Genomic DNA, 128,217 nt, shown 5'->3' with positions numbered 1-128,217 from the left:
TTCAGTAGACTCAGAGCAATGTTAAAACATTGTTAACTTTTCTCTGCTTTTCATCCTGGACTTATGATTGCTGAAGGGATAATTAGCTCCCTCAAGGAATCAAATTAGAAGTCCTTTAGTCAGAACAGCCCAATATGTCTTAAGTCATAAAACTAATCCCCCTTGTTGTCACAGGATACTATTACATCTTTTTAAAAGCTATTCTCTTTTTTCTTATTTTGCTTATAATAGCTGCTCTATTGAGGATCCCAGGATCCCGTTTGCCAGATACAGTGCTAAATGCGTTAAAACAATTGAGATGTGCTGTAGGTTCGTTTATATCCCCCGCAAATTTGCATGTTGAAGTCCTAATTGCCAGTACCTGAGAATGTACCTGTATTTGGAAATAGGGCTGTTAAAAGAGGCAAATAAGGTAAAATGAGATTATGTAGTTGACTGCTAATCAGCATGACTGGTGTTCTCTAAGAAGAGGGGATTAGGATACAGATGCACAGAGGAGTGACTATGTGAAGACACCCGAGAAAGACGCCTCAGAAGAAACCAAACCTGCCAACACCTTGATCTTGGACTTCTAGCTTCCAGAACTGTAAGAAAATTTCTGTTGTTTAAGCCACCCAGTCATTGGTACTTTGTTATGGCAGCCTTAGCAAAGTAATACAAACTGCCATTAATAGATACTTTAAAGCACGTTGGCTCTGATCCTTTCAGCAATTTTGCAAAGTAAGATTTGAACACAGATCTGCCTGACTCCTTAGCTTGTGCTTTTTTAACAAACTATCCCAATAAGCTATACTTACATTTTTAAAAGTTAACATGGGCTGCCATCTAATGTAACTGTAGCAACTTATGATTTGCCATCTATTTATAAAAGAGTTATCTTATTTGGCTTTATTCAGCTAGTCAGTTTAAAGACGTCTGTGTTTTTCACATTCAGTAAAAATAATGCAAAAAATATAACTAAACATAGTGTAATTTATACTTTATCTGCTTGCAAAATTCTCACATGGACCTGGATTTGAGATTAGGGTTTTAGTCTCTTATCTTTTTTGCCCTCTTAATGATAATAATCAGTGTCCTAGCAGGTGCTCATTATGTTGAACAGAAAGATGAATGTCAGATGCTTTGTTAGGTTTTTTTATTGCCTTCCATTATCCTTAAAACCAAAACCGTAGGAAACATGTTATCTCCTTTTTATAATACAAATGTGGAAATTGAGGCCCAGTGAAACCATGTAATTTGCTAGAGTTAACAAGTGGTAGAGTGTGAATTGTATACAGTCCAGGTGGAAGTGGCTCCAGAACATTTACATTTTTTTTTAAATCTCTTGCTAAACCGTACTTCAGTTTTTGTTTGTTTTTGAGATGGAGTCTCGTTCTTGTTGCCCAGGCTGGAGTGCAATGATACGATCTCACCTCACTGCAACTTCCGCCTCCTGGGTTCAAGTGATTCTCCTGCCTCAGCCTCCTGAGTAGCTGAGATTATAGGCGCCCGCCACCACGCCTGGATTAGTAGAGACGGGGTTTCACCATGCTGGCCAGACTGATCTCAAACCCCTGACCTCAGGTGATACACACGCCTCTGCCTCCCAAAGTGCTGGGATTACAGGTGTGAGCCACCGCACCCAGCCCATACTTTAGTTTTCTACTTTCTTGTGTTTGGATCTCTTTCTTCCCTGTCTTAACCTAAATGGGAGGACTTGTATGATTATTAGTTAGGCTTCTCCTTTGTTTCCCACATCGTTTCTTAAAAGAGCTCAAGTACCAGAGCTGAATAGAGTTTGCTCTTCTCAACGCTAGCAACCTAAGAGACTCATTGCTTGTTGACTGCCATTCCATAAGTCAAAGGACAACAGATGGTCAGCTTTAAAGACACACCTAAATTTTTTCTAGAGGTGTAATGTTTCAATGAGTATCCCCTAATATATGTAAAAGTAAAAGAAACCTATCAGTACATAGTAGCAGTTCTTTCAACCCTTTTGGGTGCTCTGAAAAAAGTAGAACTAAGATGCTGGCAGGGCACAGTGGCTCACGCCTATAATCCCAACACTTCAGGAGGTCGAGGCAGGCCGATCACTTGAGGTCAGGAGTTCAAGACCAGCTTGGCCAACGTGGTGAAACCCCATCTCTACTAAAAATACAAAAATTAGCCGGGCCTGGTGGCGGGCGCCTGTAATCCCAGCTACTCCGGAGGCTGAAGCAGGAGAATTGTTTGAACGTGGGAGGCAGAGGTTGCAGCGAGCCAAGATTTCACCACTGCACTCCATCCTGGGCAACACAGTGAGATTCTGTCTCAAAAAACAACAACAACAATACAACAGAAGTAAGATGCTATTTGCTATTTTCACTGTGCTGACATTTGCAATGATTGGTGCAGACACAATGGTGGTCAGTGGACCAGCATTTAAGAACCACTGGTGTATGGTAAAACCATTAGCCTGATTAAAAAAACAAAAAAATGAATCTAAGAAGCATTGTATTAAGGGAGAATACTTAGTCTTATCTGTTAGGTTTTCTTTGACATAGAAGGAACTCTTTTTGCCCTTGCGCTTATCATCTTGGTGCTTTTGGGAGAGAAGCATGGGTATGCCCAGTAGCTCACTCCCATCTTCTTTCTCTTTGGGAGGCAGCTTGTCTGAAGAGAGTATACTCTATACTTCTGTGATGTTGGCGTCACAGGGGCCTGTCTTAGTTGTTGAGTATTGCCAGTGACTGGTAAAGTTTGTTTCCTTCTAGCATTCATATTAGGAAATCTACACAAAGGCATCATCCTTCAGATCTTTTATCAATGATAAACATGACGTTTTCATTGTTACGTGATGACTCCTTTTATTGGTTCTAAACTTGCCTAAAAGGGATGTTATTTATTGAGCCCCACAAGTCCATAATAGATTCTTTTGCCTACTTGGTCTGTTGGGATATGCGTGGTTATTCAGGGGAAGAAGGTTTAGATAGCTTAGTAGAAATGGAAAGACTATGGTAATAATTGATTATTGTGTTAAGTCCTGTTATCTTTCTGGTATGGTGTCCAGATAGGCTTTAACCATCGAGTCCTTGGAGCTTTTAAGCCTTAGCAGCTCTGATGATGAAGGGTAATAGGTAAAGAGCCCTGAATTTCAAATCCAAAGACTTTGCCTCTGAGTCTAATTCTGCCATTTAATGAGGTCTTCGGCAAGCCCTTTACAACTGTTTCTGGTCCTCAGCTTTTCTGTGAGGGTGTATTTCTGCCCTGCTTGTTCCTCACGGGGTTGTAGTGGGGTCTAGTGTAGAGCTGCACATGACTTCTGTGTTCTTCATTAGTGGGCTCTGCTAAAGACAGTGTCATAGGTCTGATTCCCAAGTAGCAAGCATCCTGTTTCATATCAGACCTGGATAGACTGAGTCATAGCATTGTGTTCCAATCAGTTTTTGTTTTGTTTTGTTTTATTTTAAAGCAAGGTAAATACTTTAGAATAGGTATTTGTTGTAAAAGTTTCAAACAGAATCAGTGTGTAAGGTAAAATGTTTGAATCCCCTTTAATTTCTCCCCACTACCACTTTCAGTGCCCTCCCTGGTAGTAATTACTGTTAAATTTGATATGTATTCAGTGTGTGGGGTATGTATATACACACATGCCTGCATACATATGGTTATAGAAATGTTCTTAAGGTTACTTTTTCACTCAGTAGTAGGCCTCGAAGATCTTTATCTTTCCATGACAGTAAACAAATACCCAATTATTTTTCTATAAATATAGAAGTCATAATTTCAGCTTCAAAGCTACATGGACACTAAGATATTTTCTCTGTCCTATTTGATAATACAAAATCTCTTTATAGTATTTCTGACAAGTACATGTACAACCTCTGTTTCAGACAGAATTCATTACTTCTTAAAGAAACATATCCATTTCGAGGCTATTTTGGTTGCTAGAGTAGTTCGTAGTATAGCACCATTCAGGATATTGGAGAATATTTTACACACAGGTGAAAAAACAGGATCAGGTCTAGAGATTAGTGATAGGTTTGGCAAAGTAAAGGCACAGAGGTGCAAAAGAGCAAGCATTGTCAGAGAACAGGGAGTTGTCCTATGAATTAAAACCCACTACTCTTGTTTTACTGAGGCTCGGAGATATTTTAATCCAAAGTAGGAAATAAGTGCCATAAGAGAGGTTCAGATAAAGTGCTATGGAGACTTTTTTTAAAAGAATTTCACATGAAATAGCATCTCAGTTGGGTATTGATTAAATAGGGTTAAAATATGCAAAGTTGGAGAATAGAGTTACTGGGAAGTATTTTCCAGGAAGAGAGAAAAACGAAGAAAGACAAAAATGCCTGAATCATTTTTGTGAAAAGTAGTTGTAGAGTCAATGAAGGTGAATAATGGGAAACAAGGTTGGGAAGATAGGATGGAAACCACGCTTAAGAGGACTACAAATTATGGGTTTTGCTCTCTAGACTTCTTTCTTTAGGTAATAAAGAAGAGCTGTTGGTTTTTAAGCGAGGAGTTATATGATTTTAGGTATTCACAAAGAACAATGTAGTGGCAGAATTGGATTTCCATATAAAAGGGGTTTGGCAAGTTGTTTAGGCTTGAAGCCACATTCATAAAGCACCGTTAGTATTTTGTTGAAGATTTTTGCATCTGTATTTATAACGGATATTGGTTTGTAGTTTTTTGTGGTATGTTTGTCTAGTTTTGGTATCAGGGTAATACTGGTCTCATAGAATGAGTTAGGAAGTGTTCCTTATCACCTGATTTTTTTCCTTTTATATACCCTTGGGTGCAGAGAACTGGAGGTTCCTGGAAATTCCATTCCTGATCCCACAGCAAAGAAACAGGATAGAACAACATGTCCTGAGAGACCTTTTGATACATGCCTTCCTCTTAACTTTCTGAAGCAGCAGCAGTAGCAGCAGAGAACAAGGAATAGAAGAAAAATAGAAAACGAACAGGTTTGAAGTGTGGTAAAAGTTCTATGTAAAAGAGGTGGCACTTTAACTGGTTCTTAAAAAAAATTTTTTTAAGTGATTATGATTAATGTTTTAATAGAAAGGGGAAAAGTCTTTGAGTAGCTGGGAGGTGATAAATCTAGATATTTTTGCACAGAAAGGCCATCTTTTCCTGAGATGAGAAGGAAGAGGGTTAGGATGTGAAACAGGAAAAGTTCCCTTGTCCCCCTTGCAGAGCATGCGATGAGGGTGACTCGCTTTTTCAGTGCCCCGCTGCTCAAACCTCTAGGGGAGCATACCAATGGGCAGGCTGTGGGGCTCTGACCCTGCGGCAGTGTCTAGGGGTGAATTTTTACAGCTGAAGCCCCAGTGGGCATGTGTTACAGGGGGCTCTTTTAGTTTAGCTGTCTGTAGGCGGCTCATGTTAGCTCAGACCCCTACCTTATCTCAAGGACAGAGGGCTTTCTGTATCCCAGGGTTCTTGCCTTGGTGTACCAGAAGAACTGAATCACACATGGGCTTGGAGAATGAGTGCAAGCTTTTATTGAGTGGAAGTAACTCTCAGCAGATGAGGGGGCCAGAAGGGAGATGGTTTTCCCCGGAGTCTGGCCGCTCGGCGGTCCGGGCTCTCCTTCAACTGCCCCAGCCAATCTCTCCGCCTCATTCTGATGGCCTGCTGGTGTGCTGTTGTGCTCCCCTCAGTGTCCTCTCAACATCCAGCTGCTTGTGTGTTCCTCTGCTCATGTGCCCCCTCTCAACGTCCAGCTGCCTGTCTGCCTGTGGCGGGATTGGTAAGGAATCAGAAAGACCGATGGAGTTGAGGAGGATATTCATTATTTAGGTGCACCGGCCCAGTTGGATTAACATCCAAAGGACTGAGCCCTGAACAAAGAGTTAAGTTACCTTTTAAGCATTTCTTGGGGTGGGGGGAGATCTGTGCAGGGGGAAGCATATTACAGAAGCGAGAAACAAAGACAGTTATTTAATTAATTGAGACATGCATTACATCATTTATTACTTTTCAAGGAAAAACATGTTTTATGACTTGAGTTTATCTGTCTATTGACCTTGCAGCTGCACAGCCAGAGAAACAGGGTCTTCACAATGCCTGGGAAAGGAGGAGAGATAAGGCTTACTAGCCACAGAAAAACAGGCAGTTAATTTTTAAAGGACTCCAGCTCTTTCTGTTTCTCTTTCTCAGGGGGAACTGGGTTTTCTTACATACAACTGAGTTTCTGCTTACACATTCTTTAATTTCTTTTAATTCCTGTTCCATGCCTGCTAGGGTCTCAGGGTTTTTACAGGCACAGGATGGGGCCGTGGCAGGCCAGGGTGGTCTTGGGAAATGCAACATTTGGGGAGGAAAACAAAAATGCCTGTCCTCTCCTAGGTTCGTGGAGTTGGAACCCTAGCCAAGGACTGCGCCCTCCTCTACCCAGCACTTCCTTTCCCCACTTCCATATCATTTGAAGGGACCAAGCCCTTCCCTTTCCAGCACTTCCCTGGCCCCCTTCCGTATCAGATGGATGAGTATAGCTGCAGGAAAAGAGAAGGAAGCTGAGTTCTTTTTGTTCACAATAGAAATCCTCCAGGTCTTAATCTTAGATTTCCAACTCATTTTCCTCTTTTTTGAGAGGTCTTGTCAGCTGCTTATATCTGGAAACGTCTGTTAAATTGGGTTCTAACCTCTACTACAAACCCACTAATCTGTATGATCACACAATAGCAGAGTAGGCATAAAATGTTTGTATTTATCAAATGTTTCATTTTAGTATGCATTATTTCTTTGGAAGTTGTTGGTTTCTCTGCACTCTCATACACAACATTTGCAAGGATCAAAAATAAACATTTATTTGAAGCATTTTCAGAGGATATAATGAAAACTGGTTTTGGCTGTAAACATTTAATGAAAATATACATTGTATTATACCATATATTGATTCCTTGCATAGAACAGAAATTTAGTTTTCCTATGAAATTAAATGCAATGAACCCATATGCAAAAGAAGCTTGATTCTGCTTTATACAGTTCTAAATCAGGCAATACTAATCTATGGTGTTAAAAGCCAGTTGTTAATCTAACAACCAGGGAAGAATGGTTGGGGATATCAGGGGCACTTCTGGAGTGCTGGTAATGTTCTAGTCTAACCTAAGCGGGAGTTAGATAGGTTTGTTCACTTTGTGATAATTCATTGTGCTATGTACTTAAAAAAAAAAAAACAACTTTTAAAGTTGACAAAACTTTATTACATATTGTATAATATGTTTTGATATATGTATACCCTGTGGAATGGCTAAATGAAGAAAATTAACATATGCATTACCTCATTTTCTTTAGTGGTCAGAATACTTAAAATCTACTCTCAACAGTTTTCAAGTCTACAACATATTGTTGTTAACTATAGTCAGCATGATATTCAATAGATCTCTTGAATGTAATCTTCCTGTCTAACTGAAACTTTATATCCTTTGACCAACATCTCCCAGTCCCCTGAGCCTCTGGTAACCACCATTATACTCTCTGCTTCTATGAGTTCAACTTTTTTAGATTCCCATATTATAAGTGAGATGCAGTATTTGTCTTTCTGTGCCTGGCTTATTTCACTTAACATAATGCCCTCCAGGTCCATCCATGTTATCACAAATGACAGGGTTTCATTCTTTTCTAAGGCTAAATAGTATTACATAGTGTATATATACCACATTTTCTTTATATATTCATGAACATGGGAGTAGAGATATCTCTTCAACATGCTGATTTCAGATCTTTTAGGTAAATACCCATAAGTGGGACTGCTGGATAATATGGTAGTTCTATTTTTAATTTTTTGAGGAATCTCCATACTATAGTTTTGTTCCATAGTGAGTAGGTATATGTAAACTGACCCCCAAAAGCTGAGGAGCTGTGAGGCCAAAGAGGCTGACAAATCCAGTTTCTCAGAAAGAAAATAGGAACTTACAAATAGAGGCCATGTCTCCAGTGACTGTAAGATGGTGGATCCCTGTACTGTTAACCCCAGACCCAGGGCTTTTCTATCATAAGGAATTTGCCTAAGGGCAAGATTTATGGTAAGTATGTGTTTATGAGAGCATCAAGATTGTTTTGACCTAAGGACAGGATTTACAGAAAGTATGTGAAAGTAGAAACCTTAGAGGCATTCCCGGAACTGGGGTTAATCAGAAGTCAACATGGTGCATTAGCATCCAATATGGAGTTGTTTTAACCACCACAAGTTTCCCATAATGCCTGCACTAATTTACATTCTCACCAACAGCATACAAGGGTTCCCTTTTGCCTGTGTGTGCACCCACACTTGATATCTTTCGTCTGTTTGATGATAGCCTTTTTTTTTTTCTGAGACAGTCTTACTCTGTCACCCAGGCTGGCGTGCAGTGGCATGATGTCGGTTAACTGCAACCTCCACCTCCCAGGTTCAAGCGATTCTCGTGCCTCAGCCTCCCAAGTAGCTGGGATTACAGGTGTGCACCACCACACCCAGCTAATTTTTTTGTATATTTTTAGTAGAGACAGGGTTTTGCCATGTTGCCCAGGCTGGTCTCGAACTCCTGAGCTCAAGACAGTCCGCTCACCTCGGCCTCCCAAAGTGCTAGGATTACAGGCGTGAGCCACCACACCCAGCTGATGATAACCACTTTTAACATTTGTGAGATATCATGATTTTAATTTGCATTTCCCTGATGATTCATGATTTGCATATTTTCATGTATCTGTTGACCGTTTGTATGTCCTCTTTTGAAAAATGTCTATTCAGATCCTTTGCCCGTATTTTTAATAGGGTTGTTTTCTTACTGTTGCTTCAGATCCTTATATATTTTTTAATATTAACCCCTCATCACGTGTATGGTTTACATATATTATTTCCCATTCTGTAAGTTGTCTCATTACTCTGTTGATTGAGGTGATAGGCTAGATGGTTTATATCAGATTTTTCTTCTTTTTTCGACGTAGGCATTTATTGCTATAAACTTTCCTTTTGGATCTGCTTTTGCTGCATATTGTAAGTTTTGGTATGTTGGGTTTCCACTTTTGTTTGTCTCAAGAAATTTTTAAATATCCCCTTTAATTCTTTGACCCATTGGCTATTCAGGTGCATCTGTTTAATTTCCATATCTTTCTGAATTTTCTAGAATTCCTTTTAGGTTTGTATTTATATAACATTGTGGTTTGAAAGGTACTTGGTGTTATTTCAGTCTCTTAAATTTATAAAGACTTGTTTTGTGGTCAAATATATGATCTCTCCTGCAGTATGTTGTGTATGTGCTTGAGAAGAATTTGTATCCTGCTGCTGTTAGTTGGAATGTTCTGTATATGTCTTTTAGCTCCATTTGGTTTGATGTATGCAGTTCAAGTTTAATATATCCTTACTGATTTTCTGTCTGGATGGTAAGTCCATTGTTGAAAGTGGGGTATTAAAGTCCTCTTCAGCTGTATTGCTCTTTATTTCTTCCTTCAGATCGGAAAGGAACGCTTTTTTTCTTTCTTTACATACAGTTTGACCCTTGAACAATATGGGTTCGAACTGCGTGGGTCTGCTTATATACAGATTTTTGCAGTAAATACAATTGGCCCCCTGTATCAGCAGGTTTCACATCTGCAACCAAACCTATATAAAGAATATGGTATTCGTGGGATGCAAAATCTGTATCTGCGGAGTTCTGCAGGGCCAATTATGGGACTTGAATATGTGTGTCTTCTGGTATCTGCCAGGGGCCTGGAACCAGTCCTTCAAGATAATGAGGTACGACTGTATTTAGGAGGTCTGACATTGGGAGCATATATATATTTAGAATTGTTACATCCTCTTGCAGAATTCACCCCTTTGTCATATACTTACCTTGTCTCTTTTTGCAGTTTTTGAATTAAAGTCTATTCTATTTGATAAAACTATAGTGTCTTCTGCACTCTTGGTTTCTGTTTTCATGGAATGTCTTTTTTCCATCCCTTCTCTTTCAAACCTTGTGTGTCCTTGTAGGCAGCATGTGGTTGGGTCTTGTTTTCCTTTACCCATTCAACTGCTCTGCATCTTTTCATATGAGAATGTGTTCATCTATTTTGTGTTGCTATGAAGGAATACCTAAGACTGAGTAATTTATACAGGAAAGAGATTTAATTGGCTCACAGTTCTGCAGGCTGTACAGGAAGCACAGTGCTGGCATCTACTCAGCTTCTGGTGAGGGCCTCAGGGAGCTTTTACTCATGGCAGAAGGTGAAGTCAAATGTCATATGGTGAGAGGAAGCAAGAGAGGGGGGAAGTCCCACACTCTTTTAAATAACCAGATCTCTCGTGAACTCAGAACACAAACTCACTTGTCGCCAAGGGGATAATGCTAAGCCATCCATGAGGAATGCACCTCTGTGACTCAGACACCTCCCATCAGGCCCTACCTTCAATAATGGAGGTCACATTTCAACATGACATTTGGAGGGAACAAATACACAAACCATATCAGAGAATTTAACCCATTTACATTCAAGATAATTTGATAAATAAGGATTCACTACTGCAGTTTTGTTAATTGTTTTCTAGTTGTTTGGCAGACCCTCTGTTTCTTCCTCTCTTGCTGTCTTCCTTTGTGATTAGATGATTTTCTGTAGTGGCATGCTTTCATTCCTTACTGTTTACTTTTTGTGCATCTACTCTTGGCTTTTAGTTTGTGGTTACCATGAGGCTTATATAAAACATAGCAGGATATTTCAGACTAATAATTTTCATTGCATTAAAAAACTGTATACTTTTACTCCGTGCTCCCCATTTTGTTTTTGATGTCACAGTTTATATTTTGATATCATATATCCATTAACAAATTATTATAGCTATTATTATTTTTTAATGTTGTGTCTTTTTTTTTTTTTTTTTTTTTTGAAACAGAGTCTCGCTCTGTCGCCCAGGCTGGAGTTCAGTGGCGCAATCTCAGCTCACTGCAGCCTCCGCCTCCCGGGTTCAAGCGATTCTCCCTGACTCAGTCTCCTGAGTAGCTGGGATTACTTACAGGTGCCCGCCACCACAGCCGGCTGATTTTTGTATTTTTAGTAGAGATAGTGTTTCGCCATGTTGACCAGGCTGGTCTCAAACTCCTGACCTCAGGTGATCTGCCTGCCTCGGCCTCCCAGAGTGCTGGGATTATAGGCGTGAGCCACCGTGCCTGGCCTAAAGTTGTGTCTTTTAGCATTCATACTAATGATGTAAGTTGATTTGCAAACCACCATTATGGCATTAGATATTCTAGAGTTGACTATGTACTTACTTTTTAACCAGTGAATTTCATATTCATGTTTTCCTGCTAATAATTAGCATCCTTTTCTTTCAGCTTGAAGAATTTCCTTAACATTTCTTATAACGCAGTTTTAGCGGGGATGAACCCCCACAGCTTTTGTCTGCGAGTCTTTACCTCTCCTTCATTTCTGAAGTAGGGCATTGCAAGGTAAGTGCATATTCTGCTTCTCTTTGTTTTTAGGGGGCCAAAGCTCTGTATTAATAGCCTTAATGTAGTGGTTTTCTCAAATGCTGGTTGTTTTTAGGTTGTAGTAATGGTGTACTGTGTGTGTGAGCAGGCTCACTTTCTCCTACAGAGACGGGAAGGTGGAGGTGTTGGGAGGCTTATCTCGTTCTCCAGAGCTGTGTACTTCTGTCAGCAGGAATTACATTGGGTCGTGCAGTTCACTCTACGGGCCAGTAGGTGGAGCTTGCAGGAAAGAGACGGCCAAGCACTGTCCAATGGTGTCAGTAGAAGTGATGGGCCCTGGAGGTTGACCTCCCAACCAGTACCTGGCATTTGCAGGCGCCAGGTAGTTGAGATGGTGTAAAATTTTTACTTGGCCTTTGTTAATCAGGAGAGGTATCAGAGTTCCTGGGCAATGAGTGGGCCCATGGGGTTCCCAGTGTTCCCCATCCCGGCTCTGCTGCCAAGGTGGCTGGCAAGGGTCTAGGGTCAGCTTCCAGGCCACTGGGGCAATCTTCCAGAAAGGCCAGGAGGTGCCTCTCCTGTGCTACAGAGCCCATTCAGGGGAATTGGGACAGCCCAGGGTTTTCACTGTACCACATTGCAGCGGGACCCACCCAGCTCCCACACCCCTGAGCTGGTAGGTCTCCAGTATCTAGCTGTCAGCAGCAGAACAGAATGGTTATGCTAGTCCCAAGCCAGCTGCATTCAAATTGCCTAGCCACAGGCCATGTGACTCCTTGGGGGCAGAAACCATGGTTATTAGGCCATACCCTTTCTGGTTTAGTCTTACGGAGGGCGGGCCACCGTTCAACGAAGCATGAAGCACCGTTCATGCTTCCCTGCCACTGCATGAACCCACACCATGCTGTTCTCTGTGGTTCTGACAGTGGGGGCTCCTACCCTGCTTGAGATCAGATCATAAATCTCCATGCTCCTGGATGGTGTGCTTGAGTCCTGGGGAACAAGTACCAAGTCAGCAGACTTGTCCACTGGCCCCTTGGGCTCAAGTACCAGCTGTGATAGGGAGGAGCAAATTGCCCCCAGGCTGCCCACAAAACACTCAGATGGGGCAATGGTGGCTACACTGGGGTCAGGTTCCCCCTGTCCCCTCCCTCCCCAACAAGCCATGGGAATGGCCAGACAGGCAGTCTTGGGAGGGATGAGCAGGCATGGGGCATGCTCAGATGTAGCCTGTCTTTGTGGCATATAAGAGTGAGAGTGCCTGGGCCCTGCTCATTCCCTGGCCTGGCAGACAGCAGCAGCTGCAGCAGCTTACGTCAGGACAGTCTTGGGGGTTGGTGCCCAGAGTCACGCTTTGCTTAAGTTGTCCAGCACATAGAAGCCTTTGGGGTTCTATACGAGTTCAAGTGACCTGTGTGTGTGTGGTCACCAGGTAGTTCCCTAGCTCCCTCTGCCAGTCTAAAGGTCTGTGGGGTCATGGAACTCTTCTATAGCTAAGATCTCAGAGGCCTATGGCAGGAATGTGGTACCCCAGAGTTCCTTCACTCACCCTTTCCTTGGGTCCTGGTCTGGGGCCAGTCCTGGCACTTGGTGATGCCAAGCATGCAGTCCCATTACTTCCCTCTTCAACCAGTGTCTCCCATCTTCTATTGAATTTCAGTGTTCTCTTTTTTTTTTCTTTGAGATGGAGTTTCACTCTCGTTGCCCAGGCTGGAGTGCAATGGCGTGATCTCGGCTCACCGCAACCTCCGCCTTGCAGGTTCAAGTGATTCTCCTGCCTCAGCCTCCCAAGTAGCTGGGGTTACAGGCATGCGCCACCACGCCTGGCTAAGTTTTGTATTTTTAGTAGAGACAGGGTTTCTCCATGTTGGTCAGGCTGGTCTTGAACTCCCGACCTCAGGTGATCCGCCCACCTTGGCCTCCCAAAGTGTTGGGATTACAGGGGTGAGCCACCACACCCAGCCTGTTCTCTCTCAAAAGATCTGTTCATGTGATTTACTCAATATTTTGGTTCCTCTTTGTGGAAGAGGCACATCCTAGCTGCATCTAGTCAGCCATGTTGAACCTGGTATCTTTATTGCATTTTTCATTTGTTGTACTCTGCAGCTATGGAACTTTTATTTCAATCTATTAAATTTCTCATTTTGTTTTCCTGATTTCATTGAATTGTTCCTCTGTTATTTCCTTGGTTTGCTGAGCTTCCTTAAAATGATTACTTTGAATTCTTTGTTATGTAGTTTGTTGCTCTCCATTTCTCTTGCATTAGCTACTGGGAAATTATTGTGTTGATATTGATGTTTCCTTGGCTTTTCATGTTTCTTTTTACCTTATGTTGATGTTTGAGCATTTGGTGCAGCAGTCACCTCTTCCAGACTTTTCAGGCTGGTGTTGTTAAGGAAAGACTTTCCCTGTGAGCGGGGGATGTGAGGGCACTGGCTGGGTGAGGTGCAGTGATTCTGGCAGCTGTGAGGATGCAACAGCGTAGTCTCCTTGTAGCTCTTTCAGCTGCGATCACTGTTGAAAACTGCAGGGATCCTCAGCAACCAACCCTGTCAGTGTTTGCAGCAGTGGTAAGGGCTGTTGGGGTGCTCGGTGATGATGACTGTAGGGTCCTCTTGATCTCTCTTTCCCCGACCAGGGAAGTTGTGGCTAAAGGGATCCTTCTTGACACTGGGTCTGGCATGCAAGCCCACTTGAGGTGGCAATGGAACTGGTGTCTGATGAGTGATGCCCACGGAGCAGCATGTGGGCACTATAGCTCTGGGGTGGTAATGGCACTGGTGCCCAGGGCACAGACACCCTGCTGACAGTTGATAATGGTATGTGAAGTATGGGAGCTTGTGAAACAGGCAGGGACAAGAGCACAAGTGTGCACACAGCTACAGCGGCTTTAGTGTTGAGGCAAGGCCTGGCCCTCTGTGATGACTGAGCTGGTCTCCAGGGCATAAACACATAGAGAAACCTTGGCTCTGGGGCCCAGGGTGCAAACTCCCTTACTATGGCAGTGGCTTTACTGTTTGCAGTATAGGTGTGCACAGCCCAGCCTTGGAGTCAGGGCTTGGAGCATGGGCTCTCAGTGGGAGGCCAAGGCAGGAGGATTGCTTGACGCTGTAAGTTTGAGACTAGCCTGGGCAACACAGCAAGACCCCGTCTCTACAAAAAATATTTATTTTAAAAATAGCTGGGTGTGGTGGTGCATGCTTGTAGTCTTAGCTACTCAGGAGGCTGAGGCTGGAGGATCGCTTGAACTGAGCCAAGGGGTTCAAAGTTATAGTGTGCTATGATTGTGCCACTGCACTCCAGCCTCGGTGACAGAACAAGACCCTGTCTCTAAAAACACAATCAGATCGGTGAGCTCTACCCCAGAATTTCCAACTCAACATATTTGGGTTGGGGCCAAATTTTCTAACACATTCCCAGGTAGTGCTGCTGCTCCTTACCCAGACATCCACACTTGCAATCTGCCCTTTTATTTTGAGCATTTTCTATTTATCTTGAGTTTAATGAAATGAAGCGAAATCACACACTTAAAACTTTTAGAAGGAGAACAATTTTATTCTAAAAATAGATCTTGGTAACAATGAAATACCAAAAGCTGATCATTATAATAAAAAGAAAAGAGTTTAACTTTTTTTGTGTGAAAATACAAAATTATCACTATAATATACTGCCAACTCTATTTATCTGTATTTGAATTATTCCTTTCATGGATTATTCAAGGAAATTTTAAAATTGGCTTCTGCCTAGTACTTATACATCCGGATTGTTTTGATCTTCAGATAAATACATTCTCAAGGAATGCAAGCAAAACTGAGCATTTTCTTAAGTAAACATAATTAGGAAGGTAAATTTATGCTTAAAAAATATGGTCCAAAGCAAAATATTTTTTTGCATAACCATTTCCCTCAATTTTTATAGATAACAACAAAAAAATCTGCATTGAAAGTACTGGTATTCAAAAGTAACAAATTATACTACTTATATACAGAGAAAAAGACATAACTAAACTACTTCAAACCCAATGCAGAGGAAACTTTCAAGGCAAATGATGACTTAGTACTTAAAAAGTGGTTTTTCTATCTTCAAAGTGCTAAAGAAACAAGTATTCAAAAAGAAACTTCAGGTCGGTCTACAAAGTTCTGACTGACTTGAAGTAGTGAAATACCAAGAATGCAGTGGACAAATTTAAAAGGCCTTCATTAGGCCGGGCACGGTGGCTCACGCTTGTAATCCCAGCACTTTGGGAGGCCGAGGCGGGTGGATCACGAGGTCAGGAGATCGAGACCACGGTGAAACCCCATCTCTACTAAAAATACAAAAAAAAAAAATGTGGCGGGCGACTGTAGTCCCAGCTACTCCGAGAGGCTGAGGCAGGAGAATGGCGTGAACCCGGGAGGCGGAACTTGCAGTGAGCCGAGATTGTGCCACTGCACTCCAGCCTGGGCGACAGAGCGAGACTCCATCTATCTCAAAAAAAAAAAGGCCTTCATTAGAATAAAGTATATCTTAACTACATTTTGCAAAGAAATGAAGCAATGGTTGCATAACCAATCAGGGCCAAGTTAGTAACGTACAACTCGGCCATCAGCCCACATCTCTTTCAAACTAATCTAAACGTATTTTTCAGAAAATTTCCTCCATACTCTATGTGTTACATACATCCAACCATACCCATATTTTGGATTTTTTCTATATTCATCAGATTATTGGTTAAAATGCACAGCAAGTAGAAATGATCCATTTCAAAATTCTTAATATCTAACATTCTCTGCAAAACAAAAGCTGACCACAACAGTTTCACTGTATTCCTATTAAATGTAGGCGCATGTTCATTAGGACATCTGAGCTATTTTTAGGACCTTCAGAAACTGGTGTGATTTACTTTGGCCCTCTGAGATAGAAATGCGATCTTAGTATTTACTGTGACTACATACCTCTTTTGTTAAAACTTGACCCTGAGTTTTGAGTGCTGGAATATAAACTGTAAAATGGAAAACACTCCAAAATACATTAGCTAATATTGGTGTCTCTACAATACTGTGCTTTTTCTCTCCATTAACATAATGCATCTGAAAGTACTTCTCCTTCAGCATGGAGTGAGAGGAGGGATTTGAGGGAGTATCTAAATCAGGAAGGAGGAAATGTCCTGTCTAAAAATTCCTCTCAAAACTTTCTAAGAATTTATTCTAAAATATGTTGGTGTTTTAGTATAAAAATGTCATTTCCCCAAATCTCTGAGTAGTATCGACAGTGCATGAAAGAAAATACAGCATTTTCATCCTGCAGGTTTAGTAGCCTGGGGAAGTCCCACAATCCCTGGCTTAATAAACACAGCATTACGCTATAGTTTTGACTCTATAGAATTCTAAATGTTCTTTTGAGAATCATACAAGGGGTTCTTTTTCTTAAAGTTAGGTGTGTTTACACTCAATTAAAAATTTCTAGATATTGAAAGCAGCTCTACAGTTCTTAAAATATTCATGAAATATAAAATTAAATGAACTAAAGTAACTTCCAGTGGTGACAATATTCTCACAGTAGCAAATAATCTAACTTCTAGGAGGTTTTTTTCCTATAATGCCAGGATTATTTAATACTGACAACTAAGTCTTTTAAAACATTATTATGTTAAACACTGCAGTTTACCTAAATTACACAGAGAACAAAAATTACATCAACATTGAAAGCTCAAAAGAAGTTAATAAAAATATGTGCTCCTTAATGCTCCAATGGATCCCTAACAGGGCTAAGCACAGCTATTATTTTGGATTTTATTTGAAAATTTTCTCTTTTTCTTGGAGTATTTTGTTTCTAGACCAACTACTACAGTTTAAAGCACAAAAAATGCTGATGTTTTTCTTAAATTATGCTTCGTATCTGGTTTACTTGACTGTATAATTTCTGTGTGGCATTAGTAATTAGGATATATCCAGCTCTGAAAAGCACTGAAGTTCTTTGTGGGAGCTACAAAAGATATCCAAAATCCTGAGTGCTGTGACAAACTTCTTATTTGTATGCCCAGATGGCATTCTGTCTTTCAGTGATGACGTCTTTCAATTACTGGTCGTATGTGACCAATGCCCCCCACCCCCAGCCAAAAAAAAAAAACAGATAGGACTTGTCTTATTATGAACTTGCTAAAACCATTGTATTAACGGTCTATAAAGATCCAAATGTTTATTTCAAAACCCAAACCCTTGTTACCTTGAAGAATCTTTACATATTTATGTAATACACTGTACATTATATGCATGGCCTGTTTATACTATTTTCAAAAAGAGAATATTGTTTTAAACTATTAATAAACCAAAATTAATTGATAGGGCAGCATCAATCTGTCTTCCCTCCTTGGTCCATGGATTTCCTTAAATGATGGCATCATGTTCATCTCTGTAATATATTAAAAGTTACAATTACTTTGTTTTGTTATTTCTGTCAAAACTAGTTATGTTCCTATTTGTTAGTAAAGTAACAGAACAATTTCAAGCTGCACAATCAAAATTGTCACTGTTCTGTGTAAAGTTCCTTAAGTATCCAATATACTGTAGTGGTTAAAGATCTGGGGGTTAATGGCATGGGGATCCACCACCTTGTCTTGCTGCAATCACAGACACAGACATAGCTTCTGTTTGTAAGTCCCTATTAAATATTTCTTTCTAGCTGGGCACTGTGGCTCATGCTTAGAATCCCAGCACTCTAAGAGGTCAGAACAGAGGATCACTTGAGCCCAGGAGTTTGAGACCAGCCTGGGCAAAACAGTGAGACTACCATCTCTATAAAAAATTTAAAAATTAGCCTGGTGTGGCATTGCATGCCTGTAGTTCCAGCTACTCAGCAGGCTGAGGTAAGAGGATCACTTAAGCCCAGGAGGCTGAGGTTGCAGTGACCTGTGATCGCACCACTGCACTCCAACCTGGGTGACAGAGCCAGATCATGTCTCCAAAAAAAAAAAAAAAAAGTTTGAGAAACTGGCTAAGTCAGCCTCTTTTCCTTTGTCCTCTTAGCTTCCTCAGACCTTTAAGGGTAGGTTTGCCCAAACCTGCCCACTGCAAAGCACTCTGTTTAGTCATGGTTTCTTTTACGTATTCTTTCATATATTGACCTTAAAAAAGAATGTTTCTGAATATGCCTTTAATCTGACAAAGCACCACCTTGATATTCTTTTAAAATGAGTTTGAGCCTACAGCCACGCCACTGTGAATGTGTCTGATCTCATGTGATCATGGAAGCTAAAGTGAGTCTGATATGATAAATATATGCAACGTAACTTTATTTAAATATAACTTTTAAAAATATGTTCTTAAGGCCAGACGTGGTGGCTCACACCTGTAATCCCAGCACTTTGGGAGGCCAAGGTGGGAGGATCACCTAAGGTCGGGTTCGAGACCAGCCTGGCCAACATGGTGAAACCCCATCTCTACGAAAAATACAAAAATTAGCTGGGCGTGGTGGCAGGCACCTATAATCCCAGCTACTGGGGAGGTTGAGGCAGGAGAATAGCTTGAACCCAGGAGGTGGAGGCTGCAGTGAGCTGAGATCGTGCCATTGCACTCCAGCCTGGGCAACAAGAGGGAAACTCCATTTCAAAAAAAAAAAAAAAAAAAAAAAAAAAAAATCTGTTCTTAAATTATCATTTTTGTTTAAGTATTAGTAATGTAACTGTTAGATCCAATTTTTCATTTATGATGCAATGTTTATTTAGAGCTTATGTCAATAACCTGAAAATCTGGGAAACTTCCATGTTCTTATTTAGTACTTCTTACAAATCAAGAAGTTGTGTGTACTGAATCATATGTAGTGTCAAAACTGGAAGATTCCCTCCAATGGCCTATTCCAACATTTCCCAAAATGTGTTCCACACAATACTAGTTCCAAGAGATAGACAGTGTTAGCTCCCATTGAAGAGGGGCGGGAGGAGGGATTTATTCATTCAACAAGTATTTTGGTTAAAAATTTGGGTAACAGTTCATACTGTATTCCATCCTGGAAAATCATAATGTATATCAACATTTTAAAGGCTTAGAGAAGTCTTAGAGTAAACTGTCTTAGTTTACTTTAGTCAACTGAACATTTCCCAAACTTTTTGATATAGGAACTCTGTGTGTGGGACACATGTATGTCAGATGTTAACCCACAGGGCAAATTTTGGAAAACAGTCATCTGTTCTATGGTATTTATATACATTAAAAAAAGTGAATTAGCTCTTACATATATGCAATGGAATGAATATTTGTGTCACTCAATACGAATATGTTGAAACCCTAATCCCAGTGTGATGATATTCTGAAGTGGGGCCTTGGGGAGGTAGTTAGGTCGTGAGGGTGGACCCCTCATGAAAAGAATTAATACCCTTACAATTAGAGGTCAGAGAACTAGCTAGCCTTCTTTCTGCCATGTGAAGAAGGCCCTTACTAGAACTCAACCATGGTGGCACCCTGATCTTGCACTTCCAAGCCTCCAGAAGTGTGAGAAATAAATGTCTGTTGTTTAAGGCACCCAGCGGTATGATACTTTGTGTCAGCGTGAACTAAAACAACATGTAAGACTCAAAAAACAAAAAGGACTATTGGAGCAACAAGAGTTTGGATATATCCTCAAACCATCAGACCTACAGAGCTACATGTAGAGTAAACATGGTTTGTTGATTAGGTCTTGTTGATAATGCACATCTAAAAAGAGAGTTTTGCTACAGGTGAAATGATAAATTATATTATTTATACTAACCACTCATTTAAATTATCAGGGATAATGAGGCTGTCAGAGGAATTTTTTTTGTCTTTGTCATGGAAAGCAAAAGCCATGTTTTACCAAGGATGCTCTTTAGTACCACAACAGACACAGACATATTAAGTCAACAGCCTGCTGAGAACTGGTATTTCTTACGATTATTGGTACAAGTAAGTGAAAATTTCAGGGTGGGTTAACTTTGGTCTCCTGTAAAGTGTGTTTGACACTAGTAAAATACATTTTTTTAAGTACATACATCCATTTTCATTTGCAAATAATTATAATCACAAGCTTGTACATAAACAATTTACTTTGGGCCAAGAGGGTTAATGGGAATATAACTCATAAATCTATCAATTATTCATCCCTGAGATGAGCACTGGCTTGATATTCTATCATAATTAAAGATGTGCACCAACAATTTTTTTAAAAAAAGTCCTGGCCATTCAAAACTTACTTACATGGTTCTATACCGAATGCCTCTTCTTGAATAATACATTTTGCATCCAATGTAAAGAATAGATAAAACTCCCAGCGTTAATACAATACCACCAACAAAGCTCCCAGTATCAAATTTTGATCCTTTCTTTCCTTCAGAATGCATCGTTGTTGTGACTAGAACAAAACAAAAAAGGGCTTTAATGTTTGTTTGTTTTTTTTAACATTGTAATTAAAGCTGATTTTCTGTGTTAAGAACATTTAATTAGGAATTAAGGGAAGTCTAGGCATATAAAGTTTCTATATTATTTTTGCCAGACAGAAATAATGACTTAAATGTGGCATTTAACTACTTGCAGCATAGGAAAAAAAGGTCAGCTTTAATACATACTTGTTACTGATGAAGAAGCAGATGTCACTGAACTATTGTGGGTTATGGTCATGGTGGATGTTGATATCTGAGATGTGTACTGTGAAACACTTGTTGTTTTGGGTGTAGACTTTAAGGTGGTAGAAGTCATATTTGTTGAGACCATCCCTGGTGTTGTTGTATTAGATGCTGCTGTGGGTTTCATGGTGGTGACTGTTGTATTGCTGGAGTTTGAGGCAACTGAAGTTGGTGGTTTCACAGTACTGTTGGAAGTTTCATTTGTATGGTCAGAAGGCACATGTTGGAGAGTCTCTGCAATAATATCAAGAAACATTAAAACCAGAGCTATGATTTAGGGAATAAGATCCCATTTTACTGAGACTTTCATGGTCACAGACAAAGCAAGAGATCTTACAAATACAGCAGCATGTAACATACTTAGCCCATCAATACTTTGCACTATACTGCAATAAAATGTCTCAAACTAGTAAAAGACTCAATAGAAACCAAGCCTAAATTTATATAAAGTTAGAAATTTGGGGGAAGATATGAAGAAAAAAAAAACCCCAGAAGATTGAGTTCCCTCAGTGCAAGGACATGTCTTTATCATCTCTGTCTGAACATCTCAACATACTTCATATCACATAATAGGCTTTCAACAAATACCTGTTGAATGGATGGATAAACTAATGAATATAAAAATGGTTTTTAAATGTCCAGTTCTCTGCTATACCTTCTAAGGGGCTTTGAGGACAATAAATCAGTAGCTGCATGTTTCTAACCCTCCTGGTAGAATGGGAAGTGCAAGTGAGTTATTCTTTGTAAAAGTAAAGCCAACTTCCCACTATGCATTAGGAAGTGAAATACCATCGCAGAATGTGGCTAGCTGTCATACTGGTAATAATAATTTCCCATAGTTAGAAGGACAGTTCTATAACTATCTGTGAAAGTTTTAAAAATCCACAAGCCAATTTTGTATGAAAAGAAAAATTAGTGATTTAAAATACACAACTCAAACAATACCTTTGCTCATACCTGCAACTGAGTTTTTCTTTTTTGGGGGGTATGATGTAAACAAAAACAAATAGGTACAGATCTTGTTAATGCTCAACTTTTTTTTGTTGTTGCTGAGATGGAGTTTCACTCTGTCACCCAGGCTGAAGTGCAGTGTCAAAATCTCGGCTCAGTGCAACTCCGCCTCCCGGGGCCAAGTGATTCTCCTGCCTTGGCCTCCTGAGTAGCTGGGATTACGGGCACCTGCCACCATGCGGGCTAATTTTTGTATTTTTAGTAGAGACAAGGTTTTACCATGTCGGCCAGGCTGGTCTTGAACTCCTGACCTCAAGTGATCTGCTCGCCTCAGCTTCCCTAAGTGCTGGGATCACAGGCATGAGCCACCGTGCCCGGCCAATACTCCTTAAAATAAACTTTGATTACTTTTGTTTTCATCCAGTAAAGGTGTCCTTTTTGCATAAAATATGGTCTATAACCAGAAGCAAACCTTTCTGTGTTAATTTTATTTCATACTGCATCTTCTTTTTAACACCACAATTTAACATTTACAACTATAGGTACCTATTAGGATACAATGTCTAGGGAATGAAAGCTTTTAATATGTCTTTGTCCATTTAATATGATGTAATGTATTTCTGTATTCATTTCCTGTCTCATAGTTTATTTTCAGGTTTTTTGGTTTCCTATGTTGCCTACTGCTGATTTGGATTTGGTTTGCTTCTCCCTATCAAAACTCATACTGAAATTTGATCTCCAATGTGGCGGTCTTGGGAGGTGGGACCTAGTGGGAGTTGTCTGGATCATGGGGGAAGATCCCTCATAAATGGCTTGATGCCCTTCACGTGGTAGTGAGTTCTCATTCTGGCGAAACTGGATCAGTTCCTGTGGAAATGAGTTCCCATGAAAGGGGGTTGTTATAAAGCCAGGATGCTCCTCGGGTTTTCTATCTTTGCAGTTATCCACTTCCCCTTTGACCTTCTCTGCTGTGTTGTGGCACAGCTTTATAAAAGCCCTCCCTGGAAACCAGGGCTTGCAGAACTTTCCCAGCCTGCAGAACCTTGAGCTAAATAAACATTTTCTTTATCAATTACCTAGTCTCAGGTATTCCTTTATAGCAACACAAAAGTACTAAGACACCTATATACTCCCATTTCGTTATTTATATCCACATACTTAAGGTACACAGAATTAACCACTGGGCCTGCTTTCTTTCCCCCAGTGAGAGCAGTACCAATGCCTTAGGTTCCTTGCTCCGCCACTGCTGTCAAGTACCAAAAGTGATACTTCATATATTATCCTATCTTCCACAACTATTTTGGCCTTATTCTTGAAAGACAGACAGATTGATATTTATTTATTTATTTATTTACTTAGAGACAAAGTCTTACTCTGTCACCCAGGCTGGACTGCAGTGGCACGATCTCGGCTCAGGGCAACCTCTACCTCCTGGGTTCATGCGATTCTCGTGCCTCAGCCTACTGAGTAGCTGGGATTACAGGCACATGCCACCACGCCTGGCTAATTTTTGTATTTTTAGTAGAGACTGCGCTTCACCATGTTGGCCAGGCTGGTTTCAAACTCCTGACGTCAGGTGATCTGCCCACCTCAGCCTCTCAAAGTGCTAGTACTACAGGCGTGAGCCACAGTGCCTGGCCCCTGTATGTATTTATTATTGTTATTACTATTTTTGAAACAGTCTTGTTCTGTCGCCCAGGCTGGAGGGCAGTGCCTGCGATCTCTGCTCACTGTAACCTCTGCCTCCCAGGTTCAAGCAATTCTCCTGCCTCAGCCTCCTTAAGTAGCTGGGATTACAGGCATGCACCACCAAGCCCACCTAATTTTTTATTTTTAGTAGAGACGGGGTTTTGCCATGTTGGCCTGGCTGGTCTTGAACTCCTGACCTCAGGTGATCTGCCTGCCTTGGCCTCCCAAAGTGCTGGGATTACCAGCTAAGCCACCGCGCCTGGCCCCAACTATATTTTTGACTTAACTGTCAAAACAAGTTGGTTTTAATAGTGCTGCTTACTTGCATATCAGGTTTTACTACTGAAATTTCTACTACTTTCTTCAACTTTGGGTCTCTGTTATCTCTTCTACTGAGTATGACCTATTTTCTTTTTTCTTTTTTTTTTTTCTTTTTTGAGACAGAGTCTCACTCTGTTGCCCAGGCTGGAGTGCAGTGGCACGATCTCGGCTTACTGCAAGCTCCGCCTCCCAGGTTCATGCCATTCTCCTACCTCAGCCTCCCGAGTAGCTGGGACTACAGGCGCCCAACACCACGCCCGGCTAATTTTTGTATTTTTAGTAGAGATGGGGTTTCACCGTGTTAGCCAGGATGGTCTCGATCTCCTGACCTCTTGATCCGCCTGCCTCAACCTCCCAAAGTGCTGGGATTACAGGGGTGAGCCACCGCACCTGGCCTGATCTATTTTCTTAATAAGGCCAAAGGAATTAATGCTTTTATACTACATAGGCAAATAAATAATAATTATCCAAGTAGGTAATACAAATGCACTCAGTTCAAATGAACTTGAACTAATGTTTTCTTATTCAAGTCTGAATGTTCTATAGAGATATAAGTAACAGAATTTAACATTAAAATAATCACCTTTTATTTTAAAATGCTGAATGGATTCTATTGCAATGAAATTAAATACAGCAAAGAACCAACGTTTATATCCTATCTTTAGAACAGAATGATCCTGCAGAATAAAACAATGAACACAATGCTGCTTTTGGATTCAACACACACACACCCCTCCCCCTGCCCTCTGGTATAATAAAACATTCTTCAGAGATACTGTACAAAGTCACATGGTCAAAAATGGGAAGCTATAATAGGTTAGTTCTCCGCTAAGTCAATCCAAATGTGCTAAAGAAACAAAAATTTTTGTCAATTTCTATGTCAATTTCTTTGTCAATTTCTATGAATTGACAAAACAGGCAAAAGGAAATTTTGCATTAAACTGTGTTTCCTGATGCTTTTAAGTGTAAATGAAATGCAAGGATGCTCTCCGAATTCACAATGGATGACCCAATCTTCTTCTGTAATAAGTAAATAGTTACTTGTTTTCCTCTGCAAATGATACCATCCCAACTCTGGTCTTCTTCCCTCTCCCTTAACTGTTGAAATGCTGACTGGCACCTCTAGGAGTGGCACAGTAAACACCTGCAAAGAGATGCAGAAAGGACCATCCATGTGGGACTTGCAAGGGGTGAAGCTTTATCTAACTCTTCCCATCTTAGCCACTCAGTCTCCTCTAGCCTCCGATAAGCTAAGGTTGAAGAATCTGAGGCGCATATGTTGCTGGAGGCTGTCAGTGTGCAGGGTGTCCACTCCCTCCTCTGTCTATAGGGGAAAGAGGAGAATGCCATCCTCCACCTCACACCAGCCTGGGAAGGCTTCTAGGGCACTACCCAAAGAGCTGGACAAGCATCTACTGGACTTGGATGGACACAGACAGTAGGATTTGATTCAAGCCTTAACAAAGGTGAGACACTGTGACTGACCTCTATCTACCCATCAGCTAAGTTTAAAAGGCTGCACTGGGAGTAGACCACACCTCCACTAACAGCAAAGGTTCTTGTTTCCCATGAACCAAATCAAACTCCATGGAAGATAACTGACATGAGATTGCCTTAAAAAAGATCGCTTCCTGGGGCCGAGTGCAGTGGCTCACACCTGTAATCCCAGCACTTTGGGAGGCCAAGGTGGGTGGATTACGAGGTCACGAGATGGAGACCATCCTGGCTAACAAAGTGAAACCCCATCTCTACTAAAAATACAGAAAATTAGCCGGGCATGGTGGCAGGCGCCTGTAGTCCCAGCTACTCGGGAGGCTGAGGCAGGAGAATGGCGTGAACTCGGGAGGCAGAGCTTGCAGTGAGCTGAGATCGTGCCACTGCACTCCAGCCTGGGCAACAGAGCGAGACTCCGTCTCAAAAAAAAAAAAAAAAACACAGCCTCCCAAGAGAGTACAGCTTAGAGAAGGGGAGGTGACCAGTAGGGGGTGGAGCACCAAAAGCAAGGGCTAGCTGGAGGAGAGGCCCACTGCATCAAGAGAGCTGAAGGGGGAGGCTTAGCAGGAGGATCTCCCAGGAACCTACCAATGAGAACCACACATCTGCCATCCAGAGGGCACCTGTGCCAAATGAAAACATCCAGCCATCAACCAAACAGCTTTTGTCCCTTAAGCCTCTCTAGGCCTGATTCCATAAGGGTGACAAACAGCAGAAGTGAGGAGAAGAGGTGGAAAAAGGAAGGAAGCCAACGACATTAACTTTCCCACTGCAAGGCTTCTAGGCCTGAAGCAGGCCTGGGCTGGCAGAAGGGACAAGTTTCAGTTTTGAATCACTGTAGAGTTTTATTATTTTGGTATTATTCTGGACAGGAGCTGCACCCTACTAAATAGAACTTATCCAGTGAATTGGACATTCTATCTTTAACACCTCAGCTAGTGCAGTTGGGAGGGTAGAGCCACCAGGGAAAGGGTGTGTGTGACATACAGTTGTCCATGCTCAGTGTTAAGGGTTGAATTGTTCCCCTCTCCACCCTGCCCAAATTCATACATTGAAGTCCTAACTCACAGTACTTCAGAATGTGACCTTATTTGGAGAGAGAATCTTTACAAAGGTCATTAAGTCATTAGGTTAGGCTTAGTTATCCATTATGGTTGGTGTCCTTATTAAAAGGGAAAAGTTGGAGACAGACACACAAACACACAGAAAGAACACCCTGTGAAGATGAAGACAGAGATCATGGTGATGTTTCTACAAGCCAGGGAATGCCATGGATGGCCACAAACTGCCGGAAGCCAGAGGAGAGGCATGTAACAGATTCTCTCAAAGCCCCCAGAAGGAAGCAACCCTGTAAACACCTTCACCTCTGACTCCAGCCTCCCGAACTGTGAGACAATCAATTTCTGTTGTTTAAGCCACCCAGTTTCTGGTACTTTGTTTCTGCAGCCCAAGCAAATTAATACACTCAGCTTCAAAGTTTTTTCATTTATAAAAAATATGTCTCTGTGCAACGGTACAACTGGCACTAGTGATTGTATTGAGCTGGTTCCTTTTGCAGATCTTTGAAACCAGTCACCATGATATGAAGTCCGTAAATACTCATCAAACCACTCACAAAACTTGTTTTAACGAAAGTTGAGATTATCTATAGATGTCAATCAGAGATATAAGAATTTCTCTATTTAACTCCTGGTTTCAACTAACATAATTACAGGAAAAATGAAGCGAAGGGCTGTAATAATAGCATCCATGCACCTTCCTTCCCAGCAGCTGCAGTGTTCAGCCCACAGTGAAAGACGACAAAGAATGCACATGTGGCTATGAGTGATGTCTGGTACTGCTGTAAAAAATATATTCCAACAGCCCAATCAGTTCTCCATTCCCGTGTGGTGGTAAAACTATTACTCCTAATTTTTCTGTGATTAGAATTAGAGCTTCCATTTGCTGAGTTCTTCTTTTTACCAAGCCTGGTAACGTTACCTAGGCATGGTGAGTATAAGCTCAAGCTCTGGATCAGCTCAGCAATTTACTTGCTTGGGTACCTTAGGCAAGTTACTTAATCTCTCTGAGATTCACTACCCTTTCTCGTCTATAAATCAGGGCTATCACAAGAGTCTGGGAGAATTCACCGATATAATCTGTGTTGAGCACTTCCCACAGTGCCTGAGAAGTGCTCAATTAATTCTTTATAACCATTAGTTTCATTAAATGTAACTCCCCTACAGAGTGGCACTCTACAATTCCCTATGGGAGGCTGAGGAGTAGGCACTGTGAGATCTCCAAGCTCCCATGGTTACCGTAACTACCATCCGAATAACATCTTACGGAAGAAGACACTATTGGGATATTTTTGATTTATCAATGCAAACACCCAAAAAGAAGAAAGTGAGGCCCAGACCTTTTTCTGTTAATACCAGACAGCTACCATATTGCAACCAGGCCAAGGACACTATGAAACAGTCCATTTTTCTAGTTTCAAGTAAAGCACTCAAAGTCTGGATTCATTCCAACTATCTCTGCTGTGTTGAAATAACTTAACCTTATTCCTATAACCTTGAGTCCAAAAATATTTAAGTGCCATTGTTCTCCTTTAACCTAAATATCTCAAAGTTAAGGATGACAATTTGTTTTCATCATGGCATCAAATATACACTTAAACCAGAGTTGAAAATACACATCCAATTTTTTAAAATCTCATAGTTATTTTTAAATGGGACAGTAGCAGCTTTTCATTTCCTATTATAGTTGTCAAAAATACTAAGCTATTCAAGACATAAACCATAAATTTCTGGTGCCATAGTTATTTTGAGGGGTCTGTGATTCTAAGAATGGTCTGCAGCTTGAGTAAATTTAAGAATAACTACTCTTATGTGGGGTTCTGGGAATTTTTTAAAACATGAAAACTTTGAGAATCTCTTTCCTATAGAATTTACAAACCTTACCCCATCAACTAAATATCAGTGTAATTCCAGAAACATTCATTGCTTAGAAAGCAAAGAGGCCTTTCCTCATTGCACAGAGTCAACAGATTCATTCTAAACATTCTTCTGAATTCAAATTACCTGGGTATCAAAAATCCACACCATTGAAAATCTAGATTTAAAAAAAAAAAAAAAGATCTTTAAAAAAACCTAGACAGGCCGGGTGTGGTGGGTCATACCTGTAATCCCAGCACTTCGGGAGACCCAGGCAGGCAGATCACCCGAGTCAGGAATTCGAGACCAGCCTGGCCAACATGGTGAAACCTTGTCTCTACTCAAAATACAAAACTTAGCTGGGTATGGTGGTGGGCGCCTGTAATCCGGGAGGCTGAGGCAGGAGAATTGCTTGAACCTGGGAGGCAGAGGTTGCAGTGAGGCGAAATCACGCTACTGCACTCCAGCCTGGGTGACAGAGCAAGACTCCATCACAAAAAAACAAACAAACAAAAAAACTAGATAAATCTAGATTCAAAAAAAAAAATAAAAGAAAACTGAGCTTAAAGTCTCATCATGATAAAGAACTGTACATTTTCTGAAAATGTTTTACAAATTCCTAAATTTTTAAACTCAAAAACTAAAATTTCAAAAGGGAAAAACAATAGTATGTATATGATCACAGAAAATTAACAATTAGGGATTCCAATAAGTTACAGTATATCTGCAGTAAATTTACTACCACATTTTAGTTAAACTATCATTCATTCCACTAAAATCTATGAACATAAATAGGATGTTTGTTTCCTCTGGCAATAAATGAAAGAGGCACTTCCAGTTAAAGCGATAATGACCTGTCTTAAGGACAGTAAGAACTAACAACTGAGATATAGCTCAGGTCTGTGTAATGAAATATAGCCTGAAAGGTGATCCTCTTCATTCCCAGAACTGGAATTGAACTGCAAAGAAACTGGGCAGAGAGGGTGAGAAAAGCAGCCTGGCTTCCTAGGGGATGAGACTACCAGATGGGCAAAGTTGACAGGGCACTGTAGACAGTGTCCAGGCTTCCTTATGCTTGCACATTCCATTATTGCATTCCATTTCCACAGACTCAATCTACAATTAATAACCCCCGTTACCAGAAAAAAAAAAAAAAAAGGCATGAATCACAGCCACAAGGGCATCAGGCTAGACTGATATTTCCCCCCTGTTCCTGCTCAAAACTCCCCAAGCCTCTCATCCTGGCATCCTCACTCTCCAGGGAGCAGAATTCACTCTGCTATTCCTCCCTATCACGCTCCTGTTAGGCTGGCAGCTCACTCGCAGCTCGCTCCTCCCTCACGGCTTTCCATAGGCTTGTTTAGTACCTTCTCTGTACCAAGAACTATGCTAGGAGGCTCTGCACACACAAAAGAGACGTGATCCTTATCAGCATGGAGGGTGGTCTAGTAAGGACGAGAAAGAAACAACACAGTTACAATATGTATGCCAGGGGCCAGTTTGATTTTCACCTCCTCCTCAGGCAACTTCCTTTTTATTGAACACCTATTGTTCATTTTTCTGAACTTTTATTATTATTATTTTAAAAATTAATGTATCTTGTGTGTTACAATACAAAATATATTTGGTCTTTGTCCCTGGTTCCTGGCACAGAGTTCCTAAAATCCCTTGGGATTTCCTGAATGATGGGAGCGTCTCTTGGTTATTCATGAGGACCCCCCCTTTTGCTCAAACCTGAGTTTTTGGCTAATCAAGTGCCATAGGGTAGGGCCCATAGATAGCCTCAGGATGGGCTCCTCACCAGAAATACCAGGTGATTAGCGGGTTGGAAGTTTCAGCCCCATCCATCAACCTTTGGGAAAGCTAGAAATTAAGCTCTATAAAAACTCCTGTACCGAGATCTGAGGGGCTTTTGAGCTGGTGAACACATGGAGGTGCTGAGACGGCGATGTTGCTAGAGAGTGTATCGAAGCTCTGCGCACCATTCCTCCACGCCCAGCCCTTACTCTAACCATCTCTTCCATTTGGCTACTCCTGAGTTATATCCTCTATAATAAACCAATAAAGTAAATAAAGTGTTTCCTTGAGTTCTGGGAGCCATTCCAGCAAATTATCTAACCCAAGGAGGGGGTTATGGGAAAGCCTGATTTATAGTTAATTAGGAGTACAAGAGCTGAACTTGCAATTAGCATCTGAACTCAGGGCAGTCTTGTGGGCTGAGACCTTAACTGGTGGGATCTGACACTAAATCCAGATAGGTAGTAGATAGAGTCAGAACTGAATTGGATTGTAGGACACTCAGCTGATGTCTGAGAACTGGCTGAGGTGGGAAAAAAAAGCACACATCTGGTGTCGGAAGTGCCGTATGATTATAGAGAAACGGTATTTTCCCAGGTCTTGTTTATCTTTTCAATTGAATTAATTGTAAGAACTAGTCTTATATTTTCATTTCATTCTATCAAAGTGTCAGACACAGTTCTGGGAAAACGTGATAATTTCTAGTATATGCTCCAACCTGTGCAAGTGCCTAGCACAGTCTGGAGCATATACAGTTGGGGGCACCCAAGGTTATGTCTGAACTCTTCACCATTACAGACAAGGCCCCAGTCGTCCTCTGCTGCCCACCCTTCGGCCCCAGGAGGAAGATCTATCTACCCACCTATCCCCTAGCATGCAGTTCATTTTTATTTCTCTTGCTCTGTTATATTACTTCAGGTGCCTGGGCTGCTTCCCACCCATTCTCAGCTCTGTGAAATTCTACTCATGTTCAAGAACCAGTCTATACATCATATTAAAGGTATAGTAAAAGAAAATAGAGGCCGGGCACGGTGGCTCATGCCTGTAATCCCAGCACTTTGGGAGGCCAAGGCGGGCGAATCATTTGAGGTCAGGAGTTCCAGACCAGCCTGACCAACATGGTGAAACCCTGTCTCTACTAAAAATACAAAATTAGCTGGGCATGGTGGCACATGCCTGTAATCCCAGCTACTCAGGAAGCTGAGGCAGGAGAATCACTTGAACCCAGGAGGCGGAGGTTGCAGTGAGCCGAGACTGCGCCATTGCACTCCAGCCTGGGCAACAGTGCAAAACTCCGTTTCAAAAAAAAAAAAAAAAAGTGTAATTCCAGCTACTTGGAGGCTGAGGCGGGAGAACAGCTTGAACCCAGTGGCGGAGGCTGCAGTGAGCCGAGATTGCGCCACTGCACTCCAGCCTGGGCAACAGAGCGAGATTCCATCTCAAAAAAATCCTTTTAAGTAATTGGATTTTTTTTTTTTGTAATGTTTTGTAATGTTTTTTGTAATCATCACTCAAGGCCAATTCCAACACAATTCAGTTTAAACCAGAATACATTCAAGTGGTAATTCCTTACTTTTTTAAATAGTTCATAGAAAACTTTTCGTAGACATTATCTGGTTTAATTCTGATTGTAATCCACATGAATTCTCTTATCCACAGTAAGGAACAGTAATTTAGAAGACTAATAAACTGTTCCAAGATCACACAGCTAGTAAAAGTAGAACTCAACCTTAAACTCCAGAGTCAAGCTTTTCTATCTATCATGTAGACTCAGTTTAATAGTAAATAGTTAATTTAAAATTCTAGAGAAAAATGTGGAAAACAATTTCCTCACAACGAGTGACCAGCTGCAAATGTTATTTTTATTCCATTAACCAACATTTATTGAGTGACTGTTATATAAAAGATAAAACTGGGTTCTGCCTTCAAAGAGTTCACTTGAAATTTAAAATTTATTTGAAAATTTAGTACTTCCTACAGTGTTTTAATAGCTATTTCAACAGCGTTGGTCTTGTATGACAAGGTGATAAATTTCTTGACAGTGACAATAGCACAATTCTGTATATGGATTGGGCATTCTGTGATCTTTGGGTGATTTATCTTGCTACCTTTCTTACCTTGGGGGTTTAGTTAATATTTATGTTCCTCCCCTGAGCAGTGAAGTAAAATCTAAGTTTATGTTTCAGTTCTATTTTAAGTTGAGTATTTTGAGTTACTAAGACAGGACCTTAAGGAAGTCAGTTTGACCTCATTTCCAACTGAGAGATTCCATGGATCTCATTCAAGACTAATTTTCTGATTCTAAGGAAAAAGGGAAGTCTTTTTTTTTCTTCCTCTCTTTATTTTTGAATGAATAATGCTTGACATGGACAACACAGACTTTTAGTGAAGACAGAGAGTCCTAGTGATGAAACCACCTTTGCAAAAATTACATCTGAGAAAATTATGACAGTGAAACAGATCTGACCTAACCAACTCCATCTTGCTTCTAAACTCCAAGCTGTCCTTGTTCATTCCTGGGCATAGGCAGAACTAACTCTGGGAGGAACTTAGTTTATAGTATAGCTTGGAAACAAAGATGATAACAGCTCATTCTGAAAACAAACCCCTTTCTGGCCGGGGGACTAGACTGCCTTTTTAGGGCTAACAAATTAGCCACAAGATTAGAAATTACGGTTTAGGAGTCATGCAGCTAGAGGCCACAAGATTCTAAACCTCCCCAATTGTTCCTAAGGATAACATCACTATTGTAAAACCCAAGATTGGTGCTTAAGATGTTTTTCAGACCCCGCACTCATGGATCAGCTGGCACCACTCAGATGGATCAACTGGCTCATCTAGTCCTGTAGCCCCCACCCAAGAACTGACTCAGTGCAAGAGGGCAGTTTCAACTCCCTATGATTTCATGTCACACCAGAGCCATCAATTCTCCCCACTCTCTGGTCTCCTACTCCCCAAATTATCCTTTAAAAATCCCAGTCTCTGAATTTTCAGGAGACTGCTTTAAGTAATAATAAAACTCTGGTCTCCTGTTTAGCCAGCTCTGTGTGAATTAAACTCTTTATTGCAAAAAAAAAAAAAAACAAAAAAAACAAAAAAACAAAACAAAAAAAAAAGCAAATAGAATCAATGGGCCATTTAAAAGAGATTATGAGACTGGATTTAACTGTTTATAAGTAATACAACTTAAATATAAGATATAGAAATGCTAAAAAGTATTGAAAGAGTAAAGGAAAGAAATTTTACAATACAACTACTGGCCAGAAAAAAAAGAACAAGTCTATTAATATCATATGCAAATCTTTAAGGTGAAAAGTATCACTAGAAATTTTTTAAAAAGGAAAGACATCTCATAAATGGATTAATCTAACAGGAAAATATATTTCATATACAAAATGGGAAATATATAAAACAAAATACGATAGACCCGATGGAGAAAAGTAGATACTTTTTATAGAGTTGGACTTTTGTCAACATCTCTAAGCAAAAGAACAGACCCCAAGAAATTCATAAGGAAATTACAGGTTCTCAACAATGTTAACAAATCTGACTTCTTCACATACCTTCAATGTACCTAAAAACTACAGAATTCTTCACACGCTAATTCCCAAAGGATGAGAAAATAAGTAACATATTTCCCAATTATTGATAAAGTAAAAAAAATTAATTTAAAAATATTTTGATAAGGAACCTATGACCTAAAAACTTGCGGGATGCAACTCAAGTTATGCTTAGAGAGAGAAATTTATAGCAAAAATGCATATATTGGAAAGAAAGGTAAAATGAACTTTCGATGTGAGAGTAAGCTTAAAAAATACACACCATCTTCCAGCAACTCATACAAATGTTTCCATTTCGGAAAAATTTAAGAACTTTTGAAGGCTGTATTCCTCTTAAATGTGAGACTTACACTTCAGAAGTTTTTTTTTTTTAAATTTTTTTTTTATTATACTTTAGGTTTTAGGGTACATGTGCACAATGTGCAGGTTTGTTACATATGTATCCATGTGCCATGTTGGTTTGCTGCACCCATTAACTCGTCATTTAGCATTAGGTATATCTCCTAATGCTGTCCCTCCCCCCTCCCCCCACCCCACAACAGTCCCCAGAGTGTGATGTTCCCCTTCCTGTGTCCATGAGTTCTCATTGTTCAATTCCCACCTATGAGTGAGAACATGCGGTGTTTGGTTTTTTGTCTTTGCGATAGTTTACTGAGAATGATGTTTTCCAGTTTCATCCATGTCCCTACAAAGGACATGAACTCATCATTTTTTATGGCTGCATAGTATTCCATGGTGTATATGTGCCACATTTTCTTAATCCAGTCTATCATTGTTGGTACGTGTTAGTCCACACCAAGAGAAAGAACTTGGAAAAACTTGCTCTGTCAAAACTTTGTTGGAAACCATCTCAAGATGGTTCCTCTAGCTAGATAAGTTTAATTAAAAGTGCATGCACCACTGGTGTACATGTGCACAGACCCCACCACCCCATCACCACTGGCACATGCACGTGGACCCTGCTGTCACCGTCCTGACAAAGCGCTTTTGCTGGCACCCCCACATTGGAATGTTATTGCCAGTGGACCAGGAACACCTAAGTCCCTCCAGCATGGCAGGTACTTAACTTCGAAGGGCCAGAAAACAAAGCTGTAGGCCTGGTCCCAGACCTCCAGGGTTAGAGCACACAGCCCCAGAGTGCTGAGCTAAACCTTGGCCCCCTGAAAGCATTCTGAAATAAAGCCAGTCAAATGAACCCAACTTATGCCACAGTCAAATCAAGGGCATCAAAGAATATAAAAGCAAAAGCCTCAAAGGACAGCAACTTCAAAGCCCACACAGCTGAGAAAGAACCAGCACAAGAACTCTGGCAACTCAAAAAGCTGCAGTGTCTTCTTACCTCCAAACAACCATACTGCCTCTCCAGCAATGGTTCTTAATGAGACTGAAATGGCTAAAACATCAGACACGGAATTAAGAATCTGGAGGGCAACAAAGATCAAGATTCAGGACAAAGTTGAAGCCCAATCCATGGAACCTAAGGAATCCAGTAAAATGACACAAGGGCTGAAACACAAAATAGCAATTTTAAGAAAGAATCAAACTGATCTGATAGAGTTGAAAAATTCACGACAAGGATTTCATAACATAAATTAACAACAGAAGAGACCAATCTGAGGAAAGACACTCAGAGCTCAAAGACGAGTTCTTTCAAATCGACTCAGTCAGACAAAGAAACAAAAAAGAATGAAAAGAACTGAAGATGACTTCCTAGAAATATGGGATTATGTAAAGAGACAAAAACCTACAACTCACTGGCATCCCTCAAAGAGAGGGAGAGAAAACAAGCAACCTGGAAAACATATTTGAGGATACTGTCCATGAAAATTTCCCCAAACTCACTAAAGAGGTCAACTTTCAAATTCAGGAAACTCAGAAAACTCCTGCAAGATACCATACAAGACAACCATCCCCAAGACATATAGTCATCAGATTCTCCAAGGTCAACACAAAAGGAAAAATACTAAAGACAGAGAGAAGGGGCAGGTAACTTACAGAGGGAACCCCATCAGGCTAACAGCAGACCTTTCTGCAGAAACCCTATAAGCCAGAAGAGATTGGGGGCCTATATTCGGCATCCTTAAAGAAGAGAAATTTCAGCCAAGAATGTAATATCTAGCTAAGCTAAGCTTCATAAGCAAAGGAAAAATAAAATTCGTTTCAGACAAGCAAGCACTAAGGGAATCCATTACCACCAGACTTGCCTTATAAGAGGTCCTTAAGAGAGGGATAAACATGGAAATAAAGGGCTATTACCAGCCACCACAAAAACACACTTAAGTACACAGACCAATGACACTACAAAGCAACTACATAACCAAGTTTACATAGAAACCAGCTAACAACACAGTAATAGGATCAAATCCACACATATCAATGTTAACCTTGAATGTAAACAAACTAAGCGCTCCACTTAAAAGGTACAGAATGGCAAATCAGATAAAGAAGCAAAACCCAATCGTATGCTGGCTTCAAGAGACCAGTCTCACCTGCAATGACACCCATGGGCTCAAAATAAAGGGATAAAGAAAAATCAAGCAAATGGAAATCAAAAACAGAGGTTGCTATTCTTATTTCAGACAAACTTTAAACCAACAACAATCAAAAAGGACCAAGAAGGGCACTACATAATGATACACGGTTACCTCAACGAGACAACTTAACTATCCTATATAAATACACACTCAACACTGGAGAACCCAGATTCATAAAACAAGTTCTTAGAGACCTATAGACTCTTAAGATAACCACACAATAGTGGCAGACTTCCAAACCCCACTGACAGTATTAGACAGATCACTGAAGCAGAAAACTAACAAAGATATTTGGGACCTGAACTCAACACTTGACCAAACGGATGTAACAGATATCTACAGAGCACTCCACCCAACAACAGAATATACATTCTCCTCATCTGCACAAAGCACATACTCTAAAATTGCACATGGCACATACCAAATGCTCAGCCATAAAGCAATTCTCAACAAATTATGATTCTCAAAATCATACCAACCACACTCTCAGACCACAGCATAAAAATGTAGATCAATACCAGGAAGATCTCTTAAAACCCATACAATTAAAGGGAAATTAAACAATCTGCTCATTACTAACTTTGGGGTAAATAATGAAATTAAGGCAGAAATAAAAAATTTCTTTGAAACTAATGAAAACAAAGCTACAACATATCAGAATCTGTGAGACATGGCTACAGCAGTGTTAAGAGGAAAGTTTACAGCTCTAAATGCCCACATGAAAATGTCAGAAAGACCTCAAATTAACAACCTAACTTTACACCTAGGGAAACTAGAAAAACAAAAGCAAACCAACCCCAGTGCTAGCAGAAGAAAAGAAATAACCAAAATCAGAGCTGAAGTCAATGAAATTGAGATGTGAAAAAACATACAAAAGATCAATGAAACCAAAAGTTGGTTGTATTATTATTATTATTATTATTATTATTATTATTATTATTTTTGAGATGGAGTCTTGCTCTGTTGCCCAGGCTGGAGTGCAATGGTGCAATCTCAGCTCACTGCAATTTCCACCTTCTGGGTTCCAGTGATTCTCCTGCCTCGGCCTCCCAAGTACCTGGGACTACAGGTATGTGCCACCACACCCAGCTAATTTTTGTATTTTTAGTAGAGACAGAATTTTACCATGTTGGCCAGGCTGGTGTCAAACTTCTGACCTCAGGTGATCCACTCACCTTGGCTTCTCAAAGTGTTGGGATTACAAGGTGTGAGGCACCATGCCCAGCCCAAAAGTTGTTTATTTGAAAGAATAAATAAGATTGACAGACTCTAGCTAGACTAATAAAAAAGAGAGAAGAGCCAAATAAACACAATCAGAAATGATAAAGGAAACATTACCACCAACCCTACAGAAATACAAAAAACCCTCAGAGACTATTATGAACACCACTATGTATACAAACTGGAAAGCCTGGAAGAAGAAATGGATAAATTCCCAGAAACATACAACCTCCCAAGACTGAACCAAGAAGAAACTGAAACCCTGAACAGATCAATAATGAGTTCTGACATCAAATCAGTAATAAAAAAATCTACCAATCAGGAAAAGCCTTGGACCAGACCGATTCACAGTCAAGTTCTACCAGACATACATTAATAAAATATAAAATTATTCCAAAAAATTAAGAAGAGATTCTACCATAGCTCATTCTATAAGGCTAGCATCATTCTGATTCCAAAACCTAGCAGAGACACAACAAAAAAAGAAAACTTCAGGCCAATATCCCTGATAAACATAGATACAAAAATCCTCAAGAAAATACTAGCAAACTTATCCAGCAGCACATCAAAAAGCTAATCCACCATGATCAAGTAGGCTTTATTCTTGGGATGCAAGGTTGGTTCAACATAGGCAAATTGATAAACGTGATTTATCACATAATCTGAACTAAAAAAACCACGATCATCTCAGTAAACAAAGAAAAGGCTTTTAATAAAATTCTAAATCCCTTTATGTTAAAAACCCTCAACAATCTAGGTATTAAAGAAACATACCTCAAAATAAGATCCATCTATGACAAACCTACAGCTAACATCATACTGAGTGGCCAAAAACTGGAAGCACTCCCTTTGAGAATCAGAACAAGACAAAAATGCCCACTCTCACCACTCCTATTCAAGACAGTACTGGAAGTCCTAGGCAGTCAGACAAGAGAAAGAAGTAACAGGAAACCAAGAGAAAGTCATAACACGTAACCAAGAGAAAGTCAAACTCTCTCTCTGCAGATGATACGATTCTCTAACTAGAAAACCTCAGTCTCTGCCCAAGGGCTCCTAGATCTGATTAACAACTTCAGCAAAGTTTCAGGATGCAAAATCAATGTACCAAAATCAATGTACCAAATCAGTAACATTTCTATACATCAATAATGCCCAAGCTGAGAGCCAAATCAAGAATGCAATCCCATTCACAGCAGCACTCCCTTCCCCCACCACAAACATACAAATACCTAGGAATACAGCTAACCAGGGAGGTGAAAGATCTCTACAATGAGAATTATGAAACACTGCTCAAAGAAATCAGATATAACACAAATAGAAAACCATTCCTTGCTCATGGAGAGAATGAATCAATATTATTAAGATGGCCATACTGCCCAAAGCAATTTACAGATTCAGTGCTATTGATATCAAACCACCGTAAGTGGAAAAAAGCTCTTCTAAAATTCATATGGAACCAAAAGAGCCCAACTAGCCAAAGCAATCCTAAGCAAAAAGAACAAAGCTAGAGTCATCATGCTACCTGACTTTAAACTATACTACAAGACTACAGTAACCAAAACAGCATGGTATTGGTACAGAAACTGATAAACTGAACAATGGAACAGGTTAGATAACCCAGAAATAAAGCCTCACAACTACAGCCATCTGATCTTTGATAAAGTTAACAAAAATGTGCAATGGTGAAGGGACTCCCTATTCAATAAATGGTACTGGGATAACTGGCTAGCCATAAGCAGAAGATTGAAACTGGACCCCTTCCTTTCACCATATATGAAAATCAACTCAAGATGGATTAAAGACTTAAAATGTAAAACCTAAAACTATAAAAACCCTAGAAGAGAGGAAGGGAGGGAGGCAGAAAAAAAAAATAAAACCCTAGAAAAAAACCTAGGACACACCATTCTGGCCATTAGCCCTGTCAAAGCTTTCATGACAGAGACACCAAAGGCAACTGCAACAAAAACAAAAGTTGAGAAGTGCGACCTAATTAAAGAGCTTCTGTACTGCAAAAGACACTATCAACAAAGTAAACAGAAAACCTATAGAATGGGAGAAAATATTTGCAAATTATGCATCTGACAAAGGTCTAATATCTAGAATCTATAAGAAACTTAAATGAACAGGCAAAAACAACCCTTATTGAAAGGATATGAATATGAACAGACACTTCCCAAAAGAAGACATACACATGCAGCCAACAAGTACATAAAAAAAATGCTCAACATAACTAATTATTAGAGAAATGCAAATCAAACCACAGTGAGACAACATCTCACACCAGTCAGAATGGTAAAAAATAAAAAAATAACAGATACTGGCAAGGCCATGGAGAAAAAGGAATGCTTATACACCGCTGGTGGGAATGTCAATTAGTTCAGCCACTGTGGAAAGCAGTTTGAAGATTTCACAAAGAACTTACAATAGAACTACCATTTGACCTAGCAGTCCCATTACTGGGTATATACCCAAAATATAAATCATTATATTATAAAAACACATGCACACATACGTTAACTACAGCACTGTTCACAATAGCAAAGACATGGAATCAACCTAGATACCCAACAGTGGCGGACTGAATAAAGAAAATGTGGTATTAATAATATACACCATGGAATACTACACAGCCATAAAAAGGAATGAAATCACATCCTTTGCAGCAACACGGATGCAGTTGGAAGGCATTATCCTAAGCAAATTAACACAGAAACAGAAAATCAAATACTGCATGTTCTCAATTATAAGTGCGAGCAAAACAAGGAGTACACAATGGACACTAAGAAGGGAAGAATAACACACCAAGACCTGCCTGAGGGTAGGAGTAGGGAGGAGGGTGAGGATTGAAAAACTACCTATTGAGTACTACACTCATTACCTGCGTGATGAAATAATCTGGACACCAAACCTGTCACACATGATTTACCCATGTAACAAATCTGCACATGTACCCTCGAGCTTAAAAGTTGGAAAGAAAAACAAAAAGTGCATGCATTCAAGTTTATGGCTTTTCACGTTTACTATTCTAAAAATTAAGGTACATGTTGTACTAAAAAAGTTCATTCATTCATTCATCCATATTTAATTTCAATCCTTGTTCATGTTTCCTCATATCCTGAATAAGTACTTTTAGCTACCAACATCAATTGTCAAACCAGAGTTAATCATGTACCTCGTATACCTACCTGGACATGAAATTAATCCAATGGTGTGAGGCAAGAAAGGCTCTTTCACAAACCTCCAGAAGGAGTTTTAAATGGTACTCTAGCAAGAAATCACCAAGAGAACCAGAAAGTCTCCTCCTTCATCAGCTCTCAGCTACCTAAACTCCCCAGGGCAACTGTGTGTCCAGTCTGTTAGACAATGGCTTTTTAAAAGCATTTTTTAAACTACTTTTATAATTCAGTATATTCCACACTAGCATTATACCCTTGAAGACATAAATAGTAAAGTGAGCTCAATAGGTCTATATTAGAAGAATAATGAGATGGCTGAATAAGGAACAGATTTATTTAACCTAAAAGGAGAATTCAATTTTTCTATTTATGAACACAAGTTATTAGTGTGGATTAGAAGTATTAAGATGGGGTGGGTAGTTCTGCCTGCATTTCTAGCTGCAAGGCAGCATTATCAATTCTATCCATCAGCTCTTCAACATTTCTCCCATGCTTGGAATGGCTTTTATGGATTAGGCAGAAAATGAACTGTTTCTCCCTTGTTTTAAGCCTTGAAATATTAATACAGGATATACACTGTAAGCAACTCAGAATTTTTATATTCCCTTCCAGTTACATGCTGAGGCCAAATTTCTTTCTGTAGAAACTTAGAAAGTATATTGGAAGGCAATGGGGAAGAATGGTTTTTATATAAAAATATGCACAAACATATGAATTATATAGGAATTAAGACACTCTGTCTTAGAAACTATTTGCATCTCCAGATCCCCTCCCCACCCTCATCCAGCCTGCTCTCTGCCCTGAGAGGTGACACTTATAGACTGCACTGACAGGCTCCCTTGCCCCCCAAGGCTTCTGGTTAGGTTTGGCCAAAGGGAAAGCATCATTGTTAATGTTTTATATTCCTCACTATTCTTATCAGTTTGTATTACTAATGTGACTAAGAGAACAGCAAATGTCTTTTACTGTCTAGGCATAGATCTGACCTGGAATGAGCTCACAAAAGCTGAGCCCTGTGTGCTCTATAGGTATCTGTCTGTCCCAGCAGTATTCAATGAATACTTCAACAGTGCTCATTCTGCACCAAATGCTGTTCTAAATATTTTATAAACATTTGTAATTTTCATAACCCTAGGAGGCAGATGTTATTGTCATCTCCATTTACAGATGAAACTAAGGCACAAAGAGGTTGAGTTACTTGCCTAGGGTCAAACTAGTAAGGGGAGGAGCCAAGATTTAGACTTCCTCAGGTTGGCTAAGGAGTCCCTGCACTTCATCACTATTAGGCTGCCAGTCACAAGGAGCAGTATCACAAAGTCAAGAAGCTTTGGTTAGGACAGATGAGTGAATGTGTCAATGTTCCACTGTTAACCTTTAACACACTGGGGGCTAAGAATGATAAAACTAGGGGGCCGGGCCTGGTGGCTCACTTTGGGAGGCCAAGGCGGGTGGGTCACTTGACGTCAGGAGTTCAAAACCACCCTGGCCAACATGGTGAAACCCTGTCTCTGCAAAAATACAAAAATTACCCAGGTGGGGTGCTGCGTGCCTGTAATCCCAGCTACTCTGGAGGTTGAGGCACAAGAATCGCTTGAACCCAGGAGGCAGAGGTTGCAGTGAGTCAAGATGGCACCACTGTACTCCGGCCTGGGTGACACAGCGAGACTCCATCTCAAAAGAAAACAACAACAAAAAAACTAGGGAACAAATAGATTTTAGGCAGAAAAATAACAACATAAACAAGCTCAGAATTACTCCAAGTATTTTATAAACCTCCACTGGGTATGTACCAAATACTCTTGATATCCCATGTTCTATAAACCTGCGTACAAGACATACTATCAGTCTGTCTCCACTATAAAATCCACATGAAATAATAACAACAACTTCTCATACTTTAAAATATCATTTTATTGGCACAGCAGGACTAAAATGTGTGAAAAAACACATCTGAAATATTTTGAAATAACATTATTAGAGCTATATTTGCAACCCTGAAAGGCTGTGCAGGTGGTGCTGTCACTCAGTTACAGAAGATTTATGGTCTAAACACGGGGAATAAGCATGTGTAATGTGCAGCTGCCACATAAGAATTTGGTCATTAACAAGCTCAAAGCACCACAACAAAGAGATATTCAGTCAGCAAAAAAAAAACTGTCTGCTCAAATGTCAGCACAAAAGAAATCCCTACAGATGACAACTGTACAGTTTAGTATACTAGTAAATAATTTTAATTCATTGTGTAAAGGCACTAGAAAACTTAATATTGAATACTGAACATGTTTTCTTGCAAGACAAAGGAAAAATGCAAACTTTGCCAGTTACTAAAAACACATATTGTTTAATGTTAGTAATGGTACCAAACTGAAGATGGCAGTAATCTGGGGAAGCAGGAAGCAAATATTGAATATTTGCTGTGTGCAGTCACCATGCTAGGTGCTTTTCATATTTTTAATATTTAAAAAATTTCACATGATCTGTAGAACAGCAATGGGTGATGGGTTTGCTCCTCCCAATTTGCAGATGAGAAAACTGACCCAGAAGGTTAAATAAATGCCCTGAAGTGCTGTTGGAGGTGGCAGTGAAGACACTTTAACTTAGGTCTTTGAGCTGCTCTGAGCCTGGTGCTCTTGTCATTAGTTTAGTGTTTCTTAACAAAAATCTACCTGAATTCTAGAGTCTGGCATATTTGATATTAACTGTACATATTGATTAGGCATTAATTTTACCACTATCTTCACTGCACTAGAATCATCATCAATCAATACAATGTACACACTTCATCACTAATGTTGATGGTAAAGGTGGAAAGAATGGCCGAGTGTGGTGGCTCACGCCTGTAATCCCAACACTGTGGGAGGCCAAGGCAAGTGGATCACTTGAGGTCAGGAGTTTGAGATCAGCCTGGCCAACATGACGAAACCTTGTCTCTACTAAAAAATACAAAATTAGCCAGGTGTGGTGGCGCACGCCTGTAATCCCAGTTACTCGGGAGGCTGAGGCAGGAGAATCACTCGAACCCGGCAGGGGGAAGTTGCAGTGAGCCGAGATCGTGATCACTGCACTCCAGCCTGGGTGACAGAGCAACACTCCATCTCCAAATAGAAGAAAAAAAAAAGTGAAGAGAATAACACAAACGTCTGTGTTCTCATCATTCGGCCAATTAGGAAATCCCCAAAAAGTGTGCCCCTCCTCAACTGCATCCCCCTTTCAGAATAACCACTATCCTGAATTCTGGGTTTATCATTCTCACACATTTCTCTTTATTTTTACTTCACACCAATCTATTTCTAAGCAACATAATACCGTGCTTTTCATACATTTAAATTTTACATAAATAGCATCATGCAAAATGTGTTTGCTTTTTGCACTCAATATTATGTTTATGAATTTCACTCATGTTGACATCTTTAGCTCTATTTCATTCATTTCTCACAGTATTTAAAATTTTTATCCTAAGAGCTATGTTTTAAGATGTTTTATGTTTCCATGAGTCTGGCATCATGCAATGATTAACTCCAATACGTTTCTGAACAATCTACCCAAAACAGACCTGAAAGATAAAACATGTTAGTACACATTCAGGTTTTTTAGTTATAGGAGAGCTACCTCTCAGGCCCTCAGAACCCAACACCTACTGACTCAACAATCCCACTTCTAAGAATCTAGCTAAATCCTAGCTCAAGCTGCTAAAGGTGTGTACGTATATTCACTGCAGCACTGTTTAGAAGAGTAAAAATAACCACAAATGGGGGCATGGCTAAGGAAAAATTACGGTATATCTGTACTATGTAACACAGTGCAAATATGCAAATGAATGAGATACAGCTATACATACTGTGGTGGTTTTAAAATATGTCCATAAGTTCTTTGATAAGCCCCCCTTCAAAAAGTGAAGCCTCATTCCACTTCTCTTGTGGGTGGACCTAACCAGACTCTCTTCTGAGAACAGGGCAGAATGAAATGATGCTATACGACTTCTGAGGCTAGGTCATAATAAGGATAGCTCCCTCTCAGCTCCCTTCAAAGTCCACTCCCTTTTGGGGAAGCCTGGCATGATGCTGTGAAGACACTCAGGCAGCCCTATGGGGAACCTCATATAGAGAACTGAGGCTGTCTGCCAAGAGCCAGCCATGTGAGCAAGCCACACTGGAAGAAAATTCTCTATCCCCAGTTAAGCCTTCATGACTGCAACCTCGGATCTGACCCCAGCTAAGCTACTTCTAAACTCCTGACACATAGGAACCATAAGATAATAAGCGCAGTTTTAAACCACTTAGTTCTGGAGTTCTGCTATGTATCAATAGATAACCAATAATTAACACAAAAAAATCAATAATTCATAGTTCAGTCAAAAAAGCAAGTTGTACAATATTATGTGTATGCCTTTTTTGTACAGTCACACCAGCTAACAGTGATTATTTCTACGGAGGTATTGGGGAGACAAAGGGAGGGAGGAACAGCATACTTATTTTTTTATACACTTTTGCATTACTTAAAATATTAAGTGCATGCATTATTAACTCCTACAATTTTTAAAAGACTATCAAGATTTAAAAAAATTTATAAGTTTTAAACAAATTCAGATTTTTTAAAATCATCTCCTGTAAAAGAAAAGAACAAAATGACTTTAATTTTAGACACATTGCTAACAAGTTCTATTATGTGGTTTCCTAGTTGACTGCTGATTAAAAGCAGCAAATTGAGGGAGGAGTGGGCTATTAGAGGGAGGCATAATGCCAATACAAAGACAAAACCATTGAGTCTGTCACCAAAAAGGAGACAAAAGCTAATATAAGCCATCTGAAGCCACTCAAGTGTAGGAACAAAGACCCCTACGTATTTATAAAGAAACCTCTGAGGATGTAACTGTCTCACAAGACTATGATTATAAAAACAGTCTTTATAAAGCAGTGAATACTTTATCATGTATTTATAAAGCAGTGAGTACTTTATCAAGTATTCCATATACTTTATGGAAATACACTTACTGCCATTTTACAGATTTGAAAACAAACTCAGGGCCAGGCACAGTGGCTCACGCCTATAATCCCAACACTTTGGGAGGCTGAGGCAGGTGGATCACTTGAGGCCAGGAGGTTCAAGACCAGCCTGGCCAACATGGCAAAACCCCATCTCTACTAAAAAATACAAAAAATTAGCCAGGCGTGGTAGCGCACAACTGTAGTCCCAGCTAATTGGGATGCTGAGGTGGGAGAATCGCGTGAACCCAGGAGGCAGAGGCTGCAATGAGCAAAGACTGCACTACTGCACTCCAGCCTGGGTGACAGAGCAAGACCCTGTCTCAAAAAAAAGAAACTCAGGAAGTGCGGGGGTCAGGGCATAGAAGACCCTGAGTTCCATTCTAAGAGTTCAAATTTGATTTATATAGATAAGACTATTTATCTGGCACTGAAAAGGGAGCGGGTCAAAGCCTGTAGATATGGGTCCTCAAGCCACTACAGCCAGAATGAATGTTCCCTCCAGACCACCCAATGCTGTACTGATTGCATGCTCACTGAGCAAGTTTTTCAGAAGCACACTCTTGGTCAAAGACAAAAATATGTTTTTATATGGTGTTTCCAGGAAACACTAGAGGCAGAAAATCTGTTTGTTGAAAATACAGAAGTGAGAATGAAGAATATCCTAATTTGTATCCATTTCTATTCTCAAGATGATAGCATATGTGTTTAATATCTGTCAATCAAATACTTGTGATCTCCAAGCAGCACTCAGGAATATCAGAAAGAAACAGAGGCTTTTGCACCAACCAGTTCTATGCTTAAATTGTGGCACAGTCATCTTGTGTGTAGCTCTTTCTTCATCTCTAAAATAGCTAAAATAACACTTAACTCATATAGTTATTGTATGGAATGTAATAACAAGGATGAAACACCTTGAACGACAATGCTTGGCAACAGCATTATGCTCAACAGATGGTTACCACTGTTATGAACACCAGCAGTATCATTTTACAACAGGTTATATGCAAATAATAAAGATGGTTGGCTTGGACCTTCTTTTGAGCATAGATAGACCCATTTCCTTCCCCCTCACCACTGTTCATGTTGTGTCCTCCAATGATACTGATAAAAAGCATTGTCTGTTTTTCGTTTGTCCATCTATCAATGCCACATCCACTCAGACCTAGGTCAAGCACTATTTCCTCCAGGATTGTGTTTTGTTTTTTTTTTTTGAGGCAAGGCCTCACTCTGTTGCCCAGGCTAGAAGTGCAGTGGCATGGTTGCAGCTCACTGTAGCCTCAACCTCCCAGGCTCAGTTGATCCTCCCACTTCACCCACCCGAGAAGCTGAGGCTACAGGCACGCACCACCACACCTAGCTAATTTTTGTATTTTTTGTGGAGACAGGGTTTCCCCATGTTGTGCAGGCTGGTCTTAACTCCTGGGGTCAAGCAATCTGCCTCCCAAAGAGCTGGAATTACAGGCATGAGCCATTGTGCCCGGCCCTCGAGATTTTCCTAACTGAAAGTAAGCTCTCCCTCTTCTGAGTGCTCACTTCTGTTATCTGCACCTTTATCATTGTACTTAGCATACTGGCCTTTTACTACAGTTATTTTTGTTCTTATATAACTTTCCAATTAAATTTTAACCACCTAATGGTGATATTTATGTCACGTCTCTGTAGCTCCCTCAGTACCTGGCACAATGCCCAACACATAGAAGGTACCAAATGAACATCTGTTGAGTGGCTATAACGAAATATCAGAGGCTTAGGTAACAGAATTTTCTCTAAATATCAAAAGGAAGGTCAGCTGGATTTTTGCAGCTCTGCTTTTGAGTCTAAATAACCATAGTATCCTATCAGAACTCTTGACTTTGCCATTCCTGACCATTGTGTTTAGATCATTCTTAACAATAATAACAGTTAACACATCCATAGCACTTATGTGCCAGGCACTGTTCTGAATGCTTTACCTACATTAACTCATTTAATCCTCACAACAACTTTAGGAAGCAGTAACAGAAGGGAGCCAGGCACACAGCACTTTTATGCCCGTATCACAATTCATTTCCCTCTATATTTATTATCCTTTTTTTTTTTTTTTTAAGTGATGGGGTCTCGCTCTGTCTCCCAGCCTGGAGTAGATTTGGGTCCTCAAGGAAAACTGCTTTGAGCTAACTAGTAGACTTACAAAGTGTTCATCGTAAAAGATTTTAAAAACAAAACAAAAAGCTTAAAACCCTTGAGTGGAAAGTTATCTAAGAGCAATTTCTTTACAACAATTTTCCCTGCTTAAAGAGGCTGTTATGTAAGTTTTAGCTACTGCAAAGAAGTTAGAAAAATTACTTTTGACTTCAAAAAGTTTACAACCAAATAAGGTATGCAAAGATCTTTGGTGTCCCTTTGTTGCTTCTGTTTAACAACGAAAGCAAATTTACTTACTAGAATACAAAGATACAGATTGAATAAACTCATGGCTTAATGTTTTTAAAGTTGTTCCCCCCTCCCATTTATTGATCAAAATCCACAACTGGCTATTCAGTTGATAAAAAGTTTTGTGTCTGGGTATATATATCAGTTATTTGATGTTCTATAGTTAGGATATCGCCAAATCAAATTGAAGTTTTCTAACTATAAATGTATTACTGTCTATTACAGGAGCGAACTCTGAGATTAAGTTGCAGGGTTTTTTGTTTTGCGGGTTTTGTGCTGGTTCTCTTTTTCACAATCTAGTCTGTGGCTGGAACACACTATACCTATCTTTATCCTCCATATCTAGCTAGCTCACTGACAAACACTGTTGTTCAAACACAGTTGGCTTTTGTTTAGTTTCTTAAACAATACATGCCTTTTAATATCAAATGGCACCATGCAATCCTACCACACTTAAATTAACTCCACCAGTCTTCAGTCTTGACTTGTTCCTTGAGCTTTTTGTTGACTGAATTTCACAAAAGAGGACCCAGGTCTCTGCTGAAGTAGTACATGTCCAAGAACTATGAGGAACAAGGAGAGAAGGCAGAAGTGGAAGAGAAGGCAGAAGCGGAAGAGAAGGCAGAAGTGGAAGAGAAGAAACAGGGAGGGTATAAATTCTTTTTTTTTTTTGGAGACAGAGTCTCACTCTGTCACCCAGGCTGGAGTGCAGTGGCACAATCTTGGCTCACTGCAACAGGGAGGCTATAAATTCTACGGAAATAGCTGGGTGTGGTGGCTCACATCTCTAATCCCAGCACTTTGGGAGGCTGAGGCAGGTGGATCACGAGGTCAGCATTTCGAGACCAGCCTGGCCAATATGGTGAAACCCCGTCTCTACTAAAAAATACAAAAATTAGCCAGGCGTGGTGGCGCACACCTGTAGTCCCAGCTACTTGGGAGGCTGAGGCAGGAGTATCGCTGGAACCCGGAAGGCAAAGGTTGCAGTGAGCCGAGACTGTACCACTGCACTCCAGCCTGGGCAACAGAGCAAGAATCTGTTTCAATAAAAAAAAAAAAAATATTCTACAGAAATAGAGTTCATTTAGGAAGACAAAGAATATTTACTCTGAGATTCAGAAAAGAATATACATATAAAAATTATCACAATAATTTTCTGGCAAGACACACTTCCTCAACAAGGATATAAACTTGCTGGGAGAAAAAATGAGATGCCAATAAAAAAAGTGATTTAACCAGGCCATCCATGGAGTCTGAATTATCCCTTCCTCACCCTTCCTGGGAGTGTGAGTCTATCGTTATTTACTATTAGCTAAGAAGAAAAAAACAAGAGTACGTTAACTTAAAAGGTTTTTCTTAGTTTAGGATGTTGATATTCAGAAAGGTCTGAATTATCCCTTCCTCACCCTTCCTGGGAGTGTGAGTCTATCGTTATTTACTATTAGCTAAGAAGAAAAAAACAAGAGTACGTTAACTTAAAAGGTTTTTCTTAGTTTAGGATGTTGGTATTTCAGATCTAACTTCAATTTTTTATCCTGAATACATTATTACATTACTACTGTAATATAATCTTAACCTATTTTCTTCACAATTTAAAAAGAGTCATTTTATTTTTTTGAGATGGAGTCTCACTCTGTCACCCAGGCTGGAGTACAGTGGCGCAATCTCAGCTCACTACAACCTCCACCTCCGGGGTTTAAGCAATTCTCCTGCCTCAGCCTCCCAAGTAGCTAGGATTACAGGTGCCTGCCACCATACCCAGCTATCTTTTTTTGTATTTTTTAGTAGAGACGGGGTTTTGCCATGTTGGCCAGGCTGGTCTCGAACTCCTGACCCCAGGTGATCCACCCAGCTTGGCCTCCCAAAGTGCTGGGATTACAGGTGTAAGCCACTGTGCCCGGCCAAAAAAAAAAAAAAAAAAAGTCATTTTAAAGAAGTGTTTTTTCCCCTAGATTACTTTATCCCATATCATAAATTAAATGGCCATCTGGACAATTACTTTATAAAGCTAACTGAAAAAGATATTCTGAGATCCTTAGGAAATGATCCATCTCCAATTTAAGTAGTACAACATTTTTGCTGCAGCTCATCAAGAATAGGCTATAACTCTGACAAGAGCAGATGTTTCTGAAGAGAAAGGAGACTAGTAACTACTGGCCACCAACTCTGGCCAGGCAAAATCATTACCACTGACTGTGGCTATGCAGCCAGTAGAATGAACATCTGCTCTTTTTTCCCTGCCCAGCTCCTGTTCCACTCTTCCTTCAGGCAATCACCCTTCTTTCACCCCCTGGGGTCTGGAGGGACTACGAGTGGGTAGGCATGAGATTCAAACCAGGTCAATCAGCCTCTCGCAGGAGTCTGAAATGTGAGTAGAATACACCAGGATGGACAACAGTTAACACAGTCATTTTGATGGCAACCTCCTCAGGAGATTCGTTAATTCCTGTCCCTGAAGTCCCTAGCCACACTAGATCTAGTTCAGTTTTCTTCTTTAGGTTTTGTGAATGTTGGACAGCAGGTGTCCAACAAGTCCTTGTTTATCTAAGTTAGTTATAGATAATTTCTACTGCTTGCAACCAAATGATTTTAACAATATGAAATTTAAATCTGGGATGATGTCTACTTTCTTCCTGTTCTTTTCTCTTCTTCATAAACATGCTTACGGTTTCTCTTCAGTTTTTTTTCTCCTTTACAACAGAATGCACTTTTCAACTCATGTCAACAGAAACATTGCATGAAACTACTGAAAGGCCAGTTTTGGCGTACAAAATGAAGTTTCTAAAATGAGACTTTCCTCTTTGAGAAGGTCTTTGGCCCTCTGCTAACCTTTGACTTTTGCCTTGAGAAAACATTTCCTTACAATTAACAAACATAAAAGCATGAATGCCTGTGTGTGTGCTGCAATGTGACTCTACTTACACCAAACCAACAAGACTATTTTCAGTGCAAAAGTAAACTCCTGACAATCACAGCATTCTACCAAGCAAATGTTTGACATCTTATACATTGCATCTTTTACTGTAAACTATTACAGGCTTCAGATGTAGCCAGACTCACTGCAATCAAATCCAAACTCCCTGAGGGACTTCAGCAACACTGCTCCACCATCACTAAAGCCTCACAACACCCCTTTCCTGTGTCACTTTTATTACCCTCTTTTATGTCAGCAGGAGCACAGATGCTCCCGCCTTGCCAAAAGCCACAAGGCCTGAACAACCTGAGCATCTCCAGAAGCAGCCTGTGAGATGGGAACACCACACAGCAGGAAGACTGGTGGCAAGCATGGCCCTGGGTAGGGGCAGAGGCCTCTCTGATCTTCTGAATTGCTCTGTCCATCCCCTTCCCCATGCCACCTCCCCCAGCCAGCATGAGTGCCTTTTCTGGATGGGTTTTATCTTTACGGAAACAAAGAGGCAAATAACAGAGTTGCCCAGGACCACAGAAGACAACTGTGGCAACTCTCCCCTGTTCTGTTAAGTGAGAAGACCAGAGTGCAGGTGGTGATTTGTTTTGACCAAGGGGCTCCATCTCACAACTAAGGCTGGTATAGCAAGCAAAAAACTCAAAAACTGGTTTACTCTTCCCATAGCATTCGCATATCCTTTACTGTTTCAACAGAAACAGCACTGGGTGCTGGGGAGGTGGAGGTGAGTGAAATCAGCCTTCCCTCTGAAGGAGCTGACTTTCTAGTTGGGGAGGCAGAGTGAGATGAAGCATCACATTACATTACTATAAACCAGCAAACCACAAAGTCCTCTGAAGGCTGGTACCCCAGTTATAAGCCTAGAAGTCTAGGACTGGACCTGAGGAAACAAGCTTGAGCAATCTAAAGGCTGAAAGGGTAACTGGTAGCCAGAAAAAGGCAAAGATGAAAGGAAGAGCTCTTCAGGTAGTGAGAACAGAACATGCAAAGGTCTCATGGCAGAGAGGGTGGAGAAAGGAGGAACCAAAAAGGTAAGTGTGGCCACAGAGCTAGGAAAAACACATTTATTCAGGTCCTGGTTTTGTGCCAGGTGCTTTACATGTTACCTCATTTAACCCATGAGATGGCTATACTCTCTTAGCCGCATGAGACAGCCATCTTTCTATAATCAGCTCTATTTCATAGCAGGAAGTGAGAAGGCAGAGATTAAGCAGCTTGCTCAAATTCAATTAACAGCAAAGCAATTTTTCTCTTTTGTTATCTTCCCCAAAATACAACATAATACACATACTGGGTGGGGATGACATGGGGGAGGGACCACTAAACTAGTGAGCCAAATTCAATGTGGGGTGAAAAAAGTAGTCAAACCAATTCTTACTGAACAGTCAGGTAAGAGACTAAAAAAAATCACTTTTCAACTAGTTGTTTTCATGTCATAAAGATGTAACCATAATGAAATGTTTTGTAGGAGAGGGTCAGTTCCCATTTTAGGAAACTGTGCTTATGTCGCTGGGTTAAAAAAAAAACTAAAAATAGTTGGTGGGATACTTAAAAAAAAAACTATGTATTTATGGTGTACAACATGATATTTTGATATATGTACACAATGTGGAATCACTAAATAAATATATGCATTACCTCACATACTTATCTTTGTAAACTGAGAAATTACAGCTGTATAAATTTATAGGTATAAAGTGATGTTACGATTTATGAATACATGTAGAATAATTTAATCATGCTAATTAACATATCCATCACCTCAAATACTTATTTTTGTGGTGAGAACATTGAAATTTTACTCAGCAATTTTGGAAGGTACCATACCACTATTAACTATATTCACTATGCTGTGCAATAGAAAAAAATAAGTATTCCTCTTCTCTGAGGCTCTGTATCCTTTAACCATCATCTCCCCTTTTTCCCCACCCTGCAGCTTCTGGGAACCACCATTCTACTCTCTGCAGTTCCATCCATGTTGTCTCAAATGACAGAATTTGCACATTTGATTTTTTAAAGCTGAATGGTATTCCATTGTGTGTATACGTATCACATGTGCTTTATCCATTCATCTGCTGATGAACAGTTAGGTTGATTCTATAACTTGGTGATATGGGCTGGCTGTGTCCCCACCCAAATCTCATCTTGAATTGTAATCCCCATGTGTCGTGGCAGTGACCCAGTAGCAGGTAACTGAATCATGGGGGCAGTTTCCCCCATGGTGTTCCCATGATAGTGAGTTCTCAGGAGATCTGATGGTTTTATAAGCATCTGGCATCTCCCTGCTGGCACTCATTCTCTCTCCTGCCACCCTGTGAAGACGTGCCTTCTGCCATGATTGTGAGTTTCCTGAAGCCTTCCTAGCCATGTGGAACTGAGTCAATTAAACCTCTTTTCTTTATAAATTACTCAGTCTTGGGTATTTCTTCATAGCAGTGTAAGAACAGATTAATACCGGGAGTGGGGTGCTACTATAAGGATAGCTGAAAATGTGGAAGCAACTTTGGAACTGGTTAACAGGCAGAGGTTTAAACAGTTTGGAGGACTTAGAAGAAGACAGGGAAATGTGGGGAAGTTTGGAACTTCCTAGAGACTTGGAGGGCTCAGAAGACAAAAAGATGTGGGAAAGTTTGGAACTTCCTAGAGACTTGTTGAATGGCTTTGACCAAAACGCTGATAGTGATATGGACAATGAAGTCCAGGCTGAGGTGGTCTCAGATGGAGATTTGAGGAACTTGTTGAGAAATGGAGTAAAGGTCACTCTTGCTATGCTTTAGCAAAGAGACGGGTGGCATTTTGCCCCTGCCCTAGAGATCTGTGGAACTGGAACTTGAGAGACATGATTTAGGATACCTGGCAGAAGAAATTTCTAAGCAGCAAAGCATTCAAGAGGTAGCAGAGCGTAAGAGTTTGGAAAATATGTAGCCTGATGATATGACAGAAAAGAAAAACCCATTCTATGAGGAGAAATTCAAGCCAGTTGCAGAAATTTGCATAAGTAACAAGGGGCCAAATGTTAACCACCAAAAGACAATGGGGAAAATGTCTCCAGGGCATGTCAGATACCTTCACAGCAGCCCCTCCCATCACAGGCCTGGAGGCCTAGGAGGGAAAAATGGTTTCCTGGGCCAGGCCCAGGAGCCCCCTGCCCTATACAGCCTGGGGACATAGTGCCCTGCGTCTCAGCTGCTTCAGCTCCAGCCATGGCTAAAAGGGGTCAAAGTACAGCGCAGGCCATTGCTTCAGAGGGTGCAAGCCCCAAGCCTTGGTGGTTTCCATGTAGTGTTGAGCCTGTGGGTGCACAGAAGTCAAGAACTGAGGTTTGGGAACCTCTGACTGGATTTCAGAGAATGTATAGAAATGCCTGGAAGTCCAGGCAGAAGTTTGCTGCAGGGGTGCAGCCCTCATGGAGAAACTCTACTAGGGTAGTGCAGAAGGGAAATGTGGGGCTGGAGCCCTCACACAGGGTCCCCACTGGGGTATTGCCTAGTGGAGCTGTGAGAAGAGGGCCACTGTCCTCCAGCCCTCAGAATGGTAGATCTATCAACAGCTTGCACTGTGTCTGGAAAAGCCACACTCAACGCCAGCTAGTGACAGCATCTAGGAAGGGGGCTGTACTCTGCAAAGCCACAGGGGTGGAGCTGCTCAAGGACATGGGAGCCCACCTCTTGCATCAGCATGATCTGGATATGAGACACAGAGTCATAGGAAATCATTTTGGAACTTTAAGGTTTAATGACTGCCCTACTGGATTTCAGACTTGCATGGGGCCTGCAGCTCCTTTGTTCTGGCCAATTTATCCCATTTGGAACAGGTGTATTTACCCAATGCCTATACTCCCATTGTATCTAGGAAGTAACTAACTTGCTTTTGATTTTACAGGCTCATAGGTGGAAGGGACTTGCCTTATCTCGGTTGAGATTTTGGACTTTTGGGTTAATGCTGGAATGAGTTAAGACTTTGGAAGACTGTTGGGAAAGCAAGAAGTCTGAGGGCATGAGATTTGGGAGGGGCCAGTGGTAAAATTATATGGTTTGGCTATGTCTCCACTCAAATTTCATCTTGAATTGTAATCCCCACAATCCCCAAGTGTCATGGCAGCAAGCTGGTGGGAGGTAACTGAATCATGGGGGTGGTTTCCCCTATGCTGTTCTCGTGACAGTTTTTCATGAGATCTGATGGTTTTATAAGTGTCTGGCCATTTCCCCTGCTGGCACTCATTCTCTCTCCTGCCACCCTGTGAAGAGGTGCCTTCTACCATGATTATAAGTCTCCTGAGGCCTCCCTAGCCATGTGGAATTGTGACTCAATTAAACCTCTTTTCTTTATAAATTATCCAGTCTCCAGTATTTATTTATAGCAGTGAGAACAGATAAATACACCTGGCTATTGTGAATAGTGCTGTAATGAACATGGGAGTGCAGGCATCTTTTTGACATATTGATTTCCAGTCTTTTGTGTAAATACCCAGAAGTGGGATTGCTGGATCATATGGTAATTCTATTTTTAATTTTTTGAGGAACTTCCATATGGTTTTCCATAATGGCTGTACTAATTTACATACTCACCAACAGTGTACAAGAGTCCCCCTTTGTCCACATCATCACCAACATTTGTTATCTTTCGTCTTTTTGAGAATAGCCATTCTCATAGGTGTGAGAAGACATTTCATTGTGGTTTTAATTTGCATTTCCCTAATGATTCTTAACATTCAGCAATTTGTTGGCTATCTGCATGTCTTCTTTTGAGAAATAACTGTCTATTCAGGTTTCTTGCCCATTTTTAAATTGGATTATTTTCTTTCTATAGAGTTGAGTTCTTTATATATTTTTAATACTAACCCTTTAACAAATATATGGCTTTCAAATATTCCCTCCCAATCTGTATGACGTCTCTTCATTCTGTTGTTTCCTTTTTATGCAGAAGCTTTCCAGTTTGATGTAATCTTGTCTATTTTTGTTTTTGTTGCCTGTGCTTTTGGGGCCAAATCTAAAATATCATTGCCCAGACCAATGTTGTGTAGTTTTTCCTATTTTTTTCTAGTAGTTTTACAACTTCAGGATTCATGTTAAATCTTTAACTCATTTTGAGTTGATTTTTCCATATGGAAATCATGTGGTCTGAGATAAGGGTGTATTTCATTCTTCTGCATGTAGATAACCAGTTTTCCCAACATAATTCATTAAAGAGACTGTCCTTTTCCCATTGTGTATCCTTGCACCTTTGTCTGAAATCAACTGGCCATCCATATGTGATGGGAACTCTTAAAATCTACTCTCTTAACAATTTTCAAGTATACAACATATTCTGAGCTATAGTCACCACAATATATAATAGCTTTGTGGTGGGAGTACTTTGAATAATTATTTTAAATATATATACTTTGCTTCCAGAATTTCTACAACAGGCTGGGCACAGTGGCTCACACCTGTAATCCCAGCACACTGGGAGGCCAAGGCAGAAGGATTGCTTGAGGGCAGAAGGATTGCTTGAGCCCAGAAGTTTGAGACCAGCTTGGGCAACAAAGTGAGATTCCGTCTCTATAAAAATAAATACATAATAATTTTCCACTAGAAACCTGTATTATCTTTATAATCAGAAAAAATAACAGACACAGACAAGCTAACAAAAAGACAACCCAACTTAAAAAATGGCAAAGGACTTGGATAAACATTTCTTCACAGAAAATATACAAATGACCAATAATCACATGAAAAAATGTTCAACTCATTAGTTATCAAGGAAATGCAAGTCAAAAACACATCACATGCCCATTAGGATAGATACAACCAAAAAAACCATACAACAACAAGGACTGGTGAGGATATGAAGAAAATAAAACCCTTATACACTGCTGGTGTGTATCTAAAATGGTGTAGCTACTTTGGAAAACAGTTTGGCAGTTCATTAAACAAAGTTACCATATGACCTGGCAATTCTACTCCTAGGTATATTCCCAATAAAAATGAAAATATATGTCCACACAAAAGTGTTTACACAAATATTCATAGAAGCATTATTCATAATACCAAAAGGTAGAACCAACTCCAATGTCCATCAACAGATGAATGGATAAACCGCATGTGACATACCTATAGCGTGAATTGTGTGGCCATAAAAGAGAATGAAGTATGGAAAGAAGACAGTCACAAAAGACTACATACTACATGATTCCATTCATATGAAAGTCCAGAACAGGAAAATGAAAGTAGATTTGTGGTTGCTTAGGGCTGGTGGGGGCAACAGCAGGTAGGATAAGGGGGTGATAAATAAAGGGCACAGGGCTTCTTTTTGAGGTGATGAAAATGTTCTAAAATTGACTGTGGTGATGGTTAAACATACCTGTGAATATACTAAAAATCACTGGACTGTACACTCGAAATGGGGTGTGTGATTATATAAATTTATTTACATAATGTGATTATATAAATTTATAAATTATATAAATTTAATTATATGGTATGTGAATTACATCTCAGTGAAGATATTTAAAAAAAAATGCATGAAGTTTTCTTAACAAAAAGGCAAAACAAAGAAACCAAAAGCCATTATGAAAATATTCTTGGTTTAACTCCTTATTTTTTATTTTATGTTATTTTATTTTGAGATGGAGTTTCCCACTATTGCCCAGGCTGCAGTGCAATGGAATGATCTCGACTCACTGCAGCTTCCACCTCCCAGGTGATTCTCCTGCCTCAGCCTTCCGAGCAGCTGGGACTACAGGCGCGCATCACCATGCCTGGCTAATTTTTGCATTTTTAGTAGAGACAAGGTTTTGCCATGTTGGTCAGGCTGGTATCAAACTCCTGACCTCAAGTGATCCGCCCGCCTCGGCCTCCCAAAGTGCTGGGATTACAGGCGTGAGCCACGTGCCCAGCCTCAATTTAACTCCTTATAAAGAAATGTAATTCAAAGCCAGGAAGACTGGTGCATGCATTACTTTACTAATAGACTGTAAACAAAATTATGTATTTAAAAAATACAGACACGCAAAGAGATGAAGAGCCATGCAGTTAATGTTCAGAACCAATTATTGTTTAACTCTACTTACTGCTTAACTCAAAGTTTCTTCCTAAGAACTTCATACATCTGGGAAAAATTATTCATGAGAAATCTTTGTGTTACTCAACATGCTGGGGTAAGTCATCAATTTTAGTCTGAAAGAAGGAAGTCATGGGAATCTAGAGCAAGCCTGCCTGTTCTCTGTGAAAAAGGAGTATTTAATGCAAAAGAAAGACAATAAAAAAGAATGTCAAGTATTAAATGCCAATTGAGTTCATTCTCCTATTCACACTAGAATTTAGACTGAACCCACTGTGAGCCAGATGGCTGCATTATGGAAAAACAACAGGAACCCAGAATTTGGTAGTTGATTTTTCTGGCCCACATCTACTTTTTTTGGCCTATGTTTTATCTTCTACACCATCTTTTGTTTTTCCTGCTTTTGAAAAGGAAAAAAACCAAATATTTAAAAAATGCCCCCAAATTTTGTTTTCCTGTTAGTTTTGTTGCCGTTGTGCACTTTGTTTTTAGGATTTTTGCGTGCTTTTTCAGTTTGTGTACTTTCCCCCACTGTTTATCTCTTCTAATACCCATTCATCATGACTTCTTCTCCCTACTCCCACCATCCCACAGGTAAATTCAGTATTTCCTGGGTTTTCCCAGAATTTACATGACAGGCTGGTTACTCAGCCCAGCCCCATCTCTGTAACCCTTAAAATACAAAAATTAGCTGGGTGTGGTGGCACACACCAGTAATCTCAGCTACTCAGGAGGCTGAGGCAGGAGATTGCTTGAACCCAGGAGGCGGAGGTTTCAGTGAGTTGAGATTGAGCCACTGTACTCCAGCCTGGGTGAAAGAATGAGACGCCATCTCAAAAAAAAAAAAAAAAAAAAAAAAAAAAATTTTTTTTTTTTACGTTTAAAATGTTACATGTTCCCTTTCATAGTTCACATCGCAATAAAGTACAGCAGTAGTCCTTAATCTGAATTGGAAGCATTTAATTTGGGTCCTAATTACAACTTTAAGAATGGAGGCATACTTCAGGAAAGAAAGCACCAGTGCAGTTCCAATTTATTATTGTATCTGCTGTCTTGAGAGTACAGAGTGTATGAAAGTGCATAGTGGTTTAGAATCACTATAAAATTTAAAAAGACCTAGAGACATTAACAAGAATCCACATTCTAAGTTCTCAGAATCCACATTTCTGACCTTGTCTGCTGGGGCTTGCTCTGTTTTTGATGTCTCAAAATATAATTCTTTTATTGAAATATATGTTCCTCATCCTGTTTCAGGGCTTCTGCCTGGAATGTTCCTCCCCCTAGCATTTGTAGGGCTGGCTCCTTCCTGTCCTGCAGGTCTCAGCTCAGATGATCCCACCTCAGAGAGGGTTTCTCTGACCAGCCAATCTGCAGCCCTTCCTAGTCACTTTTTTCCACATTGCCCTCTTTATGCATGGGGGTAGAGAGGTGTTTTACCCTGTTTATTTATTTATTATTATTATTTTTTGAGACAAAGTCTTGCTCTGTCACCCAGGCTGGAGTACAGGGGCACAATCTCGGGTCACTGCAACTCCCGACACCCGGGATCAAGCAATTCTCCTGCCTCAGCCTACTGAGTAGCTGGGATTACAGGCACACATCACCACACCCAGCTAATTTTTTATTTTCAGTAGAGAGGGGGTTTCACCATGTTGGCCAGGTGGTCTCGCATTCCTGACCTCAAGTGATCTGCTCCCCTCAGCCTCCCAGAGTGCTGGGAGTACAGCCATGAGCCACCATGCCCAGCCTATTTATTTTTAATCACAACCCAAAATCATCTTTTTAGTTGTTTACTTCCTTATAGTCTATGTCTCTCCACCTGGATATTATCTTCATGAGAGCAGGAACTTATCCATCTTATTTACCACTTTATGCCTTGTGCCTAAAACAGTGACTAACAGAGTGGGCAGTCCAAACTAATAGCTGTTCACTGAGTAAGTGAGCATAATATTGCATTATTTTCCTACATTTCATTCCTTTAAACAAAATTGGATGATGTTAAAAATTACCAGCAACGGGTTCCAAGATGGCCAAATAGGAACAGCTCCAGTCTACAGCTCCCAGTGTGAGCGACGCAGAAGATAGGCGGATTTCTGCATTTCCAGCTGAGGTACCAGGTTCATCTCACTGGGGCTTGTTGGAGAGTGGGTGCAGCCCACAGAGTGTAAGCTGAAGCAGGGCAGGGCATTGCCTCACCCAGGAAGCACAACGGGTTGGGGAATTCCCTTTCCTAGCAAAAGGAAGCCGTGACAGACGGTACCTGGAAAATCGGGACACTCCCACCCTAATACTGCGCTTTTCCAATGGCCTTAGCAAATGGCACACCAGGAGATTGTATCCCGCGTGTGGCTCAGAGGGACCCACACCCACAAAGCCTCGCTCACTGCTAGCACAACAGTCTGAGATCAAACTGCAAGGTGGCAGCGAGGCTGGGGGAGGGGCGTCCGCCAGTGCTGAGACTTGAGTAGATAAACAAAGTGGCCAGGAAGCTCGAACTAGGTGGAGCCCACCACAGCTCAAGGAGGCCTGCCTGCCTCTGTAGATTCCACCTCTGGGAGCAGGGCATACATAGCTGAACAAAAGGCAGTAGAAACTTCTGCAGACTTAAACTTGCCTGTCTGACAGCTTTAAAGAGAGTAGTGGTTCTCCCAGCACAGAGTTTGAGATCTGAGAACGGACAGACTGCCTCCTCAAGTGGGTCCCTGACCCCCGGGAAGCCTAACTGGGAGACACCTCCCAGCTTCCAGAGGAAGGATCAGGCAGCAACCTTTGCTGTTCTGCAATATTTGCTGTTCTGCAGCCTCCGCTGGTGATACCCAGGCAAACAGGGTCTGGAGTGGACCTCCAGCAAACTCCAACAGACCTGCAGCTGAGGGTCCTGACTGTTAGAAGGAAAACTAACAGAAAGGACATCCACACCAAAACCCCATCTGTATGTCACCATCATCAAAGACCAAAGGTAGATAAAACCACAAAGATGGGGAGAAACCAGAGCAGAAAAGCGGAAAATTCTAAAAATCAGAGCACCTCTTCTCCTCCAAAGGAATGCAGCTCCTCGCCAGCAACAGAACAAAGCTGGATGGAGAATGACTTTGATGAGTTGAGAGAAGGCTTCAGACAATCGGTAATAACAAACTTCTCAAAGCTAAAGGAGGATGTTTGAACCCCTGGCAAACAAGCTAAAAACCTTGAAAAAAGATTAGACGAATAGCTAACTAGAATAAATAGAATAGAGAAGACCTTAAATGACCTGATGGAGCTGAAAACCATGGTGCGAGAACTATGTGACGCATGCACAGGCTTCAGTAGCTGATTCGATCAACTGGAAGAAAGTGTATCAGTGATTGAAGATTAAATGAATGAAATGTAGCAAGATTGTAAGTTTAGAGAAAAAAGAGTAAAAAGAAACGAATAAAGCCTTCAAGAAATATGGGACTATGGGAAAAGACCAAATCTATGTCTGATTGGTGTACCTGAAAGTGATGGGGAGCATGGAACCGAGTTGGAAAACACTCTTCAGGATATTATCCAGGAGAACTTCCCCAACCTAGCAAGGCAGGCCAACATTCCAATTCATTAAATACAGAGAATGCCACAAAGATACTCCTCGAGAAGAACAACTCCAAGACACATAATTGTCAGATTCACCAAAGTTGAAATAAAGGAAAAAATACTAAGGGCAGCCAGAGAGAAAGGTTGGGTTACCCACGAAGCGAAGCCCATCAGACTAACAGCGGATCTCTCGGCAGAAACTCCACAAGCCAGAAGAAAGTAGGGGGCCAATATTCAACATTCTTAAAGAAAAGAATTTTCAACCCAGAATTTCATATCCAGCCAAACACTAAGCTTCTTAAGTGAAGGAGAAATAAAATCCTTTACAGACAAGCAAATGCTGAGAGATTTTGTCACCACCAGGCCTGCCTTACAAGAGCTCCTGAAGGAAGCACTAAACATGGAAAGGAACAACCAGTACCAGCCACTGCAAAAACATGCCAAATTGTAAAGACCATCGATGATAGAAAGAAACTGCATTAACTAACGAGCAAAATAACCAGCTAACATCATAATGACAGGATCAAACTCACACATAACAATATTAACCTTAAATGTAAATGGGATAAACGATCCAACTAAAACACAGACTGGCAAATTGGATAAAGAGTCAAGACCAATCAGTGTGCTGTATTCAGGAGACCCATCTCACGTGCAGACACACATAGGCTCAAAATAAAGGGATGCAGGAAGATCTACCAAGCAAATGGAAAACAAAAAAAGGCAGGGGTTGCAATCCTAGTCTCTGATAAAACAGACTTTAAACCAACAAAGGTCAAAAGAGACAAAGGTGGCCATCACATAATGATAAAGGGATCAATTCAACAAGGGCTAACTATCCTAAATACATATGCACCCAATACAGGAGCACCTAGATCCATAAAGCAAGTCCTTAGAGACCTACAAAGAGACTCAGACTCCCACACAATAATAATGGGAGACTTTAACACCCCACTGTCAACATTAGACAGATCAACCAGACAGAAAGGTAACAAGGATATCCAGGACTTGAACTCAGCTCTGCACCAAGCAGACCTAATTGACATCTACAGAACTCTCCACCCCAAATCAACAGAATATACATTCTTCTCAGCACCACATTGCACTTATTGAAAACTGACCACATAGGTGGAAGTAAAGCACTCCTCAGCAAATGTAAAAGCACAGAAATTACAACAAACTGTCTCTCGGACCACAGTGCAATCAAACTAGAACTCAGGATTAAGAAACTCACTCAAAACCACTCAACTACATGGAAACTGAACAACCTGCTCCTGAATGACTATGTACCCAGTAGTTATGTACTACTGGGTACATAATGAAACAAAGGCAGAAATATAGATGTTCTTTGAACCCAATGAGAACAAAGACACAACATACCAGAATCTCTGGGACACATTTAAAGCAGTGTGTAGAGGGAAATTTATAGCACTAAATGCCCACAAGAGAAAGCAGGAAAGATCTAAAATTGACACCCTAACATCACAGTTAAAAGAACTAGAGAAAGAGCAAACACAGTCAAAAGCTAGCAGAAGGCAAGAAATACCTAGGATCAGAGCAGAACTGAAGGAGATAAACACACAAAAAACCCTTCAAAAAAAAAAAAAATCAATGAATCCAGAAGCTGGTTTTTTGAAAAGATCAACAAAATTGATAGACCACTAGCAAGACTAATAAAGAAGAAAAGAGAGAAGAATCAAATAGACGCAATAAAAAATGATAAAGGGGATATCACCACCAATCCCACAGAAATACAAACTACCAGCAGAGAATACTATAAACACCTCTACGCAAATAAACTAGAATATCTAGAAGAAATGGATAAATTCCTGGACACATAAACCCTCCCAAGACTAAACCAGGAAGAAGTTGAATCCCTGAATAGACCAGTATCAGTCTCTGAAATTAAGGCAATAATTAATAGCCTACCAACCAAAAACAGTCCAGGACCAGACGGATTCACAGCCGAATTCTACCAGAGGTACAAAGAGGAGCTGGTAGCACTCCTTCTGAAACTATTCCAATCAATAGAAAAAGAGGGAATCCTCCCTAACTCATTTTATGAGGCCAGCATCATCCTGATACCAAAGCCTGGCAGAGATACAACAAAAGAAGATAATTTTAGACCAATATCCCAGATGAACATCGATGTAAAAATTCTCAATAAAATACTGGCAAACCAAACCCAGCAGCACATCAAAAAGCTTATCCACCACAATCAAGTTGGCTTCATCCCTGGGATGCAAGGCTGGTTCAACATATGCAAATCAATAAACGTAATCCATCATATAAACAGAACCAACAACAAAAACCACATGATTATCTGAATAGATGCAGAAAAGGCCTTCAACAAAATTCAACAACCCTTCATGCTAAAAACTCTCAATAAATAGGTATTGATGGGACGTATCTCAAAATAATGAGAGCTATTTAAGACAAACCCACAGCCAATATCATTCCAAATAGGCAAAAACTGGAAGCATTCCCTTTGAAAACTGGCACAAGACAGGGATGCCCTCTCTCACCACTCCTATTCAACACAGTGTTGGAAGTTCTGGCCAGGGCAATCAGGCAAGAGAAAGAAATAAAGGGTATTCAATTAGGAAAAGAGGAAGTCAAATTGTCCCTGTTTGCAGATGACATGACTGTATATTTAGAAAACCCCATCGTCTCAGCCCAAAATCTCCTTAAGCCGATAAGCAACTTCAGCAAAGTCTCAGGATACAAAATCAATGTGCAAAAATCACAAGCATTCCTATATACCAATAACAGACAAACAGCCAAATCATGAGTGAACTCCCATTCACAACTGCTTCAAAGAGAATAAAATACCTAGGAATCCAACTTACAAGGGATGAGAAGGACCTCTTCAAGGAGAACTACAAACCACTGCTCAATGAAACAAAAGAGGACACAAGCAAATGGAAAACATTCCATGCTCATGGATAGGTAGAATCAGTACCATGAAAATGGCCATACTGCCCAAGGTAATTCACAGATTCAATGCCATCCCCATCAAGCTACCAATGACTTTCTTCACAGAATTGGAAAAAACTACTTTCAAGTTCATATGGAACTAAAAAAGAGCCCGCATTGCCAAGACAATCCTAAGCCAAAAGAACAAAGCTGGAGGCATCATGCTACCTGACTTCAAACTATACTACAAGGCTATAGTAACCAAAACAGCATCGTACCGGTACCAAAACAGATATATAGACCAATGCAACAGAACAGAGCCCTCAGAAATAACACCACACTTCTACAACCATCTGATCTTTGACAAACCTGACAAAAACAAGAAATGGGGAAAGGATTCCCTATTTAATAAATGGTGCTGGGAGAACTGGCTAGCCATATGTAGAAAGCTGAAACTGGATCCCTTCCTTACACCTTATACAAAATTTAATTCAAGATGGATTAAAGATTTAAATGTTAGACCTAAAGCCATAAAAACCCTACAAGAAAACCTAAGCAATACCATTCAGGACATAGGCATAGACAAGGACTGCATGACTAAAACACCAAAAGCAATGGCAACAAAAGCCTAAATAGACAAATGGGATCTAATTAAACTAAAGAGCTTTTGCATGGCAAAAGAAACTACCATCAGAGTGAACAGGCAACCTACAGAATGGGAGAAAATTTTTACAATCTACCCATCTGACAAAGGACTAATATCTAGAACATACAAAGAACTTAAACAAATTTACAAGAAAAAAATTCAAACAACCCCATGAAAAAGTGGGCAAAGGATATGAACAGACACTTCTCAAAAGACATTTAGGTAGCCAACACGACACATGAAAAAAATGCTCATCATCACTGGCCATCAGAGAAATGCAAATCAAAACCACAATGAGATACCATCTCACACCAGTTGGAATGGCCATCATTAACAAGTCAGGAAACAACAGGTGCTGGAGAGGATGTGGAGAAATAGGAACACTTTTACACTGTTGGTGGGAGGGTAAACTAGTTCAACCATTGTGGAAGACAGTGTGGCGATTCCTCAAGGATCTAGAACTAGAAATACCATTTGACCCAGCCATCCCATTACTGGGCGTATACCCAAAGGATTATAAATCATGCTGCTATAAAGACACATGCACACGTATGTTTATTGGGGCACTATTCACAATAGCAAAGACTTGGAAGCAACCCAAATGTCCATCAATGATAGAGTGGATTAAGAAAATGTGGCACATATACATCATGGAATACTACGCAGCCATAAAAAAGGATGAGTTCATGTCCTTTGCAGGGACATGGATGAAGCTGGAAACCATCATTCTCAGCAAACTACCGCAAAGAAGAAACCAAATACTGCATGTTCTCACTCACAGGTGGGAATTGTACAATGAGAACACTTGAACACAGGGTGGGGAACATCACACACTAGGGCCTGTTGTGGGTGGGGATGGGGTGGGACAGCATTAGGAGATATACCTAATGTAAATGATGAGTTGACAGGTGCAGCACACCAACATGGCACATGTATACATATGTAACAAACCTGCACATTGTGCACATGTACCATAGAACTGAAAGTATAATAATAATAAATAAATAAAAGACACATGCACACGCATGTTTATTGTGGCACTATTCACAATAGCAAAGACTTGGAACCAACCCAAATGTCCATCAATGATAGACTGGATTAAGAAAATGTGGCACATATACACCATGGAATACTATGCAGCCATAAAAAAGGATGAGTTCATGTCCTTTGTAGGGACATGGATGAAGCTGGAAACCATCATTCTGAGCAAACTATCTGAAGGACAGAAAACCAAACACCACATGTTCTCACTCATAGGTGGGAACTGAACAAAGAGAACTCTTGGACACAGGACAGGGAACATCACACACCAGGGCCTGTCGTGGGGTGGGGGGAGGGATAGCATTAGGAGATATACCTAATGTAAATGACGCGTTAATGGGTGCAGCACACCAACATGGCACATGTATACATATGTAACAAATCTGCATGTTGTGTACATGTACCCTAGAACTTGAAGTATAAAAAAAACTACCATCAATTTTCAGATGCAATTTCAAAAACATGAGTTGAACACAATTAACTTTCTGAGGAGTTGAAGCAGTTAAGTGTACTATGAATTCTTTAGTTAGAAAAATTCTTTCCTACATCAAATCTCTAGTTAAAAACTAGTATTGGTATCTGTCTGTATATCTATCTATCACTGTTTGTATCTATCACCATTTGCATCTGTCAATCAATCAATCATTCATCTGTATCACCATTTGCAACTAAAGCAACCTGTCAGGCCAACTGGTTCCTGTCTTCGATTGACTTACAAACTCACAGAAAGTTTCCATCTAATATTCTTTTCACACATAGAACATTTTATCTAAAATAAATAGAAGAAGGTAGTGTGACATATGGGATTATGTACCTGATAAATTCTTTCCACTTCAGTAAGACTTTCATTGTTGCAATTGGGGGTAAAAATTGGAATACAGAATAAGCTGTTCCCAAATTTCCACTGCCTTCTTCTGTAGAAATCTAAATGCAAGCCAGGTCCAAGTGCTCAAAATTGTGGTTAAAAGTTCAGTAGTGCAGAATTAGACTCAATAAAGAAGAAAAGGAAAAGGTACCTAATAGTGTAATAAAGTATTTTTAAAATAAGACCCTCTCACAACTACCCATCCCTGCCATGTCTATGGAAAAAACTAACCCCACTAGAGTGGCCCAAATGACTAGGCCAAGGATGAGTAACCAAACTAATGGCAATCGTGATAAATGGTACATACATGATTAAGAGATAAACGGCTTTGGAAAGGAGTTGGTGCAAGTTATGTCCAAGAAAAGAGCTTCAGATTGGATGATGGTAACCCAATCCTCTCAGATCCCTCTATTGGGAAGCATCAGTGCTATGTGATCAAGGAGACAGCTGTATCCTGAATGATAATGAGCTGCTGTTCTAGTTACTGATGAGATGTGCGCTCCAATCTAGACCATGCCACATTTCCTTACATCCTTGCCCAAACCCATTATGAAAAATAATATGGGCATGTGTCTTCCTTGCACTATAAAGTGTAAATTCATCCATCCACAGAATCTAAAATATAAATACTCTGACTGCAAATGAAATAAGGGGAAATTATTTTCTCTATAAGCTGAAAGTGTGTCAAACAAGTCCCTGCAGACAAGAATGTCAAAAGTATAGCTGTCTTCAAATAATGATTAGAGGACATAAAAAAAATAGAACTGTTACATGGAACTCAGTGGCACACTGGAAAGCAACCTTCATTCCCATTGTTTGACTTCAAGTACCTATATTACTGTATAAACAGAAAAACAGCTGTAATAATGGATAGGATTGGAGCACAAACCAGTACATATCTGCAAAATGTATATAAAAGCGTTTTGATAAGGCAAGTCAGCAATGACAAAATATCTATTTCGTTCCACAATTGAGTTCAACCAACCAAAAATATACATATTCTGCATACCTACTATGCACCAGGCATAGAGTGAGATGTTAGGATGAATAAATCATAGATTTCACTCTCAAGGAACTTAGATGGAGACCAAAACAAGAGAAAAAAGATTCTCTGAAATTCCAACGTGGTGAGTCCTATAAAAGTGATAGACACCCAACATTCTAAGTAGTATTGCAGGCGGTCTCCGCTTTTTCCAACAGTACATTCCTGGAATACACATCATAATGGAATTTGCCAAAGATACTATTTTCCTAGTGAGAGGAAATAATGGCGCCACAGAAACTGCACTAAATAAATAGCACCAAATAAATTGGTAAACAGTATGTTCAAAGAAACAAAGCTTCAACAATGGTCTATGTAACTAAAAAGAAAAACAGTTAAGCATCCATCCTACAAAAATACACAAACTTAACATGTTTCAAAAGTGTTTTCAAGATACAAAGAGGAATGCAACAGTTATGAGAAGTAAAATGCATTGTGCAAAAACATTTTTAATAGTTGTATTATCTGTTCTCCTTCTAGAAAAATTTGAGGCAATGCTTTTCTTCTTTCTCAAAAAATTTCCCTGTGCTAGAAGGGGCATTTGAAATCATCCCACTGACTCTGGAGCTGCCCTCAAAGTATTCAGTTGATTTTTAATAATCATTCACAGTGAAAAGCATTTTTTAAAAGTAAGGCCACACCATATTTCAGACAGTGTGATAAAGAGCCATAGGTTTTAGAATACAACTGGGTTTCAAATCCTGAATGTGACACTTAGTGTCATGTGATCTTGGGCATTTTCTAACCACTCTTGAGTTTCAATTTCCCCATGTGTAAACCAGAAATGACACCTACCTCACCACTGTTAGATTAGTAAATGTATGAGGAGTATCTTATAAGTTGCAGGCATTCAAAAATGGTGTCTATTGCTAATATTACTGTCTTTATGTTTCTTCTACCTCCTTTGTTTACCCAAGGTTAAAAGTTCAGTAGTGCAGAATTAGATTCAATAAAGGACAAAAGGAAAAGGTATCTAATAGTGTAATAAAATATTTTTTAACTAAGACCCTCTCACAACTACCCAATGATAACCACTTTACATTTTGGAGTAATCCCTCTAGACGTTTTTCCTCTCAATGAAAACATTTTCTGTAGAATTACTAAAACTAGAATTAAAGTATGTCCTGACTACGTACCACCAGACACCAGTCGAAAAGGCAGAGATAATGAAACAAAGAACAGCAGTAAACCAAAAACATAAACTAAGTGAAACACTGGGATGCCCCACAGGGATAAAAACTCCAGCAAGTTGCAAAGCAGCATGAATGTACTTAGTGCCACTGAGCTTTACACTTAAAAAAATGGTTAGTTATACATTGTATGTCATGTATATTTTGCCACAAAATAAAAAACAAAAACCAAAAACTCCTAAAAGTTAAGGCTTGGTCCATTTTGTATTCTTAGAACCTAGAATGTGCTAGCTCATTAGAGTCAATAAATATTCCCTGAATAAAAGTAAACAAAACAAGTTAGTGATAGGATCAGTGTACCTTTTTCTAGTTTCCAACTCAGCCAACTGTGAAGATTAAGGGCAGTGAGAAGATAACTTAAAACTTGTTTACAAGAAACATACCGTGATGATTTACTACTGATATTGATGACATCAGCCTGGTTCTTGCATCTTTACATGCTAGTGAACTCAGAGGCCCAAGGCTTTGTCCCAAACTAAAATCACAGGGTAAGGGCCTCACCAAGTGTTTGGGTTGAGTCTGCCTAATGGGTGAAATGTAAGCAGGGTCTCCTTAGAGTCAGCAGAGGTATATTAAGGCTGCCATGGCTGACTAGTTTAGAGTGACTTGTTTCATCAGCAAGACCTGCAGACTTCTGTGCTGACATTTCATATCTACAGGCAAACTACAAAACCCTCACATCTAAAAATGTGCTTCAAAAATTCATAACATGAAATTCCGATACGCTTTTTGTTTTAGAATTTATTCACATCTTTACAAGACTGAGAAAGATTAATCCAGTGAACTATCACTTGCTGATGTCTACTACAGGGCACTAGGGCAGGTTATTGGGATTCATGGGTGAAGAACTCAGGGTTAAAACAGGTCAGTGAACCAGCTTATGCCTACTTCCTTGGCTGTTATTACTTCATGTACCCTAGACAAATGAAAATTTGTTTTTTTTAATCTTTTAAAACTCACCTGTTGAGTTAGCACTGGAGTTGTGTGGAAGCCCAGAATTCTCTATGTTTGTAGATGCTGTAAAAATAAAGAAATATCCTGTTATGAAAGAACATTTAACTAAGAATACTGGCAGTATGTGGTTTTCTGCCTGGGGGAGTGGGGGTAGTGGTGTGTGTGGGGGGGTAGATTATTCCACAGGAAGTTCTACTTTTGCCCCTGTTGTTATGAAACATCTTGAAGCTGTCAGTAAAAGGGACTGTATTATCAGGTTTTTCAAGATAAACATCTAGCTTATGTAACAAACACTTACACAGTACTTACTATATATCAGCCACTGAATGCAATAGCTTTGCCAGAATTCATTTACCCACACAATTGGGGACAGATGGACCAATTTCTGCCACTGACAGCTCTGCTCTTCTAAGTGGAGTGGACCATTTCAGGAGAAGCCCTTTCTACTCATAGGCATCTCTAGGTCTTGCACCACCCTACCAACACCCCTGATTTCATACAATGGAGGGATAAAATAGGATTTTCTTATTTAACTGCACCTTCTCAGTACAGTTTTAATTTTTAAATTAGTACCTTTAGATTTGGAAAAAATGTTAAGAGATTTCTATGTCCCAATTAAGCAACTTTTCAGAGTGCTTTATTCATTTTGAGTCTTTGTCTAATGAAGATTAAGTATGTATAACACATAGGGAGAGAGCAAGTGTATTATTGTGTCCTTTTCACAAAGATGAACTCTCCCCCGCTTAAAAAAAATCCTCCAAGTACAAACAAAAGCAGTAACTTTGAAGGATTTATCTTTACTTCTTGGGCAAATTTCTTCTTTGTGAGAATTTCTTCTTGATGAGACTATCATCTATTTTTCACAAAAGGATACAGTGTAAGATTAACTTGAAAAAGATCAAGGTCAATAGACTACATAGATGTATTTAGCAGCAGATAGCAAATAACTGCCAGCATTATTAGGTGCTTACCACAAGCCAGGGTTATGTGCATTAGTTCATCTAACCCTCTCAACAATTCTTAGGAGTACTGTTTTGCAGACAAGAAGTGAGGCCCAGAGAAGGCCACCCAGATAGAAAGTGGCAGAGACTGGAATTGGACCGGATTGTTTGATTCCTAAGCCTGCAGATATGAGTGCCAAAATGGAACTACTGATTTTCTACTATAAACCTGCTCCTCCCCCAACCTTCCCAATTGTTGCATTACCAGCTGCTCAACCCCAAAACCAAGAGGTCATCCTTTGATTCTTCTCTGTTCCTCATCCCACCCTCCAATCCATCAGCAAGTGATTAGTCCCAACCCCCAACAGATCTAGAATCCACTCTTTTATCTCCATTGCCACTCACCATCATCTTTTGGCTGGGCTAACACAAAAGCCTGTTTTTGTTTCCCTGCTATTGTCACTCTTACGCGATTTCTTAATTTCTTGGCAACTTATTTGAACCCTTGAATACAGCCATTTTCAAGCCACCTCAATCCTTGCACTTTTCAGTTACAAGTCAAAAAAGTCCCTTCTTTCCACAAAGGTTGTTCAAGGTGGGTTTCTGTCACTTGCCACTAAGAGTAATGACTAATAGCCTCCCCTCCCATCCTGCTAATGTTAATGTCATTCATTGGAATACTACAATAAATCCTGTTTGCTGATTTGCAAACTTGCTCATAGTCTCCCTCCTCCAACTGATATTTATAAAGCTATGCAGCAGACTGTGAAGAATATTTTAAAAGCAGAATTTCAATAATGTTTTTATCTTCTCCCACAATATTCTAGGCAATGGTAGTACTGTGGAATAAAAGCATTATCTACTTCAAGAGCCATCATCACCTAACGTGGCTTAGTGGTGAAATGGTTAATTGAAAATTTGGATTCTGATCTGAAACCAAACATGTATTAATTGTTTTACTTGCCATAAATTAGCTTACTTATCTATAAAATGGGGACGATACTGTGAGGATTCAATGGGATGATTTATGGACCTAAATTAGTATAGCGTGGTATGCACAGAATATGTACCCAGTAAAAATCAGCCATAAGAGTTTTAGTATGATTGCTAAAAATCACTATACTTCGTAATGACATTGTATACAGATTACACTATATATGAAGACTACGATTAACAGTTACTAGCTTTTTTGAGAAATCTTCTATTGTATACCTTTTAGTCTAGTTGCAAGGTGACATTATAGTCCGTAGAAACAGATTCCACCTCTGGTTGGTTATACTAGTTTATGAATTCAGGGATCTCCTACTGTAGAGCATTTTAAGTTTTCCAAATGGGACTAACCTCTAGTAAGACATTAAGTAATAAACAGAACAAACAGTGAGTGCTAAAATAGGGCAAAAAAAAAAAATCTGTGTTACGAGGGCAAAGAAAGAAAAGCATGGTCACTCACAGTTTCTCTAATCGGTAATTCATTGGAGAAAAAGTAAGGTTTATCTTCGCAAACACAGCAACAAATTTTTAAAAATGGAGACCTCACCTCATGAAATAATTGGTATAAAATTAGGACCAAGATACACGATGGACATGATTTTACCACTTTTTTCTTAAATGATCTCAAAATTAGGTCTGCGAAGCCAGTTTGTCACATGCACAATTAAGCAAACAAAAAAACTTCAGCAAAACAAAGAAAAATTGTTAATTCACCCAGGTTATTCCAGAAAAAGCAAGTGTTGTGCCTGAACCTTCCAGATTTACAAACTGCCTTCTTTTTCTCTTGCTGGATAAAATGAACCTAAGGCTAAATATACAGTGGATGAATAGAATTTAAAACCATGAAAACCTTGGGTCACTTAACTTATCCTAGTTTACTGACCATTACCTAGGGACCTGACTTCTCTAACAGTTGACCAAGGAAAACAGTATTTACACAGCAAATCCCAACTTCCTGGTTTCGTCCAAAAAGGGCTGTTTAAAGTCTCCAAAGGGCCAAGGGCCTAAAACGAAACAAATTCCGCCCTACACAGAAGAGCAAAGTCAACATCATCCTGTTACGACCTTACTATCGACGACGTGAGCCACCGGCGACCATGCAGCTGTGCCCTTAACGCTGCGCAGCTGCCGCGCGCCTCGACCGGGTGTTTATGGCACACGAGGGGTGGAGAGCGCCCCGCCATGGGGGCGGCCGCCTCAACTACCGCGAGGGCGGGGCGCGCTCCCCAAAAGCTCCCAACTAGTTCCAAGAGCCCCGAAGTCTAACTTCGAGCGTCAGGGGGACCTTAAGACTGTAATTCATCTGGATAATACTGTATAATATTAGACGATGAAATGCCGGGGGGACGCTTGAAAAGCTCCCCAACTAAATGGGAGACGTTTCCGCGGGCCTCGGTAGACATATTTTTCAACTCAGCTAATCTTGTTTACAAACGGAAGCCTTAGATAAACTCCAACCTCGACAAACATTAACTTCAGGGAAAGGCTGTAAAAACCAACTTGCGATAACTCAACAGGTTATGCGCACCCGTCCCGGCCTGCGACCGCCGCTTCCAAAAAGCGAGAGGGGAAGCATCAGGCAATTTCCTCAGCAGGCGGCCCCGGGGCCAGCGGGTGACTGGTCCAAGCCTCAGTTTCCCCCACCCCGCCCGGTCACCTCTGGGTCCGCCCCGAGCGTTCGGCCAGAGACACGCGGAACTTTCTGTACCAGAGCCCAACTTGGGAACCCCAGCCTCGGCAGCGCGCTGCCTCCCACGAACGGGGCTGGCGACCCCCGCAGCCACTTACCCGCCATGGGTGCGCTTTCATGGGTGGCCCCCAGCAGCGCTAGCACCTGCAGCGTCCCCAAGAGCAGCGCGGCCCAAGCACCTCGCGCGCCGAGTCCCATTGTTCCGAGGGCAGGATGCAGCGGCCTCGTGGGTTCCCAGCTGAGGTGGCGGCGGCGAGAGCGGCTCCTCTGCGCAGCCGGCGCAGGCTCTGCTTCCCCTTCGGCCGCGCACGTCTCCCCTCCTGCCGCTTGCCCCCCGAATGACCAAATAGGGCGCAGGAGCGGGGCCTGGAGGGGGCGTCGCGTGCGCAGCCGGGGCGGCGGGGCCGGGCTGGGTGGCGCGGGGGCGGGCTCGGGGTCCTGGGCGTGGCGACTCGGCTCGCGGCCTCCCTCGCAGGCGCGCGCCTGGGAACCCCAGAAGCCGCGAGCGCTTTCCTTTCTCTTCGGAAATGGCAGTTTTGTTGTCCTGGATGAAGGCGAGCGCCGCTGCTTCTCCGAATGCTGAGCACGCTGGCTTCGCGGTGCCCGGAAGGAAGCCTTTGAAGAGTAGTTTTGCGGACAGGGAGGGGACAGGGGTGCGTGCCACTCAGAGTGAGAGGGAGGAGTTGCAGGGCAAAGGCGGGAGAAGGGGGAGATTCTGGAGAGGAACTTGAGGGGATGGGATTCACGCTAAGGAGTCCTGGGCGGTCGGAACTTTCCCCTCGCCTGACCCAGCCTAAGGGGGAGGTGGAGAAAAACAACTCGACAGATTTGTTAATTAAATTCAAACGTAAAACACCTACGATCTTCTTATCCCAGTTGTACCTCATCTTCTCCACGGGTTCCCCGTATCTCTGATTAAGACAAGAGATTAGTGGAGTGGGCGGATGGGGGCGCGCGCAGGAGTTGGTAGCAACTCTCACTGAAATACAGTAGAGCCATGGAAAGCGGGGGCTGCATTAATCCAACCAGCCTCTTCTCTCCTTGTGCCCTGCTGTCCCAGTTCAGATGAAATGGCCAGTTTTGAACAGTTTTTGGCTTGAGTTCCTCTTAAACCCTTGGAGCCAATGCTAATCACTTGTCTTGACTTGAAGTGCTTGTAAAGTCTGCATTTTCATTGTGCTCAGAACTCTGAAGTGACAGGTAGCGACCTGTGGCTAATGCATGAGAATAACAAAGGCTGAGTCCTGGCTTGGGTGGGAACTCTTAGCTGAAGTAGAAGACTGAAGGATCCAGGGAACCTAAAATCACAGTGAATCCCCACCTGCAAAGGTCTTAATGTTGCAGATCTTTGGCACCTGAGCCAGATTTCATCACATAAAGGCCACATGGCAGTTACCTTCTCAAAACTGTGTTATGAGAGGTAGAACTTTCTCACGTCCGGCAAATCCATCATTACAGAGGTCTGGCTGGTCCTAGAGATTAACTGAGACAATCTGTCCTAAATTTATAGAGACTTCCATCTGTGGATTCAATCAGCTAACCTGCAAATGTTTCCCCAGCATCTTATCATGGACAAAAAGCAAGCACTGCACATTTCCGTTTTGGTTACTCTATTTAACTGGGGAATCTGGTTTAGGAATAAACCGTTCTGGTGACTACCCCATTGTCCAAACATTTCACAATCTAGGCCCAACCTGTCTTTCCAGCCTTGGTTCTGTTGCCCATGGAGAAGGGTGCTTTCTGGTTCCCGGCATTTGCATACGTTGTTCTTTCCTTCTGGAGTGCTCTCCTCTATTCTGTTCACCAACCCACAGCTAATACTTCCTTTAAGGCTCAGTGTACTTATAGCCTGGGAATCTGGGGTGGAATAAGAGGTCTGGATGTTTATATCCCCACCACATTCATGTGTTGAAACCTAATCCTCAAGGTGATAATGATAAGATGTGGGACTTGAGCGGGCATAGTGGCTCATGCCTGTAATCCCAGCACTTTGGGAGGCTGAGAAGGGTAGATCGTTTGAGGTCAGGAGCTGAAGACCAGCCTGACCAACATGGTGAAACCCCGCCTCTACTAAAAATACAAAAAATTAGCTGGGCGTGGTGGCACGTGCCTATAATCCCAGCTACTCGGGAGGCTGAGGCACGAGAATCGCTTGAACCTGGGAGGTGGAGGCTGCAGTGAGCCGAGATCACGCCACTGCACTCCAGCCTGGGAGACAGAGTGAGACTTATCTGAAGAAAAAAAAAAAAAAAAAAGATGTGAGGCTTTTGGGAGGTGATTTGGTTGCTAATGAATGGGATTAGTGCCCTTGTAAAGGAGGCCTGAGGGAACTTGTTTCACCTTTCTGCACTGTGAGGTCACAGCAGGAAGACGCCATCTGTGAAGCAGAGAGCCCCCACCAGACACCAAATCTGTTGAGGCCTTGCTCTGTCAACTTCCCAGCCTCCAGAACTGGGACAAATAGATTTCTATTGTTTATAAATTTGTTGATAAAGTATCCCATTTAAGGTATTTGTATTATAGCAGCAGAAACGGACTAAGACAGTGTGGAAAACAAGATATTTACTTACTTGGACAGTTTTTCCCGGGGACTGACCTGTTGGAGACACCTTGAGATCTCTGCTTTCTGATTGCCACACCACAGTGAGTGGGTGTGCCCATCTTTGCTTTGATACTAACAGCTCAGTACTGTGGGTTGCCCATGTTTTTTCTAGTCTGAGGAGAGGAGAAAGAGCAAGGAACTGTGTGGCCTTCCTGCTCTCTTGGAAACTCTATCGGGAGGACTAGCCTCCCAGGGAAGTTGTATCCCCAGTTGTGCCTCAGGTTCAGCCCCCATCACTGTACCAACATTTTACTTTGGTGATGTGAAAAGTTAAAAGAACAGCATGGGCAGCCTTTGGCCATTTATGTCTCTCCTCCTTTCCAGCCTCATGTCTGGATCCCTCTCTGTAACCTCACTAGACCACTCAAAGTTTTCCAAATATGCTGGGGCCTTCCACGCCCCTGTGTTCTTGCTGCTGTTCTTCCCTTTGCCCAAGATGCCCTCTAACCTTTTCTCTTGGGCAGTTTCTACTCCTCTCTCAAGATTCCCTTTGTATCCCATCTCCCCAACCATCTGGGCAGATTTTAGTGCTTGGATCCCTCTGCTCATACATTGATCAGCTGGGTCTCTACCCTTGTTCTCTATAAAATATTCTCCACATAGCAGCCAGTGTGATTCTTTTAAAATATGTCGGATTATGCCATTCCCTTGCCACTTAACAGAGTCCAAAACCATGGCCTGCAAGGCCTATGTGACATGGTCCGTGGTTGCCCTTTCCACTTCATTTTCTACCCTCTCCTTCACTTCTCAGCTCCAGCCTCCTTGCAGCACTTTAGAAATGTGAAGTCAGTTTCCATACCGGAGCCTCTGTAGTTGCTGCTTCCTCACATCCTTCAAGACTGCTCATCTGAGAAAAGCCCTTCTTGAATACCCTAGTTTACAGCTCTGTTTCTCTTTGTGGCATCTAGTGCTATCCATCATTATGTTCATTTATGTGTTTATTGTTTGTCTCTCCTACAAAAATACAAGTTCCATGAGAATAAAAAAGTGAATGTATATTTTGGCCTAGTGCCTATCACATATTGCTACTGGATTCATGTCATACAAATCACTTCCTTTTTTTTTTTTTTGAGACAGAGTCTTGCTCTGTCACCCAGGATGGAGTGCAGGGGCACAATGTCACCTCACTGCAACCTCTGCCTCCCAAGTTCACGTGATTCTTGTGCCTCAGACTCCTGAGTACCTGGAACTATAGGCATGTGCCAGCATGCCTTGCTAACTTTTGTATTTTTAGTAGAGATGAGGTTTCCCCATGTTGGCCAGGCTGTTTTTGAACTCCTGACCTGAAGTGATCCGCCTGCCTTGGCCTCTCAAAGTGTTGGGATTACAGGCGTTAGCGACCGCACCCAGCCTACTTTCTTTTATTTAGAACTCAGATTCCCAGCCTCCATTACAACTGGGCTCAAGAATATAACCTAGGCTTTGCCAGTCAGGCTCATCCATATCAAACTTAAATTCAGGTATGAGCAACCAGAGGAAAGTGGCTCGTTATGGAGCTCCTTGCCTTGCTGGTGTGAATAGCCCTAATAGCCAGGCGGCTGGCTTTGTTGGCAGCACTAGCAGTGACATTAGCTTCTCAGTGGTTGCAACATTGAGTTTCTGATGTAATAGTGATATTGACGGAGAGCTGCAATGGTGATAGTTTTCTCGCTGGGCTAGTTCTGCAGTGGTTTTGTGCATTATTCCCAGAGGCATGGCCCCAGTCCTGAATCTCTACACCTTCCAACACACCTGAGAGCTACCCAATATCTTCAATATAATCCTCTTCTGCTATATCAGCAAGAGTCAGCAGCTTTTCTTTCGTACAACTGAGGATCCTGACTTTGTATGATTGTGCGTCTTTTTCCCCACAGTGAGTTACAGTTTCCTTTAGATGATTCGCTAACTATTTATTGAGTACTTACTATGTGATGGACAATGTCCTAGCCAGAGCTTACAGTATAGTGGCAGGGCAGATGCATACGCGATTACTAGAGTGTAATCAATGCTATGAAGTGATCATGGGAAAGCACACATTGGAGGCACAGTCTACGTGTTCATCTGTATTTGAGGCTCTAATGCACTTCCATCATATAGAAGCATTCAGTTTATATTTGTGGAATGAATTTTGGGTGGAGACAAATAGAGCAGCAAAATGCTGGTGTCCTTCTCCATCAATAATATTCTCTTTGCATCCAACCTGTATTTCCTGTATGTCCGAGTCTTTAACTTAGGGTCACATGAAGGCGGACCAGGAGTTGGAATTATCATTCATTCACTTAGTCAGCGTGCAAATATTTATTGAACACATGGCATGTACCAGGCATTATGCTAGGTGCTGGGAAACAATAGAGAATAACACAAGTCTATCTGCCTCACAAAATGATAGACACCAGTGAGTCCTTTACAAGTTAGTTGGTTTCTACCCACTACCCATAGACACAGAAAGTATTATCGAATGCTGGTTACCAAAGGCTGGGGAGAGAAGAATGGGGAGTTTTGTTTAATGGGTACAGAGTTTTCATTTAATTTTGCAAGACAAAAAGAGTTATGAAGATTGACAGGGGGCGATGGTTACACAGAGTTTGAATGTACATAATACTACTGAGCTGTACACATAAAAATGGCTAAGATGATAGATTTTATGTATATATAACCACAATTGAAAAAAATTACACCCCCACCCCCAAAAATAGAACAATAAATTAAAAAATGTTAAGGGAAAAAACGTGAGTTGGTTTCTAAAAATGAATGGTAAAAGCTGCTTCTGTTATGATTGTAAAGATACAGAGATTTCATGTTTTCTCAGTGAGATTTACTTATATCCCACAGTAAATTTTGATTCATTTTTAAAAAGAAGCAGGTGATAGAGGATGGCTCATCTGGCTTAATGTGCACAGATAATTATCTTCTAGCTATGTATGAATTAGTCTGTTAATAATCAATATTTGCATAAGGAAAGAACCAGAATCTGCCTGGCTTTGAGACTGAAGTAGTTGCAAATAAGGCAAGGCACTGGAGAGATTTAACAAAAGAGAGTAAATTGGCCTGTGTCCATTTCTCTGTTTCTGCCAATTTCCTGTCAACTTCCATTTTAGCAGATTGACAACATGTTATAAACTGTAATTAAGTCTTCACAATGAAAGCTCATTTGCTGGGTATCTTCCCTATTCCTGTACCTCTGCTTCCTTTCCCTTGTATTCTAGAGCCCCTATTTTTCTTGCACTTTCTTCTTCCCTCACCTTTAGGTTTTTCCTTCTTGTTTCCTCCTTTATGGTAGAAACTGCAGACAGAGTGTGAATCTATATAATTAATCAAAAAGAATTTATTGAGTATTTTGTTTTCAACACTTATAGGATTCTTAGATTCAGATGAGCAAAAGTAAAAATAAAACAAGTAAAAGCAAAGATAAAGCAAACAGGCCAGGCATGGTGGCTGACGCCTATAATCCCAGCACTTTGGGATTCTGAGTCAAGAGGATTACTTGAGAGGATTACAAGAGCCCAGGAGTTTAAGAGCAGCCTGGACAACATAGCAAGATCTTATCTCTACAAAAAATAAAAAATTAGCTGTTCATGGTGGTGTGTGCCTGTGGTCCCAGCTACTCAGGAGGCTGAGGTGGGAGGATCACTTGAGCCTGGGAGGTCAAGCCTTCAGTGATCAGTATCGTGCCACTGTACTCCAGCCTGAGTGATGATGATATTCTGTCTCAAAAAAGCAAGCAAACAAACAAAACAAAAAAATAAGCAGAGAGCAATGAACTCTGATGCAATTGGATTTTCCTCTTGAAACGAGATCAGAAAGAGAGAGTTCTGTGTGGACTGAAGCTTGTAAGGATGACTTCTCAGAAAGGGAGAGGGGGAGCTTCGTCTGAATCTGAAGGATTTGGCCAGATGAGAGGTGGTGATGTGAGTTTTCAGTGTCAATTCTAGGCAGGATTATGTTGTGCTCTGAGGACAGTAGGAAGAGGAGAGATGTGAGTTCAGAGGTTTTGTAGGGAGCATGTAGGGAAGCCTCACGGGCCTTTCCAGTGTTAATTAAATCCCGTTGTTTATCAGCTCCTACTTTGACTTTTTTTGTTTCTTCTCTGTAGGAGGTTATAGGAACTCAGACTGTTTTATTTCTCTGTTTAAAGCCACTGCTCTCCACCCCGATCCTTTGGTGTTCTTATTTCTTCAAGTCTACATATGGAGTGAGTTGCAAGTCTCCAGGCCATTCCTCTTTGCTGCCTCTGAACATAACCACTTTCCATAGCAAAAGTTTCATTGCTAATCATGACAGAGAAATTGACAAAAGATAAAATTGCTGTTGTGGAGAAGGTTAAAAAAAGATGAAAGTTGTTAGTCTTAACCCCTGCTCAATATTTTCTGTTGCTCATCTAAAAAATTGGAGAAGTAGGGCTTACCAGTCCATTCATTCAACAAAAATTGAGCAGTTGAACACACAAATACACACACGTATACACACACAAGAAACAACTAGAAATAAGTGCTGAGAAAACACACTGATGTGATGAACAACTGGGTGGTGACTTCAGAATAAGCAGTCAGGGAAGTCCTCTGTAGTAGGTAACAGTTAAACTGAGTCCTTAGAAGTAGCCACGTGAAAACCAGGGGGAAGTACATTTCAACCAGCATAGTGTGTTGGGGGAATAAAAAGAAAGCCAGTGTGTCTCAAGCTCAGTGAATAAGAACAGAGAGGTCCAAGGGGAGATCTGGACCTTTTCAGATGAGGAATTTAGATTTTATTTTAAATATGATGTATGGAAAGAACAGGAACAACAAAACAAAATGTGATGAGAAGCCATTTGAGAGTTGGCAAGTCATCTTATGCTTTATATATTTTTAAAAACATCACACCAGCTTCTATGGAGGACCAAGAGTAGAAACAACCCAGTTATGAGGCTATTGTTGGGGAATTGAACTAGGGTAGAAGTGGTGACAATGGAAGAAGTGAATGGATTTAGGATGTGGATTGAGAGTAGAGTCAACTGGATATGATGGCTGAGGGAAAGAGAAATTAAGCCTCTTAGGTTTGCGGCTTGAACAAGTGGGTGAGTGGCAGCTTCACATCCCATATCCTGGAATACTAACACACACTTTTTGAATTCTGTCCTACTGTCCTTCTGTCATTTCTGAATCTCTTATAGCAACCTTCATCAGGAATGCATACAGAGTTAGCCAAATTGAATACAATATTTCAGTGATCATCTGTTGGTATCTACATGGGTCAAGAGGGAAGTAAGCACTATTGGATGCTCCCTAAGTTCGCTCTCACCCAGGAATACTGCATTTTGAGTATTACTTGTGTTAGCAGTGGTGAATCCATATGGGTCTGTGGCAACCTCAACTCTTGCCTCCTCAGAAGAAAGAATTCGACCAAGGGGCATAAGACAGAGTGAGAGAATGGAGCAAGTTTTGGAGCAGGACTGAAAGTTTATTCAAAAGCTTTAGAGCAGGAATGAAAGAAAATAAAGTACACTTGGAAGAGGGCCAAGCGGGCAACTTGAGAGATCAAGTGTACTGTTTGACCATTGATTTGGAGTTTTATATGTTGGCATTCTGTTGGGGTCTGCATTACTTCTCCCTTTATTCTTCCCTTGTGGGGGTTGTCTGCCTGTGCGGTGGCCTGCTGGCATTTGGGAGGGGCCACATGTGCACTGTGTTTACTGGAGTTGTATGCACGCTCACCTGTGGCGTTTTTCCCTTACCAGTCTAGCGGTCATATACCAGGTATACTTTGCCATTTTGCCTCTTTTTTTTAATTTTTTTTTTAAGGTGGAGTCTCGCTCTGTCGCCCAGGCTGGAGTGCAGTGGCGCAATCTCGGCTCACTGCAACCTCCGCCTCCCGGGTCCAAGCGATTCTCCTGCCTCAGCCTCCCGAGTCACTGGGACTACAGGCCCACCACCATGCCCAGCTAATTTTTGTATTTTTAGTAGAGACTGGGTTTCACCATGTTGACCAGGATGATCTTGATCTCTTGACCTCATGATCTGCCCACCTCGGCCTCCCAAAGTGCTGGGGTTACAGGCGTGAGCCACCGCGCCTGGCCTAAAACCTCTTATTTCTATGAGAGACAAAAGGATGTACTGTGTGATGTCTCATTATGCCCATCATTATACCGATGAGAGACCTCAGCAAAATCCCAGAGGTGAGTGTTGACAGTTTCAAAGGACAGAAGGCCCATGACCTTGCATGTAAAATCGAAAGGTCAGGGTGACACCCTAAAGAGGGGAGGATGGGTAGGCAGTGTTCTCCCTCCTCAAAGAAAATTTTATCATTTTACCCTTATAATTGCCACATATTTTTTCCGGAGACCTTACGTGTAGCCCACCCTCAATAAGTAAATATATTAGAATTTCACTGTGTAATGAGAATAAAAGAAAGGACATTAGATGATAAGCATTTGTGATCTTCTCCTGTCTCCTCCCTTCAGTCCTGAATCCAGTGTCTCCAGCTGAGAGGCTGAGCTTGCCAGCTCCACTTCTGACTGCTCATGGAGCAGAATCAGTGACTGAGGAGAGAAGGGCTGAGTGAAGAAACAAGTGTGAGTGCCAAGATGATGCCAAGGGCTGTGATTTCCTGGCGGGAAGGAAGAAGGAATAGAAGCCAAAGGAAGAAGGATGAAAAGTAAAACCAAGAATCACAAGGAATCAAGTTCGGAGAGAATTTTGGTAGAGATTTTGAGACTGGGGCTTTAAGTCAGCCATGGACATACTGAAGCAAGAGGGATAAAGGGAAAAAAGAATAGGGGGAAAAAAAAAAAGAAGAATGGGTCCAAGGAAGATTTAAGACTACCATTATGGGTTCCAAGTTGAATTCTTTTTAATATTCTTCAAACAATGAAAGTAAAGATTCAAATAACTTTTAAATTACCTTTGATTTCTAAACCAAGTTTCTTGGAATGTGAAAGTTGCCAAGACTGGGCCCTGCAGGGCCTGGGTTGGGCTACTATTGCCTATGGAGATTCTGAGGGTGTTAACCTTAATGATGGCATGAAATCAGTAAAAATCATCCAAAAGCTTTTTTCTGAGCATCTGTTGTATGTGCAGCATTGTATAAGCCATGGAAGAAAAAGCAAAATAGTATAATGTGTGGCCATGCCCCTGCAGGTGTTATATTTAAGTAAATGACACATTTCCACATGGACAAGTAAGTAATAGCACTCCACCAAAACTGTCACCAGACTATGAGGGCTGTCAGTTGGTAGGAAGAAGTACTAACTAAATGTAAAACTTAATATCTATTTTTCCTTATTTGATTTTTAAACTTCACCCCAAAATGTAATAATTTCCTTAAGCTTTAAGATTTTACAATTCCAATAATATATACCAAACAAAAATACCATTCCTAGAAAAAAAAAGTCTGGAAAAAAAGGTAAAGATTAATAGTCATATTTCTGGTTGACCATTCTCTGAGTGATCTTCTTTTTTCCTTTCTACTTTTCTGAGTTCTTCAGCTTTTCTGAAATAATATGTATTGCATTTCAAGGAATTTTTTTAAGCTGTTATTTTAGAATTATAGTTCTAATAATGATAAAAGACATTTTCTGACTATCCTACAATTAGGTACGAGGCTAAAAACAAATATGATCTAATCTACTTTTAGAGCCTAAGCCTGAGGAAGAAAAGGATAAAAGAAAACCACATTCCATGATGGAGAAAAAAGTCTAGAACTTACTCAAATTCTTTCTTCTAAACATATCAAGTGATCTATTTGTAGCGACCCAGTCTTTGCATAGACATTCCAGCCATTTGTCTGATCATCTGGTTTAAATCTTAATGGATTTAACCTTGGAAAGAGGGCTGTGTCTACACTGAGAGTCAAGACACCTGGTTTCTGTTGTTAGCTGTGCATTGCAGCTGACTTCCTGTGTCTATGGTTGAGCTATCTCACTGGCATTGCCCATGGTTCTTCATCTTAAAAATGAGCATTTTACGTACATTGATGATGGGAATGTAAAATATACAGTCACTATGAATACAGTTTGGTGGTTCCTCAAAAAGTTAAATATAGAATTACCCAGTATACATTACCCAGTAATACCCAGTATACCCAGTATACACTATCCAGTAATTCTACTCGTAGGTATAGAATCAAAAGCAGAGATTCAAACATACTTGTACACAAATGTTTTAAGCGTGACCCACAATCTCCAAAAGGTAAAAACAACTCAATTGTCCATCAGAAGATGAATGGATAAAGAAAATGTGGGCCGGCACAGTGGCTCTCATCTGTAATCCCAGCACTTTGGGAGGCTGAGGCGGGTGGATCATGAGGTCAGGAGATCGAGACCATCCTGGCTAACACAGTGAAATGCCATCTCAAATAAAAATACAAAAAATTAGCTGGATGTGGTGGTGGGCGCCTATAGTCCCAGCTACTCGGGAGGCTGAGGCAGGAGAATGGCGTGAACCTGGGAGGTGGAGCTTGCAGTAAGCCGAGATCGCGCCACTGCACTCCAGCCTGGGCAACAGAGCAAGGCTATGTCTCAAAAAAAAAAAGGAAAAGAAAATGTGGTATTCACATATAATGGAATATTAATGAGCCATGAAAAAACGATGTTCTGATACATGCTACAACATGGATGAACCTCGAAAATATTATGCTAAGTGAAATAAGCCAGACACAAAAGGAAATATATTGAATCATTCCATTTACGTTAGGTGCCTAGAATAAGCAAAGTCATAGAAACAAAACAGATTAGAAGTTGTCTGGGACTGGGGGTGGCAATAATTAAAGTTATTGTTTAATGGGTACAGAGCTTCTGTTTGGGGTGACGAAAAATTTTTGGAAATAGCTAGTGGTGGTGGTTGCACAACATTGCATCTGTAATTAATGCCACTAAATTGTGTACTTAAAATTGGTTAATATAGCAAATTTTATGTTATATATTTTACTACAATAAAAAAATGAGAGATTTAACAAGATATTTCTGAAATATCTTTGAACTCATATATATATATATATATACATATATATACACATACATATATATACATATATATATATACACATACATATACATATATATATATACATACATATATTATTATTATTGGTAGACACGGGGTTTCACCATGTTGCCCAGGCTGATGAATTCCTGAGCTCAGGCAATCCACCTGCCTTTGAATTCCAATATTCTGTAATACCACAGGCAAAGGGCTAGTGTAAGAAGAGGGAATTGATCTGAGTCTTGAAGGATGTGTTAAAATAGGGGTCCGCAATCCCTGGGCCGCAGACCATTACCTGTTCATGGCCTGTCAGGAACCAGGCGGCACAGCAGGAGGTGGCAGTGGGCAAGCCATTACCGCCTGAGCTTTGCCTCCTGTCAGATCAGCTGCAGCATTAGCTTCTCATAGGAGCACGAACCCTATTGTGAACTGCACACATGAGGGATCTAGGTTGTGCACTCCTCATGAGCATCTAATGCCTGATTTGAGGTGGAACAGTTTCATCCTGAAACCATCCCCCACCTCTCCGTGGAAAAATTGTCTTCCACAAAACTGGTCCCTGGTGCCAAAAAGGTTGGGGACTTTTGTGTTAGAATTTGTCCACTAGAACGCTTCAAAGATGGGAAAACCCAAAAATGGCAAACAGGAGGCTGCAGGCCACATCCAGCCGGGAGGTAAGTTTTGTTTGGCTTTCACAGTGTTTATCAACACAGCATTTAGGATTTTAAAAAATTGGTTGCTAAAATTTAAAACCCGAGGGTATCGATATAAAAATTCTGATTCCTGGTTTCTCTGGAAACATTGAACGATCTGGTAATACCAGACCCATCCTCTCAACAGGAATTATGAAATGGCTGCTCCCTTTAGGCAGTATTTGAACTCTCCATACTCTCCGTATTGTTTTATTACCAGCTGGCTTCTTAATTTCTGATACTTGCATTTAAATTTCTGATCCCTAACATAAAACAATAATCAGGTAAATTGTTTCTGAGGGCCCTGTCCCTGGGCTGTCAATTTATATAAAGTATTAAATATTTTGTTTTTTTTTTAGTTTCTTTCTTGCCTCATCTACAATATGGAAACAACTCTTCTAGGCTACCACATAGGGCTTCAGATTTCTGTAACTGACACAAATATATGTAAATAATTTTGCGAGCATAGAGTTATAAAGAATACGTAGACTACTCATGCGTGCAGTTCCTGAAGTTGGGTCACTGTTGTCTAGAATAGTTAAAACATTTTATAACTACTTTTATGACCACAAATTTTATTGGTTTTATTTTTCATTTCACAGAAAGTCAAAAGTATTACTTTAGTGTTGAACAAAAAATGCACAGAAGTACCTAAAATAAAAAGAAAAAATCCTTCCTGTTTTACTTCCCTAGGGGTAACCACAATTAGCATTTGAGTGCTTTTCTTTCCAGACCTTTGTTTCCATTTGTGTCTTTGTTTTACTTTTAAGTTTTGCACCTACAATTACATAGATATTTGAATATGTATTTATGTGAACATAGAAACAGAACATATGGGTTTTTCCCGAAAATACATGCTTTGCAACTTGCTTTTAAAAAATTTAACAATATGTCATAATCATTTTTCCATATGTATACATAAATGTATATGCTTCATTGTGATGGCTATGTAGTATTCAGAGCATGCATGTAATTTATTTTAGCACTTCACTTTTGACAGATATTTCAGTTATTTCTGATTTTTACTAATATAAATGCGATGACACTTTTTGGCAATGTGATGGGCAAATGACGGTGTCTCATTTTGTTTAATTTGAACTTCCCTTCTTAATCACTGAGATGGAACATCTTTGCCTATGTTTATTAGCCATTTTTATTTCCTCTCCTGGGAATTATCTGTTTATATCCTGAGTTGCTTACAGAGCTGTGGACATGAAAATAATGTAACCAGAAAATACATGTATGTGGTTATATACTAAGGGATGTTTCAAAACCTCACCCCTGTCTTGGAGTGTATGTTCTTGTTCCTTCCTAGCATGTCAGCTTCCTCTTATTATGGCTTGTAGATTACCAGATTAGCAACGTTTGTTCTTTGTTCAGAACAACTAGCTAGGGGCAACGCGTAATTTACAAAGAAATGCAGAGGTTACAACCTAATGATGCAAAGAGAAATAATGGATATAAAACATACATGGAGCAAATCTAACAAAAGATAATGAAAATTGCTTTCTTTTGAGCAGTGCTTTGCAGTGTTAAAGAAGATGTGTATATAAATAGCTAAAATATTAAGCAAAAAGGTAAGTGCTATAGCATTGTAATAGGGATTCCAGGGGAAATAGATGTAAGTTGAGAGTGTGGGGACTGGTATTGTGGAACCAGAAAGAATTCCAAGAAGGATGGTAGAGAGATAAAAGATGGGATGGAAAGCCTTCTTCGAAGTGGAAGATAAACAATGTGAAGAGAAAGGACAAAAGAAGGACCAGCACCCATTTAGCACAGCATTTAGAATGCCTGGGAAGTGACACAGGAGTGAAGACTCCCCTATTAACCTTCTTTCTTCTGAGCACCATACTCCTGTTAAGTCAATCTGAAGGCTGTGTGATTTTTATCAGCCGTATCTCACTAGTGGTTTATCTGGGGTTTGAGATGAACTGAAATCTTCTAATGTTTCCACGCAGACATTGTCTCTGACCACAGGAGGAATACGCTACATGTGAACCATTCTAACCCTGATTTTTAGTCACCATGACATCCATTAACTCATTGAGTCCTTTATTATCTAATGTGACTGCATTCCAAAGTTAGGTATTGTCCTCCCAGTATGCATTAGGGCTGTGGTAGGTAATAGGGAGACAAAGGTGAACATGGCAGGTTTCCTCCCTTATGTAACCTCAAGTTTATCGCAGGTGGGATAAGTGGAGTACTTAGATACTTAGCTAGAACACGTGAGTACCCTAGTCTCAGAGGTAGTATGTCCGGATTTGAATCTGTTTCAAGGCCTGATCTTCACTCTCATTAATAAAGGTTAGCCTGCAAAGGTTCTCTACCACTTGTATGAGTCTGGTGGGACAGAATACTCATACATACCAAGTTAGGCAAACAGATTTAATACTCACAGATAAGCAGCAAGGATAAACCGAAGCCTAGGATCCCTGACAAGCTGGTCCTCCAGAGCTCGGGAAAGCCATCCAGGGTGGGTGGAGTCTCATCTGCACAGACCCCATGTCACACTACAGCTAAGGACACCAAAAGCACACCACCCTGGGCTTTTACATCCTGGGTGCCACCGGGCTTGCTGAGCTCAAGTGTTGCAGAATATAGCCCGGTGGTTCCAGGCCTTTTTCCTTATCTCAGGATGTCATATTCTCAGTGCATTCTGTAAGAAATCTGGGTGGGTCAAGGTCATCCAGAGACCTGTCCTGCATAGCCTTGTTGGGAAGGACCAACAGGTGGCTTGCTGGTGCCTGAGACACAAAAGACTGGTGAGATGAGCTGAGAATGGGAGGTGATAATTCACATTCTCATTCAGGGAAGCCTTGGCTTTTATTTATATTATATTTTATTGTACCTGTTTACAGAAGATCAGTATGCCTTAGCAGATGGAGGAAGTTTTACTTACACTTAAAATATTTTTTTTTTCTTGTTGAACCAGTTAGTTCACATGGCCCTCTGGCATACTAGAAAGGTGGAGTGGCTCTAATAATGGTGGCATTATAATAGAATCTAACTGGACATCTGTTACTTCTTTCAGGGTTCATGTTGTTCAGATTATTTTGTTTTGTATTATCTTGTTTTATTGCTAGCTGTAAATTGTAAATGTTACAATAACAAACTGACCCAGGGTGAGAACAATTTTCAACTTGCTGGATTTCTATATAAATAATACAATCTGTGTATCTCCCACATCGGTTTGCTCAGATAGTTTATAAAACACCAATAAAATGTCTGACTTCAGGATTAAGGAAGCTGTGTAGTATGGTGGTTAGACATTTGGTAAGTGTTGGAAGGTAAGGCTTCTGATCTCATTTCTGCCACTTCTAATTGTGGAGCACAAACCACAAATTTATTTCCTCTTAGGTAAAATAGGGAGAGTTCAATTGAGAAGGGTGTCCTTAGTGTCCCATCCAGCTGCCAAAAACAACAGCCACCCCGGAACCAAACCCATGACTTCAAGAGACACAAGTGTGTGCTGACCCCAGAGATGCATGGCTGCATATCTTCCTGGTTATACATTTGCTGTGCCACCTGACAGCATGACCTTCAATTTGTCCTCTCCTCTATCTACAAGCTTAAGTCCCTTAGCTTCTTGGAACTTCCATTTCTTCAACTGTAATATAAGGAAAATAATAGTACTGTTACCGGAATGGGGTCCTGATCAAAACTCCAGAGAGGGTTCTCAGATCTCACATGAGAAACAATTCGAGGAAAATTCATATGGCAAAGTGAAAGTAAGTTTATTAAGAAAGTAAAGGAATAGCAAGCAGGCTCTGTGGTGCAATGGATAGCGCATTGGATTTCTAGCCTAAATCAAAAGAGATTCAAAGAAAGTAAAGGAATAGAGAATGGCTACTCCATAGACAGAGCAGCCCTGACGGCCTCTGGTTGCCCATTTTTATGGTTATTTCTTGATTATTTGTTAAACAAGGGGTGGATTATTCATGCCTCCTGTTTTTAGACCATATAGGGTAACTTCCTGACATGCCCATGGCATTTGTAAAGTGTCATGGTGCTGGTGGGAGTGTAGCAGTGAGAACGACCAGAGGTCACTCTCATCACCATCTTGATTTTGGTGGGATTTAGCAGGCTTCTTTACTGCAACCTGTTTCATTAGCAAGGTCTTTATGACCTGTATCTTATGCTGACCTCGTGTATCATCCTGTGACTAAGAATGCCTTAACTTACTGGGAATGTGGGCTAGCAGGTCTTAGCGTTATTTTATCAAACCCCTATTTAAGATACAATTGCTCTGGTTCAAGCACCTCTGACAGTACCTCTGTCATAGGGGTGCCTCGTGGTCAGAACAAATTTATAGACAAAAATGTAATGTGGTGTACAGAAATTGGAAGTGAGGTACAGAAACAGCTGGATTGGTTACAGCTCAGCATTTGCCTTATTTGAACACAGTTTGAACACTCAGCAGTAAATGACTGGTTGAACCATGGCTGCTGGGATTGGCCAAGACTCAGCGATTATTACAGGCACATACTCCTAAGTTAGGTTTTCAGTCTTGCCTACCTATTAAGTTAGGTAGCAGTTCATCCACAAGGACTCAAATATAAAGGTATGGAGTCCTTCTCAGGCCATGTTTAGTTTGCTTGGACACACTAAATAAAGAAGACATTTTTGAAATGAAAACAGTGAAATTCCAGACGAACAGTAAATAGAACTACCAGTCAGTGAGTCATTTTTCTTGGCTGACCCACAGTGAAAATGCATAAAAACACTGGAGAAAGTATAATATAAAATGACATTTAATGAAGAAGTCTTCAATAAATCGATGAGGAAGTTAGGATTTTTCAGAGGCTAAAAAGTAAGTGAAAGCAGAAACACAAAAAGGTCAAAGAGGTTGGCTTTTACCATGGAGACATTTACCAAAGCAAACTCTGGTTTTCTTCCTTGAGAAGCACAAATGACCTAGAGCCAAGGCTTGTTACGGTAGGTAGCCAGGCAGACATGAACAGGGCCGGAGAGGCCCCCCGTCATCAGCAATGTCTGGCAACCATCAGGTGATGGTCAGGCGGTAGTTAAACTGCCTCTGCAAAATAACAATTTGTTGCAGCCAGCGCCAGGGAAAGGCAGTCTCCCAATAGATAGAAACACCTGAAACTGGTGATCAGCATCTTCCCAGTGGAGTTGGGCGGGCGGGTTCACACATGTTCACCAAGCAGCAAAATGGCAGAGTTTAACTGGTATAAGACCTTCTAGGAACACTCGACTGGTAGGGGAAGTATGCCTCAAGTGAGCATGCGTACAACTCCAGTAAACACAGTGCACAAGCGGCCCCTCTCAAGTGCTGGCAGGTCACCGTGCATGTGGAATGCCAACGTACAAGACCTCAAGTTGAAGGTCAAACCACGCACTTGATCTCTCAAGTCACCTGCTTGGCCTCTTCCAAGTATACTTTACTTCCTTTTGTTCCTGCTCTAAAACTTTTAAATACAGTTTCACATCTGCTTTAAAACTTGCCTGGATCTGTCCTTATGCTTTATGCCCCTCAGTCAAATTCTTTGTTCTGGGGAGGCAAGAATTGAGGTTGCTGCAGACCCAAACGGATTCAGATTCACTACTGCTAACAGACTCGCCTGAATTGAGGGTGGAATAGCAGACCCCTGTCAAACCTAGAAGACATAAAAGGTGAAAGTGCTGATGTCTTCTTGGATTTCTTCTTCTCCCTTTTCTTTTGGAAGCAAATTGTTCAGGAAGTCCTCTTCATTCGGTAATCCAGTCATTGCTCCTGATCTTCAACCCTTCAGGCATTGACACCCTCCACCAGCGAAAATCTCACTTACATGTGGAATCTTAAAAAAAAAAGTCAAATATACAGAGAGAAAAAAAAATTGTGGTTGTGGTTACCAGGGGAAGGGCAGGGGTTGGGAGGAGAGAGGAAATGGAGACAGGTAGGTTAGAGTTTACAAAGTAGCAGATGTGTAGGATGAGCAAATCTAGATATCTAATGAAGAACATGAAGTCTATAGTTAATAAAATTGTGCTTTATTTGGGAATTCTGCTAAATGAGTAGATTTTAGCTCCTCATCACACATACACACACACACAAATGGGTAACTGCATGAGATGATGGATATGTTAATTTGCCTCACTATAGTAACTGTATTACTATCTATATGTATCCCACAACATTATGTTGTATGCCTTAAATACACATACACAATAAAATTTATTTAACACAATTTAAAAAAATAAAGTCATGGGTATTGGAGTATGTTTAGATTTGCACAATTTATAGCATGTGGTAGGTACTCAAAATATATTAGTTTTCTCCATCTTCAACTAGAAAACAGAGGAGATTGTAATGTTAAAGATGCTTGAGAAAGAATGTTACACATTAAAAGCAGAATTTTAAGAATCTTAATGTAACAGCAGTGTTGGAAAGAAAAGCATTAGAGAATAGGATAGTGTTAGGACACAGTTTAGGACGTTGCTTTTCAAACTATTTCTGATGAGGAGCCTCTTTCTTTGTCTCTCTTTCTCTCTCCTTCTTTCCTTCCTTCTTCCCTTTCTTTCTTTCTTTTCGCCTGCCCGCCCGCCCGCCTGCCCTGCCTGCCTGCCTGCCTGCCTGCCTGCCTGCCTTCTCTCTCTCTCTTTCTTTCTTTCTTGTTGCCCAGGCTGGAATGTAATGGCGCAATCTTGGCTCACCGCAACCTGTGCCTCCCAGGTTCAAGTGATTCTCCTGCCTCAGCCTCCCGAGTAGCTGAGATTACAGGCATGTGCTACCACGCCTGGCTATTTTTGTATTTTTGGTAGAGACAAGGTTTCTCCATTTTGGTCAGGCTGGTCTCAAACTCCTGACCTCAGGTGATTCATCTGCCTCAGCCTCCCAAAGTCCTCAGGCATGTGCTACCACGCCTGGCCTCTTTCTTTCTTTTTTAATCTACTGCAGGTCACCTGTAAGATACAATTAAAACTTACTAGCAAAATGAAATTTAAACCGGCATAGGGAAACACAAGCCTAGTGTTCTATTTTTGGATCCAACCAACAGACATAAAATTACTTTGTCAAATCGCTGTCAATTCTTCTGACAACTCCCAATTTCTGTACTTGCCTTGGACTGGGAACTAGCTGTTCATGGAAGGGCACTGCTCTACAGTAGCACTGGCCAGGAGCTGGTGCAATAATCCCTCTGTCAATGCCCTCCAGCCAAAGACCAACAGGAGCACACCTATTATTGATCAAGTTGGGTTTGTGAAATCACTTTGCAATAATTTTAAGTGAGAAAATTATGACAGTGAAAGAGATCTGATCTAACCAACTTCCATCTTGCCTTTAACGTTCAAACTGCCCTTAATCATTCCTGGGCTTAGGCCAAGATAACTTTGGGAGACATTTAGTTTACAGTTTAAATGATAATAGCCTTTGACCAAAACTAAACCACTTTGGTAAAGCTTATGAAAGGCCACTAGGTTAGGAGGCTGTGAGGAGCCTAAATTCGGCTAAGGGATAGATGCAAACATTACCAGCCATTATTCCGGAGGTCACAGATTTGCAACTTTTCCAATTACTCCTGCAGATAACATCACCATTGTAGAATTTAAGATTGGCCTTTTGAGATGTCTTTTCAGGTTTTTGCATTTCTGATGACCAATGGGTTCACCTGGACCCACCAAACCTCACCAACAGGGCCTGCCAAACTATACTTGAAAAGCCCTGGCCTCCAAATTTTCATGGCAATTGATTTGAGTAATAACTCTGTCTCCCATGTGTGGTGGCCAGCATCATGTCAAACTCTTTCTTTATTGCAACGTCATGGTCACAGTGAAGTGGTTTTGTCTGTGCAGTGGGCGGGAAGAACCTATTAGCAGCAGAATGTATCCTAGTGACACGGCACTGAGGTATGTTAGCTGCGGCAAATCCATATGGGTCTGCAGCAACCTCAATTCTTGCCTCTTCAGAAGAAAGAATTCCATGGAGGGGCATAAGGCAGAGTGAGAGACCAAGGAAAGTTTTAGAGTAGGAGTGAAAGTTTATTAAAAAGCTTAAGAGCAGGAAAGAAAGGAAATAAAGTACACTTGGAAGAGGGCCAAACAGGTGACTTGAGAGATTGTAACCGCCCAAGGGGTTCACCTTGCCCGCTTCCTAGACAGAGCTGATCCATCAAGACAGGGGAATTGCAATAGAGAAAGACTAATTCACACAGAGCTGCCTGTGCAGGAGACCAGAGTTTTGTTTTTGTTTTTGTCTTTTTTTGAGACAGAGTTTCACTCTTGTTGCCCAGGCTGGAGTGCACTGGCGTGATCTCGGCTCACCACAATGTCCGCCTCCCGGGTTCAAGCGATTGATTCTCCTGCCTCAGCCTCCCAAGTAGCTGGGATTACAGGCACACGCCACTACGCCCATCTAATTTTGTATTTTTAGTAGAGATGGAGTTTCTCCATGTTAGTCAGGCTGGTCTCGAAATCCTGACCTCAGATGATCTTCCCGCCTCGACCTCTCAAAGTGCTGGGATTACAGGCATGAGCCACCGCACCCGGCCAAGACCAGAGTTTTATTATTACTCAAATCAGTCTCTCGAAGCATTGGCGGAGCAGAGTTTTTAAGGATAACTTGGTGGGTGGGGAGAAGCCAGTGAGCCAGGAGTGCTGATTGGTCAGAGATGAAAAATAATAGGGAGTCGAAGCCATCTTCTTGTACTGAGTCCATTCCTGGGTGGGGCCACAAGATCAGAAGAGCCAGTTTATTGATCTGGGTGGTGCCGGCTGATCCATCAAGTGTAGGGTCTGCAAAACATCTCAAGCGCTGATCTTAGGAGCAGTTTAGGGAGGGTCAGAATGTTGTAGCCTCCAGCTGCATGACTCCTAAACCATAATTTATAATCTTGTGGCTAATGTTAGTCCTACAAAGGCAGTCTAGTCTCCAGGCAAGAAGGAGGTCTGCTTTAGGAAAGGGCTGTTACTTTCTTTGTTTAAACTATAAACTATAAACTAAGTTTCTCTCAAAATTGGTTCAGTCCATGCCCAGGAATGAACAAGGAAAGTTTGGAGGTTAGAAGCAAGATGGAGTCTGTTAAGTTAGATCTCTTTCACTGGCTCAGTCATAATTTTGCAAAGGTGGTTTCAAGATCAAGTGCAGGGTTTGACCTCTTGACTTGGTTTTATATGTTGGCATACTTCCAGGGCTTTGCATTACTTCTGCCCTGATTCTTCCCTTGGGGCGTGCGGTCCACATGCGCAGTGCCCTGCCAATGCTTGGGAGAGGCTGCATACATAGTGTGTTTACTGGAGTTGTACGCATGCTCACTTAAGTCGTTCTTCCCTTACCAGTAGAGTGTTCCTAGACGAAGGTCCTATAGCAGTTAAGCTCCACCATTTTGCCTCTTAGTGCACATGCTTGGACCCATTTGCTCAGTTCCTAAGATCTTATTGGAAAGTTGCTGATCACCAGTTTCAGATTTTTTTCTACCTATTGGGGAACTGCCTTTCCCCTGGCACTGGCTGTGAACAATTATCATTTTAGAGAGACAGTTAACAACCACCTGACCATCACCTGATGATTGCCTGACATCCCCGGTGGTGTTGGGGGTGGGGGTCCTCTGTTGCCCTGCTCATGTCTGACTAGTTACCTACTGTAACAAGCCCATTAGGTGGTTACGTTCATAGCAAGGCAGATTGCACATCCTGGGACATCTTAGTAGAAGCCAGTGAGAAAGGCTTATTTTAGGATTTGGGCTTGTATTAGGTGATACTGCGAAGTGGAGCTTTGCCTGGATTGGTTTCTGTCAAGGGAGCAGAGGCAATTTTATGACTGGGTGTTTTAACAAATCTTATTGAAGGGAGCAGGAATAAACTGAGTCTAAAGCTTTAATTGGCAGAGGCAAGATCCTCTCATATTAGCTAGGATGGGGGATATTTTGGTTATTTTTGTGGTTTGGACATGTTTGTTTTTCTGTTCAGACCTGATGATGGAGTGCTCTTGTTTTTGTCATAATCACGGAGTGCTCTGATCTGATGTTGATGTTCAGTGAAACTGTTTATGTTCCACACCAAGGCCTAAATGTGAGTGCCAGGCCAACTTCCAGTTGTCAGGGGCTGCTTTTTCCTTTCTTACCTCTGTGTGGTCATATAGTTCTTGCAAGGGTAAAACCATTGGAAGGATAAAGGAACAAAATGTGGTGGATTGCTATAGAGGACTAGCAATGATCCTCAAACTTTGATGTGCATCAGAATCTCCTGGCAGACCTATGAAGATATGGGGCTGCCCCCCCACAAGAGTTTCTGATGCAGTAGGTCTAATGTGAGACTTGAAAATTTGCATTTCTAACCAGTCCCCAGGTGTTGTCTATGCTACCAGACCACACTTTGAAAACCACTGAAGTAAATGGAAGTATCAAAAGTGAGGATGATTACAGTGTAAGAAAACTGACCCAATAGAGTTATCTGCAATTCCCAAGATAAAAATCTAGAGTGGGCCAGGTGCAGTGTCTCATGCCTGTAATCCCAACACACTGGGAGGCCGAAGCGGGTGGATCATCTGAGGTCAGGAGTTTGAGACCAGCCTGGCCAACATGTTGAAACCCTGTCCCTACTAAAAATACAAAAATTAGCCGGGCATGGTGGCACATGCCTGTAATCCCAGCTACTCGGGAGGCCAAGGCAGAAGAATTGCTTGAACCCAGGAGGCAGAGGTTGTAGTGAGCCGAGATCGCACCACTGCACTCCAGCCTGGGTCACAAGAGTGAGATTCCATCTCAAAAACAAAAAAAAATGTAGAGTGGTCTCTATGTTACTCTCTAATGCAATTCTAACACTGTATGATTGTGCATTTTCCTATTTTAAATTACCAGTCTTTCAGAGGGAATAGCATATAGGAAGATTCTTCCCAAAATAATTTGTGCAAATTGTTGACAGCCGAAGTTTGTAATGCATGTAAAAGTAAAACTTTTATGTGTTTATTGTTCATTTTCCAGGAAGTTCTCAGTTACAAATAGGCAGATTTATTTTAGGGAAACGGATTAGTAAAACCAGTTTTCCACTAGATTATTTACAAATTGTCTTACTATACGTTATACATATTACATGCAAAGGAGGCCTTATAATCCTTTTTTAACTATTCTCTCATCAATATTAAGATAGAATTCTTTAAAAGGAACATGACTGCTCACCCTTTTGAAGTGTTTAAATGTCTTTACTAAAAATGTGACATTTTCTCCTTGATTTGGTTTACTTTTTCCTGAAAAAAGTGAACACAGTGAAAGGAGGTGATAAATAGGGATGCAAATGGGTTATCCTTTCTTGTTCTGAAAAATTAGTTTTAAGTTTATTTTTCTCTCTATAGGAGATAAAAGAAGTGTGACATGGATCACTTATGGTTTAAGCTGAATTGCCTCTGTCTTATAATTTTTACTGAGATTCAGTCTATGTTTGACCTAAAAAATTTAAGTATCATAAAAGAGTTTATATAAGAACTTAATATAATTTTCTATAGCTCTTTTAATAAGTTGTAAACTATTTTATTAACCCTTTCTTTTAAAGGCTACCAAGAAGCTGATAATTCATGAGAAACAGATAAAATGACTATAAATTATTCCTCTCAAATAGGACACTTGGCCCTCTTTCTAAAATAATTTCATCATCTCTTTAGAGAGAAGAAATAGTCTTTGGCAGGGAGCTAGATCTTGCAAATCTAACAGGGGGTTTTCCGTGTTGCATCAGAATAAGAATTCAAATAGAATAAGATAATTAACTTGAAATTCTAGGCTTGGGTCCACTCCTGACTATCTACTGGACCAGGAGCCGGTCTTGTGCCTTGCTCTGATGAGTAATTAACTTCAGTTTCTTCATTTGTGAAGTAAAGGGCGTAGACTAGATCATCTTTTGGGATTCCCTGAGCTCTGAAATGTTTACACTGTTAGAATAGGCCTAAGGCTATCAGTTTCAATTATGTTGTACTCATCTGTTTCACAGCTCTTCTTGAATATTTTGTTCAATATCAGAAGGATATTGAGAACAGGGCATGTAAGGAGATGGTGAAAGGTCTAGGAACATATTAGTAAGAATTGGAGGAACGGAGCTTGGAAAAGTGGTTCAGGGTGGGAGAGGTATGAGATCTTTTTCTCTGAAAAATATGGAATCTCTCATGTGAAGAAGGCAAACATGTATTCCAAGAACAATGGGTGAAACTTGCAAGGAGAAAATTTCAGTTCCTATATACCCCTTTATCTCCAACTTCCAGTCCCTGATCCTCCAGAAGATCTTTTGATCTCTGGGCCACTGGCTTAAATTCTCCTCCTCAAAATCCAGTCCCACCTCCTCAACAAATTTTTATGTAAGTTCTAAAACTCCAACTTCCCTAGAAAATCCTTTAAACATCAACTGCCTGCTTTATCTTTCCTTTCCTTGCAAAATTTTCAGAGAGCACTCCAGCCTGATCTCTAGGCTCAGAGTACACAGGTCACTTGTGTCAATGCTGACAGCCAGGAAATAAACCTGGCACAGGCCCTAGTACGTGCAGCTAGTCTTGCTTTGCTGTACCTTACAACTCCTCCTACTTCCTGGTGTTCTGTAATCAGACTCCTCAGCCACAGACCTTCCTATACAATGCCTCCTGTGAATATATCCTGGATCCCTACTGCAAAGAATTCATGTCCCTTGGACAGAAACAGATCTTCTAAATTACAAAGCCCTTTTTTCTCCACTTTTGAAAGAGCCTATCAAATTTAGAGAGGAGTTAGAAAGATTAGTGGCCATTTATAACCCCATTCATAAGAACCTCCACTGGCTACTAAGGGGTGTTCTTTCCACCCATGATTATACTGTGGTTATCAGACATTCCAGAAAGCCCCCAAATGAATGTCTTACCCCTAGAGGGAACAAGTGGCCAGAACTTCTCCCAGGTCCTCCTACAATTGACCAGGAAATGGCTGAGTTATGGGGCCTGGTAGGGACAATATTAGAGGCCTTTTCCTCTAAGGTGAAGTGGTCTAGGGTTGAATTATGTACTCAGAAGAAAGGCGAACATCTTAAGGCCTATATGGAATGATTTATACAAACTTTTGAAAGGTTCACTGCATTAAATCCTGAAGTCCTAGGACATAAAAAATTTTTAAATTCTGCCTTGGTTAGAAATCACCCTGATACAAAGAGGCAAATCCAAAATAGTGTCATTGGCTGGACAGGTCATTCTCTGAATGTTATTATAGAAGGAGCTATGCAATTCTTTAAAAATAACTTGCAGGAAAATAAGAGGAAAAAGGGATTAAAGTCAATAGTACTTGCTTTGAAAATTGAATTGATTCTCCTTCCTTCCTTCCTTCCTTCCTTCCTTCCTTCCTTCCTTCCCCTTTCCTTTCCTTTCCTTTCCTTTTCCTTTCCTTCCCTTTCCCTTTCCCTTTCCCTTTCGTTTCCCTTTCCTTTCCCTTTCCCTTTCCCTTTCCCTTTCCCTTTCCTCTGTGGCCCAGGCTGGAGTAAACTCGGCTCGCTGCAGACTCCCTGCGTCCAGCTCCCGTGATTCTCCTGCCCTGGCCTGCGGGCTGCCTGGGATTGCCGCCGCGCGCCACCACCCCTCCCTGGTTTTTCTCCTTTGGCTGGAGGCACGGTTTCACCATGTCGGCCAGGCTGGTCTCCAGCTCCTGACCTCCAGTGCTCTGCCCGCCTCGGTCTCCCGAGGTGCTGGGACTGCAGACGGAGGCTCGCTCATTCGGTGCTCGGTGTTGCCTGGGCTGGAGTGCGGTGGCGTGGTCTTGGCTCGCTGCAGCCTCCACCTCCCAGCCGCCTTCCTTGGCCTCCCAGGGTGCTGGGATTGCAGCCTCTGCCCGGCTGCCGCCCCGTCTGGGAGGTGGGGAGCGTCTCTGCCTGGCTGCCCATCGTCTGGGTTATGAGGAGCTCCTCTGCCCGGCCGCCCCGTCTGGGAGGTGAGGAGCGCCTCTGCCCGGACGCCACCCCGTCTAGGAAGTGAGGAACGTCTCTGCCTGGCCGCCTATCGTCTGGGATGTGAGGAGCGCCTCTGCCCGGCCGCCCGTCTGGGAAGTGAGGAGCCCCTCTGCGCGGCCGCCCCGTCTGGGAAGTGAGGAGCGCCTCTGCCTGGCCGCCCCTTCTGGGATGTGAGGAGCTCCTCTGCCCGGCCGCCACCCCATCTAGGAAGTGAGGAGCGTCTCTGCCCGGCCGCCCCGTCTGGGAAGAAGTGAGGAGCGCCTCTGCCCGGCCACCCATCGTCTGGGATGTGAGGAGAGCCTCTGCCCGGCCGCCCCGTCTGAGAAGTGAGGAACCCCTCTGCCCGGCCGCCACCCCATCTAGGAAGTGAGGAGCGTCTCTGCCCGGCCGCCCCGTCTGGGAAGAAGTGAGGAGCGCCTCTGCCTGGCCGCCACCCCGTCTAGGAAGTGAGGAGCGTCTCTGCCTGGCCACCCCGTCTGGGAAGTGAGGAGCACCTCTGCCTGGCCACCCCATCTGGGATGTGGGGAGCACCTCTGCCCGGCCGCCCCGTCTGGGAGGTCTGCCACGGAGGCCAGAAGCAATGTGGGGGCTGGATGTGGTGGCTCACGCCTGTAGTCCCAGTACTCTGGGAGGCTGAGGCGGGTTGATCACTTTAGGCTAGGAGCTCGAGACCAGCCTGGCCAACATGGAGAAACGTATGAAAAATACAACTGTCAAACCAACCAACGAACTAAGCGACAACAAAACAGGTCTACCCTGGAGTCATACTCTAATTTTTTGTTTTCCTCCCTTTCTGATCCTTTGTCCCACTTTCTTTTTCTTCCTCTTCCTTCTCCTTCTTCTTTGTCAAATAGAGGATTGAGTTATTATCATTGATCCATACAAAGTCCCTCTCTCATTTATTTTCTTTAATTCTCACCCCCCATTTCTATTCCCCGTCTTCCCATGTGCAACCTTCCTAATATGTATGATATGCATCTTTTTGTTCGTATGTACTTTTAGAAAATGTTTATTGTTTTGTGTGCAAAAATAAATAAATAAATAAATAAAATTGATTCTTTACAAAAACAAAATCATAACTCCAGGGAAAACTCAAAACCCACTCACCTTTCTCCCCACCCACAGAGCTTTGTCTTCAGATGTTTGCAGATATTGTAAAAAAACAAGGGCATTGGAAAAACAACTGTCCTAGACTTATGAGAAAGGAAAGCTTAAATAACAATCTCCCTAGACCCCAGCACCTTCACAAGGTCAGCTTTCTCTCTTCTGCGGGACAATACCCCATCGATTGATGGGGTCAGCTAATTTTCAGTTACACCCTAGATCCCACTATTTTCAGTTACACCCTATATCCCACTATTAAACTTACAGTAGAGGATTGGGAACCGAAATTCTCTTTCTTTTTTTTTTTTTGTAAGAGACAAACTCTAGCTATGTTGCACAGACTGGATTCCTGGGCTCAAGCAATCCTCCTGTCTCAGCCTCAGACTATAGACATGGGCCACAGGGCCAGCTGGGAACTGTAATACTTAATTGCCACTGGTGCAACTGTCCCTACCATCTGCTGAGAGGATCTCTCTCCCTGTCACCTCTGCTTCTATTCAAGCTATTGGAGTTTCTGGGCAACGTATTTCATTGCCCATGTATCAGGCCACTGCAACACCCTTAGGCCTTCTTAACACCCATCATGGAACTCTAATAGATTCATTGCCCAATGTTCACAACAAATCAATATGCAAAGACACATATTGGGGACAGCAGAGAAAGAGGTTTAATTGTAGGGCCACCAAACGAGGAGATGAGAGGAATCCTCAAATCCACCTCCCTGAGGAATTTGGGGTTAGGGTTTTTAAGGATTTTGGAGTAAGCCAAAGTGTGGAGATTGTTGATTGTTTGAAGGGTACAGGGTAAACTAATGACATGGGAGGTGAAGAAGCTGTATTTTCATGCTGATCCCATTCCTCTATGCTGGTCTTTAAACTGGTTGCTGGAATTCAGGGTATGAAACAAAATGTATGATTCTTATGTCAGAGATCCTGTTTGTAGGAATAATGGGGATGCAAATCAATTCTTAAACAGTCTTACAACCCTAATGTCAGCAATCCTATCCGGAGGAACAATGTGGTTACATCTGCAGATACTCAGATTCTAGTGCTATGTGCCTTTCAGCAACAAAGAAATGGGCCAAAGTGCAGCCTGATTAATGCTGAATTATAATTATATTTCTCTAGAAACAAATATGCAATGCTTGTCAACCCTGTGGGAGCGTTTTCAGTTAAGGTTTTCTAGTTTCTGAGTCCTCACCAACAAACTTTTTAGGTGGAGATGTGTTATACAATGTAAAGAGAGAGGCATTTTTATTTCCCTGGCCTTAGACTTCCTCCTTTCCCTAATGGAAATTCATCTTGATTTTAAATCCTTTGAAGAGGAAGCAACCTTTAAAGATGTCTCAACTCATCTCCCAGCCTCACATGCCAATGAGGTTGAATTGCTACTGTGTGCAGAGCCTGTAGGTATTGCCTGGAAAAGAATAAATCTTTTCTGTTAGTAGCTCGGTATGCCCTCTTACAAAATGCAGAGCAAGAAATTAAACCTGAGAAAGAAAGAAAAAAACCCTTTTTATCTAAGGAATGCAAACCCCTTTAAATTATCAGGCCCAGAGGGGTATTTATAATGTAACAGCAGTCAGGTTTCATTCACCATTGAGCTAAAGAATTACCTCTTGAAGGTATATGTGCTATATGAACTATAGACTAACTGATGCCATGTAGCCATAAGATGTCATATACCCTATAGTTCAACAACGTATAGCCAATCACTAACCAATGTATTTCTGTAAATCAGTGAGAATTCTTGGTGAACGTATTTTGTAATCACTCCCTCTCCTGATTTGTCATTTTTCTTTAAAACCTTGAGCCTTTCCTTTGTTCTCCCAAAGGCTTGCCGAGGCAACCTGGAATCAGGCTGCAATCCTCAGCCTTGGTGCAGATAAACTCTTTAATTTTGCCTCAGCTTCATCCTTTAAGATCAACAAACTTATAATAGACTGTCTTTTATAGAGGGTGTTCTTGTCTTTATTTCCTTTCTTACTCTGTAATACCTTAATCTTGCCAGTAAAGAAAGAAGGAACATTTGATTCAGACAGGAATAAAATCTATTGATTTTTACAAGATCTAAGAGCCCATAAACTCCTTTGTGGTTTTTCACCATCCCTTAGTCCCTAATCCAGCTGACATTTCTACTTCAATTTCTGCTGATACAGCCTGGGTTACAATGATTGACATCTGCTCAATTTTCTTTTCAATTCCATTGTGCCCTGACTCAAAATTTCTCTTTACATTTACATTTAGAGGGAGAAAATTAACATGAACTCATATACCTCAGGGATACCGTGAGTCCTTTTCAATGTTTTCCCAAGTCCTTAAAGTCAGCTTAGAATCTGTGTCCTTTACCCAAGGCTCCACTCTCGTTCATTATTCTGATATGATCCTTTAGTTTGTTACTGAACTAAGCAACTCGCTCTTCTAGACTCCCTCATTTTCCTAAAGGCACTAGCTCAACAGAGGCCATAAAGCCTTCCTACCTAAACTTCAGTGGGTGCAAATAACTGTTACTTATGTAGGATTGAATTGCTAGGTTGTCATATCTCAGAGCACTCGAAAGCTTGCCCCAAAATGCCTAGAGTCAATTTTGTGCATTCCACTCCCAAAAAAACTTCTACGTAAATTTCTAGGGGCAGCTAGTTATTGCCACCAATATATTCCTAATTTTGTTGCCCTTGCTAAGCTCCTATATACCCTCTTCCCAGATACTAATTCTGAGCCCATTTTCTTGGCCTGCAGATCCATAAATCTCCTCTGGAGCCTTAAATTAACATTCACATCCGCTGCTCTCAGCTAACCTGATTTTGACAGACCTTTTCGCCCATCTTGCCATGAAATAATGGGATTGCTGCAGATATTCTGAACCAATTTTTTGCCTCTCTGATACACCCTGTAGCATATTTCTCATGTCAATTGGACCCCCATGCCAATGTGTAGTAGCCACAGCTACCACCCTAATAATTGACAAAGCCAGTATATTCTGATATTACACTCCTTCATTCATCAGTATGTTCCCCATGCTGTCTGTTCGCTTACAAGTTCATAAGACACAGCACCTTTCTCCAGGTGGCAGGCCACCTATGAACAGGCCCTGTTCACCAGCTCCTCCGTCATGTTGCATTGTTGTAAGACTTTAAACCCGGCTGTTCTACTGCCCCTGCCTGATGATGGAGAGCCTCACTCCATTCGATGATTGCCCTGCAACTATAGAAAAGGTCTCAAAGCCACAAGAAGACCTCCTAGATACTCCTTTAGACAATCCAGACTTATTTCTATTTTGTAATGGCTTCTGTGAATGACATTTCCAGGAAACAGAACTGTGAAGCCATAGTTTTCCCTTGTGAAACACTTCAGGCATCCTCTTTGTCCACTGTAAAGTCAGCCCAAGCTGCTGAATGTATAGATATTGCTAGAGCTGGTGTAATGGCAAAAGGAAAAATTGCCACTATTTACCCTGACTCCAGATATGCCTTGGGCGTCTGCCACACTATTGGCAATCGGAAGTCCAGCAGATTCTTAACTTCTGCTGATAATCCTATTTCCAATGAGCATATAATTGCTGCTCTATTACAGGCTATTCACCTCCCTATTCAAATTGCTATTGCTCATTGTTCAGCTCATCCCAAGGAGACTGATACTATATCTCTAGGGAATGAGAGGGTGGAGAAGGCTACTAAGAATGCAGCCCCAAAGGACCCTCCTATTCTTTTCCACCCTTTATTAACCTGCCTTTATTGCTTACTGGTGTTATTGATTACCAAAGAATGCCCCACAATGCCAAAAACAAACAAACAAACAAACAAAAAAAAACAGCCCACAAAAGAATACAAAAGAATGTCAGATAATTATCTGGTGTATTATACATGGGGCCAATGGAGTTCCCATGGCCCCCCTTTTTTTGACTTTTTGGCTTGAAGCACTTATCTCCCTTCAGATGGGACATAGGTACAGACAGAGGATAGTTAAGGAATGAAAAGATAATTGGTTTTGCCTTGGTATTTACAAAATTTCTAACTGAATTATTCTCAGTGCACTTCTAATAAATCCCATCTAATTTTTGGAGGAGGCCAACATGCCTCAGCAAGTCCTCTAAGACATTAGGCTTCAGGCTCTTCTTACTGTTTGGTTGTTGTCTGTATGTTTAGTGGATGGATTGAATGCTATCTGACTAGATGTGCTGACACCATGACAGTGGTAAAGAAATTAATAACAGGTCAGGCGTGGTGGCTCACGCCTGTAATCCCAGCACTTTGGGAGGCTGAGGCAGGTGGATCGTTTAGGGTCAGGAGTTCGATACCAGCCTGGCCAACATGGTAGAACCCCATCTGTACAAAAACTACAAAAATTACCCTGGTCTGGTGGCGCATGCCTGTAATCCCAACACTTTGGGAGGCTGAGGCAGGTGGATCATCTGGGTCAGGAGTTCGATACCAGCCTGGCCAACATGGCAGAACCCCATCTCTACAAAAAATATGAAAATTAGCCTGGCGTGGTGGCACACACCTGTAGTCCTAGCTACTCGGGAGGGTGAGGCAGGAAACTTGAACCTGGGAGATGGAGGTTGCAGTGAGCTGAGATCGTGCCATTGCATTCCAGCCTGGGAGACAGAGCAAGACTCTGTTTCAAAAATAAATTAATCAATTAATAAATAATAAATAACAGATCATTCTTCATTTGGACATTCCATTATAGATTGCATTGGACCACTGGAACTTATTTTACAGTAGAAATAAAACAGTTGTTTGTAAAAATTCTAGGATATTCATTGAAATATCCTAGAATGAGACCCTATATCATTCTTAATCCTCAGAGCAAGTGGAATGCAAACACTGAGACACAAAAGTAACTTTAGGACAAGTCTGTCAAGAAATTGGACTTAATTGGCTGAAAGCCTCACACCTTATAAAAAAAAAATGGGCAGGGTGCACTGGCTCAACACTGTAATCCCAGCACTTTGGGAGGCTGAGCTAGGTGGATCACTTGAGGTCAGGAGTTTGAGACCAGCCTGGCCAGCATGGTGAAACCCCATCTCTACTAAACATATAAAAATTAGCTGGGCGAGGTGGTGGGCACCTGAAATCCCAGCTGCTTGGGAGGCTGAGGCAGGAGAATTGCTTGAACCCGGCAGGTGGAGGTTGCAGTGAGCTGAGATCTTGCCACTGCATTCCAGACAAGGCGAGACTCCATAAAAAAAAAAAAAAAAAAAAAGCATTACCCCTTATAAAAATCTAGAATACTCCAAATAGAAGACATGGATTAACCTCTTTTGAAATAGTGTTTGTTGCCCCATGCCTACTGGCAGCTCTAAACCTTCTATTTCTGGATTGAATGAACATTACAAGGACTTCAGTGAACAATTTGATGCTATGACTAGCTATACACAGACCCTATTATATTTAGAGCATATCATCAACAGGTAAAACGGGGATGGCTTCTGCTGACTGACAAACCTTACCATAAACCTTTTGATTGGGAAATCAGAGTACATCAAGGCTTTTAGAAGAAAACATACGCTGTCACCTAACTGGTAATGTCCTTGCAAAGTACCACTAATCACCTACACTGCTATCAAAATAAAAGAAAAATCCTCCTGGATTCGTGCAAGTCATGCCAAACCAGACCCAGATGACCACTCCCAGGGCAATTGGAAGACCGTCCCTACAGGTGACCTTTAAGTAAGGATTTCCAGAGTCAAGACCCAGGCCCAAGAAGCAAACGATATCATGAAGTAGAGAGTTTTTCCCAAGATCACAGATCAAGAAACTTTGCTTGCACCTATTAATATTTTCTTCCTCTTTTCAGCCTCTCAAATTCAATAAATATAAAAACAACAAGAGATCAGAAAACAATAAACAAACCCTCTTCCTTCGTCACAGACTAGCTATGAACAGACCTGTTCACCAATCCCTCCATCGTGTTGACTTATTGGCCTTTTATTTAAGGACTGTCAGTGGAGATTATTGTCTCAGTCTCTTCGATTGGCCCGCTGATCCTCCACTATGACCTTTTTTTGAAACTGTGTCTCTTTTTTATTAACCCGGACAGTTTTCTCAACAGGTTAAGTGCAGACCTAACTCCCCTTACACCAGTTTTCCAAACTTCGCCACATTAACTAATCTGATTGCTGGTTATGCCAGTGCCGTCCAGATTATGCAAAATAACCTAACTCATTTCTGCCAGTGCAAGTACCTGGTGGACCAACTTGGCAAATGGATGTATGACAGGGTATGGTATCCATGACCAAGAAAATAATATCACAGGGCACAGTGGCTCACAACTGTAATCCCAGCACTTTGGGAGGTTTAAGCGAGTGGAGTTCAAGACAAGCCTGGGCAACCTGGTGAGACCCCATCTCTACAAAAAAATGTAAAAAGTTAGCTGGGTGTGGTATTGTGTGCCTGTAGTCCCAGCTACTCGGGAGGCTGAGGTGGGAAGATGCTTGAGCCCAGGAGGCTGAGGCTGTCATGAGCTGTGATTATGCCACTGCGCTCCAGCCTGGGTGACAGAGTGAGACCCTGTCTCAAAGAAAAAAAGAAAAAAGAAAATAGTATCTTTCCACTTCTCCTTTTGGTGAGTTAATCTGACACAGAAAAATCTCTATGAAAGCTTAGTAAAGTCATTAAAGGGAAATTTTTTTCCTTTGTATGGAAAATAATCATGGTGCTGGACCCTTCCTGGGTGACATACCAAGGGTATGCTGGAACCAGACCTTGTGGTTTGTTCTATAGGTGGCATCTTCAACCTCTCATGAAGGTCATAGATGGTCCTGACACTGACTCTTATGATACAAGGACTTGCTAAATCACCGGATGTCATAGCTGGCCTATAAGCCAGCCCTGTGCAACCCGGGGTAGTTCAGCTATTACCCTAACTGGGCTTCCAAAAACCAAAGATTATATATGGATAGACCAAAGATGTAGATTAACTTGGTCAGATGACAAAACCACACCTTATAGCTGCCAAAGCCAAACTGCAGGACTCCTATATCAGGTATTTTGCAGCAGTTCTGCTCCTACAGACTAACAGGGACATAGGAAGATGGAGATGTGCAGATGCCAACACGACATGTGTCAAAACATAACAAACCCCAGACTGGTGGGTCACAAGTTCCACTCTAACCTCATCCATGAACAACACTGATCTTTTTATCTTATGTGGCAACAAAATATATAAGATATTCCCATCTATATGGCCAGGATGATGCAGACTTGAATACCTGATGCCTCCCATCGCCAGATACTCCACTTTAAATGCCAGTCAGATTACAAGTGTGGGCTCAATTGTTCACAAAGTAGTGCCACACAAATGTATCAGAAGTGACATTATGGAAAACCCATTTGTATATCACAATTCTAAGTTCTCTTCAGTATTGAGATCTTGTTCCTGGGCTTTGGAACTTACTTTTTGGAAAAGGCAGTTCTAAGTCTTTCCATAGTAACGGACATGAGAATGTGGAGTTCAGTATTACTATGCAAACATTGGAAGCACTCCAGTCAGAAGTTAAATTTATGCTAGAGCCCAGGAGTTCAAGGCTGCAGTGAGCTGTGATCATGCTATTTCACTCCAAAATTGTCACGGACTAGATTCACTAACAGTCAAACTAGGAGGAACTTGCTTGATCATTGGTGAAGAAAGCTGCTTCTATATAAAGAACTTAGGACAAATAGTGTTTAAATGGCACCCTTTAAAGGGCAAGACCAATATTAATCCTCTCCATCAGATAAATGAGGCTCATGATTTTAATGGACTGACCTATTTCTAGGGATGGGAGACTGGCTTAATGGGATATGATGAAATGTGCTTAGATTTGTTCTTTTCTGATGATTCATACTTGTAATTTATGTTCTTCTCTCCCTTTGCAGATCTCTTGCCACTCAGCTACTAACCCAGTTTTTCTCTCCACCGCCACCTGCTCAGCTTTTAATGTATGAAACTTCTAGGGACATTTCAGATGGGAGAAATAAAGGAGTTAAAAACATGCTGCCTCAAAATATGCTCCTCTGGCATATTGACTATTATGAAATAAAGGTACTTGAAAAACAGCAGGTGCAAGATCACTCTTTCTTTCTATCTTTGAAAGCAGGAGATGAAATTCCCATGTGAAAGGTGTCTTCCCTATACCAGAAGGAAACATTATTCTTATCATTGAGGAAGAGAAGTTGAAGCAAAATATAGGGAGGGAAATCTGTACAATCAAACCTTGTTAAACTAGCCCTTATCTTCCTAGTTTCTTTTCTACCCCGTTAAATACCCTAGATCAAGCCCTTTAACTTTGTCACATTTTCATAAGTTTTTGAATTTTTTTGTTAAATTCAGAATATAAGTGTTCAACTCTAACTGTGACTTTGGGTGCTCACTTCCTTATGAAGACTCCTGTGCTATATAACACTTGTATTAAACAAATGTGTATGCTTTTCTTCTGTTGATCTGTCTTATGTCAACTTAATTCTCAGACCCAGCTGAAAAACCCCAGGGAGTAGAGGTAAAATTTTGCTCCCTTATAGCTCTATGGCTCTAGTTTGATTCTAATTTAGTATGGATAAAAATGGGACCCCATGGTCACTTGGGGTATATGAGTATCTATGTACTTTAAGAATGGATCCCAGGATGTGGTAAGGTTTACTGATCATACATATTCATTTATTCATAAATTTCTTTCAACAGTCATTAAGGATATATTATGTGTATACTCAACTACACTGACTAGGTTACAGAGACAAATTAGACCAAGTCTTTCTCCTCAATGAGATTCTAGCCTAATGGAGGAAAACAGATACAATGAACTAGGTATAATAGTGTCATAGGTGCTATGATAGATATTTTCATAGGGGCATTGAGGCTACTAAGACTAAATGAGGAGAAGAGATGGGAGATTATGAGAGGAATGTAACCCAGAACCCCTATTTTTCTAAGAGATAGTTTAATTATTTTCTCTCTCTCTTATTTTCTCTTTCTTCCTTTCCCCTACTTCCTACTTAGCTCTTTAGAAATGCAATTATAGCCTCTCACCCACCAGGAGGCTGCCTTGAGAGATAACAGTTGAATTATAACCCAAAGTCCCGCCAGGAACTGCTCTCCCACCTGGAGAGTTTTCAGCTACCTTTACAATCTATTTCTGCCTATGAAGATGCCAACTCAACTGCCTGATAGATCAGGTACCAAGTTATCACATGGACCCTCCCTGCCTGCTTGCTTCCTCCCCTGGCTTTTAAAGTGCCCACTTTTTTCTCGAAAAGCAAAGCAATACCATTAAGACAGGAAGCCTACACTTCTTCCCCTAAACTAGCTTTGGAATAAAAGTTACTTTTTTTATACCAGAACTTGCTCTTGTTCTTTGGACTCTGCAAGCAGTGAGCAACTGAACCTGCATTTCAGTTACAAAAGAGTAGGAAAGGCTTCATGGAGAAGTTGACCTTTGAGTTGAGTCTTGAAGATGAGAAGATTCCACTAGGAGAACGGGCAATGAAAGGAAGGCCAGTAGGTGGGAGCTGATAAAACAGCACGGTGTATGAAGAGTCAGCCTGGTTCACACTTGTCTTGAGTGCAGTATCCACAAGTACTATATCATTAAGAACCTTAGCTACCATGCAAGGGAATTTTAAAGTATTGCATCCTAAGCAGGCTTGTCGTAACACTTGTGAGGTTCAGGGCAAGAGCAGAAGTACAGGTTTTTGGCTGTCTTCCTGTTTCCTCTCCTCCAACTTAAAGATCCTCACACACATCTGTGAGTAGCCCAGCCTGCATGTCTAAGCTATGTCCTATCCTCACGAAAACATCTGCCTTTTGGCCTCCTCTAAGGCTTAAGAATGAGCCTTGGCAGCCTGGTTGCTTCATGGGTCTGGAAGCAGACTCAGATCCTTTGGGCTGGGTGTTCCAGGAGTGTTGTCTATAAGTAGGGAGGACACAGGCTCTGGGAAGAATAGCCCTTTGGACCCATAGAGACTCCTGTCCTGAGTGAGGGGGGAGGTGGTTATAGGAGGGCCAGAGTGGGGCTATCTAAATTTTAGTGGGGTAGCAAACTTTTTCCGTGAAGGAGTAGCTAGTAAATAATTTAGGCTTTGAAGGCCAGATATGGCCACCATTGGATGTTCCTGTTTTGTTTTGGTTGCAGGCATTAAAAAATACAAAATCCATTCTTAGCTTGAGGGCCGTACAATATTAGGCTGCAGGTTGGATTTGGCCAGGGGTCATAATTTGTATGACATGCAACAAGAGTAGTAGGGCATCTCTGAAGAGTGTGAAAAGGGGACTGACCGTCACTTTGTGTTTTAGAATGATCAGTTTGGCTTTGTGGAGCATATATAGAAACTGGACAAACTGGAGGCTGTTGTAATAATTCAAACAGGAGATGATGAGGCCCTGACCTAACTCAGCAGCAATGGGACTGGAGAAGATAGTGAATTAAGAACATTTTAAAGGAATTAGTGACTTAAGAACATTTTAAAGGAATTAGTGACTTTGGGTTTTTGATCAAAGCAACTGGGTCATGATTCTAATCACTGAGATGGTGACATCAAAGGGCAGGGTAGCATGAGCTAATAGGTTCTGTTTTTAGTATCTGGTTCTTGATTTTTATGTAGGAGACTCAAGGGGATGTCCAGTAGATTCTCATACATACAAGTTGCTATTCTGTAGTGAGGGCAGGGCTGAAGATACAGATTTGAGAGTCACAAGAAGACACACAGCCACCCCAGAGCATTTGAAAGGTGAAACTGAAGAGGTGAAACTCCTTGCGTCCTACAAGTGTCTTGTTCTTGAGATGAACCAGATCAAGACAGGGCAAGAGAGGAGATACTGAAGCCCAACCCTGAAAACCTGGCCCAGCTTCTGGGGCTGACAATCAAGGCTGAGGCTGGTGAGCAGTGTGGTGTGAGAGGCTGAAGCATGGTTGGAGTGTGGCCAAAATAAATCTGGAAGGGTGACCAAGGAATGGTCAGCAGAGAAATCTTTCCTCCGGGGGTAGTCTCTCAACTACTAGATCTACGCCCTGAATTAGGAATCTCCTGTATTATAATGTTTGACTCTAAGTCTGAAAGCTCAAGTGTGAGAGAAGCATAATGTTTATGACTTATGAATCCACCTAATTTTGACTCTAAGCTGCCATGCATTAGGCTGGTAGGAAGGTGAACGTAAATCACTCCAGTAGGTTTGGGTCCCACCTCAGTCACACTCCCTTACTCTGCCAAGGCTCCAGAGGCCTTCCTTAGTCATTGGTCATCTCCCACATCAGTCAATGCTGATGTGCCCATTGTCTGTGTCTGCACAATACTGGCAGGTCTGGCAGCATCTGGCAGTTTCCGTGACATATTTAGGACACTGGACTATTTGGCAAAGCTCTGCAACACATTGCCTAGGGCTTTGTTTTCCTAGATGAACTGAGTACCTCCTGCCCGGAGTCTTGCTTCCTGTAGTAATGACCCAAGCAGAGAATCTACAGATTCTCTTGCTTCTAGATCTACAGATCTCTTCTCTTCAGGACCTCTAGATCTACAAAGATCTTGCTTCTAGATCTACAGATCTCTTCTCTTCAGGACCTCTAGATCTACAAAGATCTTGCTTCTAGATCTACAGATCTCTTCTCTTCAGGACCTCTAGATCTACAAAGATCTTGCTTCTAGATCTACAGATCTCTTCTCTTCAGGACCTCTAGATCTACAAAGATCTTGCTTCTAGATCTACAGATCTCTTCTCTTCGGGACCTCTAAAGTAATCTCTAGTTTGCATGGATATTTCTCCCTCTTGTTCTTTCACCATATGCTTTTATAGTTTGTCAGATTCATAACTTGAAAAACATGTTCCTCTTTCCTCCAGGAAAGGGAGGGATTACTAATTCAAAGTGAGGGAAAATATTTGCATTTCACTTTCTAGTCCATCAAAAAAAGGGAAGAAAAGCAAAAACAGTTAAGATTTTGTACTGAAATAGTGAGCATTTACACCCTGCCACATATTTGTGGAGAGGAGGATCAGCAAGTGCAAGGAAATACCCAGGAGAAGGACTTGATGAATGAGACAATTGGCAGGACATATGATGGGTCTGAGGAGTGGCTGAAGGTGATGTCTTTAAACTTGGGCTTCCCTGATTTTCAGAATGGAGCATTGCAATGAGCCTCCATTCAGGGTCCATAGATCAAACCTGAATATCCCCAGTTACCTAGTAGATAGGGCTGCAGGTGGCGGGGGTGGGGGCTGGGCATTGGTGGTATAACCTCGTATGAACTTTCCTGCTTCTAGTCAAGAAGGCTTTGGAATTCTGTTGTGGGTTGAATCTGGGTGCTGAATTTTTGCTTTAATCTGTGAATTGTTGCGGATGCCCACGGCTGAAATTAACTAACTTTAAAAAATAATTAGTCAGTTTACTTGCTTTATTTCATTTGTTCTTCAAACTACCCAGGAAGGTAAATATCACAGTTTCCATTCTGCTGATGGGAAATCTGAAACTCAGAGAGGCCAGGGGAATTTATCACAGTAATACAGCTAGTATGTGCCATCAAATCCATGTCAGTTATTGTAGGTTTATCCTAGTGGATAATTTATTTCCCAATAGTGATATTTTGAGAATGAAAGGGGCAGCTATTAATAATTATCTCAGGACTATAAGTGAAACTGGAGTTTTCCTGTGTGGTCAGTCAACTTGGCTATTTCTTTATTTGTATTAACTTTTTAAAGAACAAACTGTAATCTTCGTAATCATTTCAACTTTTAAAAATTTGCCAGGATGGCCAACGTGGCAAAACCCTGTGTCTACTAAAAATACAAAAATTAGCCATGCGTTGTGGTGCACGCCGGTAGTCCCAGCTACTCAGGAGGCTGAGGCAGGAGGATTGCTTGAACCCAGGAGGTGGAGGTTGCAATGAACTGAGATCATGCCACTGCACTCCAGCCTGGGCAACAGAGCGAGACTCTGCCAAAAAAAAAAAAAAAAAAAAAAAAAGACTTCAAACTCCTTTTATGAATCCAATATAACCCTAATATCAAAACTTGATAAGAGTAGTGCAGTAAAGTAGATTACAGATCGTTCTCACTTCTGAACATAAATGCAAGAATACTAATATGCATTAGGTAACTGAATTTGGTAATTACTAAAATAATATATCATGATTTAAAAATATAGCAATACCACAACCAGTTATAGTTAATTCTTAGGACTGCAAAGAGATAATTCTACATTTGAAAAATTTATTAATGTGATTTCCCATACTAAGAAACTAAAGAAAGAAATACTTAGAACATTTCAACACAGCATAAAAAGCATTCCATAAGGTGCTATATTTATTTACAGTTTAAATTAGCAGAAAACTAGGAACAGAAAGAAATTTCCTTAATGTGATAAAAAGGTATTTACTGTTCACCTGGAAAATCTTGAAAAATGTTTGCTTTAAAATTAGGGATAATTCAAGAATACTGGCTGTGATAATGTTCTGCCTCACACTGGAGGCTCAGGCCAATGTAATAACAGAGCATAGAACACTAAGAAATATAACGATTGGATTGGAGGAAACAAAATTGTCATTTGCAAGTGTTATGACTGCTATGACCATTTACACAGAAAATTAATCAACAAACTCTTAAAAGTAACAAGAAGCTTGCGGATTGCAAGATCAATATACACAAGTCAGTAACATTTTTCAGTACTAGACATAATAAAATTAAAAAGATAATAGAAAAGAAGACACTGTCTAAACAACCACGAATCCCTGTAAAATATCAAGGACTTAATAGACAAAAACTCACAAGACTACCACAGAAGAACATTTTGAAACTCTACCAAAGGGCAAAAAGAAACCTGAATTAATAATCAGAAAAATCATCTTCATGAATGAGGCAGCAGTATTCAAGGATAACCATTTTCCCTCAATTTAGGGCAATTCCAAGCAAAATTATAGCCACCTTTAGGGAGAATGTGGCTTCTGATATTTTGAACGAACCCTCCATTGAGTAAGTCTTGATAGAGGGCAGAGCCCTGCCTCTCTCTGTGGAAGTGGGAGAAGAATCAGAACCTTCTTTCTCTCTGGAGACTAGGATATGAGTATGTAATCCTAACTTGGACATAACATTCTCCTTTCTGGAACTCTGAAGCTTGTGTGAGTGGTAGGGTGATGCAGGGATGGCAGCATCCTGGTGGTGTCCTAACCAGGCTCTCTGCAGCAGTGTAGCCTTCTCTGTTGTCAGGCCTCCCATGATTCCTGCCCATTTTCTGAGCCTGTTTCTCTAAACTTCTTTCTGATTTTGTGAGCTCTCTAATATCTTTCCCAATAAAATTCATTTCTGTATTAATTTGGAATCAGTTTCTGTTCCTTACAATCAATAACTTGGAACTGGGACTGTCTACAAAATGATTCTGAAATTCATGTAAAAGTATACATGTCCATGAGTAAATTAAGACCAGGGATTGGTCAACTTTTTCCACAAAAGACCAGATATTAAACATTTTAATCTTTGGTGGCTGGATGCAACTACCCAATTTGGCTGTTGCAGTGTTCAAAAGAAGCAAATGAGAGTAGTTTTGTTTTAATAAAACTTACTAAAATAGTTAGTGAATAGGGTTGGGCCCATGAACCCTAATTCCCTAACCCCTGCCTAAGACAATCAGAAAAAAAAAAAAAAAGAGAAAAAGAGGGGACAGCCCCTTCCCACCAGATATTCAAACATATTACTCAGCCATAGTAGGTAAACCAATGTGGTACTGGTACAGGAACATACGAATAGACCAGGGAACAGAGTAGAACCCAGAAACAGGTACATGAGAATTTGGTCTATTTTGGAGAAAAAATTAGTTTTTATGGAAAAATAAAATTAGGTTCCTACCTAAGGGAGAAATATAAAAATAAGTAAGGACTTAAATATTAAAGATTGTAACTGCTAGAAAAAAATACATAGGTCAGGCATGGTGGCCCATGCCTGTAATCCTAGCACTTTGGGAGGCTAGGTGAGAGGATTGCTTGAGCCCGGGAGTTCAAGACCAACCTGGGCAACATAATAAGACCCTGTCTCTACAGAAAATACAAAAATTTGTTGGGTGTTGTGGCATGTGGCTGTGGTCCCAGCTACTCAGGAGGCTGAGATGGGAAGATCACTTGAGCCTGGGAAGTTGAGGCAACAGGGAGCCTACACTGCACTCCAGACTGGGTGACAGAGCAAGACCCTGTCTCAACGACTAAAAATAAAACATAGAATATCTTTAGGATTTTGGAGTAGAGAAGAATTATGATCATCAGGCCAGTATTAAAATATTCTGCATTCTCTGAGGACACATCAGAGAAAGTGATTGGGTTATAAGGACAAATTCGCCTAGAGCTCAATTCTGTGTTGTTAGTTCGGGTAAGCATAGTCTTTCTTCAAAGAACCAAGGACTAGCTGAGTGTGGTTTCGTCTCTACTAAAAACAAAACAAAACAAAAAAAAGAAAGACTGGTTATTTGTTGGTGGCTGAATGATTTGTTTGTGAAAAGACAGGAAAGCCAGGCTGAACAGGAAATGGTGGTCTGGTCTTTGTGTTGACAACAATTAATAGGAAAACCCCAAGAGGCAGATTTTGGAGCCAAAAGGCAGTACGGGGCCCTGATGGATGATTCTATATGAAAATAGATTGTCCCTGAACATGGCTATCAGGGACAATCATGAGGCAAAGGACTAAGTCCAGACACAAAGTCAGATATCCAGTAATTGTTGTTTGTTTTTCTTTTCTATATGTATATGTCCTTAAGATTATCTTATTGGAGAGGCAATTATTATTATTATTTTATTTTTTCGGGACGGAATCTGGCTGTGTTGCCCAGGTTAGAGTGCAGTGGCACGATCTTGGCTCACTGCAACCTCCGCCTCCTGGGTTCAAGCGATTCTCCTGCCTCAGACTCCCGAGTAGCTGGGGTTATAGGCACATGCCACCACCTAATTTTTTAGGCTAATTTATTTTAGTATTTTTTTTCTTTTTTAATAAAGATGGGGTTTCACCATGTTGGTCAAGCTGGTCTCGAACTCCTGACCTCAGGTGATCCACCCGCCTGGCTTCCCAAAGTTTTCGGATTACAGGCATGAGCCACTGCTCCTGGAGAGGCAATTAAAAAGACTTTGGGAACTTACAAATATAGCTTCAAATGCAAGTGCTGTCACATCCCAGCCATGAGAATTTCCTAATTTATGAAATGAATAAAATAATACCTATTTTTCAGGGTTGCTGTAATGATCAGAATGTAGGTATGTAGGGTGGATTGGGGATGGCTGCACATTCTTTGTTATGTACTCACATTGAGAAACGGAGTTTAATACTTAATTGCCTTATTCAACAGGTATTTAATGGGTGCTTACTCTGTGTCATGTGCCCTTCTTGCTGCTGAACAAAGTGAATAAATTCCTTGCCTGAAAGTAATTAAGGTAATACCTTTTAATCATTGTTGGTGATGTAATGGTTATTAAGATAACCAGAATATCAGGGTTTAGCTAAAAAGACCTAATTGTCTAATATGGACACGTAAGAAATGAAGTCCAAAGGAAATCTGTCCTAACTAAATTATAATTAACATCTAAGTATTAATTGTTAACAAGCTGAATAGACACCATATAGCGATTTCAAATTTAAATTAGCCTCTATCTTACCTATTATTTTTAATTTATACCACTACCTTCTGGAAGATGTGTAAATGAAAATCCTAACTGAGTAAGTTAACACAAATAAATACCACTCATCCATTCATTCATTCAACCAATCATTCAACAAATATTTTATTTTATTTCATTTATTTATTTTTTGAGGCAGAGTAGTCTCACTCTATCACCCAGGCTGGAGTACCGTGTCATGATTTCAGCTCACTGCAACCTCCGCCTCCCAGATTCAAGCAATTCTCCTGCCTCAGCCTCCCAAGTACCTGGGACCACAGGTGTGCATCACCACGCCTGGCTAATTTTTTTTGTATTTTTAGTACAGACGGGCTTTCGCTATGTTGGCCAGGCTGGTCTCAAACTCCTGGTCTTAAGTGATCCACCCACCTTGACCAAAGTGCTGGAATTACAGGCGTGAGCCACAGCACCTGGCTTCAACAAATATTTGTTGGACAACTTTTATGTGCTAAACCGCGCTAACCATTGTTTCTCTGAACGATTCAGACATAGACTCTGCTTTTTCTGCCAAAAACTCCACTTTTCATATCAAAATTATGGTAGAGGAGGAAAAACTTGAAAAAAAGTGCTAGGTTAATCATATTTTTTATAACTGAATGATTTCTTAGATTAGTCTGGTTACTGATGACTAAAAAAGTACAATTAGGTGTTAAGTTTGAATAGAATTTCAATCCATTATTTAGGGTTCCTAAATTTTTCTATATACTGTAGTTGCTTGGTTTTATTCAGGGCTAGGGAAATTTGCTAATTTGAGAGGCAAGACAAAAAAGCCTGTCAAATGCATTTGTATTATGCCAAAGTAGTTCTCAAGGTATCTTTCAAGTGAATGTTTAGCACATACACGTGCACACAAACAAACTTGACATTCACCATCATCAATGACTAGGATGGCGAATCCACTCTTGCTTTGTAACCAAGGAAAGTCACTGCTGCATGGTCCTAACGTGCTTATCTTTATGAAGATGCCTCAGCAAAAGATGACAGGGATATAAGACTGTGTTATTCCTTTGAAGTTTAATTCATCATCCTTTGGTAATCATAACTCCATGTTTTTTACCTCCCCAATTAAAGTTCCAAAAGGCAACAGTAGGTCACAGCAGCCCCTTAGTTGGAGATTACGCTCAGGTGCAATTTACTCTCCTCCGTATGCTTGCTAGTAACCAAAAGAGTAACAGTTTCACACACCAAGAATGATCAGTGAGTCAGTGGCCAGGGTTCACGTTGCATGCAGCCTTCTATACTTGTAGGAAATACAGACTTTACCTTTAAAGAAACTACTGTGGTCACCAGGGTCATGGTCTTTAGATTCACGTCATCTGGAGTGTAAAGCACTAGATCTGAATTCCCTTTTTGTTGATTGGGGCATTGACAATTGAACTGTAATGACAAAGTAGGTATAAACTAGAACGTATCTTTGCTGATCCATACAGCATTTTTGTGGTAGCAACTATTCTTTTGGTTAGAATTAATACATCTCTCCTGGTTTGAATGATAGTCTCCTGAAGTTGATGAAACTTAGTGGTTTCATAAGAGAAAGGGTGCCCTCATGTGGCGGTTTAGAAACATAACAGCAAATTCTTTGGCATTCCCGGCTTCAAGGAGGAGGTGTGTATTGCCTCATTTTAACTGTGGTTGTGTTTCTGATTACTTTTATCAGTAGAGTATGGCAGAAGTGAGGCTATATGACTTCTATGGCTAGATCTTAAAAGTCATACAGCCTCCATGGTGGAGAAGATGCCACGAGCAGGCAATATGGTTGACAGTCCCAGCTGAGCCCAGATTTCCAATTATCTCCAGTAACGGAGCAGACGTGTGATTGAAGCCATCCCAGCCCCTCCCAACCAGCCCGTGGGCCCCACAGAACAAAAGGATCACCTAGGGCAGCCTTGCCTGAACTCCTGGCCTACAAAATCATGAGATACAATAAAACGATTGTTGTTTTGAGCTACGGTTTCGGGTTCTTTTTATGCAATGTTAGATAACTGGACACCCCTTCTGTTAATTAAAGTTCTCTAAAAGCTGATACCAAGAGGATCGGATTCGACATAAAAGAGGTTTTTGGGGAAACACCTGTGAAGGATAACGGGTGAAGGAGTGGACTAGGTAGGGAGAGCTTTCAGACTCTGATGCAGGTCTGGAATCTGAAGGAAGAAAGATTAGGCAAGAAGAGTCTTAGGCTATCTCACAAGAAAATAAAGTTTTTCCAGGCTGTGGTGCTGGAGGGGAGGTTCTCAAACCTGTTAGAAAGAGTCTGCTCATCCCAAACACTTTATATCAAACTGGAGTTTTGGACCTGTGTGCGGCATGCTGGAATTGATAGAATGTAGCTTAGAAACTCATGAAAACAACTTACAGAATCCCACGCCGGGCGCGGTGGCTCACGCCTGTAGTCCCAGCACTTTGGGAGGCTGAGGTAGGCATTATCACCTGAGGTTGGGAGTTTGAGACCAGCCTGACCAACATGGAGAAAACCTGCTTCTACTAAAAATACAAAATTAGCCGGGTTTGGTGGCACGTGCCTGTAATCCCAGCTACTCAGGAGGCTGAAGCAGGAAAATAGCTTGAACCTGGGAGGCAGAGGTTGCATGAGCTGAGATCGCGCCATTGCACTCCAGCCTGGGCAACAAGAGCGAAACTCCGTCTCAAAAAACAAACAAACAAAAAAACAACTTATAGAATCCCAGTGTTAGGACTTTCTCCCTCTCACATTGTATATCATCTATTATGACTCTGAAAATGTATTTTTTTTTTTTTTTTTTTTGAGACGGAGTCTTGTTCTGTCACCCAGGCTGGAATGCAGTGGTGGTGCAATCTCGGCTCACTGCAACTTCCGCCTCCTGGGTTCAAGCAATTCTCCTGCCTCAGCCTCCCAAGTATCTGTGATTACAGGTGTGCCCCACCATGCCTGGCTAATTTTTGTATTTTTAGTAGAGTTGGGGTTTTGCCATGTTGGCCAGGCTGATCTCGAACTCCTGACCGCAAGTGATTCACCCCCCCACTTGGCCTCCCAAAGTGAGGTGATTACAGGTGTGAGCCACTGCGCCCAGCCAAAATGTGTTATAGTTATTTTTTACATAGCCATGTTATTCATCAGACTTTGATATTCTTGAAGGCAGGATCTGTGTGTTTTGTATCTTTGTATCCTTCTTCATTCCCCAAGTTCCTGGCTCAATGAATGCTTGTTGAATGACTAAGAATAATAGTGAAATCACATTCCCTGTGTGGTTCTCAGAACAAATTGTAATTCTCTGTATTTATTTATAAGGACTTCATTGTTGATGAAATATCTGAATATTAATTATGTCTTCTAAAAGTATGTTGTAAACAGACTTGTAAATAATAGTGAAGAAAATCACATGAAAGGAGGAATTTCTCTTTAATGGTACTTTGCTATCTTAGTAAATAGTTTTTATAGTCTTGTCTGCTAGCACTGCTCTCCCACCATTTTCTGACAGGATTATGGATAGGAGAATTCATAACTCACTAGACTGACGTTTGAGTTGACTTCCTAGAGAATACATTTGATCTTGTAAGTTCTGTACCTAAAGCCTTCCTTGTCACTGTATCCTATTGTGATGGTTCCCAGATTTTTGGATTTCGTGGATTAATATCATTTTTTAAAAACTGGGATGCTGACACTTATTTTGTAAAGCAAGAACATCAAAAATAATCTATGGCCTGTTATTACCATCATTTTACAAAAGAAAGGCTATGTTCGTAACAAAAGGAGGATATCTCAGAATTTTAAAATGGAACGGACAGAGACAGATTACAGAGTTAGTAAATTATCCTTACTGTTTCTCATTCCTTTGCAGTTTGGTACCAGCTTGTGTACCTGAACTATTGGCTGTAAATTAGAATTTCAGCTTATTTAAGGCTTTCCTAGTTGTCCAGCAGCTGCCATTTTCCAGGGGCTGGGAAGGAGGAATGAGAATGTCCTGGGGACAATGCTTTTTTTTTTTTTTTTGAGATGAAGTTTCATTCTTGTTGCCTAGGCTGGTGGGCTGTAGTTCAACAGCGTGATCTCGGCTCACTGCAACCTCCGCCTCCCAGGTTCCAGCCATCCTCCTGCCTCAGCCTCCCAAGTAGCTGGGATTACAGGTGCCTGCCACCAAGCCTGGCTAATTTTTGTCTTTTTAGTAGAGACGGGGTTTTGCCATGTTGGTCAGTCTGGTCTCAAACTCCTGACCTCAGGTGATCTGCCTGCCTTGGCCTCCCAAAGTGCTGGGATTACAGGCGTGAGTCACTGCGTGCAGCCAATGCTTCATTTTTACAGAGGCAACAGAGGAGTTGCACACTTTACGTCTGCTTACATTCTGTTGGCCTGGACTTGATTGGAGGAACAGACCAGTGAGGCTGGGGAATTCTGGTCTGTAGCTTTTGGCCATGTATTTAGCTAAAACTTGGTGTTTCTATTTTTGAAAGGAAGAGGAGAATGGATACTGGAGGAAATAGTGATCCATCACAGCCCACTCCTTTGGCCCTCCATGTAGCCAGGCTCACCTTTTTTTTCTCAGCAGTGGAGCATAATCACCACATACCAACAACCCAAAGTCCTGTCTGGGTGCTGCATCCATCCCCAAGTCCAGGATCTCTGGGTGATGTGCTGTCCTCTCCGTCAAGTGACAGGGTGGCTCTTGCCTCCCACACCTGCATCCAGTACGTAATGATGTTGTAGAATGGTTTATCTGCAATAAAATCTCTCTTTCACAAATGGAAAATTGGGAAATGGGAAATGAGCAGGACTCAATGGTTTATAACAATGCCTAAATTCTAATGGCAGAAAAACAGACTCCTTACCCTGGCAATGGAATACATTCTTGGTTAGAACTTGTTCCATTTTCTGTGAGCAATTCTTTGTCTATTGTCCTTTACTCATTATTCTCTACTTTTTGCAAGTGTTAGAAGTATGTGCTTGTAGAAGGCTGTTCAGATTTTATAGGCTTCTTCCTGCTGGTGCAAGATAGGTGTGCCTGATCTATTTGCTATATGCATTATTTAGAATAGGCTACAGACCCCAGGACATAATGATTTAAAGAAAAGATAGTTCATTTCATTTTTACAGAAGAGCTCTGTGCCGGAGTTTCATACCAGCAGTGGCCCTGCTCCATGCAGTCCTTTGAGGACTAATATCAGTAGAGAATGAGCTAAGCTTCTTGACAAGGGGATATAGATATACAGTGGCTTAAAAAATAGAATTTCATTTCTCTCTATATTTCTGACTGCTGGCTGGAAATCAGAGACAAGCAGAGCAAGCCTGGGAGCCTCACATTGAGGAGAGCTCCTGCACCTGCCCAGGTCTGTGCACTGCTGGACTGTTAGATAAAAGAGAAATAAAATTCAATCTTGTTTGAGCTCCTCTCCTGCTAGCTTTTCAGGCTGCAAAATGTAAGAAAAGCAGAAAAGCATAAGACCAACAGAGTCCCTTTAAGCTTTCCTAGATATCCCACATCACATTTCTGTATACTTGCTGTTAAGAAAGTTTGAGAAATGGTCTTTGATTTACAATGGCAATGTTCTTAGTTAAAAATTGGGGCTCTCCAAAAAAAAAAAAGCAGAGAATGAATGTTTGAGTAGGCATCTGGCAGTCTATGCCATCCTATCTAAACACCAGGAGAAAATGAGTTGACCTTTACAGTGGCTGTCTTAGTCTGTTTTGTGCTGCTATAACACGATAACCACAGACTGGGTAATATATAAAGAACAAAAATTGACATCTGCAGAGTCTGGAGGATGGGAAGTTCAAAATCAAGGGGCTGGCATCTGGTGAGGGCTTTCTTGCTGTATCATTCTATGGTGGAAAGCAAGAGGGAGAGAGAGCGAGCGAGAGAGAGTGAGAGAGCGAGCGAGAGAGAGTGAGAGAGCCAGCCAAACTTGTTTTTTTTATAATTCCCATGATAACAAACTCCCTCCTGCAATAATGGCATTAATCCACTCATGAGGACAGAGCCCCCACAGCTTTGTCACTTCTTAAAGTTTCCATCTCTTAATACTGTTAGAGTGACATTTAAGTTTCAACATGAGTTTGGGAAGAGACAAACATTCAAGCCCTAGCAATGGCTTAGTTTGTTCAACTATAGTCACACGAAGTGCATTGCCATGTGTGGTTAAATATAGTTTAATTATTGTCAAGAACATTCCAGAAGACATGAAGTTGAAGAAAAGAAGTTCTACAACGGTGATGTGTTATTAAAAATGATTTCTTTCAGCCTAATAAAACTAAACCTGGAATAGCTATAATTTCTTCACTAAATTATTAACTCTGCAATGATAAATAGCTGGTTCCTTTTTAACACAAACAAAAATTTTAAAAAGACACTTTTATTCCATGGTAACTTGTGTTATTGTTTCTTCCTAACAGTCACACTTCATTTTTCAGATGAGATATCCTGTTTCTAACTTTCTCTTCCTTATGAAGGAAACCTTTTGCCTGAAGAAACTTCGTGATAATTATTTTTTATGTGCTTTTGAAAAATATTTTATGGTGTTATTATTACAAAATAAATTCCTGTCCATTATAAAAACACATATAAGGAAAACTTGGATATGATCATGCATACTATTTTGTTCTTTATCATTCCACACCTAAACATATGTTTATACTATATTTATACATTTTAAAAATGTTTAAAATATGCTAAAAAATACAACTGATAATTCAATACATAGTATTTTACAAATTGAATTTTGACTTATGATCTTTTTTCATTGTAAATTTTTCTCTTTTTTTGGGGAAAAATACATATAACATAAAATTTAATGTCTTAATCATTTTTAAGTGCACAGTTCAGTGGTATTAAGTACATTCATATGGTTGTACAACCATCACCACCATCAATCTCCAGAACACTTTCCTTCTTGCAAAACTGAAGCTGTATGCCCATTAAACAATAATTCCCTATTGCCCCTTCCCCCAAAGGCCCTGGAAACTATCATTCTACTTTCCGTCTCTATGAATGTTATTACTCTAAGTACCTCATGTAAGTGGAGTCATGAAGTGTTTGTCTTTTTGCAACTGGCTTATTTCACTGAGCCTAAGGTCCTCAAGTTTTATCCAGAATTTTCTTCCTTTTTATGGCTAACATTCCATTGTGTATATATACCACATTTTGTTTATCTGTTCTTCTGTCAGTGGACACTTGTGTGCCTCCACATTTTAGCTCCTGGGAATAATGCTGCTATGAACATGAGTGTACAACTGTGTCTTTGAGATCCTGCTTTCAATTCTTTTGCGTACTTTCCCAGAAGTGGAATCGCTGGATCACATGATAATTCTGCTTTTATTTCTTGGAGAACCACTGTACTGTTTTCCACAACTGCTATACAATTTTCCCTTGAAGAGTGCACAGAGGTTCCAATTTTTTCATATATTCGCCCACACTTATTCTCAGCTTTTAAAAATAGAAGCCATCTTAGGGGATGTGAGGTGGTATCTCGTTGTGGTTTTGATTTGCATTTCTCTAATGATTAGTGATGTTGAGCATGTTTTAATGTGCTTATCGATCATTTGTATATATTCTTCGTAGAAACTTCTATTTAAGTTCTTTGCAGAATTTTAAATCAAAATTTTTTTGTTGTCAAATTTTAGGAGGTCTCTATGCTCTATATTAATTCCTTATCATATATATGATTTACAAATATTTTCTCCCACTCTTTAGGTTACCTTTTTATTCTGTTGAGAGTGTTTTTTGATGCACAAAATTCTTACATTTTCATGAAGTCCAATATGTGCATTTTGTTGTTGTTGTCTGTGCTTTTGGTGTCACATCCAATAAATCATGGTCAAATCCAATATCATGAAGCACTTGCCCTCTGCTTTCTTCTCAGAATTTTTTTTTGTTTGGTTTTCTGTTCCCGTGTTAGTTTGCTAAGAATGATAGTTTCTAGCTTCATCCATGTCCCTGCAAAGACATGAACTCATTCTTTTTTATGGCTGCATAGTATTCCATGGTGTATCTGTGCCACATTTTCTTTATCCAGTCTATCATTGATGGACATTTGGGTTGGCTCCAAGTATTTACTATTGTAAATAGTGCTGCAATAAACATATGTGTGCATGTGTCTTTATAGTAGAGTGATTTTTTTGTTTGTTTTGAGATGGAGTCTTCCTCTGTTGCCCAGGCTGAAGTGCAGTGGTGTGATCTCAGCTCACTGTAACTTCCACCTCCCAGGTTAAAGTGATTCTCCTACCTCAGCCTCCCAAGTAGCTGGGATTACAGGTGCCTGCCACCATGCCTAGCTAATTTTTGTATTTTTGGTAGAGATGGGGTTTCACCATGTTGGTCAGGCTGGTTTTGTACTGCTGGCCTGAGGTGATCCACCTGCCTTGGCCTCTCAAAGTGCTGGGATTATAGGTGTGAGCCACCACATGTGACAGTAGAATGATTTATAATCCTTTGGGTATATAACCAGTAATGGGATTGCTGGGTCAAATGGTGTTTCTGGTTCTAGATCCTTGAAGAATCACCACACTGTCTTTCACAATGGTTGAACTAATTTACACTCCCACCAACAGCGTAAAGCATTCCTATTTCTCCACATGCTCTCCAGCATCTGTTGTTTCCTGACTTTTTAATGATCGCCATTCTAACTGGCATGAGATGGTATCTCATTGTCGTTTTGATCTGCATTTCTCTAATGACCAGTGACGATGAGATTTTTTTTCCTATGTTTGTTGGCCACATAAATATCTTCTTTTGAGTAGTGTCTGTTCACATCCTTTGCCCACTTTTTGATGGGGTTGTTTTTTTCCTGTAACTTTAAGTTCCTTGTAGATTCCGGATACTAGACCTTTGTCAGATGGATAGATTGCAAAAATTTTCTCCCATCTGTAGGTTGCCTGTTTACTCTAATGATAGTTTCTTTTGCTGTGCAGAAACTCTTTAGTGTAATTCGATCCCATTTGTCAATTTTGGCTTTTGTTGCATGCAATTGCTTTTGGTGTTTTAGTCATGAAGTCTTTGTTCATGTCTATGTCCTGAATGGTATTGCCTAGGTTTTCTTCTAGGGGTTTTATGGTTTTAGGTCTTACATTTAAGTCTTTAATCTATCTTGAGTTAATTTTTGTGTAAGGTGTAAGGAAGGGGTCCAGTTTCAGTTTTCTGCATATAGCCAGCCAGTTTTCCCCACACTATTATTAAATAGGGAATCCTTTCCCCATTGCTTGTTTTTGTCTGGTGCGTCGAAGATCAGATGGTTATAGATGTGTGGTGTTATTTCTGAGACTTCTGTTCTGTTTTGTTGGTCTATATATCTGTTTTGGTACCATTACTATGCTGTTTTGGTTACTACAGCCATGTAGTATAGTTTGAAGTCAGGTAGTGTGATACCTCCAGCTTTGTTCTTATTCTTAGGATTGTCTTAGCTATGTGGGCTTTTTTTTTGGTTCCATATGAAATTTAAAGTAGTTTTTTCTAATTCTGTGGAGAAAGTCAATGGTATCTTGATGGGAATAGCATTGAATCTATAAATTACTTTGGGCAGTATGGCCATTTTCATGACGTTGATTCTTCCTACTCATGAGCATGGAATGTTTTTCCATTTGTTTGTGTCCTCTCTTATTTCCTTGAGCAGTGGTTTGTAGAGTTCTCCTTGAAGCAGTCCTTCACATCCCTTGTAAGTTGTATTCCTAGGTATTTTATTCCCTTTGTGGCAATTGTGAATGGGAGTTCACTCATGATTTGGCTCTCTGTTTGTCTGCTATTGGTGTATAGGAATGCTTGCAATTTTTGCACATTGATTTTGTATCCTGACACTTTGCTGAAGTTGCTTATCAGCTTAAGTAGTTTTTGGGCTGAGACAATGGGGTTTTCTAAATACACAATCATGTCATCTGCAAACAAAGACAATTTGACTTTCTGCCTTCCTATTTGAATACCTTTATTTCTTTCTCTTGCTTGATTGCCCTGGCTGGAACTTTCAATACTGTATTGAATAGGAGTGGTGAGAGAGGGCATCGTTGTCTTGTGCTGGTTTTCAAAGGGAATGCTTCCAGCTTTTGCCCATTCAGTATGATATTGGCTATGAGTTTGTCATAAATAGCTGTTATTATTTTGAGATATGTTCCATCATTACCTAGTTAACTGGGTGTTTTTAGCATGAAAAGTTGTTGAATTTTATCGGAGGACTTTTCTGCCATCTATTGAGATAATCACGTGATTTTTGTCATTAGTTCTGTTTATGTGATGGATTACATTTATTGATATGAATATGTTGAACCAGACTTGCATCCCAGGGATGGAGCTGACTTGATTGTGGTGGAGAAGCTTTTTGATGTGCTGCTGGATTCAGTTTGCCAGTATTTTATTGAGGATTTTCACATTGATGTTCATCAGGGATATTGGACGGAAATTTTCTTTTTTTGTTGTGTCTCCGCCAGGCTTTGGTATCAGGATGATGCTGGCCTCATAAAATGAGTCAGGGAGGAGTCGCTCTTTTTCTATTGTTTGGAATAGTTTCAGAAGGAATGGTACCGGCTCCTCTTTGTACCTCTGGTAGAATTTGGCTGTGAATCCGTCTGGTCCTGGGCTTTTTTTGGTTGGTAGGCTATTAATTACTGCCCAATTTCAGAACTTTTA

The 128,217-nt window shown here is 40.9% G+C and overlaps 1 protein-coding gene and 2 long non-coding RNA genes across 3 annotated transcripts; 2 read left to right on the top strand and 1 right to left on the bottom strand.

The window, feature by feature from the left end:
* Positions 1-16,761: 16,761 nt before the first annotated feature.
* TMEM123 (transmembrane protein 123) lies at positions 16,762-74,429 on the bottom strand. Its single transcript, XM_012495908.2, has 5 exons — positions 73,915-74,429; positions 70,202-70,258; positions 20,911-21,201; positions 20,543-20,696; positions 16,762-17,744 (listed from the first exon to the last, which is right to left on the bottom strand). Exons 1-5 carry the CDS (start codon positions 74,012-74,014, stop codon positions 17,720-17,722), a joined length of 627 nt encoding a protein of 208 aa, XP_012351362.2. The 5' UTR covers positions 74,015-74,429; the 3' UTR covers positions 16,762-17,719.
* On the top strand, positions 74,310-83,424 carry LOC105737604. Its single transcript, XR_001113298.2, has 2 exons — positions 74,310-74,440; positions 82,834-83,424. It is a non-coding gene; the product is annotated as an uncharacterized LOC105737604 (long non-coding RNA).
* A 5,293-nt stretch (positions 83,425-88,717) lies between these two features.
* LOC115830486 lies at positions 88,718-122,361 on the top strand. Its single transcript, XR_004026038.1, has 3 exons — positions 88,718-88,828; positions 117,313-117,397; positions 122,066-122,361. It is a non-coding gene; the product is annotated as an uncharacterized LOC115830486 (long non-coding RNA).
* The last annotated feature ends 5,856 nt before the right edge of the window (positions 122,362-128,217 follow it).

Source organism: Nomascus leucogenys, chromosome 15 (assembly GCF_006542625.1).
Source record: "Nomascus leucogenys isolate Asia chromosome 15, Asia_NLE_v1, whole genome shotgun sequence".
Taxonomy (NCBI): domain Eukaryota; kingdom Metazoa; phylum Chordata; class Mammalia; order Primates; family Hylobatidae; genus Nomascus; species Nomascus leucogenys.
The sequence above is the reverse complement of the archived record's forward strand: the minus strand, read 5'-3'. Positions and strand labels throughout refer to the sequence as shown.

Bases quoted from the DNA above. Each gene is read 5' to 3' on its own strand.
- TMEM123 (XM_012495908.2), bottom strand. From the start codon at position 74,014: ATGGGACTCGGCGCGCGAGGTGCTTGGGCCGCGCTGCTCTTGGGGACG. The intron at 21,202-70,201 runs GTGAGTTTTAAA...ATATTATTGCAG, and splicing joins CTCCAGTGCTAACTCAACAG to AGACTCTCCAACATGTGCCT. The intron at 20,697-20,910 runs GTATGTATTAAA...GTTTTGTTCTAG, and splicing joins TGCTTCTTCATCAGTAACAA to TCACAACAACGATGCATTCT.